Raw genomic sequence first — 105,132 nt, forward strand, 5'->3', positions numbered from 1 at the left:
TATATATATATATATATATACAGGGTGATTTTTTTATCATAACCCACTCAATTACTTACAAAATAAATATAATTAAAAATTTTTTTTTTTGGTTATCTTTAGTTACACATTATTCTTGAATTATTAACTATGTAATACTTTTTGAGTTAATATACATGTATAATACACAAGAGATTACAAATATAGGTAGCTAATTGGTTTTTTATGACATTGCTGTCATAATCACGGATTGTTTATTATCAATTATGACTATCTATAGATATACTTTCTGTATTGTCAGTTAGTGTATTTATAAAATCACAACAATGTGCCTTACTACCATTGATAATAACAATGCTGTGTTTCTGCTAATATCGATGTCATAAAAAATGTATTAATATTTTAAGTATAAACATTTTTTTTAATTTAGACTAAATTTACAGATTAATTGTATAAAGAGTGTTCAGTAAGACAGGAAACGGGTTTCTATTGTTCTCGTTGTTACAAACAATGAGAACAATAGAAACCCGTTTCCTGACTTACTGAACACCCTGTATAATAATTTTACGTGTCTCCTATTTATAAAAAAAATTCATTAATACACATGAATCGTGTAAATATGAACTAATAATCACGTTTTTTTTTTTTTTTACACCGTTAAGTTGGTTAATACCATTAGTATATCCTGGGGAAATGTATGTGCAGTGGTTTCCCGTTGCCTCCTGCACTGGGAACATGGTGCTTTTNAAAAAAAAAAAAAAAAAAACATCTTAGTAAAACCAATACCTTCTCAGCTTCGCATCGAAGCTACCAGATTTGGCCCGGACTAGCTTTTATTTCTACTAAAAAAATGTACTCTAGCAAATATCCAAGTTTTCCCTCTCTTCAAATAAAATTTTATGATAAAACTCTCACCAGGGGAAATATAAAACCACTACATTAAATTACAGATAAAACTTTTATCTGTAATTTAATGTAGTTTGAATATGTTTCATAGTTTTTTTTTTTACACTTTGAGACTTTTGGTTTAAGGGCGATGTTACCCGTACACTATATTATATATAGTGTTTAGTAAGTAAAGAAACTGGTTTCTTTTGTTCTCATCGTTTGTAACAATTGACCTATATTCTTACTTACTAAACACTCTGTGTGTAATATACACATGAGCAATATTGATTATGTCTAGAGCTGTGAATTTAATGTAAAAAAAATACATAAAATAAACATTCTAATATGCATTAATTACTAACTAAATATGCATTAAAATATATTCTTAAAATTCNGTACGTAAACGTATCATGCACTAGGTATAACCGTATTTTGTGGGCGGGCGGGTCGGACTAACGTTATACCTGAGGTATAAACGGTGGTAGGAATATATAAATATATATACGTAAGGCGCATTAGACGCGGGCGGTATTGGTCAGTCAAAATAAAAATTTGTTTATATATATACAGAGTGTTCAGTAAGTCAGGAAACGGGTTTCTATTGTTCTCGTTGTTACAAACAATGAGAACAATAGAAACCCGTTTCCTGACTTACTGAACACCCTGTATAATAATTTTACGTGTCTCCTATTTATAAAAAAAATTCATTAATACACATGAATCGTGTAAATATGAACTAATAATCACGTTTTTTTTTTTTTTTACACCGTTAAGTTGGTTAATACCATTAGTATATCCTGGGGAAATGTATGTGCAGTGGTTTCCCGTTGCCTCCTGCACTGGGAACATGGTGCTTTTCGCCACCGTAGAAGCGCACGTATGGTCACCCATCCGTTCACCTACGGCGGTAGGCGCGTCTTAACACTAGTGTTTTGTCAGCAACTAGTGACCACCGCGCCACACCACGCCCACATATTTACGTAATATATGCAAAAATATACAAAATAAGGTTTTACGTTTAAGTTATAAATAACTTTGATAGGCATTTTAAAATATTTTTTATTCAAACAAAGTAGTTTATTTTTAGTATAAAGTATCGAAAATTTAAGTACTGTAACGTTGATACCATATCACCTACCATTATCCACATGATAACAACTTATATTAAAAAGGAGATTATGTTAAATAATTTTTTTATCTCTTAAATATATTATTGTTTCTCGTTACTTTGAATAAAGCTTACTAAATAGTTTTAGTTAAATAATACTAGCTAATAAATAATATAAACCAATATTTGTGGCGTCTTTTAGTTTTTTTTTAATGAAAGATAGTCATATATTAAGAAGCATGTCATCTAGTCATACATTTAAACAAATTATTTTTTGGGATAATGAATTAATGTTTGCTTGTTTTTTTTTTAAATAATTAAACTTTATCGGTCTGGAGTGTTGATTTTTTATTTAATAGATGAATTAAAATTAAAATTTTTGATTTTTAGTAATTATGAAAATATAAAAAACAATATAAACACACATCAGTTAATGAGCAGTTGGACAGAACAAGATACTGATATTCCAAAACCAAACGTAACGGTTTCGACACACTCCATTAGCATAGATGTATCATCACTGGGAAATAACACAAAAAATGTCATCAACAATACTAGGATTACGCCATTTTCGAACAATACTTTATTGTAAAATAACACTTGTTGGAGCTTTTATATATATTTTATAATTTTATATAATTATACAGAGTGTTCAGTAGGTAAGGAAACAGGTCAATTATTACAAACAATGAGAATATTAAAAACCCATTTCCTTACTTACTGAACACATTATATATGATTAATTAGTATTTAACTCTCATATTTTGATTAGAGACTGGAACAAAATCTAAAAAAACGATTCTTTAACTTCAACGTTATTAATATTTAGAACCTGAATAGGAATAAGAATCTTTATAATCAGAAAAACATGTACATATTTGTAAACCTTTACAAATAAAAGTTTTTTAACGGTTATTGAGTATTTATTCGAATAATGACTTATTGTGTCGTACATTAAATGTTAGTGTAAGAAGAAAAGAAAAAAAATGTTCGTAAAGATAAAAATTATTAATATATGTTAACTTAAATAAGGTACATTTGTAAGGCTTAATTAACTAGAAAACAAGTCTGTTTTCAAAAATTGTTATTTTTCAATTTTTTTTAGAGTAACTAAGTAATTTACTTAAATTCAATCGACTAATTGATGGGTAGATTTAAATTCAAATAATGTCTAACATATTTGTACTATAACTTTTATTGATTTCAATTTAGGGGCATTCTATTAATTTTGTCCTTGGTTGAACATCAATAAGAAAATTGTTTTCTGCCCTTTCATACAGTGGCGTTTAAATATGATGAAGGCGATATAGGTAAACCGTTTTTTCTTATATATTATATTTATAGTATAATAATTTTTAGAGTATTTAGCACGCTAAAGATAAGGTTATTACCTTGAAAATTTTAATAAAAAAATAAATATAAATATATGTGTAAGTTTAAACCTAGGGTCTGCTAAAATTTTTATTCGTGGCAATAATTGGAATTTTTATTAAAAATTGACAAAAAGTAAATACAAAAATAGGAGTGTTAATTTATGATTTAGGGTTATTGATATATCCCCTTATTAGGGTGATCCTTATTTATATAGATAGACACTTATTTTTGAATATTTTTTATACTGTAGATTACTTTAGTCTATAACATAATAATGTAGGCAAAATTTGGAAGGTTTTACTCAATCCCTTCTGATACGGCATTGGGGTTTAAATATGACAATTGAGGGTAGTTTTTCTTTTTTTGAGTTTAACTCTATAAGTATTACACTTAACGTTAAAATATATAGAACATTAATTAAGTGTAGAACTTATTATTGCTTGTAAAAATGGTATTAATAAAATGTTTCATATATCAATTATACTTTGAGAAATATAATAAATTTACAAAATTTAGCATAGTTTTTTACAGTTATTGTAATATATTTACTAAGTGGTTGTAGATGCATAAAATTTTGTGTATAAAAATGGTTCTAATAATATTTCTTAAAAACACTATAATTATATGTTGGATCAATTAGTTAAGTTGAATTTGATAATTTAAATATTATAAAGTATAGACAAGATGTGTATTTTTACAAATACTATGTTTATTATTAAATGTACGGAATTTACCATTCCGTAAACTATGATTATTCGTTAAAGATAAGAATGGCTGACATTATTTTTATTTCTGTACTAATACGTAACAATAAAAGTTATCTTTCAAAAATTTATTAATGCTCTATATTTAATACTTTCATTACTGTTTATTATTGTATCATGTTTTTAGTTTTGTTTAAATATACCACGAAACCAAGATTTTCTAGTAGAACCTATAGAACTATCAGATTACTAAGTAAATTTCCCGCTATAAAAAATTGTGAATCGTGTTATATTATAATTTAAGTGTAAAATTGAATTTGCATGAAAGCGCGGCGTTTGTGGTGGACGAATGTTTAATATAAAAAGCTTGTATAACCACACAAGATTCATTTAATATTGTAAGGAAATTAAAAAAACCCAGCACAGGGGGGTTGCGGTACAGTGGTGACAAGGCATAGTTGGATCAAGTATAATGATATCTGAGAGTGATTAAAATCACTATAAAAAAAAACGCTTCAATGCAAATCTTTAGATAGTGTTTAATTTTAAAAAATTGGTGGATTATTCCAAAAGCTACATGATCTGCTAGTTCGTTATTAATATCCTGATTCAGATAAAGTATGTCGAATGCAAAAGGAATTATTAAAAAATATTATTTCTCATAAAAAAATTGTGTTGATCCATACACTTTTCAATAAGTTGTAGCATTATATAGTTAAAAATGTAAAAAATAAAATCGAGAATTTTCACACAAAAATTGCATTCGGTAGCCATTTTCACCATAAAAATAAAATAAAGTCCGAAATTTTTTTTTTTCATAAAAAACTACATTATATTAGCTTCAATTTATGATATATAAAAAAGTGTCAGACTTTCCGGAACACTTTCAAAAGTTTAGTGTAAAAGTAAATTTTTTGTGAAAAAGTTGTCATTTTAAATCCCCTCCGTAGGCAGATAAAGGTCAGATTTATAAAAAAAATATATCAAATGATAGATAAAGATATCAAGCATCTATAAAAAAAATTATATTGATTTGTTCATTTTTGAAAAAGTTATGGCAGTTTTAAGTAAAAATAATTGAAAAAATTTCGAAAATTAGCAATTTTTAAATTTGTAATTTTTTTGGAGATTTCCCCCATTTACGGGGAACGAGGGAAATTTTTCAAATTTTTTAGGGCAATGTCTACTACTAGATAAGATTTGTGATCTTTTGTCGTATTGTTGAGAAAAATCGGTTCGTTGAGAGTTGAGAAAAAGCAGACAAAAAAAAAAAAAAANTGTGATCTTTTGACGTATTGTTGAAAAAAATCGGTTCGTTGAGATTTGAAAAAAAGCAAAAAAAAAAAAAAAAAAAATATCATAGTAAAACCAATACATTTTCAGCTTCGCATCGAAGCTATAATTGTACTAATTTGGTCATTTTTGATAAAGTTATAAAAATTAACAGAGTTAAAAGTTTTATACACTGGACTAAAAGGAACTTTCAACAGAAACAAAAATATACTATTCTAAATAAACTTTTCGCGACGTTTTCAAATGTGCAATTAGACTTTTTCTATCACTTCTAAGTTTTAATATTATTAAAAATAGTATTTACATATAAAAAAAAAATAATTAAGAACAAAAAAAAATTGTTTTAAATTAATACTGATTTTGATTATTAATATGTTAAAAATAAGGAAAATATTTAATCTAATTTTTTAATCGTTTAAAGTTGATTTTTGTAAATGTTTATAATAAAAAAAAAAACAATTATTTTACCATAACTTTTAGCTCAATTGGCAAGTTTGAAATTAACATCATTAAATAGAAAATGTTATGAGAATTAAAAAAATTGTACCGTTAAGTGTAATATGCTAGTTAGGAAGAATTATAAATACTATTTATAGTAAATTTATCAGAATAGCTCAATATTTTATTGCATTTTTATCGTAATAGATAACGTAAATAGAAGTAATAGTAATAATTTCCTAGTAATTTTTGGTGTTTGAAAAGATTCTGCAATTGAAATATTCAGAACTTAATTAATTTTAATGATTTACTTTAACTAAATGAATCAATCAAAACAAAGTTGTAAAAAAGATTTACTCGATTGAGCGTATAATAAAATTTGATTATAATTGTAAAAAATCAATGTTTATTCATGAGAAACTAACAATCTTTTTTTTAGAAATTATTTATATAGTAACATGTTACCAAAAAAATTTGAATAATATAGTCTAGTAGTAGCAGCACACACAAATGGAGTATAAAAATTATTAAATTACAAAGTAAAATGATTTAATTTTTTAGTTGAAACCTATCATATTAAATTATCATATCAAAGTTTATTTAATCAATAAATACTTTGAAAACATTAGAAATTAATGATTTTAATTGTCTGTATAGAGAAAATGGGATTAGTAACTGTTTAATTGATAAATTAGAATTTTTTTTTAAATTTTGAGGGTAATATCTTCAATTAATAGTAATAATTTGACGTATCGCTTAAATAGTAAGTAAACTTAGAGCAGAGAAAATAAAAAAATACCTTATATTATCTATATTACTACCTTGTATCGTTGAAAAATATAGATCAAATTAGAGCAGAGTAAATAAATGATAGTCACAAAAAAATACCTTCTCAGATTTGCATCGAAGCTAAAATTTAAAATATAGTAAAATAATTTTAATATGAATAAGAAATTTCTTCTCGCATGGGGTGACTAAAGTGATGGGATCCTTGATCTTTATTGAAGTTATTGAATCTAAATGAGATAAAAATCAAACGAGTTGAAAATTTATTCTAACTTAAAAAGAATTAAGAAAAAATGAAAAAATTGTCTTGCCATATGCGGGTTAGAAAACCTTGAACCCCAAGCGCGTTAAACACAAGTTTTATCGACTCAGCAACCGTACGTCGCTACCGTCGGCTGAAAAAAATGGCTATTTAAGCTGGTTCAAATTTCAAAATTATTTTTCTCGACTCCAAAAAGCAAAAAAATGTATATAAGTTTAACTTTCGATGCTATATCAATTTTTATTTGTATAATATTTATGAAAATCTGTACTCCCCTTGTCAGGTATTTTAAAATAAAATAAAATACAAAACCCAGAATTTTAACACAAAAATAATATATTTTTGAATACGGTAGTCATTTTTACCATGAAGACAAATCCAGAGGTCAAACTTTTTTTTTTCAAATTAAAGTATATTACATAAGCTTTAATTTAAGATATATATAAAAGAGTCAGTATTTCTGGAACATTTTCAAAAGTTAAGTTGAAAAAATTAATTTTTTGTAAAAAAGTTACATTTTGAAACCCCTCCTGTGGGCTGTTAAATGGTCAAATGTTCACAAAAATGATATCAAATGAAAGGGAAATATCTAAGGTTTTAGTATAAAAAAAATTATGTTGATTTGTTGATTTTTCAAAAAATTATGGAAGTTTTAAGAAAAAAAAGTGAAAAAAAATGACAAAATTTACCGATTTTTAAATATGTAATTTTTTTAGAGATTTCCCCCATTTACGGGGAACGAGGGAAATTTTTTCAATTTTTGAGGGTAATGTCTTCAACTGGATACGATTTGTGATCTTTTGACGTATTGTTGAAAGACATCGGTCCAATGAGAGCTGAGAAAAAGTAGTGACAAAAAAAAAAAAAAAAAAAAAACAAACATATCATGGTAAAATTAATACCTTCTCAGCTTTGCATCGAAGCTAAAACGCTTTTATGCAAATTTTAAAAAGAAGGTAGATTATTCCAAAAGCAACATGATCTCCTATTTCCTTATTTATATTCTAATTAGCGGTTTATGGTTTATAAGTGTAATATATGAATAAATCATATATTAATACGCTAGCACGAAACTTCTGTTACCATTTGCGACTGTAATAATTGACCGATTTTAATGATCAAGGTGGATCATGGTGGCTATGGAAACCTGATCACTGGGAGAAGTGTTATCAGAAAAAAAAATAATTATTTTAAAAAATAAAGGTGCTATATAACAAAATAAAATCACGTTAAATTAATATATATATAGTATTTTCGTCACATTGCTATTAAATGACCGTTCACCACTCTCACTGCCGCCGTAGCTGTATAGCCTAATAATCGATGGTTGTTCGACGACCACTTCCTCAGGTCTAAAACGACACCTTTATTATCTCATCGCGCAACTTAATTTTTTTACAAATGCTCATGTGATTGTGTTCGTAGCGCGGATGTTTTCGTTTTGGTGACGTTATTTTATTGCATAAGAAGTGAAATTATTGCACTTGCGTTTAAAAAATTGCTCAGTTCATTTAAAGTAAGTGAAAATATTAAGTGTTATGAGCAAAGTGTGTTTCGTTTCACTGTTCAACCTTTTTCAACGTTGAAGCTGGTGTGTTTGAATGAAAAATGGAGTGAAAAGCATAACAGGTAAAAATTATCGATTATTATTTTTTTTATAAGAGGGAGTATAGTTGTAGCGTCAATCGTGGATAAGATGAGAGAAAATAAACTTAAATGGTTTAGTCATGTTATGAGGAGAGAAGAATCGAAAGCTGTAAGAACAGTTATAGAAATGAATGTTGAAGGAAGAAGAGATAGAGGAAGACCAAAAAAGAGATGGAGGGATGTTATTAAATTATATGAGGACGGCTGTAGTATGAGCGTAGATGATGTGGGAGATCGTGTCAAGTGGAAGTTTGGGATATGGGTAACCAACCCCAAGTAGTTGGGATTAAGGCGAGGAAGAAGAAGATTTGTAAAATTAAATGTTTTATTTTGGTATAAACATAACATGAAAAAAGTGTTTATGGCGAGTGTTGAGCAGGGTGGGGTGAATGCGTTACGACAGTCTAGTCTCAAAGCCATAGACGACGGGATACGCGAGATAATAACACGTGGCACGTGGAGAGTTACACACAACACATACATGTGAAACTAAATAAGCGAGTTAAAAAAAAAACACAGTAAAATTAATATCTTCTCAGCTACGCATCGAAACTAAAATAGGTGGATTATTCCAAAATCTACATAATCTCCTATTTTCTTATTTATATCCTGATTACAAATTTTATGAATTATAAGTGTAATATATATAATGGGAAATGGTGTTATTTAAAAAAAGTTTGTCTTATGAAAGAGGGACATAAACATTATTTCTCATAAAAAAATTGTATTGATCCTTATACTTTTCAATAAGTTATAGCATTATAAAGTTAAAAATGTAATATATAAAATCAAGAATTTTCACACTAAAATAGAATTTGGTAGCCATTTTCAACGCGAAGACAAAATAAAGTCCGAATTTTTTTTTTTTTATAATAAAGTATATTATATTATCTTTAATTTAAAATATACATTAAAATGTCAGACTTTCCGGAACACTTTCAAAATTTTTTGTGAAAAAGTTGTCATTTTAAATCCCCCCTTGCGGCCAGGTGGTAAAGGGTCAGATTTATAAGAAAAAATATGTCGAATGAAAGATGTATATAAATACTACTTTTCATGAAAAAATTATATTGATCCATACATTTTCCAAAAAGTTATATCTTAATAAAGTATATTATATTATCTTTAATTTAAGATATATATAAAAGTGGCTCATAAGCTCTAATAAGATGACTAACTTGAGTTTTAATTGGAAATATTAAAGTAAAAAGTTAAAATTAATTTTGGAAATACTTTAAATTAGAAGAAAACTGATAATAAGTTGTTATAAATAAAAATACTTAGTTGAAATGATAGTTATTAAAATTCTGGGAAGATACTAGAGCCGAGGGGGTGCTAAAATTAAGTCTAGTGGTGTGAAAACACCCCCAACACTACCAGTAGTTACATTACTGATCAATCCATCATTTTCTTAATTAAATTATGTTAAAAATATATGTTGTAATTACAAAAAATGAAGTTGAGACTCTTATAAAATAATTAAAAAAAAAAACAATAATTAAGAAATTAAGAAACTAAAAATTACCTAAAAGACTTTTTTTAGAGAAATCTTAGGGTTAGTGTTAAGAGAATCATCTGTACTATAAAATATTAAAAAATTCTCATCTTACTATCTAAAAAAAAATAGTTATTTTAGAAAAAATTTGGCATGAATTATAAATGAAAGTTGATACAGATCAACAGTGCATAATTTATGTAATTGAAAATTTAAATATGAGAAATTATGAAATATTATATATTTAATGTCTTATCTCAATTCTATATTACATGATATATTTAAATACAAAAAATGTTTTTATTAGATTATCACAAACTATTTTTAGCCTATATCAAACAAAATATATTTTATAACAAAGTGACTAAAATTTAAACAGATTTTTTTATAAAAAATTTTGGGCAATATTGATATTGTTGAAGAACTCTATTATTTATATAAAGTGCATGTATATAAGAATAATTGCTTATTGAATACACCAAAAATATATAAAAATAATTAAATAACTTAAAATCTTGCAAAATTATTTAAGTTAAATTATATGTTTAACCATTATTTATAGTCTATTAACAAATTAAATAAAAAATATTTAAATTTTTTTCAAATTAATTCATAAGTTAAATTTAGTATTGTTTGAAAAAACATTAAAAATAATATAAAAATTAATGATAAATACAAAATATTTTATTAAAGATAATTTATTATAGTGTCAATCTTGTATAAAAAATGTCCTATTATTTATATATAATTACAAGACGAAACATTTTTTTGGCCACTGTAAATTATAAAAAATCCAATACCTTTTTATTTTACAACCATTTAAATTGATTAAGTTATGTTTTTAAGTTGTTTTTATTTAATAAATTCTTTTAGATATTAATTAATTATTAAATTTACCATTTGACTTATTAAAATGTAATTTTAACAAATAATTACTTAAAAAACTATAAAAATAAAATATACATATAGTAGAATGGTATAGTTAAAATAGGGTATTATAGTTAAAATAATAAAAACAAGATAAAAATTCACGTACAAGTTAAAAATTTAGAAGAGAGTTAATGTTGCAATTATATGTGATTTACTTTACCATTCTTCTTCCTCAGTTTTTATAAATTCAGAAATTTTTTCAACATCCTGAAATTTTTAATGTATACATTATCATTTATTATTGTTTATAATAAATAAGAATTAGTAGTATTATTATACAGCAGGTTGATTTCTATTTTAATTGTTTTTTTATGATTTGTAATACTGAATAATATGTCAGTTCTCTAAAGGTCATACATATCTGGAAATACATTCATGGAAGAAACATTATCTAATCTTCATACATTTTACTGAATATTTAATTGAAAATGTTTGTTAGTTTACCAAGAAACCATATTTTTTTTCAATAGTTCAATATAAGTCTATAATAAGACTAGTTTTGTTAGAATGAGGTTTAGTCAAAAATAGTAATCTTTTAGAAGATGAAAAGCACAAACTATTATTTCCTGATGGTAATCGTAGCATTTATCGTAGCAAATAAAAATAAAATAATAATTAAACTACCAATGTCATCAAAATCATAGCCTCTATTCTATCTATTTCGGATCGGTTTTGCCTTAATAATTTAAAGGAATTTTACACCAGCTATCGATATGACACAACCTCATTATGTCTGAGAAATTAAGTATAGGGTAAGGAGTGTGTCACTATTTAAGACCATCTAGACTACCAATGTAAACAACATTATTATAGCTAAACACAGTGGAAAATTTCAATCAAAATTGATAAATAACCTAAAAATTAAATAATTTATCAACCTTCTCACAAATCTATTAAATTTTAGTTGATTTAAATATTAAAAATTTTATCAATAAATTCTTACATATTAATAGAATTAATTACCTGTCTTATATCATTGAACTCATTAGGTAAAGATTTTTGTCCTAGTATTTCAACCTCATCCTTTAACCAAGATGGAACTTCTTGATCAGCCTAAAAATTATTAGATTAAATAGTTTTTTAAATATTTTTTGTATTCACAAATAAATACTCGTTCTAAGATTCGTATTAATTCAGAAGCAATAGTTCGGTCACTTTCTGGATCATAAAATGAAATAGCCTTTCCAGCATTTCCAAGTCTTCCTGTTCGGCCAATACGATGAACATACTCATCAATGGTTTTTGGCATATCAAAATTAACAACATAATTTACTCCTTTTATGTCTGAAATTCATTAATAAAAATGAAATAAAAATTATTAAGGATTAAAGGAAGTTACAAAAGAAGTTATAAGAAATAAAAAATACAGAAAGTTACATATGTATCTGTTTAAAATAATTTTTAGATCCTATATATCTTATCCTATAAGATTTTATATATTGTTAAGAACCCCTGAATATTATTTTATAATTGTGTGGAGTATATAATACATGGTCGTCCGACTGTCGTCGAACACAGGAATGTGCTGACCAAGGGTTTTAGGGCAACCATGGGCAAAGGACTCCCACTGTAGGTACCCTACAGTCAGTCGTGGTTTAGTATGCGCTAGTTACACTCATTCTATATCATTCTAAATCATTCTATATCATTCTATATCATTCTATGTCATTATATTTTATTATTCTATTCATTTGTATTAATATTAATAAATAACGTGTATTGTATTATTAATTGTGTCAATCAAATTATATATTCTAAAGTTTTATTGAAAAGTGAGTGTTTTCTTTTTCTCATTAAGTTTAATTCCTTTTACCACGTGGGCCCGCACAACAATATCTTATAGGTGTGTCAATTTTATTTATTAAATGGTAACATAAATATTTAACTAGTCTATAATGTAGAAAATTATTTAATCAAGAAAATGACTAGTCGATAACAACTTACACAACCTGTACTTCAAAAGTTATTAGCATTTAAAAAAACAGACTAGAGATGAAGTGTAGATGACACTTTTTAAGTCATTAATTATTTATCGTTTACACTTTTCCTGCCGCTTAAGAACAAAATTTAGAATATCTTCTAAAGCACTATTCCAAAATTTGTTATTGACCAATGATTTTCTTTCTTAATTAGATAATTTTATATTTCATAAGATGTCAAATATATGTTGTCATTAAAAATAGAGCTGACACATCTATAAGATATAAGAAATAGATCTAAATATTATTATAAACAGATAAATAAATTTACATATATAACTATGAAAATCCAATAAATAAATTTTCAAAAAACTTGTTATTTAAATAAAAACCGAGTGACTTGCATTAAAAGAATCCCCTTGTTTATAAGAGTATGAATAAAATAATATAAGAATAAAATTAATTTTATTAAAAAAATTGTATATTATTTAATGCTAGTAGTGGTTAATTTTATTTTTCAAATAAATTTAAAATAAGTATATTAAAAATATCAATTTTTGGCTCCCATTTTTTTTATTTGTAGACTACTGTGATATACCTTATAAATATAACAAGCTAAAAGCCGGAAGTGTTAAAGAATTTCTGAACTTATTAAAAATACTTAAGTGGAATAAAATAAATTATATGTAAAAAAATGAGGAATTTTAAAAATAAATAAGTAGCTATAGTACTGTAATCAATCATAAACAAATTTTTTAAACACTTTATCAATTATTAATTTTATAAGAAAAATTGAAATTTATTTTTAAACTTAATTTTGATATTCAAGATAAAATAAAAATAGTTTATTAAAATCAAATTGTTTATTAAATTAATTTGATGTATTTATACGGTAGATAATTAAATTTAATTGGAAATCTCTATAAATCAGTACTAGAAAAACTGTGTAAATTGACTAAATTGTAGTAATATATTGCCTTACTGACAATGCCTATTATCATTTACATTTAGGTTATTTATTGTTTTTTTTAAGCAGTTTTATTGTTTTCCTGAATCCTTAAAATAACTTTATACGTCTCAAACAATCATAATAAAAATCACTTGATTATTTTGAAACAAATGAATTTTTTTTTTTTCATTACATAAATAACATGACATTAATTTATTATATAATATGGAATAGTGAATTTTTAATTTTGATATCTTTTTCAAACAAAACTATAAACTTAAAAATATCCTCAAACCACAGAAATCAATTATTTTCATATTATAAATAATATTTTAATAACAAACTAAAGATACCCAATCCACGTGCAGCAACAGCAGTAGCCACTAAAATTTTCATTTTATTTGTTTTGAAATCTCTTAATGCTTGTTCGCGTTCTGGTTGTTCTCGATCACCATGAATACTTGTAGTAGGGAAATCTGATTCACTTAAATATGCAGCAATAAAATCTGCTGTCCTCTTTTGTTCAACAAAAACAATTGTACCCCGACAATCATCTGATAAAATTCATTTAAAATAAATATTTAGATTACAAACAAACAGTGGTTGTGTTTTTATAAAAAAAACATAAGAATTTTAATATAAATTTATTAATTTATTAGATATAAAACTTTAAAGTTTCAAACTTTTAAATTAATATACATGTATAATACATGAGGGGTTACAATACAGGTAGCTAATTGGTTTTTTATGTCGTTGCTATTGCAGACTCGGAGTATTTACTGTCAATTATTACTTTATCAATAGATATGCTTTCTGTATTTCCAGTTGGTGTATTTATAAACTCACAACAATGTGCCATACTACCATTGATAATAAATGCTACATATTTGCGAATATTGACGTCATAAAAAAACAATTAGCTACCTGTATTTGTAAACCTTCCTGTATTATACTAAGTATAATACAGGAGGGTTTACAAATACAAGTCTTATATATTAACTCGAAAATTTGAAATTTTAAAGTTTTATATCTAATAAACGAATAAAGTTATATTAAAAATTCAAATGGCATTTACTATTGAAATAAAAACCCAAAAATTTTATTAAATTCAAAATATGTATTTCTATTTCAAAAAACAAAGTTAACACCTTTACAATATATAAGGGATGAACTTTAAATGTATTACACAGCTAATAAATCCAGAATAATATGTTACTAATGTAACCCAAAAAAAAATTGTACTAATTATTTTTATTCTATAAGTAATTGAGTGGGTTATGATAAAAAAATCACTCTGTATAACCCATATATATGGCTTATATACCCAAAAAACTACAGGTCATTTCCTAAATTTTTATTCAAACAACTGAAAAAAGTGAAAATAATTTGCTTATTTTTCATAATTCTATATATTTAAGCTCAACCCTATCAGGTTCTGATATCTTTAATTAATTTTGATCTAACAAATATTCTACATTACTTTTATTTTAAATAATTTTTACAGTTCTGAACAACGTTAAAAGCATATTTTTTAGTTTTAATAAGAATAATAAAATAAATTAATCATAATACTGTGTTGACTACTTAAATTAAAACATACCCATTTCTTTTAAAAAATCACACATTTTTTTCTTCTTCTCAAATTTGTCAATTTTTAAAATAGTTTGCACAACATCTTTGCATGCTCCACCAATTTCACCTACTACAACAAAAATATAATCTGAATTTAAGTAAGACTTTGCCATTTGCTGCACATCACTTGACAATGTAGCGGAAAACATAAGTGTTTGTCTATTTATCTATAATATTTTTATAGTGTAACTTATTAATTTAAAAACTGTAAATCTTTTATTATTATTTATAAACAATAAATAACTCACCACTGCTGGCATAGTAGTATGGTTTAATATCTGGTCTATATCTGTTTTAAAACCCATATCTAACATTCGGTCAGCTTCATCAAGTACAAAAATTTGTAAAGATGAAAATATAACAATACCTCTTTTTACAAAATCATTTAATCGTCCTGGCGTGGCAATCAATACATGCACTCCATTCTGAATTTTTTTAAATAATAGTGAGTAATAAAATTAAGCTAAATGAAAAAAATATTTCTTTGTAATACCTGAAGTAATTTAAATTTTTGGTGATTAATAGATGTACCACCATAAAGAAGACCATTTTTTAAACTGGTACCTTTACTAAATTTCCATACCGATTCACAAATTTGAATGGTTAGTTCTCTTGTAGGGGCTAATATTATAACTTGTGGTTCACAATGTTCTTGGTCAAATATTAATTCTGTTTTATTATTATTAAGTAAATTTTGTAAGATAGGTAAAACAAAAGCAGCCTATAATTGTCAAAAAAAAATTATAGGTACATTATAATACAAATACTTATATAATTATTATATATAGATTACTGTTTTTCCAGAACCAGTTTGTGCACTTGCTATTATATCTCGACCAGACAAAATTATAGGAATAGAATAATTTTGAATTGGAGTTGGTGTTTTAAAGTTATAGTTATTTAAGTTCATCAATATTAAACTATTTAAGCTAGAGTTTTCAAAGTATCCCATACGTTTTGGAACATCATTTCCACTTACATTAACTTCAATTGTGTTATACTTATCAAAATTTAATCCAGCTTCAATTCCTCCATTTGAAACATCATTTTCGATATCAGGAGGGATATATTCTGCTTTATTAACTAAATTTTTTTTATGAATTTTATTACTTTTAGCTAGCATATAATTATCATTAGGTAAATATGTATTTCCCAATTTTCCTCTTCCTTTATAACTCATATGATCTTGATTTTTTTCAGTATTACTAGTGTTTTTATTTTTAATTTTATTTTCTAATAAATCAGCTTTATTATTAAGATTTTTTAGGAAACCACGACCACGACCATGTCCACAACCTTTGTTTTGGTAATTATTTTTAAACTCATTTGTGATAGTCTTATACTTTGAGTTATTTTGATTATTTATATTGTTATTAGTTCCCTGGTTTTTACATACATCTGAGAAGTTTAAAGCTTGAATCTTGGATTTGTTTTGTGACAAAATTTTTATATTTTCTTTTGGTAGATTGTTATTGTTATTTCCAGTTTTATTTTCTAAATTTGAATCCTCAATAACGTTTTCTGTTTCATTTTTGTTTAAAAATACATTACCATTATTGGTTTTATAATTGGCTGAGGTGAATTTCAAATTCTTATCACCATTTTCAATAGTTTCATTTTTTGTTTTTATAGATGGTTGATCAGTAGTGTTTGATACATTTATTTCATTTTCTGACATATTGATTGCTAAAAATATTTTATCGCAAAATAATTAATGTCTTAGGTGAAACATGGTCCTGTATTAAATAAATACAAATGCAAAAGGCAGTAGTGTAAATTAGATTAATTTTCAGGGAAGCTTTTATTTTGACGATCTTATTTTCCTCATGACAAAGAATTAATTAAAAATAATATAAGCGTAAAAGATACTTAGAATACCACAAACTAAAAATATACAATGATTTATCAAACTAATAGAATGGTTATTAATTGAGGAAGATCGTTGCCTTTTAAAACTTTTCTAGGTTTAACAATTGCAGCTAAGATTATCATGTATTCATGTTAAGTGACACCTGAGTTTGAATTAGGTTACTTTACTATAGCCTTGTACTAGTATAGTATTAATAATGATTTTTAATTCCAGTCTAGAAATGATAAAGAAAACAAAAAATGTAGTCATACATTTACTAAGAGAAAATGCTATTATTTATACACTATAATGTTATGTATTGATTGCTAATGTAAAGAAGAATCTTGTTGAATTAAGATAACTTAAAATTATTAATAAAAATGAATACAATTTTTTAGTTTCTATTTTCAACAAATAAGAATCAAATTTAATAACTATTATTAATATTTAAATAATTAAATTTATAAGTTTAATTAAAATATAAACATTATTTTTTAATAAAAAATGATTTTTTGAACTTCAATTAAGTAAGTGTTAAATATGACAGCGTTAAAAGAAAAAAATAAAGGGAATAATTGTCAAAATATATTTTATACATTTTAAATTAAAATTGATTAATATTTAAACATATAACGATTTTTAACTCACATATGAGTTCAACAAAATTTAATTTTTGTTGGAATGTAATTTCAGAGCTGTACTACAAAGTTAATTTAGGGACATTTTCAAAAACTAAAATTTTGTACTATGCTGAGTTTTTTTTTTTTTGTTATATATTATATTTTTTGTGATGTTATCCAAGTCTAAATTCCATAACTAAATTAGTTTGTTATGTTTAAAATGTATAATTATAATACAGCAAATTATCACTTTTTTTTTTTTTTTAGTAGGTGTCGATTATGATATATAAATATAATCTAATATAAAAAGATCTATAAAATGATTGGTAATTAATTTGCACTAGACTAATCTTTAACCTAGTAGAGGTTTATACATAAACTACACTTACTTTTTAAATTTTATTAAGTCCTGTTTTATACATTACAGTAAACGAGCAAACAAAAATAGGCCATTTTCACAATATTATAGAATTACGAGGTGTTCAAGAAGTTTTAATCAGTATTTTCTTTAAATGACAAAGATACTATGAAAATTGAAGTCTAATCCATGTTTAATTTTTAAGAACCAAAAAATTAATTTAAGATAATCAAAATTGAACCTAAATTTGGAAACAAGTAATTATTAAAATGAAAATTTTACTAGAAAAGAATTATACCAAAATTATATTAACAGTATATTTTAACGTAACACTTAAATATTGAAGGAACATATTAACATAAGAAACATACATTAAATCCTACTTACTTTTAATACTCCTTGTCATAAGTAATAATTTATTTAAAATCGTAATTATGAACTTAAATAACTTATTTTATTTCTAGAACTTGCATTGAGTTATAATATGGATGAATAATATATAGATAGCGTATCACAATTATTTTGTAAATATGTCGAAGTTAATACATCAGTAACACCTTTTTTCTATATAAAGAATGATCTTTCATTATCTTTCAAAGTTTATCTTATAATTTTAATGGTGATTACATATCATAATTAATATTCAACTTTGATATTTATAGCCATAATCTATATTATGATACATTCAAATTTGAAAAATTAATTTGTAATGAATCTTTTTAGAGAGTCAAAAAAAAATGATCATTGCGTCAAACGGATTCTGTTGTTCTATTAGATATATAGTTAAAATTTTATTTTTCGATAAACGTACAAGTTCAATATACGTGTATATTTGATAAACGTGTGGGTTGAATAAACGTTTACGTTCCATGGTTGTTTGCAAATAACTATAATATAAATAAATATTTTGAATTTTAAATTCACACAAATTTATATATTACTAATTACTATATTATTATTTATATATTATAAATATATTACTCTTNTGGATTATTAAATTGATAAGAATAATAATTGTTATTATTGATATTAAAGTATAATGTTTACAATTTTAATTTGTGTCAATCTCAGCATATTATGTTTGTAATAACTAATAAAAAGAGAGTGAGGAGAGAGAGAGAGAGTGATGTTAGATACCGTTAGATAATATAAATAAATTAATAGAAGGGATCGTTAGATGTGTGAAGTTAGAACGAAGATATATTTAAGCGAAAGAAGAAAATAATAAATTATAAATTAAAGTGTCTTTTATTAGTTATTACTATTAATTGTAGTTAGTGTGTTAAACTACTCTTACCTGATATATCTTGACTGCAAATCTTGTTTTACGGTGTAGAGAGAAGAAGAAGGCGAATTAGATTATTAGATGTTAAATAAATAGAAAAACAGTTTATTATGTAAGCATGTATTATAATTGATAGTCATTCGAACATGAATTTACATTAAGTTAAACTATTAAATTATATTAAGAATAAAGACACCAAGTCACAAAGTAAGACAGATGAAAAGTAAAAAGAGTGAAGCTGAGCACTTAAGTCTGAACGCTTGAGGTGGAAAAATAGAAGTGACTCTTCGACGGATTGTCAAAAGCTGATGAGATCCCAGAGGGCTCTTAGGTCTGTTATAATGAATCATGGTAATAAAAATTTTATGTGATAATATACGTTATTTAATTAAAAAGAAAAATTTCCTTTATAACGCGGTACGAGAATTGATTTGTGTAAACAAACAATCATAAGTAATACGTTGTATATTGCTAATCCGTACGTGCAGCTGTATGAACTCATTTATGGGTTTTACGGCAAGGACCATGCAAACAAAATTAAACTATTATACACCTCAGCGGCGTCGACATGTCACTGGCAATCGCCAACGAGACGTCTGAATTCAACTAAGTATCAAAATAATATTACATGTTTAAAAGGTTTTTTTTTGTTATAGTGTGACGCGGTCGCATTGCACTTCCGGCTTTACCGCTGGATGGCGACTGCGACACAGCTACCTCTCCTCGTCCGACAGGTCGCGCGACGCCGAGTGACCGCGGGTGACGCGAACCGGTCCAGGCCGCCGGCCACCATATACTTCATATATTATCGTAGTAAAACCATTGTCTACTTCCTTTTGGAGTTAATATTGTTGTTTAAGTTCTTATATATAATAAGTTAAAATATATGCTATCATAAAGTTGAACATAACGGTGTTATTAATTATTATTATTATTAAATTATCACCTAACCACAACAAGTGTAAACTGCTTTTATACTACTTTCCTAGACAATATTCACTTATTGGCTCTTGTCTCATTTTTCTTTCTTGAGTTTCTGGTTAGGATACTGTTTCAGTTTTTAGAATTTTGTGTGTTACAATTCCTGCTAATAGTATTTTTGTATATTTCTTAGATACTTTTAATATTTGTATTGTAATTTTTTTTTTTATGTGTTTCATTTCATTGAATNTGAGGTGCAGACGAAGTGCAAGACACAAATACCAGGTGTACACAAAAGGAGCCCAAAGTATGAGGTGCAGACGAAGTGCAAGACACAAATACTTTGGGTATAGGGAGGATAATGAAGTATGAGGTGCAGACGAAGTGCAAGACACAAGTACTCTGAAATGTTGTGGAAGAGAGTAGATAAGTTTAAAAAGGAATAAATAAAGACTTTACTTTAAGCAGTAAGCCGGACAGCGATAACCGAGTACTGAGACTGATGAATGACACAAGGCACTGGAGTCGACTGACCACGATGGTCAGGTCTTTTAAGTTTTTATAATAATTAGAACTATTGCCAATTTGGCAATAAATATTATTTGTTAATTCATCAGTCTCAGGCAGCGGATGTGCTGTCTGTATTTTAGCTTCGATGCGAAGCGGAGAAGGTATTAATTTTACTATGATATGTTTTTTTTTTTTTTTATGTCTGTTGCCACTTTTTCTCAGCTCTCACTGGACCGATTTCTTTCAAAAATACGACAAAAGATCACAAATCTTATCTAGTCGTAGACATTACCCTAAAAAATTTGAAAAATTTCCTTCGTTCCCCGTAAATGGGGGAAATCTCCAAAAAAATTACAAATTTAAAAATCGATAAATTTTGTCATTTTTTTCACTTTTTTTTCTTAAAACTTCCATAATTTTTTGAAAAATCAACAAATTAACATAATTTTTTTTTATACTAAAACCTTAGATATTTACCTTTCATTTGATATAATTTTTTTGAAAATCTATCACTTAACGTTCTCATTTGGGGAGATTTAAAATAGCAACTTTTTTACAAAAATTAACTTTTTCAACTTAATTTTTGAAAATGTTCCGGAAATACTGCGTCTTTTAAACATATATCAAATTAAAGCTTATTTTATGTACTATAAAATAAAAAAAAAAAATTTGTCCCGACAACCTATCTTCTATGCGCAAATGGCTACCATATTCAAAAATATGCTATTTTAACAAATTTTTTTTTTAAATTAAAAACTATCTACAGATTTGCATCGAAGCGTTTTTTATGATAGTGATTTTAATCACTGTCAGATATCATCTATACTGGACCCAACTATGCCACGACCCCACTGTGCCGCCACCCCACTTTTATTAAAATAATTCTCACGATAATAGTAACGTGACACCATCACAGTAACTTCATGACCATATTTTCATAGGAGTAGTGCTGCTCAAAGCCTTTTTCATCCGAACGGGCTGGATTATTCTCCTGAGGACACTAAGAGCTTCTATAATTTCTATGTTTGATGGGGATGCCTCGTTGTCTTCTTCTTCTTCGTCAGTATTGGTTTGTTCCATTGTTTGAGAATTCATTACCGCATTAAAAATCTCTTCTTCAGTTTGAATCTTTTTCGACTACCACTTTCATTTTCCATTGTTGCGCGTTCAATATTCGAACGATCTTTTAAAATCTTATTTAATGTGGAATGAGAAACGTTTAAATGAGCTGCGGCATTACGTAAACTAATTTTTGAAAGCACATCGTATGACTTTAAAAACTCGCATTTCTGTTTAAAACTTAAATTTTGGCGTTTAGACATTTTTAGGTTTTTAGAAAAACGAATCACTTATCACATTTACGTACGCACGCCGAAACTGAACTATAAAACATACGCACAGGAAAAGCATTCTCATACGTAATAAACACGCGGTTAAAAATAAACGTAAAGATAGCGAAGATAAGATTAAAGTACATTAGTTATCGCCGGATAACCAGTGTATATGTCAACCTAATTGTTTCAAATAACCGATATGATGTTTCAATAATCCGATTTATTTTCAATGTTCTGATATACGGCTGGTCCGTCCCGGGGCATTCTGTTTCAATAACGCGATTGTATCCATTTTCCGTGTTTCTAATATGCGGATTCCACTGTATCTTCTTCTTCTTCTTCCTCGCCTTAATCCCAACTACTTGGGGTCGGCCACTTATATATATCTTAAATTAAAGACAATATAAAATACTTTATTATGTTNCAATATGATAGAGAAAAATTGTAGTGGTTTGTTCATCATTATAACAATGATGATATTATTGAAATAATAAAATACTCTATCAATATAATAAGTATAACTTTGTCATATTGATAAATTCATCGTACTTATGACGAATTATTATTGTATATCTAAATCACTTTGATAAATAATTTTTCATGGTGATGAAATAATTTTTAAAGAATTAAGTAAATTTTTTTCAATATGATAATGAATTTTTATTAAATTAACATACCAGTGTACAAATAAAATCCCATATTAAATTATAAATTTAATCTTAATTATGGTAATAATTTACTTAAATAAACACGTTATTTAATATATATATTGTGTAGTATTTATAATATTAAAAATAATTTAATGAACAACTTTTAATTTTTCAATAGTAAATTATAAATAAAACCTTTACACATGTGTATTTAAATAGACATATGGAATATAAACTGAAACGGCGTATTTATCACCTTTTATTTTTAATGAATTTTAAGAAAGCTTACAATCTGTTTATAGTATAAACTTTATACATTGGATGTAAAATTAATTTTAAATAATCAAATAAAAATTAATAATTTACAAATAATTAATACAAATGAAAAGAAGAAAAATATAAAGTGAAAAAATAAAAGGATTTTTCAATATAATATTAATATAATAATATTATTTTACTATTTTGTTGAGATCATGTAGCACTTGTTTTACTGTTTGGTGGGAGTAGTCGTTCTTTAAAAATAATTTGTAGTAATATTGTTGAATAAATGTCCAGACAGCACATGATGGAAGTGGGTATTCTAAATTAAAAACATGGAATATCTTAAAGCAGACATCCACTGCTCTTATTATTGAAAAAATTTTATACTTGATGGCATCAAAATATAATAATATATCTCGTGGTTTTAAAATCGTGCCAATAATTAAAATGAATGGTTGTATTGGCTGATTTCTACTTTGTAGTAATGCGATATAAGCTTCAGCTTGGTCAACTGTCTCGTGGAAACTAATTAATGAATTTTGAGAGTCCTTTATAGAATATTTAATGATATTTTTTTTTCCATTTTCATCTCTCGTCACTTTTCTCGACGTTGGCACGAAAAGCGAGCTTAATAGATAGAAGAATGCTGTATTTTTTCCACCTGACCAAGAAAATAATTAATTTAATGCTAAAATATCCTTTTATTAAACTGCTAAAATATTTTGATTTATATTTATAANACCATCGATTATTAGGCTATACAGCTACGGCGGCAGTGAGAGTGGTGAACGGTCATTTAATAGCAATGTGACGAAAATACTTATATATATATATTAATTTAACGTGATTAATAGTAGACTATATAAATATTTATATAGTTATTAATTTTATTGTGTTTTACAATATTTTACTAACCTATTTAGTTCTTTATGTATCTATTTAAATTGTATTAATCGTTAATTGTGTAGCCCTTATAATTTTGTATGTCATATGATAAAAATGGTTTTAAAACGTAACATTTTGGATGGAGGAAAATAAAATTGCATTTATGAAATACAATGTGAAAGTTGTCATACATTTTACGTAGAACAAACAAAAAAAAAATAGGGGTCAGGTTTAAAAAACACTCAAGAAACATTAAAAACCAAGAATTTGATAAATCTCCTGTGGCTGAACATTTATTGATACATAATTACTCCATTAATACCATAAACCAAATTAAAAACGTAAATAATTACAAAGGGACAACAGTAATGTTTAAAAATAAGAAAAATTTAATTAATTAGGATCTGAAAAATTCATTATTAAACTTGTGTAAACTGGCAAATGTTATAATATAACCCAACCAAACGCCATTAGGTGTTAAAGTCACTAGAGATATACAAAAGGTTTTTTTCAGTCAATATGTTTAGCGTTGATAATGGCAACAATATTTTCTAAATTTATAGATCTTTTAATAATTTTTTTGTGACTTTATGTTAAATATTTTTTTACTTTTAAATAAATATTTTTAATGTAATTTTAAATTTAAATAATTAGCTACAAGTGATAAATTTTTATTATAATATTGTATTTGCTTCTTTTTTTAATAACATATCTTCTTTTATATAGTAAAAGTAGCATTGCTCTTTCTGATTTTTCTTTTGTTTCATAATGACTGCGTGGATGATAAAGTTTCGTACTAGTTTCTGTATATTTTATCGGTGAAACATGATTTAAAAATCAAAAGATTTAGATTTTATGTGCAATATATTTAATTTTCTTATTGTTGGTGTGATTGATAATAAACACGTTAAATCTTGTGTTATAAAAGAAGAACCCCTGTTTTTATTGAACTATTCAACATAGTGGAATTCAATGTTAATATAAAATATATCTATAACAAATTAGTATACTACTTATTTTTGAAGTTTTGAAGAGTCTTGACCCAATACTTCCCTAGTAAAAATCTAATCAATTTTATTGTAATGAACCATCGATATAAAGAAATACATTATTTCAAATAATGTATTTCTTTATGTTGATGGGGTGAACACAAATAACTTACAAAAGGGTTATCAAAATACCGAAAATTTTATAGATAAGATATGACATATAATAAAATTTTATCAATATTTCTTAATTTTGAATCATGCATAACCAGTGAAGCATAGGTTAGGTTGTTGTTTTTATCATAGATTAAATCACGGTTATTGAGACAGGTTTGGCTAAAGAGTTGAGTTGTTATAGATAAAGCGATATATGATAATAATATGATTATTAATTATGATACTAATATGATTTCCTCACAATTATTTTTGAAGTAATAATACAATTAGAGTTACAAGGACACAAATCAAAATTCAATTAGGTTCCTTTTTCGTGTTCAAATTTTACTTAAAATATGATACATGTTATCTTTTCTCTTGATAGTCTATGACACCATTGATTCATGATCATTGTCCAGACTTGAAGTTGAGTTACTATTCATAATAACCAATAGCTTTTTAAGAATTTTTATTTACACCAGGAAATGTTAATATTAACGTTAAAAAAAGAATACGTTTTACAAATGATATTTCTGATAATTCTGCAATTCAAACACTGTAATAAATGTTAAAAGGGTAAACTTAAAATTTGTGACATTTAATTTTAATTAACAAAATAAAAATTCAAGTATTTTCAAGTACAAAATTGAATTAAATGTGATAATTAATTACATTGTAGAATTTTATATAATAACGGATTTGTAAAATAATGTGATAAGTTTTTAACGGAAAATAAACAACGATTTACTGATAATAGCTCTTTAAAAGTAAAAATATTTTATTAAACACTAGACGGCGACATATAGTCAGGTCCTAAACATTATTAATAACGGTACAAAGCATTGAAGAAACCAAACCTATCTGTTTAACCGTTGATTAAATATACCTAATGTGTACATACATTTAACTATATTTTATGAACATCATTAATTGTGTTTCTTGTATACTAGTTGTATTTTTGATAAGATTTATTGTTATCGTTGATTAATAGTTATGAACCACGGTTAAATTAATTACCAACTATAATTTCTGGATTAACCCTACAAATACAGATCACTAATCAGTTGGTATTAGATCGTATTTTTATTAAAAATTTTGTGATCATAGTTCGTTGCCTCTCGAGTTATTACAAATTTTTGTCAATAAATTTCCTGATATTAATTAAATTTGTTATATAAATCATTTTGTCGAATCAATAAACACAAATGAAGAACTTATTGTGAGCAAAAATTATTTTATCACGAGTTAAAATTGCTTCGATATTATTTCTTTTAAAAATAAAACGTCATTATTAATATATGTTTGTCATGATTATCATATACATAATATTATTAACTTCTATGGAAGTATTTTATATATTTTTTCTTGTAAAATCATAACTAGCCATAAAATGTATTTTTATGTTTCAGTAGGATAAATTTTATTATTAAAATTTATTATTGTTTAATGCATTTTATTTTATTTTTAAGGTTTGCAATGATTTAGTACTTGAAATAATCTGAATAAAAATATCACAATATTTATAATATGAATTTTCATATTGAATTGGATTGGACATCCATAAAATTCTTATTTTATGATAGTGGTTCCAATACCAAGAGTAACTTGACATGTTTATTAAAATTTTTATTTCAAAAGTATGTTTTTTGAAAGATTTTATATTATTAAATTTTTATATTGTTCATATGTAGTAGTATATTGAATAAATATTTATAAAATTAATTTTTTTTGCTTATTGTTTTATAGTGAAAATTATATTTTGGAACATAACATCATTGAAAACAAATTTTATCTTTATTTTGTCATTTTAGCTGCAAATTATATTGGTCAACATTGTAATTTATGTAATATTAACTATATCCATTAAAGCTATATTTATTAAAATGAGTTTTAATAATTTATTTTGTTTTTAGTTGAAACAACTGAGCTTTCTGATGTAACGAAAGGTTGTAAAATCCTTATGAAATGCCTTCTTTCATTTATGGAACAAATTAGAGAAAGTGATGGTTTGGATTTATGTTCATCTAATTTAAACTTGTCTTTAGCAGCTATTTCAGCTCTCTGTACTGCAAAGCCATTAAATACCTCCGAGTTTGTTTCTGTTGTAGCTTTTATAAAAGAATGGCCATCTAATAATACACCATTATATGGTATGTTACTTATAAACCATAAATATTATTTATTATGAATTTTACTTTAGAGTTCATAATGATTTAAAATATAAGCATTATGGCTGAATATATGATGTATTAGAGTATAATGAAAACAGACTAAAAACAACATAGAATTCTAATAAGAATTTAGTAAACTAATTTTAATTACTAAATGTCACATATAAGCTTTTAAAAAATAGCCTTAATTAAAAAATTGATCAATTCATTTATCTTTATGTTATTACTATTTAAAAGTCAGAAAGTTGTAAATAATAACCTGAATTTCAAATAGATCTGTTTAATATTTTTGTGCCTACAAAACTAAAATGTTATTTTTTGACTTTTTATTGTTAAATTAAATTTTAACTTTAAAAATGATTATATTTGTGGCATCATGTTTGGATTTGATAGTAGAATATTATATAAAGAGCTAATATCTCTTTAAAAATTAGTAATTTAAACTTTTTTTTTTAAAATACTTCAGAACAGGTAATTTAAATAGCAATAGTTAAGTAATTGTCAGTAAATAAAAAAATAAAACCAGAATTTTAATTTTTAATTTATATAAATTTTTTTAAAATATTTTCTTAAAATAGAATTATGAGTCATATTATAAGAATAAATAAAACTTGAGATTTATTATTTCTTAGTATAATGTTCTATTTATTTTATTTAATTTATTTAGGTGATAATGAAAATGATGGCAAAAAAACTCAAGTTTATGCATCTATTGTTGATCAAATGGTCAAGCCCTTAGACAGAAGTAAAATATGTACTAATAATGTAATTAACACACATAATGTGGATATTAAGGTATTCAATATTTTTAACATAAATGATGTACACATTTAAAGAGAAATGTTTAAAAATGTGCTTTTTATTATAGCAATTGTTAATTGAAAAAAATATTTCTAACTTACAAGAATTGGGGGCAAATTCTATTATTTTTGAAACTTGTACTAAACTTCCAATGCTTAAAAGATATATTATTAAAATGGATGCCATTTTGTTAAATGGAAGTAATATACATTTAATTGATCCAGTTGGAGTTAAGCTTTCGTAAGTATATTTTAAGTTGCATTGAAATAATTTGTTGAACAGTTGTTTATTCTTCATATTCTTTTATTTATGGTTATAAATTTCTTGAAATAAATTAGTGAATAAAGTTATAAATTACTGATTTAGATTTTTTTATTTTTATCATACACATGTCACTAACTTTGAATAATGTTGATTTGAAAATTTCAATAATACAATTATAAAGCAATTGTGTATTTAAGGTTTATTAAAAAAGAATGTGATTTAAATATTTAGAAATTTTATTTAATTAGTTTTATTGTCCGATGAGGTGTCATAGATATTTAAAATATGGTTTAGATTTTCATAAAAATAAAAGTGATACCAGTGTTGGGAAAGTTCCTTTTTAAATGGAATTCGTTCCGTTCCCCGTTCATTTTCTAAAATATGAACTCGTTCCAGATCCTAATTCTTTATATTAAGAAGGAACTTGTTCCAGATCCAGTTCCTCCAAAATAAGAACTTGTTCCACTCTTCGTTCCTTTTATAAGTTATTTAAAAAATTGTGGCAATGAGATCATGATAACGGTCATCAATGATTTTCATCAGCAGTCGAATACAAAACAAATTTGTAGTATTCCTTATCTAAAAGTATTCGAAAATTATATTTATAAGCAGGTAGTAAATGCTAACGACTTGTGTCAACGCGACCAATGTCTATTGTCTACATATAAGTTAGAAATAATAAATCAGAAAACCCAAAACCTTTAACATAAATTAGTTAACAAGAAACGACGATAATATTCGGTGCATTATTTAATATATGTACACATATATTAAATATTTACTGTATACCTACATGTGATAATAACTCTATCTATAATCAATTGATTCATTTAAACAGCCTACGATCTCGGCTGGGTATATAGGGGACTTCCATTGTCAAAAGTCAACTAAAAATACCATAATATTTTAATGTCTAGATACGAAGAAAACTACACTAAAACATGTTTATAAAAATTTTTAGGAACTGTAATTTCCGTTCACGTTCCTTAAAAAATGTAATTTGTTCATTTTCCTCGTTCCTTTATTTTAAAAGGAAGCAGTTCCTAGCATCGTTCCTTCAAAAAGAACTCGTTCCAGGAATCCGTTCCTTTTGGAACTAGTTCCTTCTCAGCAATGAGTGATACAAAGATATACTTCTTAAATATGTCCAGAATTTTTGTCTATTGTAGTTAATTACAAAGTATGGAAAAATGAAGTTTAATCTATAATAAATGTGATATTTAAAAACTTCCGAATAAAGTTATGTTTTTACTTTTTGAGGAATTATATGCAGAATATATTTTTAACTTAAAGTAAATTGATAAATAAATTTAAATTTATTATATTTAAAGGTGTCGGAATTTTTATATATAGTTCATGTGCAATATTTCTTTTACTTAGGAAAATAGTTAGATTTAAAAATAAAAATAAAAAACACTAATGTCTAACTAATGTATTAGTCTTAATTATTTTATGTTTATATTTATATTCTTATCAATTAATTTTATGGTAAAAAATAAATAAAAAGTAACCAATAATGTTTGTCAATTTTTATGATATTGTGTCTTGAATAAAAGAATTGGAGAGGGGTTTTATTTAATTGTTTGTAGGTTACATCTTCAATTTGATAAAAATTTGAAATCTTTGATATATTGATGGACAAAATTTGTTTAATAATAGATTAATATTTGTAGTGATTGACACACACAAAAATAAATTAAAGTGTAAAGCATATAATAGTAAAATTAATTTTTATCTTGGTTACAAATCTAAATTTTTTAATTTAAATGATTAAATCTAAAAAAAGAAAATTTATTTATTTTTTAATTATCACAATAAAAGTTAAATTGTAAATACATTAAAAATTAGAAGTTTATTGTTATGAATTGTTAACTTTTTGAAATCTAAATATTTTGAATGTATTACAATAAACTTTTATATAATTTCAATAATTGATTTTAGTAGGGTCAAAACCAAAATTTTTAAATTTATTATGAATTAAATAAAATAGGTTCCTAAAAATTTAGTGTGAGCATAAGTAAAACTTGATTAAATAAGTAAAAATAGTTTTTTGCAAGAATATATCTTGATATTCCAGTTAAAAGGTAAAATATTTACCATTAAAATAACTATAGTATTAATAAGAAAAAGAGAAAATTAATAACAGACTAGTTTCAGGTATTCTCTCCAGTATCACAGATTTGAAAATGGTGTCATAAGTCTCTGTTTCTTTATCGAGAGATCAGTCAGTAATTAAAGTTGCTATCTACCTCTCACTTAGGCAATGCCTTAATCATTTTTCCTAGAATATTAATCCTTAAGGAAACTCTTTAATTCATAAGGCCAATATAGCTCTTAACCAAAAAATGTGAAAAAAATAATATCTTTCTAACCAGTTTATTATATTTATTATTATGCTTGTTATGCTATATTAAGTATTTTAGCAAATATAAGTGTAAGATTCCATGTAAATCATTTAGTATTTTTTAAAGAAAAATGTTTATTGACTTGATAATCAATATTACATTATATATTCTATGAAGGTTCTGTCCTACTACATTTATATATTTGACTTAGTTTACTAAATTTTAATAAATTAAATAAAAATGAATATGATTTTATTTTCAGATATAAATTTATGTTGTTGGACATAACATTTGTTGAAAATGCTTTGATGCTACCTATTTTTGAGCCTCTAACAGGAGGATGCTTACAACAACTAACTTGTATTATGATAGCTTGTGTCAAGGTTGCTTTGTTTGCTCAAGGTATTAATTACAATACTACAAGTTCAGGTAAGTTTGCTAATAAGTTAAATTATCTTAATACTTTAGCAACATCCAAAGTTATTTTGATCAAGGTTTCATTACAATATATAAATACTCATACAAGGTACCTTCTCGTGTTCTATTCTTATTTTATAACTTTTTATGCACTGAATATTTTTACTACTTCTTCATTAAAACTTTTTAAAGTTTAGCACTATAGTTTTATATTATAAAATTTATATATTTTTTTCTTTTATAAAATTTTTATTTTTAAATTACTAGAAATGTTAAAAAAAATATCCCAACAACGCAGGGTTGAGGTTCAGTATAATATTAAGGACATGTATAGATGATATCTTACAGTGATTAAAATCACTTTCACATAAAATGCTTTGATTCAAATTTGTAGGTAGTGTTTAATGTTTAGTAGGAATAATTTAATTATTCCAAAAGTAGCATGAACTCCTATTTCCTTAATTACATCCTGATTACAAGTTTTATGATTTATTAGTGTAATACATGAATAATTACTTATAACATGGGTGCGGAGGATTGACGTCTGGTTATAAAAAGTGTACCAGAATTTGTGTGAAATAAAAGCACAGTACGGGGTTAGAACCCGAGATCCAAGGTGTTGTATAGATAAACCATACTATACCACCACTTACTTATAATTCAGATCCTGTTACACTTTTATTTAGGTTTATAATGTTATGTGCAGCTTAGAGAAACAATTTCTCTGTAAATGGTGGAAGTTTCCAAAAAATTAACGATTTTTAAAATTTATGAATAACGACATATGTTATATTGTTTTTATGCTCATATTGTTTATATGAAGAGTATTTATTAGAAGATAAATATTTTAAGCTCTTATTAGATGTTTTCTATAATTTAAATATTTAAATTAAATAAATGTTTACTATGTATTTACTTTTTTAATCCTAATTTATTTTTAGATAATAATTCCAGTAATGAAGAAGATATTTTGTGGAATCAAGCAGTCAAAACAATTGAAAAAACTGTCTCCATAATGCAAATAGTTTCTAACACTTTAAAAAATTACTCATATTTAGTAAGTGCATCTTTTTAATACACTATATTTTTTTGTATTTTTTGAGTTTTTTGTTACTGTAACCTATATTTTCATAAACCATTTGATATATTTAAAGGTTCATCAGAATTATAATATGATTGTCACTTGGGTTCTTCTTAATGGTCTAAATGATATAGTACTAAAAACTTATGAAGTAAATCCAATTAAAGATGAAAAAGTCATAAAACATAAGGGAAAAGATGTTTCTTTGAAATTTTCATCCAAAAAGTATGAACATCTTAATTAATAGTTATGTATAACTATACAAAATGTTACATAGAAAAGTATTCTATATGTGTGTATACAGGGTGTTCAGTAAGTCAGGAAACGGGTTTCTATTGTTCTCATTGTTACAAACAATGAGAACAATAGAAACCCGTTTCCTGACTTACTGAACACCCTGTATAATAGTTTCAATTCAGTTTTAAATAATAATTAACACAAATTTTATTAGTCTTACAATTATATGCCTAGTTAGTGTAATATATACTATTTCTCTTGATTTGGAAGATAGAAGTAGTGTAAGATAATTTTTTTAATTAACTTATTACCAAACTATATATTAACTAATTTGACTTAAAAAATATATATATAAACATATCTATACAGGGCCTTTGGCTTAATGTATGTCATGGGTAGTAAGATTATATTCTGTAGGACCTAGAATAATCAAAATTAAAATTTTTTATCTCCAAAATTGGTTTTTAATGGGAAATATTATAATCCATTTAAATAAATAATGAAAGACTAAATAAACTTATGAAATTAAAAAATATCATACTATCAATGGGTTTTTCTTGTTGTGTAATTATCAAAACTAAAAATAAACCATATCACAGTACTCCCAGTGATATTTTAATACAATTTGCAAGGTTATGAAATTTACTAAATATCGAGTGACCACTCAATTTGAATTTCCTGGAAAGTATTGTTATAAAAAGCTTAATTTTGGATATAGAACATTTTAATTTTTGGCGTTGCTATTTTTAGGCCCTACTAAATATTACCTTACTATTTAATCTTATTGTTTAGTGACATACATTTAACCAAAACCTGTATATGTATATATATGTTATAAACTATTTCAAAGCAAGGTTTCTTAACAGAAGTATAGTAGGTAGTAAACATAAAAAAAACTTATTGTGTATTGAACACTTAGCTGGCTAAATAATTTTTGAGTTATGTTTTTGATTAAATAACAACAAATATATAAATTTATACATACTGTCAAAACAATTGTACTACCCAAATGTCAATTAATCAGTTAACATTGCAAGCAAGAATAAGATAAAACTTTTAGTTTTTAATTCTGAAAATCAACTAGAAGCCTTTGAATTATTTCAGCAAAGGATAATAATTCAAAGTAAAGTGTAACAAAATGTCTGCTCAATGTAGCAATGTATGTCAAAATTTGAATATTTTTTAAATTTAAAAGTTAAATAAAAAATTTTCTTGTTGTTGATGGGTTAATATTAGTGAATTTCCTTATAATATATTTGTAAAAAAAAAATTGTAATAATTTTAACGTCAATGTTTCTGACGTTTTAGTTATGGAAAAATATTGAATGTATATTTAGAGGATGAAAACCACATTTAAAGAGTTTATGGTTAATATTTCCTTGTTTAAATAATGTTAGAAAATAAAACAAATATTATTATAAAAATGACAAAATCTTTATAATTATAATTTAATTGGAAATTTGTACACTTGATTAATTGAAAATTGTTTTGTTAAAGTTCTTTTTGTCTTACTAATACATTCACACCAATCCAAACCACCTTTAAGGAATATTACTTCCCTCGTACTTCTAAAATCTTATGTGTGTGATGTACATTTATTATAAAATCAAAATACTGAATATTTTATCTTGATTTGTGTATGACTTGTGATAAATAAGTATTAATTAGCAGATAGTTTTCATTTTAAAAATTTATTATATGATCTCAATTTTTATAATAAATTCTTATACTATTTAAAACATATTTAAATTCATAGGCATGCATAGTTTTATTTCTACTCATTTTAAAAATATTGATTAAAAAAAAATAACAGGTAGTACCTTGCACAACCTTTTACTGTGTTTTTTTTATTTGCTTGGAATAGAAGCTGTATGTAAATGTCATATTTAACAAATTTATTGTTTTTCAATTGTAAATTTTTTAAATTATCTATTATAGTTAAAATAAGTATATTTTTTAGTTCTTTCAATGTTTTATCTGTCACACTGGCAAATGAAATGTTCAATATGATATTAGACAATTTAGAAAATGCAAAAAAAGAATCAATATCTGATAAAATGATGAGACTAACAACACAGTCAGAAATATTACCAGCAAAATTAGATATCTGTTCTAATACTCGTGCATGTGAAAGATTACAAAGAATTTTTCAAACTATTCCTGTAGTTAAATTTTTCTATCAGTTAGCTACAGTTTGTCATCGAAAGGTAATTTAAAAAAAATATGATAATTATATATTATATATATATATATATATAAATTAAATTTTACCTTATAAAACAAATTGATTGATAATTATAAAATTAATGAAAATAAATTATATAATAATATGTTTCAATAATATTTTTAAGTTAATTTATTACTATAATCTTTAAAATACTAATTTATAGTATTTGATTCTGTTGTTCTTAGCTTTGTAGGATACCCTACCATTTTTATCAGGACTAAAATTTTTATGAAAAAACGTAAAAATATCTTTAAAAAAAATTTAAATTGTACATATTTTATTGATTTATTACCTATAAAAAATGTTTACAACATATTAATTAATTATTTATTGAGTAATGTTACAAACTGTTTAGTTTTCAAACCAAACCAAACTGAACTTTTAATTTTCTACTAAAAAATAACTGAAGTTTTTTATAGTCAATTGGTTTGAAAATTGAAATAGATTTTAACTATAAATAGTGTGCTGATTTTCTGAAGAATAATATAAATAATCTTGCTTAAAAAATTAATGTTCTGTTTGGTTTGGTTTAATCACACAAACTATGGGTTTTTATCATCACTTATTAATTCTAAAAATAATGAATTCTTAATAGCAATTTTGCTTTTTCTTGACAAATTGGCTTATAATTAGATAAGAACAATCAAAAGGACATATGTTATTTTTCAATTGGATAACTTAGTTTAAAGTTATCATTAGAATTAGTGGTCAGTTTGTTTTATCTATTAGTGTTTAAAATTAAGTATAGCTCTAATTGAATGTCTTTAATATATTGTATTTCCTATTTTATGAAGATTATGCTTTTAATTATGAATAAAAATAAAATAAATGGGATTCACGCTTTAAGTTTGGAATCAGTAGACATGTATCCTGGAACATCTGAAAGTGCAACACCCGAAGAAGATGGTAAAGAATATATATAGTTTTTTTTTACATTTGTTTTGTACATATTTAAATGTATTGAATTGTATTTTAATGATAGATATAGATCATGAGTCATTGTTTGGAGCTTGGTTTGAAGAAGTTTTAACATTAGGTGATCAACAAATTGAAAATATGTCATCTAAAAATCAAGTAACTGATTATACTTTAGATCAAAGCGTTGTTGGTGCTTCAGTTTTAAAAGTAGTACCAGAAGCCGATGATCCAGAAGCGGTAATTGGAAATTGTTAAATAATTATTATTAAAAAAATGTAAAATATATTTATCTTTTTTATAGTATTTGATATTAATATCAAGAATATTTAATATATTAGACATTTATTTTTTGAACACTGAATGTGACTTAATTACTAAATATATGGCCAAAAGTGTGCAATCTGATCATCTTGTTATCTTAGGAAAATTAATAAAAGAAGTGGATTGGGCTCCTATCAACTATGATCTTTGTATGTTTAGCAATAATAAAAAGAATATTTAATCTTTCAATTTTTTTATTTTAGTGTGTATTAATAATTCTCACCAAAATGTTTCTTCTTCAATTGGTATATTTTTACATAATCTAATTGCTAATGACTACTTACCAGATCTTCAGCAAAATGAATTACTGGAATTAATTGGGATTACAATTCCACTTGGAATAGAAAACAATAAATGGCCATTGCAGATATATCCTAGAACATTAGCGATATTAGCACAAGTATTGTGTTGATCTTGTAAAATAATTTTATATGTAATAATAAAAGTTTTAATTGTTATAATATTTTTGAAAATAGGTATTGCTGAAAAAAAATATGGCTGAAAGGGATGAACTATCGGTGCAAATATGGAAAAATCTTATTTATACATTAAGTAATATAATTAAATATCCAGCAAATACTTTAGAAGATTTTGAAGGTAAAATTAATTTAATCAAACTATGTTTTTATTATAAGTTGATTTTTCATTTTTTTTTTCAGACTTAAATGTGGAACATGCTCAACTTTTAATATTTTTATTTAATTTAATGTCACTGACTTATAAAAAAAACATTCTTCTTTCTATTTGTAATACAATAGTTGAAGCTAAAATCTGTCTTGATTGGAATTCAGTTTATAATAATCACATATTAGCTTTAAGTAGATTACTCTTATTCTTTGATTACATGGTTCGAAGGTTATATGATGTTCCAGAATATTTAATAACACAAGTAATTATGTTTAAAATTTTATATTAGTAATATTTTATATATTGTTGTTTTCGATAGAATTTGAGTTATATTTAAAAATTAAACAATAATTTTTATAAGTTTTGAAAAGAAAAAATTATATTATATTTTATATTTGTGGATACATTGCATGTCATATATATAGTTAGAAAATAATCCTGTATAGTTAAATAAAAAATAGAGGCAATAAAAATGTTTAAAAACAAAAATATTTGGGATTTGATTCTATAAAAGTCGTTATAAAACTAGTGTAAACAGGTAAAAACTAATGTTAAAGTTAAACAGATGAACATCATAAAGGGTACAAATAGAGTGTATTTTTTGGGAGAGATCTATTTGTTTAGTGCTGATGATGAAAATTCATCTGTCAAATTATATTTATAGTTTTTAACTAATAATATTTTTTTAACATTTAGTTAAATATTTAAAAAATTTTTTAGTATAATTTTTAAATTACAAACTGAAATATTAATAGGAACAGTGATTAAAATAACTTTTGTAAACACTAATTAAAATTACTGTGTAATATGTAATTTAAAAAAAATGTATATGTTAAGATGTTTATAAAATAAAAGTTTTAATTATTCAAAACAATTTATAAGTTCCTTATTAGTTAAACCTTTCATATATAATGCATTAGATTGAAATTTAAAGTCAAATATTTTTTACTAGGTGGAATGGAATTTAATGCGTGTTAGAAGTGAAATAAAAGATAATTTAGATGAAGTTCAATCAATTGAAGAAAATAATTATATGACTTATAATTCAATTGAAGATAATATTCGAAGTAAATCTGATTTCAATGGAAATTCTTTTGCAGTAAAACCTTGTTTTTATAAGTTTCTTGATGATAAACAAGTTGGAAATGAAGTACCTAAGCTAGATGGATTGGTAAGTATTACAGAATCATTAAAAGTGGTTATTATTACTTAATTTAAACTACCATTTGATCTCTATTTCATTTAAAAGTATTTGGACATTATTTTTGTAACTTTTTTTAATTTGTATTTAAATATTTCGTTTATAATATTTAAAATAATTAGGGATCAATAATTTTAGCTTTTAGCTTCGATGCAAAGCTGAGAAGGTATTAATTTTACTATGATGTGTTTTTTTTTATTTTATTTTATTTTTTGTGTCTGAACGCTCAATCTCAGCTCTTGCTGGAACGATTTTGATGAAAAATATGTCACAAAAAAGATCACAAATCGTATCTAGTCGAAGACATTACCTTCGAAATTTGAAAAAAATTCCCTCATTTCCTGTAAACGGGGGAAAGAAAAACGTATGATTTCCGTGAAAAAAATTCTCGATTTTATATTTTATATTATTACATTTATATTGTCGATAATATATATTTATATTGCTATAACTTTTGGAAAAATCTATGGATCAATATTATTATATTTTTATAAATAATTTTTATATACCCCTTTTATTTGACACGCTTTTTTTGTAAATCGGATCATATCTCTTTATACAAGTAGGGGTCAAAACTTTAAACATGCATAGTAAAACAAAGACATTTTCAATTTAATTTTTAAAGTGTTCCAGAAATACTGACTCTTTTATGTATATCTTAAATTAAAGCTTATGTAATATACTTTAATTTGAAGAAAAAAAAGTTTGACCTCTGGATTTGTTTTCATGGTGAAAATGACTACCATTTTAAAAAATATGCTTTTTTTGTGTTAAAATTCTGGGTTTTGTACTTTTATTTTAAAATACATGACAAGCGGAGTATACTGATTTGCATAAATATTATATAAATAAAATTGATATAGCATAGAAAGTTAAACTTATTTAAATTTTATAGATACATTAGGTATTAACCTATCATTTTATATAGTTTTTTTTATAAATCTGACCCTTAACCTGCCTACAGGGGGGCATTCAAAATAACAACTTTTTCAACTTAACTTTTAAAAGTATTCTGGAAATACTGACATTTTTATATATACAGTAGAAACCGCTTAATAGGAACACTTTGGGACCAAAGAAAAATATGTCAATTAACCGATTGTTTCTAATAAGCGACGAGTTTAATTTGTACTATTAAAAAAATGAAAAATTTATAATTAATACATAAAAAGTCAAGCCTTATAACTTAATCAAATATTTTATTTAAAATACGTGTCTATCGAAGTTTGTTATTTATTATTGAGTAATGTCGTAACACGATAAAATGAAATGAGTATATGTAAAAGGTTATGTGCACGAAGAAGAATATGAGGATGTGGTGCCTGCTGTCTAGGTATTCACGTGCGTATTGTCGTACAGCAGTCACCGTGCTCGGCTGACACTCCGGGTTAGCTGTGGGTGTCGAAAGGCTGTTGTTATAAGAAGGGAATCAGGGTAACACCTAGGTATGAGGTGCAGACGAAGTGCAAGACACAAATACTAGGTGTACACAAAAGGAGCCCAAAGTATGAGGTGCAGACGAAGTGCAAGACACAAATACTTTGGGTATAGGGAGGATAATGAAGTATGAGGTGCAGACGAAGTGCAAGACACAAGTACTCTGAAATGTTGTGGAAGAGAGTAGATAAGTTTAAAAAGGAATAAATAAAGACTTTACTTTAAGCAGTAAGCCGGACAGCGATAACCGAGTACTGAGACTGATGAATGACACAAGGCACTGGAGTCGACTGACCACGATGGTCAGGTCTTTTAAGTTTTTATAATAATTAGAACTATTGCCAATTTGGCAATAAATATTATTTGTTAATTCATCAGTCTCAGGCAGCGGATGTGCTGTCTGTATTTTAGCTTCGATGCGAAGCGGAGAAGGTATTAATTTTACTATGATATGTTTTTTTTTTTTTTTATGTCTGTTGCCACTTTTTCTCAGCTCTCACTGGACCGATTTCTTTCAAAAATACGACAAAAGATCACAAATCTTATCTAGTCGTAGACATTACCCTAAAAAATTTGAAAAATTTCCTTCGTTCCCCGTAAATGGGGGAAATCTCCAAAAAAATTACAAATTTAAAAATCGATAAATTTTGTCATTTTTTTCACTTTTTTTTCTTAAAACTTCCATAATTTTTTGAAAAATCAACAAATTAACATAATTTTTTTTTATACTAAAACCTTAGATATTTACCTTTCATTTGATATAATTTTTTTGAAAATCTATCACTTAACGTTCTCATTTGGGGAGATTTAAAATAGCAACTTTTTTACAAAAATTAACTTTTTCAACTTAATTTTTGAAAATGTTCCGGAAATACTGCGTCCTTTAAACATATATCAAATCAAAGGTTATGTTATATACTATCAAATGAAAAAAAAAAATTTGTCCCGACATCTTATCTTTTATGTGCAAATGGCTGTCGAAAATTAAAAAAAAATGTAATGTTTGCGATAAAAATTACCTTTTAAAATGACAACTTTTTCAACTTAACTTTTGTAAGTGTTCCGGAAGGTCTGACATTTTTATATATATCTTAAATTAAAGCTAATGTAATGTACTTTATTATGGAAAAAAAAAATCTAGACTTGTCTTCGTGGTGAAAATAGACATCAAAGTTAATAAAAAATTACGATTTTTGTAAAATAATTCTTTTTTATATTTTTACCTATCATCTGGCATATATTTTTTATAAATCTAACCCTTTACCTGCCTACAGGGGGGATTCAAAATGACAACTTTTTCACAATAATTTACTTTTTCAACTTAACTTTTGAAAGTGTTCCGGAAAGTCTGATACTTTTATATATATATCTTAAATTAAAGCTAATGTAATGTATTTTATTAAGGAAAAAAAACTTTCGGACTTATTTTGTCTTTACGGTGAAAATGGCTACCAAATGCTATTTTGGTGTGAAAATTCACGATTTTATTTTTAACTTTAAAATGCTTTAACTTATTGAAAAGTGTATGGATCAACACAATTTTTTTATGAGAAATAATATTTATATCCCTTTTTCATTTGACATACTTTATCTTAATCAGGATGTAAGTAAGGAAATAGCAGGTCATGTAGCTTTTGGAATTATCCACCAATTTTTTAAAATTAAACACTATCTAAAGATTTGCATCGAAGCGTTTTTTTTTGATAGTGATTTTAATCACTGTCAGATATCATTATACTTGATCCAACTATGCCACGTCACCACTGTGCCGCGACTTCCCTGTGCTGGATTTTTTTAACTTGTATTTTTAGTAGCAATTTTAAATCATTTGTTTTAATATCTCTAATTTAGTTGAAAATTCCAAAGATTAGTAAATTTCATCTATAAAAATGATTACTTTACTACTATTCCTAGATAGTTAGACGATTATTATAATATTGAATTTATTGATTTACTTACTTATAAACTTAATTGTTTTTTTTTAATTATAGTAGTATTTTTAATTATATTTTTAATATAAAAATTATTATTTAATCGATTACAAAATTTATTTTTATATAAATGGTTTTTAAGTAATACATTATTTATGTTATAGTTGTGATATAACAAATTATAAATATTATTATAAGTCTACATTTATAAATTTTAATTGTTTCTTTTCTTTTTCCCATTTGTATTATTTAAAACTTTTAAATAAACTCTATATACTTTATTTTGTATCAATCAATTTTTCTTACAGGCTGTTAATTTTATACTAAGTTATCCAGAAAAACTAAGTTATCCTCAGTTATTGCAAGCTTTATTGGATATTACTTCTACTATAAATTTATGTACAAAACTACAAAATGTGTGGAGGGAAAATGATAGTTCAATTGAATATCATTTTAATTCATTTAATTTATGTAGTATTGAGTATTGCTTTACTATTGCATTGAAGTATGTTGTTAAATATTTTTAGGAATTTTAATTTACATATTTTATTAGTCCAAAATATGATAGTTTTTTTCATTTTTTTTTAGATTACTTTTGTCGTTGCCAGTACCTACCCACAAATTAAATGAAATGTTAGATGACAAATCTTCAGGTTTTGATCCACCTAATTTACTATATTTATTAATGTGGGGTCCTAAATGTGGCTCAAGAGTGTATGGTAGTTGGTTAAAGGTAATTTATTTGTTAAATGTTGTATTTTTAAGTTTAATTGTTTTCATAATAAGTATTTTTTGATAAAATTATTTTCAGGAAAACATTTCCAAACAGAGTAGCTTGTTAGATAATACTTCTAAAGATATAAATGCATCTAGTACAAACACATTATTATCAAATTTAACTATTGCTACTTCAACAATTAAGTATGAATATCAAATAGCTAAAGCTCATTTTACTCAACAACTTCATCAAACAGGTGCGAATATGCTTTTTTAATTTTAAAGTTTGTAATTTGTATGTATTATCAACTGTAAAGTGTTTTTACATATTATGTGAAAACACCTTAGAGTGACTGTATGATAGATCAACGACCATGGAAGTATTCATATTTTTCAAATTAAATAAATATAAATAAATATGGAAATTATTCTATATTAATGTTATGTTTAATTTTTTCAAAACTTTTTCAACTTTTTTTCCATAAAAAAATTGCAGTTGTGACATTCTTAGCGTTGATTATTTAGGTGGCCGGAATATAGAATGCCAGCATTGTGTTATTAGTTGCTTAAATATTGTACATTAAATATTATTTCAGTTCAATTTTAAATGAGGATTTCTGTAATAATCTAAAGATTTTCATTTATGAAAATTTTCAGGAAAAATAAAAACAATTTATTTTACAATTAAATATAGCACAAATGAACTTGTCTTTTCTGCTATACCTCAATGACCAATTACTGAAAGTATCTGTTAGTTGTACCTTAATGTATAGTAGTGTATATATATAATATTTTATTTAAAAGTAAATTTTCAAAAAAAATAGAGTTGTCAAATTATTGTAGTATCCATCTCAATTGAGATAGTTAAAAATAACCTTATTTTTTGGTAGGGTCAGTTAATATATATTTCTAAATATAGGATTAATAAACACAAGTAATAATGCTTTTGAGCATTAGATTTTTTCACCAACTCTGATTTTAGCTATAGCTCCAATATCACTGTTAAATTATGAAAACAGATATGATGTAATTTTTTAAAAATATGTGTTATTTGAAAATCATTTCTTAATGTATTAAAGAATTTTAGATCTTATTTAACATCTCTACTGTGGCATGGATTGAATTTTGCAACCCCCTTGTACTGAACTTCTTTTTATGGTTTGAAAGGTTTCTTTTACTCTATTGTACATATATCAAAACTTACTTTTACCAATATTCTGTATTTTAACAAAAAAACGACTGTTGACTCGTAGTTGAAATCAGCATCAGAGAACAGTTTTCTTCTTAGTTGCAATTATCAACTACGCGTCAATAATTTTTGAATTATTTCAAAAATAATTTCTGAGTCTACACGCCATTATGACAAGTTGTTGACGTCCGCTGAAGAGAACAAATATGTTTTGTCAATGATATGTTGGCGTTAGCACTCAACGTCTTAATAAACTATTTAATTTATAAATAATATTAAGAGTAATTAAAGTTGTGTATTTTTCTATTTATTTTTTTGACAAAGTTGATATTTTTAATTAGCTACCATTTTTTTTTAAACATTATGAGGATCAACTGAAAGGTCATGTACATTGTTCATAACAGATGAACAATATATTATTTGAATGCGTGCCTATGCTTTTTCAACAGTCACAATCTTCCCCTTAATATGCTTAAAGTTTTGTAACAATCGAGTATGTGTACAATGGTCCAACAGGTCTGAGTGCATGGGCATTATGTCCACCTCGATAATAACTAAAAACAATCGAGTAAATGGTTGCGTGTTTATACGTGTTAAAATGACAATCTAAACACCTGATACGTGTTCATGCTTGAAGCAACGTGCAGTGATTGAATTTTTGACAGCAGATAACATTAGACCTACGGAAATTTATTAGTATTTAGAGACTATTTAAGAATCTGAAACGATTAACAGAAGTATTTTGAAAGGTAGGCCATAAAATTCAGGAATTCTGATTTCCTATTAGAATATTTCTTGATTACCTATTTCCCTAATTAAAGAAGGGAAACAGTTATGCCAACATTAAAGAGGTGTAGGTCGTTGTAAGTAGTTAGATTAAAAATCGGAAAATATAATGAAGAATAAATTCAAAAAGTGAGTTAACCGTTAGGAGCACTATGTGGAGCTAGATGTTGATTACATGTAAAAATAAACACATCTTTTATAGCTAAAGAATTTATTTTTTATTTTGTAAATATTTCTTTTTATTCTCTAATTATAAGCAAGTATATATACATTAATTTTCAGCTATTCCTCGTACAATCAATAAGATGATCAGTAAAAAAAATGTTTTGTTGGAAAGCTTAAAATATTATTATTTGATCATTAGTTATTTTATTTATATATTTTATTTCTCAAATATCTTGATATACAAAAAATTGTTTTTTCTTTTAACTAAAGATATAAAAGTGTGAGTTTATCCCTTTAATTTGGTCCTAGTTAATTTAAGATTTTGCTATTCATTTGAATGGTTAGGTAGGCTTAATATTGTTTTGTATAATTTAAATACCTATATTTTTTGTATAAATTGTAGGTAATACAAAAACAGTCGAGAGTCCAATGTTGTTAGATATAATTTTGTATGATGCAGTTGTTTCAAAAATATATTTACTTATCAAACAAGGAAGAACTGATGATATCGACAAGTAAAAGATATATTTTTATTTTTAGAAAGATAGGTGTTTAATTTAATTTTTTTTTTTAATTTAAATAATTTCGATCTTATTTAATTTGATAAAATATTTACTAAAATTAAAATATTAGATATTTATCCATTTTTTTTATTGTATAGAAAGTGAAATTAAATATTAACATAGTACTCAATTTTACTTTAACAAATATCTTTATTTTATAACCAGATATTTCAAGGCTACAACAATATTTTTTAATTGTTGACAGACAAAAAATAAATTCTACTTTTTATATTTTCTTATATTGCTATTAAAGAAAAATAAGTTGACATCCTTATAAGCTAGATGGTATAAACAAAAAATATAATTAATAACTAATAAATCAACAAATATATGAAACTAAAAACTACCAAAAATAATTTTCTTAAAATAATAATTAATTTAAGAGAAATTGAGAGGCTATCGTTATAAAAAGTATAAGTTATTATATACAGTGGGGTACATCAAACAGTGCAGTTTTGAAAGGTTAGTACTTCCCGTGTGGTGGGGATAGTGTGATTGTAATGGTTTCATTTCGTAGAGCAGGCCATGCCGTTATTAGTCATTACTCCATGGTTTGGTTTGGTGAACAACAGGTACGTACATTTGAAGAAACTGGTTCTACACAAAAACCTAGAGGTTCAGGAAGACCTAAAACAGCAAGAACACCTGAAAATTTGATGAGAATGAAAGAAGCAGTTGTGCAGTTACCTACACGTTCTGCCCGGAAGCATTCAATTGCATTCAGTTGCCGACCACTCATTAAGAAGGATTTTGCATCAAGACTTATTCTTCCACTCCTACAAGATTATGATTGTCCAAGAGTTGAGTCCACTTGACAATGAAAATTGCATGAATTGCTCACAAGAAATGTTGAACTAGATCCATGTGAGATCAACATTTTTCAGTAATGACGAGGATCAATTTCATCTCAGTGGAGCAGTAAATAAACAAAATGTTCACTATTGAGCTGAAAATAATTCAAAGAAAATCCATGAGAGACCTCTTCACGCCCCAAAAGTGGCCTTATTTTTTTGAGTAGAATGGACAAATTGTAACTGTCAATGCTCAACGTTATGTTTCTATGTAGGAACATTTTTTTGAACCTCAATTAAAATAGGTAATGGGGAAACAGATTTGGGGAACATTTGGTTCCAGCAAGACGGGGCTACGACACAAAACTGCGACAGATGTTATGTACGCACCTCATCTTTCTGAGGGGTAATATGGTGTAGACTAGATTTGAGCATTTGTGATTTTTTCTTCCTTTCAGGTAGCCCCACCTGAAAGGAAAGGTTTTTTAAAAATCAACCTCGCACCTTGAAAGAACTCGTAGAGCAAATTCTGGAGGAAATTGGCGCTATATCAGTCAAAATGTGTTAAAATGCAGCCGAAAACTTCAGAAATTGCCTTCATCAATATATCGCTGTTGGTGGTCATCATTTTTCTAATGTCATTTGAAAGTTAATACATAAAACAGCATGATATATTGAAAAAATTTAATTAACTTCATTTCTATAAGTTGTGTCTTTTTTTAAAAAGAGACTTTCAAAACTGCACTGCTTGTTTTACCGCACCCCCTGTACTTTCAATAGTTAAACAGTTTTTATTTCTAAAAACAAAAGTCAGATATATGTATGTTTATATAATATTACCTAAAATATTCAATTTGTATAAATTACTATATTATTTAGAACTTCAAACAATGAGTTTATTCAAATATTAATGCCATATTGTGTGGAATTGGCCACTTTAACATTTTCAAGTATAAAGTATGTATTAATATAAAATCTAACACTGTTTATAAAATTTAATAATTTATTGTGGATATTGTAGAAAAAATTTACTTCAACAAATTATAAATTTAAATCATGCTCAAACATTTTCATCTGGTGACATAACTAATTTAGAGATAATTTTATCAATGACTAGCAATCAGTCTTCTCTTGAATTTTCTCCAATAACTTACAATTTGCCATTTTTGTTGTTTGATATTATTCCTTCTTGGATTATTTCTGTTATAACTAAATGGAATATTGTTTCAATTGGTACAAATTTAAAGGTGAGTTGTTTTAGTTTAGTTTGGATTGTTTAGATTTAATTCCTAGTAATATAAATTAAAATTAACTCATAAATAAGATTTACAATAACAGTTTTCTTCCACTTAAATTTTATTTTTGTTTTATTAAAACCAAAGTATGAGAGTTAAATATATACCTTATTAAGTAGTAATTAAATATATATGTACAATTTTGGACTCGACATTAATTTCTAATATTAATTGTATTTATATAATTAAAAAAAAAAAAACAATAAAAAGAAGGCCTTTGAAAATATTAATATTTTTTTGAGAGAGAATATTGTTTTCATACCAACAGAAAATTTTAAATTAAAATGTTTCATTAAATATTATAGAACCATAACAAAAATTAATGATAATTAATGATGACAATATATTATCTGTAATGATTAATGATGATTTTTTTTTTGGTATTTAAACAGCCTAATAGATTAATTTACTAATTGAGATGATTTTTAACATATAATTGGTAATTTAATCCCAGAAATATTACTGCTTTTAAGATTTTTTTTCTGAAAATAACATATGTTCATTCAATGGGATAAAATTTATAGTTGCTCTATAAATTTTTCAATGTTTCATGTTATAATATATTATTTAAAACGTTTTATTACATAATATAAAGTTTCAGAGTTCTTAAAATCAGAGCTACCTACTCAATCTAAAAACATCTAAAAAAATTTTTATATGACAAATTAGGCTAGAATGCTATTTTCAATGAAAATTACAACAAATATTACTAAACCTTATTTGAAGTTAACAGGATTAATTGAAAAATCAATTAATATATTCTAGAAATGAAATAATATATGGTTATTAGTTTAGTTACTGAACACTCAAATGCCGTTGGTATTATTTTAAATATTATTTCCCAAGTTGATCTATGACAGTTATGTGCTAGATATATTTATTACAAATTTTAAATAATAATTATCTAAGTTACATTTAGTAATGTAAAATTACCATAATAATCATTGAGAATATTTATTTTAATTTTTTTTTGTTATATTTTACATCATTGTAAAATGTAACTATCAAGAATAAAATTGGTTACTTTTAAATTTTTTTAATTAGCTTCAGATAATTCAATATTATGAAGTTAAGGTATACTTCTTCTTTTTTTATTTCCTCGCATTGATCCCAACTACTTGGGGTCGGCTACCCTTATCCCAAACTTCCACTTGACACGATCTCCCACATCATCTACGCTCACATCAGTTGTCCTCAATCACATTCAATAGCATCCCTCCATCTTTATTTTGGTCTTACTCTACCTCATCTTCCTTCAACATTCATTTCTATAACTGTTCTAATAGCTCTCCTCATAACATGACCAGACCATCTAAGTGTATTTTCTCTCATTTTAAACTACGATTGACGTTACGCCTATACTTCCTCTTATATGTTCGTTCCTTATCCTATCTTCTCTAGTCAACCCATTCATCAATCTATGCATTCTCATATATGCTACACTCATTCTCTACTCTACTTTCTTGTCAACTACCCAACACTCTGAACTATAAATCATAGCTGATCTTTTTACAGTCTTATAGAATTTACCTTTCAGCCTCATTGGAATTCTTGTATTGTATAACACACCAAATGCTTCTATTAACTTTTAATATTATGGGACAAAAATAAAAAAATTGTAATGCAAGATGAAATTTTAGTAGACTTTTTTAAAAATAGAATTATAATACATTTATATTGAAGTTTTAATTCACATATAATTTTAAGCTAATTAATGAATTAATAAAAGGAATTGATAATATATATTTAATATTAAAAAAAAAAATCAGTAGTTCTTCAATAATATACATATCTATTGTATGGTCCTGAATTTTTGTGACACCTTCCCTCATATTTCAAAATAGACAATTTTGTCAATTTGTAATAAATGAATAATTTAAAACTGATTTAGTCATTTTAATAGTCTAAGAGCAGTTAAAATATTGTTCTTTTTAAAGACTATCTTGGCTATTTGAATTGAATTTTAAATCACAACGTTTATTTTTGTCTTTATATCATTATAGTATTATATTGATTTAAAGGATAAAACTAATAGTTTTATAATTATATATTAAAATTGAATCACTCATTTTCAAAAAGATGTGTCCAAAAAGTTTTTTGTATTTTTAACTTTTTGGAGGAATTAAATAACAACTGGGTAACTCTATTCAAATTTTATATAAGAAATTTATCATTTAAGTTTAAACTGGAGCTTGAAATTATATTTATAATTTATTTTTTAGTTATTTTAAAGAGAAGCAAAATTTTTGCAATTTTTTTGTTAGTATTTATTGAAATAAAAATATATTTTTTGTTTTGAAGAGAATAAACTTGTCAAACCCTCTATTATAACTTATTAGTTAGTTTTCAAATAAATTAATACAAATTTTTTTTGACTGATGATTTATTCAGAATAATTTAACAATTTTATATTTGTATACAATTCTTTGCTTTATCCATGACGCTTGATTTTTTATACAAGCTTTAGAAATTGGGTTGTGTACTAATATCTAAAAAATTTAATTAATGATTATATTTTGCTTAGTGTACTTATTATATTACTGTTAAAAAAAATTAGTGAACATTTTTTTTACTATTAATATTTGTTTTAGACTTCAAATTTTGATACTCTAGCAGAAAATTTGATCTTAAATATTATTAGACATCACGCATCATTTGTTTCTAGTCAACCAATATATTTTAATACTCAATCATTGAAGAGATTACTCTATACACTTATTATATTTATCACAGAAAACATTCAGTAAATATTTTTTAGTCATAATTTTTATACTTAATATTATTACTAATAATGTATAAGCACATCTATTTTAGTGATAATTTATATTTTATTTTAAAATAGGTATATAAATCTCAATTATATCCATCAATAGTTTCTATAAAAATTGATTATTTTTAATTTTAGATTGTGTACTGATTGTAAATTGAAATCAGATTTTGCTAATCTACTGAGTTCAATGACAATCGATTGGTCATCAGAGTATTTGTTGGAAAGTATTATTCCTACTTTAGAAAAATTAAATAACTCATGTGATCATGATTCTGCTACTATGATAGCTATAAAAATCACAAAGAATATAAGAAAACTGGCTATTCAATACAAATGTGATGATACATCTAACACGTAAGAATTTCATATGTAGTGTATTAAATCAATTTTTTTTTTTAAGATTTCAATTCTTGATTATTGAAAAAATAAGTTTTTTATTTAATAAGTTCTAAAGGTAGGTTTTTACTAAGTGGTATATAAAAAAAGTTTTCTGACTTTAAAAATTAGTATGAAAATTTTTTTTTACTTATATGAGAAAAAAGTTACCTTTGCTAAATATATATCCCATTCTCTTACACATAACTATTTAAGGATGAACATTTTGAAAAATACAGTTGACCCTGAAATCTTAGCAATATTAATTAATTGTATTATTAATTATAATTTGATATTTTTAAATAATGCGTCTTGTCTCAGTGTTTAGATTGGGATTTGATTTTTTTGATTTGGCTTAAAAAAATTTTCCTGTTTTCTTTTGCACAGCCAGAAACTTTTAAGAGAGAACATAAAATAGAAATATAAAATATTATATAATTATTAAAAAAAAATATGATAAAAATTGAATCCTTCATGATAAAAGAACCTATTATATTTTTTGAACAGTGTCAATTAATTTTAATAATAAAATTTTAGGGATTATTTAGTTGAAAANAAAAAAAAAAAAAAAAAAAAAAAAAAAAAAAAAAAAAAAAAAAACACATCATAGTAAAACCAATACCTTCTCAGCTTCGCATCGAAGCTAAAAAGTTTTCTGACTTTAAAAATTAGTATGAAAATTTTTTTTTACTTATATGAGAAAAAAGTTACCTTTGCTAAATATACATCCCATTCTCTTACACATAACTATTTAAGGATGAACATTTTGAAAAATACAGTTGACCCTGAAATCTTAGCAATATTAATTAATTGTATTATTAATTATAATTTGATATTTTTAAATAATGCGTCTTGTCTCAGTGTTTAGATTGGGATTTGATTTTTTTGATTTGGCTTAAAAAAATTTTCCTGTTTTCTTTTGCACAGCCAGAAACTTTTAAGAGAGAACATAAAATAGAAATATAAAATATTATATAATTATTAAAAAAAAATATGATAAAAATTGAATCCTTCATGATAAAAGAACCTATTATATTTTTTGAACAGTGTCAATTAATTTTAATAATAAAATTTTAGGGATTATTTAGTTGAAAAAACCTTGATACACGGTTTATTTTGGATTGAACAGTTGATTTTTGATTTTTCTTCAGCTCGTTATGCTGTATTAAGGACATTTTGTGCTAATGCTCACAAAGGAGATATTTTAATGAAAAAATTTATATCCTCAGGAATTTTTGTTCGAGCTTTTGTTCGATTGGCTAATCGTTTATTTTCAAATTGTAAGTAACTGTTAAATACTTTTAAACAATTTTTGTATTATTTTAAGTTATGAATGAAATATTAGAAATAATTATCTGTAAGATTTAAAGAATTAAAAAAAATTTGTTAACTTTCATTAATTTACACTTATTCTAGACAATAGTCTGATTTTATTTAATTTTTTTCATTGTTGTTCTAGTAAAAACAAATAACCATAAAGATATTAATATCATGTGTCGCACAATAATTCAATTATCAACTGATTCAAAAAATAGACTAGATTTATGGTTACAACGGATTATTGTTGGATGGAGTAAAGATAAAGATTTGATTGATGCTGTCAATATTTTGACTAGTGAACTTAATGTTTTTTTAAATGAAAAACATTCAAATGCAATCAAACATTTTACCAATAATATATCTTCTTCAGTTGATCCAGATGAAAATTTTGATCTAATAAAAAATATTATTGATTTTATCATTACTTTAGATACGTATGTATAGTATATTAGTTATAGGTATTAAATTAGTCAAATATAATATTTGACTTATTTTTAGAAATGATGATTTGAAAGCAAAAGCTTCATTATGTTATTTGGATACATTAATACCAATTGTGACTTACACATTAGCATTTGAAAATGGTGCAGGATTTTCAAAAATATTTGCACAAATGGTACGATTAGCTGACTGTGGAGGTTCTGTTGGTCATATAAAACTATTTAAGGCCAGCATTAAATTATTGGAGACCATAAAAAATTGGCTCAAAAATAATATGATGCCTATAAGTGATTATGATCAAGTTTATCCTCCTATTGTAATTGCTTCAAGTTGTGTCATGAACTACTTATCTGATGTAATAGCTGCTATGCACATTGATATAGAAAATAAAGCATATCCTCCACCTCTAGATACCATGTCTTTACATTACTATGATGGTATGGAGTTAGATGGATTTTTGCCATGTAATGAAAAGGACAGTGATACATTAATTGAAGAATCGGTAAATAATTTTTTAACTAATAAAATGTGTTTTTATTGTATATAATATTTTTTAAATAAATTAAATTTTTTAATAGAAATTATTTTAACATAAATTTTATAGTTTTTTTTATGGTAATGTATGATAAACAATAATTGTAAACTTATCATTCATAAAACCAAATAAGTTTATAGCAAAATATTTTACCTTTTAAATTATTAAGCTGCTGTGGTTTTGAATTTTATATCTTTTTAATATAGTAATACATTAATCACCTTTTGATCAATCTTTAAGTTTTTATAATTCAACATTTTTTACTAATAAATATTAAGTGATAAATAATTTTTTGATTTATATTTTTTAGGATGAAGATAGTTTATATTATAGACTGTGTACATTTACTGTTACTCAAAAAGAATTTATGAATCAACATTGGTATCATTGTCACACTTGTAAAATGATCGAAGGAGTTGGAGTTTGTAGTATTTGTGCCAAAGTTTGTCATCGAGGACATGATGTCACTTATGCAAAATTTGGCAACTTTTTTTGTGATTGTGGTGCTAAAGAAAATAATTTTTGTCAGGTAAAATTACAAATAATTTCAGAACTGTATACTGAATAAAAACTTAACTTTCTTTTATATAGTGATTGTTAGTATAAGTAGAAACTAAAATATTCAGAAAAGATAAAAATTAAATACTTTTTATTAAGTTGTTAAAGTGATAAGATATCAATTATATATTAATTTAATTGAAGTTGTATTTAAAAATTATTTTTGGGGTAGATCCATTATACATTTTTAATTATGTTACATTTTATAAATTAACTTCAATTTTGTTTATTAAAACATTAAAGAAAAAAAAAAATTATCCTTTTAGAAAATAAAAATTTAAAAAGTGTGTTTGTGTGTATTTATAATTTTGGTTAGTAATTATGTGTTATTTTTGATTGGGGGATTAAACAATAAGAAACAGTATTTTAATAAAATTAGTAATGACTACAAACAGTAAGTGTACTTATTATGGAACTATAGGTAGCTTGCACTTTTAGACTGCAAATTTTTGCACCATATTATTGATGGTAGATGTTTATAAAATATATCATTAATTTTTTCATAGATAATAATATATAGAATACTACTCTTAATTGTTGTAAATGTGATAAACTGATAAAGAATTCTTTCATTTAACCATTTATGTTATTTTATAATATTTACATTATATTATATTTTTATATCAAAGTGGTATGGTGTAGTGCAGTGTATACACTAGTTGCTAGTGTTGAACATTGCCAATTGCTACCGGCCCTCAGATAGGTGATCATACAACAATTTTTTCAGTGTCAAAAAACATTATGTCCTTAGTGCATTAGGCAATAGAAAATCACCACAAATAACTCTTTTTCTAGTACACGTCAATTCAACTTAAGTTGATTTTAGTTATCAAAATTAGAAAAAAAAATTTTTCTATTATAATTTCAAAAATATGTTAATAGTGTAACTATAATTTTTAATTAACAGGCCTTAACTAAAAGAAACCCAAATTCATTGCCTGATAATAATATTACAAAAGAAAAATTTAACGTAGAAAATGGTAATTCAACAATAGATCATGATCGAATAGATACAGTTAGTTCAACTTTAACTAGTATTAATCAGGATCCAAGAAATATAAGTACAAGAAGTCTTGATTATGAGTCAATAATGCTTAATACCCTGAATAGTAAGTTTTAATGTTTTATATATATTATTATTATTATTTTATTAAGATAAGCTTCAGCTACATATCATTAGCTTACATTATAACTACATTTGATTATTTACAAGTTTTCAACATTATAATTTGTGATTAACTTTAATGAATGGATTGTTCTGAATTGAATAAAAGGCACTCCATAACATTGAATTTGATTCATAAGTGCTTTCTGCAGTTTTTGACGAAGGAATGCCTATTTCTTGATCTAGTGAGGGTAGTTGTATCTTTTTGCATAGTATTTATTGTTGAAGTTCATTTGTTAATATTCATTTTAATTTTTATTAGTTTATTTGACGTTGGAGTTGGTTCATTTGGTTGGTCACCTTAAATCCCATTTGGTTTGACATGTTTGTTGTATTGTGTGGTTAATTTTTTTTATTAGTTCATATGATGTGGTTTTTGAGAAATAAGTTGAACATGGTAGACGTATGGCTTGTCTAGCAACTCTGTGGGTTTCTTCTTGAATAGTTCGTTTTTGTAGTTGCTGTCTTTAGGTGAACAGAAATCTTTGAAAGATAGATTTTAACATCATTAAAAATTAAATTGGTAAAAAAAATATTGTGTTTTAGAAAAAAAGATGATATCTTGTGTTTTAATTGGTGAGAAATTACAATCAGAGGTATGACCATTTTGAAAGAGAGTTGAGTGATTGAAGGAGTTCATTAGTGGTATTTATGTTAATACTACAGCAGTAAATGCTAGTCATCAGCAAAAAGGGTATATTAACAAATTTAGCTATAGATTTTCCAATATGATAAATCGCAACTAGAAATAGTATTATGGTCATGGAGGAGTCTTAAGGGAGTCCATTTTTATTTGAAAGGTAACCAGAGTATTTTCTATCTATACCAAAAAGGTATGATGTAAAAGAAATTTTGTGTAAAGTAGATCATGTGATTTTCCATTTTTGGAGTGTATTCAACTCTTTCTTTCCATATAATGTCATATTATTTATGTATATCCAATGATATTAATGCTAAGTGTTAGTTCTTTTTACTGGCTGTACATATGTCAGTGTGAAGAGATGTTAAAATATCATAAGTTTTTAATAGTCATCTAAAATAAAATTAAAAATGAAGGTTATATAAATATTTAATCACAATATTAAAGTATTGTATAATGAGAAAAGATATTGATGATTGTTGAGTACTTGTATAACATTTTTTGATGGTAAAGGTCGTACATCTGGAGAGAAAATTTGAAAGATAAAATCGACCAGTTTAGTCATACACATTTGTATTTCCTGGTCAGTGAGGGTAAGCTTTTACAGTTTCTTTTAAAAATTAATATATTTTATCAGGGAGTAGAAGAGTTTGATATTGAACATATTTTAGCTATGATGCGATGCTGAGGAAGTATTGGATTTACTATGATGTATTTTTTTTTTTTGTGTCTGTTATCACCTTTTCTCAGCTCTCAGTAAGGAAATAGTAGATCATGTAGCTTTTGGAATAATCCACCAATTTTTTTAAATTAAACACTATCTAAAGATTTGCATCGAAGTGTTTTTTTTTATAGTGATTTTAATCACTGTCAGATATCATTATACTTGATCCAACTATGCCACGCCATACTGTGCCGCGACCCCCCTGTGCTAGGTTTTTTTTAGCTGTGGTTTTAAGGTATTATTATTTTGAGTATGTTTAGTTGTTTGAGTATTTTCTGAATTGAAGATAATAATCTGCAGAAAGGGAGCTGTAATTCAATCTGTTTCATTCAATCAATGGTATTGAATACAACTGTTTCATTCTTTTTAGAAAAGTATGAAATGGATGTTATTTCAACAAAATTTTTTGTTTTATTTTTTTCATTTGAGTGGGTAGATATGTCAGTATGTATTTAGTGTTTATGATGGTAACATTATTCCCAAAATATGTATTCATAATTTTATAGTTATTTTAGTAACTTTTTGAGTTACATAAATTTTATATTTTTTAATTTTAAATATTATTATTCTACATAAACCGTATACCCTTGATGTATTGATGGTCTTTAATCAAATTTTACAAAAATGATTATTTTTATCTTATTAAATGTATAAATATCTGACCTGCCAAGTGTTGAGACCTTTAGATATAGGAGAGGTTAATAGTTTTCTAATTCTTATACTTGTTAAGTTTTATTTTTTAATTTATTTTATTTGTTAATAAAATTAATGATTGACTTGTTTATTTTTGGTTTCATGAAAAGTAAAAATTATGGTATAATTAATAGTCCTTCTTCCACCTAAAGTTCTAATCCACCTTAAATTTAGTTATTGTTAATACAAATCAATTCTTTGATGCCTGGTACTTCTGTATTATTTACTACTAAACAAATGGTCTGTTTTAATTTTTAAAATACTATCAGCTGTACTTAAAATTTGTCAGTTTAGTGTACTCAAATATACTATATTTTTAGGTATTAAATATATATTTTTTTGGTATATTTTAAGAGAGATTGTAATTACATATTTACAAAGATAAGAAACCTTAGTTTAGAAAAACTTCCAATTCCTAATTTTTATCCTTTTTTAACTATAGTATAGTATACTATAATGTAGCTAGTAAAAAGTGAGTTTTTTTTCTAATGTAGTTTAGTAGTAAATACTTTAAAAAAAGATTGAATAATTAAATTAAATAAACTAAATTTTATTAACCACTGTTTTTAGTGTATGATTTAAATACTCACTCAGAGTGCTACAACTATAGCTTACTTTTAATTGTACTATAAAAATTGATTGCCTTCGAGAGAAAAAATGAAATAAAATCTTGGCTTCACACTTGTATGACTATCATTGGTCTACTTGCATCAATTAAATTATTATTAATTGTTTGACGTAATAAATTTAAAGTTGATTGTTAAATATTGAAATTTTATTTTCAGCCACATGTAGTAATACATTAATACCAATTATTTTTGATCAAACTCAAATTGTTGAACCAACATTAGATTTATGTACTCAATTGATGAGCATTATTATTAAATCCGCAGAAAAAAATTCTGCTATTGGATGCAATACTAGAGCTATCAAAACTCTGAATGAGTTAAAAAATTTAGAAAAAACAATTGAAGTTTCAGATAATTTAATGGTGATAACTTTTTTAAATTAAGTTAAATAATGGTTTTATTAATTATTTTAATGATTAATTTTAGCTTCCTACTATGGGATCTCAAGAGGGTGCTTTTGAAAACGTTAAAATGAATTTTAGTGGTGATCAAGGTCAAACTATACGTCAATTGTTATCTGCTCATATGATTCGTCGTGTAGCAATGTGTTGCTTATCATCTTTACATGGTAAAAGACAGCATTTAGGTAATTTTAATTTATTTAATAATTTTTACATTTAATAAAAGTTGTTTATAAATAAAAGTATATTGATTAATTAAAATTTGATATATTTTTTAATAATACCTCAGTTAATAAAAAATGAATAAATGAGCTACTTAATGAGCTTTACATAAGATTAGTAATTAATTGATATTAATTATATTTGAATGATCAATTCAAAAAATACGGGTATTTAATTAATTTATTCTTTTAATTATAAATTAAAATTAAAAATACAAAAAAAAAAAAATATATACAAAAGATTAATTCTGAAAGAATCAAAATGATGTCTGACTTCGACTTTCAAGTTGAATGACAAGAAATGTTAAATAATATCTTGTTTATGGATTTTTTTTAAATTAAATATAAATTTGTGTTGATATCACAGTATGCCATAACAGTCTAAAAATATTGTTTACCGAGAAATCCATTATAAAAAGAAAATCAACCAAGTACCACTAAGTAGCTAAAGAAGTTAACGATGCCGAGGACGGCGTTGGCTATCAAACAGATAAGATAACAAAGACAAAACCCTACAAACAAGGAAGGCATTTGAATTATTTTCCTTATTAGATCTATCAAAAACCGATAAAAATATCCTGGGTAGGCTGCGTCATAAAGAAAATATTTTAATGTACAAAAACAGAAAAAACAAGAAACAAGCATTTGTTTTTTATTAAATCATCGAAAAAAGCAGAAAAAACTGAAAATAAGCGTTTTTTGAAAAAATCATCAAAAATAGCAATAAAAGCATTTTCTAGCAAATGCTATAAGTCCCGAGCCCTGATAATAACAAAATAATAAAAATTGAAAATGGCAATATTAAATAATTTGATATTTACATACTTGTAAATATTTGTATAAAATTTAATGAAATAAAAATTAATGTTAAATCTAGGCTAATATTATTAAAAAAATTCAAAATATGTATAAAATGTATTTAAAAAAATATGTTCTTTTAAATAAGAACTAGAAAATGTCAATAACCTATTATAAAAATTAATTTTACTATACTTATAAACAAAAATTTAGTATTTTTCACCTAAAAAATGTTATTTCTTGATTTTGCATAAGATACTTTTAATATACATCTATCAAAAGTGATTATGTTGGCTTAAAACAACCTGATATAGACAAGAGTCTATTAAAATGTGTTTTGAATTGTTCGAAAACTAATTATGTTACATAAAAACTAATTACTCCATTGTCTTCAACATATAAATATAAAGATATAATTTTTCCAAAATTTCTGAATTTTCTTATATTTTTTTATTTTAATTGTTTTCTTATAAAAAATTATTTAATCTTTAAGTCCTTATGGCACATGTTAAACTTTTCATACCTGTCTAGAATTTTGCAAAGTTCATTTGTATACAATGTTTAAACAAAAAAGTATATTTATTAAAACAAATTATTTTTATATTATATTCATCAATAGTGGATCCTAATGAATGTGTAATATTTATTCGTTTAGTTTACTTTTTGAAGTGCCTTTGTAGGTCATAATTGGAAAATCATCATACAGACTTTATTTGTTGTATTTTGTTGTTTTAACTACTTATCAAAAACTTTGGCTCTAAAATGTTATATATATATATATTTAATTTATGAATACCAAAAAATTATATAGTATTATTTATTTTTGTATTGAATATTTCATAGTTGCTGTTTCTCATGATAAAGGAAAAATTGCAATCTTACAAATGAGTTCATTATTAAAGCAATCCGATGTATCTAAACGTAAACTTACATTAACACGACTTTCATCAGTTTCTATTCCTTTCACTGTATTATCTGTGACAGCTAATCCAGTGAATGAAGACTTTTTGTCAGTTTGTGGTTTGAAGGTATTTAATTAATTATTTAAAGGATGATAAATTGATTTTCAATTTTCATTTTATTTTTACAGGATTGTCATGTATTAACTTTCAACACAAGTGGCACAGTTAATGAACACATTGTTCTTCATCCAACTCTGGAAGTAGGTAATTTCATTATTCGATCTATATGGCTTCCAGGATCACAGACTTGCTTAGCATTAGTATCAGCTGAATTTGTTAAAATTTATGACCTATCCAAAGATGTTTTAAGTCCTCAATATTATTTTCTTGTCCCTACTGGAAAAATACGAGATGTAACATTTATGTGTACTGAGGTAATGAAATAATTTTTTTTTTTGTATTAAAATATTCAATAGTAGGATTTTGTCATTACGTGTTTTGTATTGCTTTGAATCTTTTTCATTTCTAGGAAAGGTCTACTATGATATTAATATCTTCTGGAGGATATATATACACACAAGATATGGACTCCAGTAGTTCTGCAGTTCATGGTCCTTTTTATGTTACCAATACAATAGACATTGTTCATCCAGATATAAACGTTAGTGTAACATTTACTGTATCATCTAATATTTCATTATTAGTTACATTAGCAGTATAATGAACATGAGTACAACATGTAATTTTTTACCAAAGTTACAAATATGTTTTTTATTTAGAAATTATGAGTAGTAATCCCTGATATTTTTTAAAAATTCACAACTATAGTTTTAAATATTTAATGAATGAAAATAGTGAAAATACACATTTTCTAAATCTTTGATGAGCATTTAATAGGTTATTTCTTTATATAGAAGTTAATGTGGCGACTAGTGGTTAATAGCCGGTCATAGAAAGTGTACCGGAAAATTGTGAGAAAAATTGATCACATTGTGATCCAAGGTGTTGTAAAGATAAACTAGGCCACTATGATTCAGTTCGGATAAACTTTCATATAGGCTGATAGTGTGAATTAGTGAATAAATTATGTCTTTTGATTTATATATCAGAAAATCATATTAAGGTACTGCAGTATTATAGTTGTCCAATAAAAATATATGACAACTTTATATTAAAATAGTACCTGGAGATGGTGCAAGAAAATTACTGAGTAGTTATCAGTTAAATGAATTAATTACTATAAAACACTTAGAGATCTAATTTTTTTTTTACATATATATTGGAATGCAGTACTAGGAGAGGGCCAAGCAATTGGACATTATAGACTAAGAGAGAGAAACAATAGAGGAGAGTCAATAGGGAAGCGATAGCTGTGAAAAATCTGTGGTTGAAAGATCAATGCAATGAGGCAGAAAATCTATTAAATAGTTATATAACAGACCAAGTATTCAAATTGATGATAAAGTTTTTCAAAAACAAAACTAAAAGGAATGATAAAATCAGGGATGAGGATGGCAATTTAATCTTGGTTAATGAAGATAAAGTTAGAAGATGAAAATAGTACATTGAAAAGCTATACCAAAGAGATGATGGATTCACTGATGTCCAAAACAGTGCGAATATGGATGAGTAGGAAATAAGAAGGAATGACAAGTTGACAATATACCTATAAAACTCATCTAAAACTTAGGAGAAACAGTTAAAAAAAAAACTTTTTATACTTGTAAAAGAAATATATAAATCAGGAGACATCCCTATAAGGAGAATGTTGTAAAACCAATCTTAGGGTTGATTACAAAAAAAAGAAAAAATATATGTAATATATATTATAATATACTGGATGAGGTATTTTGAAAAATTAGTAAATAAGGAGTGTCCAAAAGAGACATTAGAGGATATATTGTGGAACGAGGGACTGATAGATTTAATTAGTAAGAAGAGGTATGGGAGGCTGTAGCATCAATAAACAAAAATAAAGCACTAGAATCAGATGAAGTGCTAGTAAAGGTATAGAAAATTTTTGGCGGTGTTAGCATAAAGTGGTTGAAGGATCTTTTTAATAAAATCTTATTAGAAGGTGGTTGAAGTGGAGAGAAGCGTCTGGTGTTTTATACAATTAAAGAATTCCAATGAGGCTGTAAGGTAAATTCTATAAGACTTTAGTGAGATCAGCTATGATGTATGGTTCAAAGTGTCGGGTGGTTGACAAGAAAGTAAAACAGAAAATGAGCGTAGAAGAGATGAGAATGCTTAGATGGATGAGTGGAATAACTAGAGAGATAAGATAAGGAACGAACATAAAAGAGGATGTATAAGTGTAGTGTCAATTATATATAAGATGAGAGAAAATAGACTTAAATGGTTATAGTTATAGAAATAAATGTTGAAGGAAGAAGAGTTAGATGATGACCAAAAAAAAAAGGGATATAATTGAATGCATATATTTAGAAATTATTTAATAATATTTTGTGATAAAATTTTTTTTAGGATGTTAATGGTCAAGTTTGTGGCGGTGGAGTATCAGTATATTATTCTCATATATTATCATTGTTAATGTTCAGCTATGTGACTCCTGGACGAACTTTTATTGCTCCATTAGATGATGAACGGTATCAAGGAGGTGTTATTACTTTACATCCTGTTTTTGCAATCAATTCACAATCACTTAGTCCTAATTCAAAAAATAAGAATATCAGTCAAACATCAACTACTGTTCCTCCTACTCAGCCTATGTGGCAATGGTCTGAAGTACCTGGACACCCTGGCCTAATTTATGCAATACTTCAATCGAGTAAGTTTTTAAAAATTATACAGTCTTAATTTAAAAGTTTAAAAATTGTTTTATAAAATTAAATTGTAGAGAATAGTTTCAATTTTATATTATATTTTATATTTTATATTTCTATAAATAAAAATAAGTTATCAAGAGATTTTTTTTATGTAATATAATTTAAAAAAAAAATCTCGAAAACATTTATATGCATATATTAGACTGTAAAAAAAAAAACTAAAATTCTTAAACAATATCAATACTTTGATAAATATCAAAATATTAAAAATGAAATGTAATAATTTTAATGTACAATAAAATATTAATTTTGGAACCAGATAAACATAGATGGAAATCGAATTTTAAATAAAATTTTATTTCAACATTTTTTAGTATTTATCATGGGAAATTATGTGACCTGATATAGGTAGCTCATAAGCTAGAAATATAAGTTTCTGCAACTTCTCAGCTCTAGTCATAACTTACCTAAGTACAGTACTTTGTATTATATTTTTCATAAAAAAGTACTTAACATTCCTAATATTTAATAAATTTTTATTAAACCCTAATCATTGTGTATATATGAGTGCAAGAGTATCATTTATCAAATTTATGATATTTGACATTCTGGTATAATACAATATAGTTTTAGCTTCGATGCATCACAAGACCAAAATTTTCTTAGTTTCACAACAAAATTAAAACAATAAATTTTTTTGAAAATTGATTATAATTGTAAAAATCCATTTTTAAATTCAAGTGAAACCCAAAATAATTCATTTTTAAAAATGATTTATACTAAATACTAAAAAATATGGAATATTATAGACTAGTATTAGAACACACAAATAGTTCAAAAATTTATAAACAACTATGTCAAATAATTTACTTATTATATCAAAAATAATTCTACAATATACTTTAAAAACATTAGAAATTAATGATTTTATTAGATTATATTGACTTGAACCTCGTACTACGAGTGTAAAATTTATTGCAATTTATTGTATATCATAAATATTGTCAAAAAAAGGACAATTTAAGCTAATTTAAAAATTCAAAGTTGTTTTCCTTAAATCAGGAATAAAAATATTCAAAATAAGTTTAACTCTATATTCAATGTAAGTTGAATGACTTTTTTATATTGAATATTTTTAGAGGAGGAACCTTTTTTCATGTATAGGAAAATATACTGCATTATAAAAAAAATGTTAACATAAAAATAACATGTTTTTTTAACTACGGCAGCTATTTGCACATAGAAGATAGGACGTCAGGACAAATTTTCTTGTTTTAAATTTATAGTATAGATATAGTAGGTCTCACTGGACCGATTTCTTTTAACAATACGTCAAAAGATCACAAATCGTATCTAGTTGAAGACATTACCCTTAAAAATTGAAAAATTTGCCCTCGTTCCATTATTATTTTTATGATAGGCTAAATTGAATAGCTTTTTTTTTATTGGTTTTTTTAGTTATATAATCATTAAAATTAATTAAATTCTGAATATTTCCATTGTAGAATATTTTTAAACGCCAAAAGTTAATTAGAAATGATTACTATGATTTTTATTTAAGTGATCTATTATGATTAAAATGTAAAAAAATCTAACTTTCCCGATAAATATACTGTAAATAGTAATTATAAAATTTGCTGACAGCATATTAATCTTAACAATTTCATTTTTTTCTATTTAATAATGTCAATTTCAAACTTGCAATTTGAGCTACATATTATGGTAATAAATTCATTTTTTTTTTATTAAAACTTTCACTTTAAAGGACAATAAAAAGTAGGTTCAACATTATTATTTTTAACATATTAAAAATTAAAATCAATAATAATTTGAAAACAATTAATTTTAAAAATGATATAATATATAATTAAAAGAATTACTAATCTGGGTATAATTAAGGAAATAGAAGTTGATGTTGCTTTTGTAATTATTCATCAATTTTTTAAAATTAAACACTATCTACAGATTTGCATCAAAGCGTTTCTTATAATAGTGATTTTAATCACTGTCAGATTAAATCTATACTGGACCCAACTATGCAACGTCTCCACTATGCCGCGACCCCACTGTGCTGGGTTTTTTTTTTTATTCTTTATATAAATATGAAACTACAAAATTTGAATCTAATTTTAATAAAAAATTTTAAAAACTAGTTACAAGTAACTCTTATGAAAAGTCAAGATTTTAAAGTTATTTATAACAAAACATCCTTTTTTTAAATACAGCTCTCTTGCACTTACAGTTTGAGTATACAATGAACCTGCATAAATTTGAATTATAGAAATATTCCTTTTTTTTCAATATATGTGAATTTTATACTTTTTATAAATTATCATGTAATAATTTTTAAGGTAACACGCCAGTAGTTTTTATGATAACACCAAAACATATTATCATTCAAGAAATAAAATTAGCTCAAACAAAAACTAAGATAACCGATATGGTTGCGGTTCGCCATCCTTTATCCAATGGATTTTATAGAACAACATTAATCATTTTGTGTGAGGATGGAAGTCTTCGTATGTTCTTAGCATCAAAAGAGCAAACCGGTAATTTTAATATTAATATTATTTATTTAATATTTTTATTTTTATGAAGTCTTGATTGGCTAGAACAAATTCTAATTAAAAAACTTACAGACAAAAATAAAAAAATTAATACCTTCTCAGTTTTGTGTCAAAGCGAAAAAGGTTGAATTTAAATTATTTATATGAGTTTTCTTTAACTAAGATTTACTTATTGTATTAAGTGCATTTATTTAAAAGTATGTTAAATTAAACTTAGTTTAATATTAAAACTATTGTGACATGACAGTTTAAAAAATAGGCATACATTGGCATTCCCAAAGAATAAAGTTAATTTCAATACAATACTTCATTACAATAATTGATGAATAGATATAACACTAATAAAATAATTTACTAATGTAATTACACTGTCAATTTTATTCTCTATAATAACCATCATCCTTTTAATGGTAGGATTAAAATTTATAAGTTAAAATGAATAAAATTTTAGATTTTTGGCTATCACCAAATATTCAACCTTCACGGCATACAATATTTTCTAAGATTAAGAAGAAAAAAATTAATAAGTCTGGACGTTCAACAGGTACTAATTTATAATATATTAATATGATTTTTTTAAAAACTACTTCATAAAATTATTATATTGACTTTTATCTGGTTCTGTAAAAGTGAATTATAATTTTCCATCAACTATTATTACAAGAAATTTTAATTAAAAAAAAATGTATACATTTTTTTACTTATTAAATTTTTTTCTCTATTCATTTAATAGTAATAAATATTTAATTTCCAATTTTAGGAAATAATTCGTCATTTCCTGTTGATTTCTTTGAATATTGTGTTGCTATGAATGAAGTAGAATTTGGAGGTAATGATTTACTACAAATCTATAATCCTCAACAAATTAAACACAGATTAAATAGTAATGGTATGTATTATTAATTCTATTCAAAAATTTTATACACTATTTTATGAATAGTTAATTAATTTTCATTTATTTATTTTAAAATTATATTTCATTACATCATTTTTTTGTGTATTTATAGTATATATATTTATAAAGATTTTTAATATTTTGGACTAAAGTACTCTTAGTCTAACCTTTGGTCCTAATTATCTTAAGTTTCAATACACGGTTGGTCTTAAACTATATTTTATATTAGGTATGTATGTTGTATCAACAAAACCACGCTTTTCAATTGAAATAACAAACAATGATAGTACAATGGTTATAGCTGGGATAAGAGTTAATGTTGGAAATCAAGATTTAGGACGTGCTCCTGGCTATATAGAAGTACTTGGTCGTTCTCAACAATTGGTACCCATCAACCGTAGTCGATGGTTTGATTTTCCGTTAACCAGAGAAGAAAGTTTGCAAAGTGATAAAAAATTAACCATAGTGTTTGGACCATCTAGAGATTCTGAAGGAGTTATTATGGTTGATTCTATAAAAATGTTCGTAAATTTAATTCTATTTTTTTTTACTTGTAGAATAGTTTTATTTAGTTTAAAATTTAATGATCAAATTATTTGTAAAAATTTATTATATCAAGATATGGTAAAACAAAAGAGTCGTTTGGGTGGCCAGATGAAGTTGATGAGATAAGTAGTGCTACAATATATGGATCAACATCTTCAAGTACTGTTATTACAAATCAGTATAACTCCCAAGAAAAAGAATTACCTATAACTAGTTGTACAATAAATCCTTTCGACAAGTAAATTGAATCTATTTTCATAAAATTGAAATTTAAGTTTACTAATATGGTTTTAAGAGATTATCATGGCATACATTTTTTTTTTCACCAAAGATAAATATTTCAATGTGAGATCTAACAAACTTCAATTTAATTTCTTAATTGCAGGTTTGTGGTTGGATTGTTATCAATATTAGAAAATAGCTTTAGTATTTTGCCTTGTAATGGTGAAACTGAAAAATATTCAATTAACAAGAATAAAGCTTTAAATTTTGCATTACAATTACTAAATCACAGTACTCAAGCTTGTATTCAACTTCATGCAAAATCTTTGATAGCAGTTATACATCCAGATTATCACAATTACAAAGTAAAGAATCCAGCGTCTATTATTAATTTTCCACTAATATATAGTGAAAGAATTCATTTATAAAATATTTTCTAACTATTAGCATCATTGCAAAGCTAAGAAGGTTTTAATTTTACTCTGATGTGTTTTTTTAGCTTCGATGGGAAGCTGAGAAGGTATTGGTTTTACTAAGATGTGTTTATTTTTTTTTTTTTTTTTTTTTTGTGTCTGTTACCACTTTCTCAGCTCTCACCGAACCGATTTCTTTCAATGATACGTCAAAAGATCACAAATCGTATCTAGTCGAAGACATTACCCTTAAAAATTGAAAAAAATTCCCTCGTTCCCTGTAAATGGGGGAAACCTCCAAAAAAATTACAAATTTAAAAATCGCTAATTTTCGAAATTTTTTCAATTTTTTTTACTTAAAAGTGCCATAACTTTTTCAAAAATGAACATATCAATATAATTCTTTTTTATATAGATGCATAATATCATTACCTTTCATTTGGTATATTTTTTTCATAAATTTAACCCTTAACCTGCCCACAAGGGGGGATTTAAAATGACAACTTTTTCACAAAAAATTAATTTTTTTAACTTAAATTTTGAAAATGTTCCGGAAGGTCTGACACTTTTATATATATCTTAAATTAAAGCTAATGTAATATGCTTTATCATGAAAAAAAAAAATTTCGGACTTTATCTTATCTTCATGGTGAAAATGGCTACCGAATGCTATTTTTGTGTGAAAATTTTCGATTTTGTATTTTCCATTTTTAACTTTATTATGCTATAACTTTTTGAAAAATGTATGAATCATTACAATTTTTTTATGAGAAGTAGTATTTATATAGATCTTTCATTCGACATACTGTTTTTTTAAATCGGACCATTTCCCTAAATACAGGGGGGATTCAAAACATAAAAATGCATATAGAAAGTAGAACTTTTTCAACGTAACTTTTGAAAGTGTTCCGGAAGGTCTGACACTTTTATATATATCTTAAATTAAAGCTAATGTAATATACTTTATAATGGTAAAAAAAAATTTCGGACTTTATTTTATCTTCATGGTGAAAACAGACATTAAACTTAATAAAAAAAATACGATTTTTGTAAAAAAATTCTTTTTTATATTTTTAACTTTATAATGCTATAACTTCTCGAAAGATGTATGGATCAATATAATTCTTTTTTTTGTAGATGCATGATGTCTTTACCTATCATTTGGTATATTTTTTTTATAAATCTGACTTTTTACCTGCCTACAGGGGGGGATTCAAAATGACAACTTTTTCACAAAAAATTGACTTTTTCAACTTAAATTTTGAAAGTGTACCGGAAAGTCTGACACTTTTCTATGTATATTAAATTAAAGCTAATGTAATCTACTTTATTATGTAAAAAAAAAATTTCGGAGTTTATTTTGTCTTCACGGTGAAAATGGCTACCAATGCTATTATTGTGTGAAAATTCTCGATTTTATTTTTTATATTATATTTAATTTTATATTGCTATAACTTATTGAAAAGTGTATGTATCCACACTTTTTTATGGGAAATACTATTTTCTAATAATCTCTTTTTTATTCGACATACTTTGTCTTAATCAGGATATTAATAAGGAACTAGCAGTTTATGAAGCTTTTGGAATAATCCACCAATTTTTTAAAATTAAACACTATCTAAAGATTTGCATCGAAGCGTTTTTTTTTGATAGTGATTTTAATCACTGTCAGATATCATTATACTTGATCCAACTATGCCACGTCACCACTGTGCCGCGACCCCCCTGTGCTGGGTTTTTTATTTAACTATATGAATCAGTAAAAAGTAAAAAATTTTGGCTTAGAATTAAATATTCAATATAAATTATTTATTTATTTATTGGGTGTAAAATGACATATTCCAATTGAGTTAAATAGTACTTTAATTAATTTGTCTGAATGTTCAGTTTAACTATGAGACTTTTGAAGTTTTTGTATATTTGTCATAACCCACTATCTAAACACTTATTAATTGATCATAATGAAATTTTATATAAAAATAAAATATTGTTAGTTAATGTATGAAGTATCAATAATTTTAAGATTCTTATTATTCCAAAACAGCAGTTTTCAAAAATAATATTTCATACATCTTATTATTGGATGAATATAGATCACTTAAATAAAAATCATAGTAATCATTTCTAATTAACTTTTGGCGTTTAAAAATATTCTACAATGGAAATATTCAGTATTTAATTAATTTTAATGATTATATAACTAAAAAAAACCAATAAAAAAAAACCCAGCACAGGTGGGTCGCTGCACAGTAGTGACGTGGTATAGATGGATCAAGTATAATGATATCTGACAGTGATTAAAATCACTATCAAAAAAAAACGCTTCGATGCAAATCTTTAGATAGTGTTTAATTTTAAAAAATTGGTGGACTATTCCAAAAGCTACATGATCTGCTAGTTCATTATTAATATCCTAATTAAGATAAAGTATGTAGAATGAAAAAGGGATTATTAAAAAATATTCTCATAAAAAATAATGTTGATCCATACACTTTTCAATATGTCATAGCATTATAAAGTTAAAAATGTAAAATATAAAATCGAGAATTTTCACACAATAATAGCATTTGGTAGCCATTTTCACCGTGAAGATAAAATAAAGTCCGAAATTTTTTTTTTGCATAATAAGGAATATTACATTAGCTTTAATTTAAGATATATATAAAAGTGTCAGACCTTCCGGAACATGTCTTCTGGCCCATTCCGGTCGTTTTTCGGTCAATGCGTGGTTCACATTATTCATTTGTTGACGATAGCGTTGTGCATTAACGGTTTCGCCGGGCTTCAAGAGTTCATAATACACAACACCGATCTGGTCCCACCAGACACAAAGCATGGTTTTTTTGCCGAAGCGATTTGGCCTTGGTGTTGAAGGGCCAGCTTTACCGGGGGACAGCCACGATTTTCTCCGCTTCGAGTTTTCAAAATAAATCCATTTTTCGTCACCAGTCACAATCCGGTGCAAAAATGATTTTCTTTCGTGGCGTTGAAGCAGTATTTCACAAGTGAGTTTGTGATTTTTCATTTGACGTTCATTCAAATCGTGTGGAACCCATTTACCAAGTTTATGAATCTTCCCCATTGCTCGCAAACGTCTGCTGATTGTTTCTTGTGACACATTTAAAACTTTTGCCAATTGCTGTTGAGTTTGNTAAAAATAAAATATTGTTAGTTAATGTATGAAGTATCAATAATTTTAAGATTCTTATTATTCCAAAACAGCACTTTTGTGGTCTACCGGAGCGCGTACTGTCTTTTATATTAAAATCACCACTTTTAAATTGGCGAAACCATGTCTCACATGTTCTAATCGATGGAGCATGTTCACCATATGTTTCTACCAGCAAACGATGACTTTCCACAGCCTTTTTCTTTCGATTAAATAGGAAAAGCAATGCGTGCCGCAAATGTTCTTTTTCAGGCACAAACGTAGACATGATCACTGAATGATAAAACATAGACGCTATTGTTTGGTGGACTCAACTTTTGCGTGTTTGTAGGTTAATGTCAGGTAAACAAACTGACGTAGTGTCAAATCGATGCGCAGTGTATTATTCGTTGGCGCTATATCTCAGTAAAACCGGAAAAGACTTATGCATACACCTGGTATTTCCTCTACAATATTTCTACTAGTGCTTTACTTCTACCAGTTAATGTTTCAATATTCCACGTATCTATTCTTACTTTGTATCTATCTTTCTTACCTATACATGAGTCCAGCCTAGATTTGAGTGATGATGTCCCTACACTGTTGATACTACAAACGTTAGGTAGTCCTGTACACATAACCGGTGAAACAGTTACCGCACAAGTTGTTCAACTGTTATTAAACACTTTATTCTTTAGACCTTCTTTGTAGAAGTATTCTTATCTTTTTCCACAAAAAAACTACTAATCAAGGTAAAATTAAGGAAATAAGAGTCGATGCTGCTTTGTAATAAACCACCAATTTCAAAAAAAATTAAACACTAACTACAAATTTACATCAAAGTGTTTTTTATGATACTTATTTTAATCACTGTCATATATCTTCTATATTTATCTCAACTATTCCATGTCTTTACTNAAAAAATTAAACACTAACTACAAATTTACATCAAAGTGTTTTTTATGATACTTATTTTAATCACTGTCATATATCTTCTATACTTATCTCAACTATTCCATGTCTTTACTATATAGTTATACCAAGACCCCACTGTGCTATTATTTTATTAAGTTAAATCAGTTGGTGATAAATAAATTTTTTTTGTAGGATCAATCAATGTTATGTCATATTATGAAAGTATTACAAGAATTTGAAAAAAATGACCCAAAAACCATGGATGCAGAAGCATATTATAGAATGGTTCTTATTATTCGAGGTATTGTTATTAACAGACCACAAAATTTGTCAAATTTTGAGTATACTGAAAATGCAGGTTAGTTCATAAAATTATTTAAAAATATTTTGCTTAATCTTCAACTTTTGTATTTATATGTTTAAACAGCCCTTTCTTAGAATCCTTAATAGGTTATTTAAAGTGTATAATGCTGTATTAAAAAATATATATTTCTATTTTAGGTTTGAATATTGATCAGTCTTCCCACTGGTGTCAACCTCTTATTCAAAAATTAATATCTGTCTTTTGGATATTATATTATAGTAGGCCAAAAAATTCTTTTTATTGTACTATTTATATTCCTGGTAAGTAAAACAAGATACTCCGCTAAAAATATTTTATTTTCTATAATTTATTTGTTTAATTCTTAGGTCTTAAACATACTGAAGCAGTTGTTTATGCTCTTGTTGAAATATTGCATTCTTTATTATTCTATGAATTTTCTGATTTTCAACACTCTCAAATTAATACTATTTCAAAATACTACCTTGATTTTTTACTGTGTGAAGACATAGCTGTTAGTTACACTGTAAAATTAGCATTAGCTAGAGCATTGAAGCCACATATTTTGAATAAAAAATATCAACAAATTGCTCGCGGAGATAACTCTTATAAAGAATCATTGACAGGTAATTGAGGGTAAAAGTAAAAAATTCTGTTAGTGAGCTAAAAAATGTTTTTATAGTTAATGCATCAAATAAAGAATCAGTGCTAGATGAAGAACAAATGCCTCAAGAGTCTTTAGAAGAAAATGTGCAGTATGAAGTTGATGAACCAATTATCTTATTGGATCCTAGAGGTAATTTTTTGGTTTTTAATTTTTAGAATAAAATTTGTAAAAATTAATTTATTATAATCTTATGTGTTATATATTATAAATTAGGATATACTTTTGAAAAAATAGTGACCAGTTAGTGAATAGTATTTGTCTCTTTAGTATTTGCTTATTTTTCAGTTTTAAGATGAAAATAAAATAAAATTAATAAATTAAAATTTAAAAAAAAAAACCATCAGAAAAATCTGTTGTATTTTAATATACTAAATGGTATTGAAATTAATACTTATTAGCTTTGATGAAAAAATTATTTGTCATGACACCTTATTTTCTATATATAAAATAGTATAATCTATGTTTTTCATGTTATTATAATTTTTTTAAAATTATTTATACCTTTATATTATAACTTATACTATATTAAACTTGCTTTTGTTTAGTTGAACCGCAAGAACAAGACAGACAAAACATGGAGGTTTTAATTGGAAATGTTCAGTTTCCTGGTCTTATTATACCACCTGATGATGATGAAGCTATGGTTGAATTAGCAATTGCATTGAGTTTACAGGTAAAAACAGTATTATCATTTTCAGAAGGAGTTTTATTATAAGCTTTTAATTTTTTTTTATCTAAACACTTCACAATATTTAGACTATTTTATACATATAATCTAATTTTTTTAATTATTCTATAGGATAATGAAAATATAGGAAACAATGCAGACTTGCAAAATATACAACAAGGATTTGTCGAATTACAAGGTTTAAATGCTCCCGTTGCTATACAAGTAATTCATTGTTATATTTTTAATTAACATTTTTTATTGGAAAATATTATATTCTATAATAACATAACCTTAGAATTTACAAGATATGTCATCCCAAAGTAATGACAATGGTCCAAATTCAGAAACACAATCTGCTCAACAAGGTCATTTAAGCGATACAACTGCATCAGCAGCAGGATCGGATGATGAAGATACAAATGCTGTACCTGATAGAGGCACTTTAAGAACTTCTCCAGTTCAAGTATTAATATATTTTTCTTCTAAAAGTTTAGAGATTGTATACTCTAATTGATAAGATGGGTAATCTCAATGCCAAATGTAACTGATTTTTATGTTATGGGTAACTTTTTTTGTAGACACATTATTAACCTTATTGAAATTGCTATACTTTTCAACGATATTGGATTAATTATTATTGAATTGAAAAAGTTTAGATATTTTCTCTTGAGAAATAGTAGAAATTTCCATTTATACTAAAAAAAAAAAAAAAAATTTAAATAGTTTAGAAGTTATGTTATTATTTTAAATTTTTATTTATTTATAGAATCAAATACAAAGGGAAGTTGACGAGGAAGTATCATATGATCATGACTTGGAGATAAACAATCATTTACACACTTTAAGATTATCCTTACTAGAGAAATTCATTAATCATATCCCCAATCTACATCATACTGGTGGAAAAAGAGCTATTCCATTTTTCCAAGTATATTATTTTGCTAAAATTAATTAAACTAAATATTTTTTGGGCATCAGATATTTTTTCTTAATTAAAACAGACATCACACTTGTTATAATTTTAAAACGGTTAACCTATAAATATTTTTATTTTATTTATTATTTTTTTTTTTATAGGTAGTTTCATGTATTGTATCTGATATAGATTTAAATAATGAAAGAGATAAAGAATATTTTACTGAACTATTGCAAATGTTTATAACTTATATTTGCCGTGAAACTTTAGAAGATGCAAATTTACATATAAGAAATTCTCAAAGAGAAATATCTATTATTATAATGAGATTTTTAGGTACATCATCAAAATTTATATTATATACATAAAACATATTAACTTAATATGTCTAAATTAATTTTAGGAGTTTTATTAGCAAGGCCAAAATCTAGTTCAAAATCTGTTCCAGATCACACTACATACATATCACAAACTACAGCATCAATGCTCAAACATGCACAATTCATATCATTTTGCTTGAAAGCATTAAAATCTTTACAAGAATATTGGGCAAAGTAATAATTTATTTGTAAACAAAACATTTAGAAAAATAACATTCAAAATGTTTATTTTAGGTTTAACAACGATAATGATGATAATAGTGCTACCGTTGTTAGTGTTTTATTAGAACCTAATGGTCCACCTCAAGTTCCAGATATGAGTCCGTTCTTTTTAAAACCTTACTCTATTAGCCAAACAAAAGATATATTTCATAACTATTCGATAATATTGACTGAAATGCTGTTGCGTTTACCTTATCAAATACAAAAAAATTGGTCTCAATTATCTTTTGAGCCAGTAAGTATTTAAAAAAATGAACCTTCTTAAAATATATCATTCAATTTATATTTCTTAAATTAAGGTTCATTATTCAGTAGTAAATATTTTGTATTGTTGGGGCTAATCCCCTACCAATGTTTATTTTTTACTAAATTTAAAAAAATCCTTAGCCTTGAAAGTGTTTTGTATTTATATTAATTAATTATTAGTTTTTCTTAGTTGTTTAAAGTATAGCAAAATTTACCATGTTTCATTTGATGTACATTTAATAGGAATGGCTTACAGTATTATGTGAATTTATGGGCTTAAAATCAATCAATCCATTTATTAAAAGACAAGTTCGTAAGTTACTTTTGTTTGTTTGTGGAAATAAAGATAAATATCGTCAGATTAGGGATATGCATGCTTTATCTTCAAGTATGAAGGTAAATAAATAATAAGTTTGATTAAGTTATTAGTTAAATATATTATGTGTTAATATTTTGATAGAACTTTCAAACTACATGTGATATTGGAGAACATGCTACACCTCAGTCATTAAATTTGACATATGATAAACTTGTAGAATTAGTTGAAGATGTGAAAATATGTGTTGATATAGCATCAAGCCGTATGTTAAATTGGCAATTATATTGTCGCAAAGAAAGTTCTGTTTTACTTTACTTGATGCGTGTGGCTTACCTTCTAGATGAAGGTGTATCATCAACTATTTTACATTTACTTCAGTATGCAATTTGTGGAGCCAAAAATCAATCTGCTACACCATCAACTAAAGAATCAAAATCAAAAGTTTCTAAGGTTGCCGAAGATATTGAAAATGCTATGCTTGAAGAAGCACAATGTATGATACTTGTTAAAGAATTGAACAAACGTTTAAACAGAGATATTTTAAGTCGTTTTATTAAAACATTTTTACTTGAAACAAATTCAACTCATATTCGTTGGCAAGCTCATGCTTTGATATTATCCATTTATAGAAATTCAGAACAAGATGACCAAGAAAAACTTTTAGAGCTGTTGTGGTCATTATGGCCACAATTGCCAACTTATGGAAGAAAAGCTTTACAATTTGTTGATTTACTTGGCTATTTTAGTTTCAAGTATAATCAGAAAGCTGCTACATCTACTAAATATGCAGAACAAGCAATTGAATTATTGAGAAATCAAAATCATAAATTAGCTTGTCATCCTAATGCTAATTTATATACACAAATATCTCAGTATGTAGATTTGGAAGGTTTTTATTTAGAAAGTGAGCCATGCATGGTTTGTAACAATCCTGAAATACCATTTAGCAATATTAAGTTAACTTCTATTAAAGTGGATTCTAAATTTACTACTACTACTCAGATTGTTAAATTAATGGGAAGTCATACAATTAATAAAATAGTATTACGCATAACTGATCTGAAACGTACAAAAATGGTACGCACTATGAATATTTATTATAATAACCGTTATGTTCAGGCTGTTGTAGAGTTAAAAAATAAACCAGCAATGTGGAATAAAGCTAAAGAAATAACTTTAACTTCTGGACAAACAGAAATAAAAGTTGAATTTTCAGTGCCAATTATTGCTTGCAATTTATTAATTGAATATGCCAGTTTTTATGAAAACTTGCATGCTTCTTCAGAAACTTTACAATGTCCAAGATGTAGTGCAACAGTCCCGGCAAATCCTGGTGTTTGTTCAAACTGCGGAGAAAATGTATTCCAATGCCATAAATGCCGGTAAATTTTATTTTTTATTAATTTTAAGTATTCATTAATTAGTTTAATTTATTTTAAATGTTTCAGAGCCATAAACTATGACGAAAAAGATCCATTTCTCTGTCATTCCTGTGGTTTTTGTAAATATGCTAAATTTGATTATGTACTTACTGCTAAACCATGTTGTGCTGTTGATCCTATTGAAAATGATGATGATAGAAATAAAACAGTAGGCTCTATAAATTCAAACTTAGAAAAAGCTGATCGTTTGTATAAACAACTAGTATCATCAAAACCTGTTCTAGAAGTAAATTATTTGACTTATTATTAAGTAGTAGGGTTCGGTTCATTAATAATATATTTTTCAATATTAATATTAATATTGCTTGATATTATACAATTTTTTAATAGTAGTAGTAAGGCTATGACAGGAAGTTTTTCCAAGTTTAATACATTTTTTGTTTATCTACTTAAAAAAATTAGTGAAATTTAGTTGATAATGTTTGATAATTTTGAAAAAGATTATTTTATTTTTGCTATTAAATTTACAATGTTATCTTTATTTTGTCATAGTTTTATTGTTTAAATATATCAATAATAATAATTTTGATGGTAATATCTATTTGAGAAATCTATTATTTAATGAAAAATAAAATAAAATTACATTTGTATTAAATATTATTAATATAAGATTAATGTATTAATTTAATTAATTTCTTTCGTAATTAAGTTCTCACTGTTTTTTTATTATAAAAATGCAACTTTATGGTAGAAAAATAGTTTCATATATATTATTCAAAGTATTGCCTATCGCTAGCTTCAACTTTTTCCTATCTTTCTGACTCAGTTCGAATATCATTATGATAAAAGTTTTCCTCTGTTTAGGCTACTTACAAATCAAGCCATTTTTTGATGACTTCATATGTGTAGAACTACTGATAAGTTTGACCATATGCCATCAAACAAGTAATAATTGGATGGCGAAAAATATCTGGGGAATATGGCGGGTAGAATAGAACTTTCCATTTGATCATTTCTGTGTAGGTTTTAATAGTTTTGGCTACATGATGCAGTAGAATCACTTTTTCATGCTTAGCTTGTATTGTGGCCATTTTTGTGTTGTGCTCAGTTCAGTAGCATTAATTGAAGTCTATGCCGTTTCCCAGTGATGGTTTTATTCAGTTTCAACAGCTCATAATAAATAACATCAACCTTGTCCCACTAAATGTACAGCATAACCTTCGCAGCGTGCATATTCAAACAAGATAACAATGTAGTAGCATGACTGGGCAGTCCCCATGACTTTCTTTTCTATGAGTTGCTGTAATCAATCTTATGCAATGAAAAAAGCCCTTCCTTCTGGAGCAGTTGTTCATAGGTGAAAAAACGTTGCTCAACATTTCTTGGTTTCAAATAATAAGAAATCCAAGTTCTGTGCTTTTGAATCATTCTCAACACATTCAATTGCTTGGAAATGCCCAAATAAATAACTTCTCATATCAAAGCAAAGTGTACCTGCGAACATGGATTCTCATCAAACAATTCCACAAATTCAGCCTCTAAAGGATTTTGACCTCCTTTCTGCAGACAGTCTTCAACATAAAAATCGCCATTTGTAAAGCAAAGTATAAAGAACCAATCTCGGCATATTGTTTCACTTAGAGCAGCATTTCCATAAAAATTTTTTAACTCCTGATGCGCATCATCTGCCATTTTTTTTTTAATGAAATAAGAAAAGTAACACTTCCTGCAAATGATGATTATTTGGCACAAAATCTGATATTTTCATACTACTAAAAGTATATGATGCCACTACAAAATCAATATTTTGTCATAGCGGTTTATTTACCATATATCTCTTATGGCTTGGTTCATGACGTTTTAGATATGTCAAAATCAATCAGTATTTATTGCTGGAGCCATCTATTGACAAACAGTGAAAACTTAGTTGCACACCTAATATAATAATAATAAATTTATTATTTTCTATGAAAATTTTCTACCAATTTGTCTTATATATTATATATTTGTGTATTATGTCTAATTAGAACATGTTGGTGAAAGTTATGGAAAATAGGTTAGAAAAATCTAACAATACCAACTTAGAGGATAATACTACTCCGAATGTAGTGCCTGTGTCTGGTTTTGCTGCTGTAGTTAATGGAGCTATGAATAATAATAATATATCATCTGGACCAGTTCATCAAGTTAATAGATCTATTCAACTTCTTGCTCAAAAATATGGCTCCGAGTGTCGTAATACTTTTGAAGATTTAAGCCGCATTGTACAAGTAAATATCTAGATTTAATTTAAAAATAATTTTTTTTTATATTAGTGTTTATATTTATGTTTAACATCTATTCAACATTTTTTTTACAGAAAATCTAAAATATTTGAAACTTTTATAATGAATTGTTTCTCTTTAATAATTATTTATGTTAAATTTAGGATTAATTATTTAATTACCATTCAAAAGCTTTATTTTAGCTTCGATGCGAAGCTGAGAAGGTATTGGTTTTACTAAGATGTGTGTTTTTTTTTTTTTTATGTCTGTTGCCACTTTTTCTGAGCTCTCACTGGACCAATTTCTTTCAAAAATACGTCAAAAGGTCACAAATCGTATCTAGTTGAAGACATTACCCTTAAAAATTGAAAAAAATTCCCTCGTTTCCCGCAAATAGGGGAAATCTCCAAAAAAATTACAATTTTAAAAATCGATAAATTTTGTCATTTTTTTCACTTTTTTTTCTTAAAACTTCCATAATTTTTTCAAAAATCAACAAATCAACATAATTTTTTTTTATACTAAAACCTTAGATATTTCCCTTTCATTTGATATCATTTTTTTGAAAATCTAACACTTAACCTGCTCATTAGGAGGGATTGAAAATAGCAAGTTTTTTACAAAAATTAACTTTTTCAACTTAATTTTTGAAATTTGTTCCGGAAATACTGCGTCCTTTAAACATATGTCAAATTAAAGCTTATGTCATGTACTATAAAATTTAAAAAAAAAAATTTTCCCGACGATCTATCTTCTATGAGCAAATGGCTACCGTATTCTAAAATATGCTATTTTTGTGTTAAAATCCTGGGTTTTGTATTTTATTTTATTTTAAAATATATTATAAGGGCAATACACTGACTTTCATGAATATTTTATTATTTAATTGACATAGAATAAAGTTCATAAGACATAAGAAATTAAACTTATTAATTTTTTTTTGCTTTTTAAAAGTTGAAAAAGTAATTTTTAAATTTGAGTTAGCTTAAATAGCCAATTTTTTCAAGCGGCGAAAGCAATGAACAGTTGCCTAGTTTTTAACATTTGTCTCTTTCATGCTAACGGTACGAGGTTAAAATCCGTCTGTGGCAATTAATAATTTGCATTTTTTTTTGAGTTAGAATAAATTTTACAAATCATTTGATATTTATCTCATTTAGATTTGATAACTTCAATAAATATAAAGGATCCTCACTATAGTCTCCCCTTGTGAGAAGAAATTTATATTCATGTTAATATTATTTTACTATGTGGTTCTTTTTGTGGCTACGATTTGTTTTGCCAACCCTCACTAGACCTACTTTTTTCAACGATTTGTCAAATGATTACAATTCGTATTTAGTTTAAATTATTACTTTTAAAAATCGAAAGAATTATTCCTTATTCAAATAAAAAGTAGCTTAACCAGCTTTTTTCATACAAACAATTAAAAACATTAATTTCTATTATTCTTAAAGTATTCATTATCGAATTAGATTTGATATGATAAAAGTATTCAACTACACAAGTAAATAATTTTACTTTGTAATTTATTAATTTTTTACTCTATTTGTGTGTGCTACTACTAGACTATAATATTCCAAATTTATTGGTAACATGTTGCTATACAAATAATTTCTAAAAAAATTGATTGTTAGTTTCTTCTGAATTAACAATGAATTTTTACAATTATAATCAATTTTTATAATACGCTAAATTGAATAGCTTTTTTTTTATTGGTTTTTTTTAGTTATATAATCATTAAAATTAATTAAATTCTGAATATTTCCATTGTAGAATATTTTTAAACACCAAAAGTTAATTAGAAATGATTACTATGATTTTTATTTAAGTGATCTATTACGATAAAAATGTAAAAAAATCTAACTTTCCTGATAAATATACTGTAAATAGTAATTATAAAATTTGCTGACAGCATATTAATCTTAACAATTTCATTTTTTTCTATTTAATAATGTCAATTTCAAACTTGCAAGTTGAGCTACATGTTATGGTAGTAAATTCATTTTTTTTATTATTAAAACTTTCACTTTAAAGGACAATAAAAAGTAGGTTCAACATTATTATTTTTAACATATTAAAAATTAAAATCAATAATAATTTGAAAACAATTAATTTTAAAAATTATATAATATATAATTTAAAGAATTACTAATCTGGGTATAATTAAGGAAATAGAAGTTGATGTTGCTTTTGTAATTATCCATCCATTTTTTAAAATTTTTACTATTATATTTAAAATATAATATAAAAACTTTAATCTTTAACTAATATTTACATAAAATTTTTTATGCTTGTATAAAAATAATTCTCATCCTCTTTAGAAAGTGCTGGCTAGTAGAAAAGAGTTAATAGCATTTGATCAAAAACAACTTGGACAAGTCAAATCAACCAGTCGCTTTAGTGGTACTGCATATTCTCTTTCTATATCTGAATCAATGACATCTTTAACTTTGTCTCATTCTGAAATAACTTCACAACCGTCCATTAGTACAAGTTGTTACGGATGTATAACAGCTGCTTTGGAACATTGCTTTGTTATGTTACGTGCATTAGCTACTAATATGACACTCCGTAAAACACTTTTACAGCAAGGATTAATACAAGAGTTAGTTGAAAATAATATAAGAAGAGGTTCTGCCCAGGTAATTAACAAAAAATATATAGTTATATTTATAATAAATATATATTTTTTTTCATGGCTTAGACACAAGATGAAGTTCGAAACTTGCTATGTATTTTAATACAAGATAATTCAAAGGCCACTGAAGATCTTTGTGGTCTTTTAAGTCAAAGAATATCTCTTACTATAAGAGGACCTATAGCAAATGCTGATTTAGCATTTGCGGTTAGGCCAGAAATATCATTGTTAGCTACCATGCTGTATAAAGAAGATTCTTGTTGGGAACAAAAAGCAAAATGTGTTATGCAATTATTCTTTATGACTTGTAAAGAGTTCCAGTCTTCAGCTATTGTTACTTATATAACACTACCATGCTTAAAAATGATGCGTAATATAATAAAACCACCAGCTCCATTAGCTAAAATTAACAAGGTACATTTAATTAATATACAGAGTTATATAATTTTTATTATTAAACATCAAAAAATAATTACTAATTAATGATTCTATTGATAAAACCTCTAATATTATTTATTATTTTAACTAGATTTTCATATCCACACTATTCTATAATTTTTAATATGTATCAAATATCTTCATTACTTTTTAGTTATTGATTTGATTCCATATAAAGTAATAATTTTTGATATGTAAAAAAAGTTTTCAATGCTCTCTTCAAAATATATTTTAAAAGCATAATTTTTCATCATGGAATGCATTTAGACCTATTTTACTTCCTGAACCAATCTTTGATTAGGCCAATTGGTACATGGAAAATGTTCAAAATGTGCTAATGGTAGTTGTATATAAAAAGATTGAAAACTGCTGTATTAAACAAACACTAGTTAAAACTTAAAAATAACAACTAGGTGTTAAAGAAATAAATAAATAACAAGAACTTTTGAAAAGTATATAGAGTAATGGTATAAATTAGTAATAAAAAAAACAATTAAAAATTAGTTCTACATACAAATTTTAATAGTTTCTTATTATTTTAAAATTATAATAAAAAGTTTCAAATTGAAGTTTGTGCTATATTAATTATTTTTTAAATAATAGTTAAATGTAACCAAATAAAATTAACGTATTTTTGAGTTGTATTATGGCTGCTATTTCTGTATACCAAAGGTAAACTATTACAAATAAAAATGTTTTTTTTTTCAAAAATGAGTTTAAACTATTTTTGAAATACTTAATGAATAATAATTTTAAAAATAGTATTACCCTATTTAAAAAATAAATGTGAACTGTGATAGTTTACCTCTGATTTACAGATTTATTGATAATTGAGTATAATATAATTGAATATCACTAAAATTAATTATAATATTTATCAAACTATTTGAACTTTTTTTCAGGAAAAGTCAACAGAAAGTTTATCAACCATTCAAAGTTCAGATCATTTAATGGTAGATTTCAAAAAATGGGCTGCACAAAGCCCTGAACATATGTTTAATGTATGGCGACAAAGACTTCAAAAAAAAACTTCAGAAATTTCTATAAAAAAAATTAAAAACAAAGTAATGAACACTTGATATTTTTTACTTGATTATTTGTAATAACTAGCACTTAAATTTTATTTTAAATTAAAAATTTCCTCCATATTAATAAAATGGTAATTGAGTATTATGTTTTACAATTTTTAGAAAGAAATAAGGCAATATTATTTAGCTTCTAAATACTTCAAAAAATGGCGTTTATTTTCTTTAAGGGATATTACTAAACCATTCCAACTTTCTAAGTTGTCATGGCTTAAACATTTTCTATTTTGTTCAAGTACAAGACTATTAAGACAAGTTACATGTGCTGTTTTTGAAAGTATTGCTCAAGTTCCAGAAAGAAAAAAAGAGGCAAGTTAATAGTTTTTTTTTAAAAATAAGATATTCTTATTTTAATTAGATGTTTCCTTTACAGATTTTAGATCTTCTTACTGAATTTTTAACAGAGTTAGGTAGTGCAGGAGAAAATTGTGCTGAATTCTTAGCTCTATATCAAAATCTAATCCAACATACTCCTTGGAAACAATACTTAGCCTTAAAGGGAGTGTTACTAATGATATCAGATATAATTACAAAAGAAATAAAGCATTTGCATTACTTAGAAGAAACAACATTAACTTCAGATTTATCACAAGGATTTGTTTTAAAAAGTCTTACAGGATTGTTAGCTTCATTTTTAGAAGTTGATAGAATAAAACAACAGTATAAAGGAAGGCTTGTAGGTGCTATATTAAATGGTTATCTTTCACTTCGTCGATTGGTTGTACAAAGAACACGGCTTATTGATGAAACTCAATCTCAACTTCTGGATCTTCTTGAAGAAATGACTTGTGGAACGGAATCAGAATCTAAAGCATTTATGGCTATTTGTGTAGAAACTGTAGAAAAATGTGATCCTCAAGATGTTCGAACTCCTGTCTTTGTCTTCGAAAGATTATGTTCTATTATTTATCCAGAAGAAAATGATATTGGTGAATTTTACATGAATTTGGATAAAGACCCCCAACAAGAAGACTTTTTACAAGTATACATAAAATATTTTATCATTACTTATGATTTTCCATAAGTCATAAAATACATTTTATTTTTCATTGATAAATTAAATCATTAAAAAATGTAATGAATATTTTGGAATATTATAAATATTCTATTTTAATTTTAACAGGGTCGTATGCTTGGTAATCCTTATAGTAGCAATGAATCAGGTTTAGGACCATTGATGAGAGATGTGAAGAATAAAATATGTCAAGATTGTGAACTAGTTGCATTATTGGAAGATGATAATGGAATGGAATTACTAGTTAATAATAAGATAATAAGTTTGGATTTACCCGTTAAAGAGGTAATTTGTTAAATCGCTAGAAAACTAAGGAACATTATTTTACATACTTAGACTTAGATACCGAATAATTTTCAATAAGTTCCAATCTAAAGCTTTTCTGATGTAAAGCTAAATTAATGTTACTATGATGTTTTTTTCGTGTCTGTTGTCACTTTTTTCAACTCTCACTAGACCGATTTCTTTTAACAGTACATCAAAAGATCATAAATTGTATTTAGTTAGAGACATTGTTCTTAAAAATTGAATAAATTTCTCTTCCTTGTAAATGGGGGAAATTTCCAAAAAAATTTGGATTTTTAAAATTAGTAAATTTCAACTTTTTTTTTTAATCTGTCATAATTTTTTGAAAAATGAACAAATCAAAATAATTTATTTTATATCAATAATTTTACGGTTTTCTTTTCATTTGAAATTTTTTTTTTATATTTGTGACCCTTTATTTGCTCACATAGAGGAATTAATAACAACTTTTGTACAAAAAGTTAATTTATTCAATTTAACTTAAAATCTGTACTAGAAATACTGTGTTATTTATAACACAGTTAAAAAACATACTATTTTTGTGTTAAAATTAGTAAATCATGATGGGACATCCTATATATTCCTTTTATCTGACATATTATTTTACTTTTGTTTAAAATGCCATTTAAAGGGGAGGTAACAGTAATGAAGTTACTGACCTAATATAATAATATTATATTAGGTTATTATGTATTAATAATTATAATAACTAATATAGAACATAAACAGAACATAGGTTAAATTAAAGCATATGTTACATACTATAAGTAAATATACATGCTATTTTTGTTGTCAAATTTCATATTTACTATTTGAATTGCTATAACTTTTTAAAAAATGTATGGATTAATGCAATTTTTTTATAAATACTTCATACATATTCGTTTTACATATTTCGGATTATTTTTCATTATAAAGAGAGAGTTCAAAACTTCAAACATTTGTAAAAAAAGTAGAATGTTTTCAATTTGCCTTTTGAAAATGTTCTAGAAATACTCCAGACATTAATCATATGTTAAATTAAAACTTATGCTATTTACTATAAGTTAAAAAAAAATTTTTCTCAACATATCTTCTGTATGTAAACGTTCCTAAAACTTAAATATAAAATATTATTTTGGTGTAAAAAATTACCGTTTTTCAAGTTGTTACAATTTTTTTTCAATTATAGTAAATAGCATAAGTTTACATTTAACATGTGATTAAAGTATGGAGTATTTTTGAAACATTTTCATAAAACAAGTTGAATGACAATATATTAGCCATATTTACAAACGGTATTAATTTTAAAATATTTGTTATAACAATTTTTGCCTTTATTAAATTACTTATTTTGATGTAAAAATCACAATTTTCTATTACAAATTTTTTTTTTTTTCATTAATTTGTCTATTTATTTTAAACGGTATAGTCCTATTAAAAGGAGCTGAGTTAATTACCTATTTAACCCCCTTTTACAAAAAATTATAATTAATAAATATTTCATTGTCTTAAAATAATAATTATGTTAAGAAAATCATTTTTGGTGTTTTTAGTTTGATGTTGTCATATGATTCACGTAACAACAAAATATAAAAACAAGGTTAAGGTCAAAAAAAAGACAACATACTACGATATATTATACTTCTTAATTTATCATATTAAGTAATAGTTAATAATCAAATAATAGTTTTTTAATTCATCTTTTGTAACTGTTAAGGATATTAACTTTATTTTATAATGGCAGCATACATATTTAACTACCTTATAAAATGACAAATGATTTATTTATGAAAATGATTGGTCAAATGATAACTTTTGACCCATTATTTTAGAAGTTGTAACTATTTTAAAATTTAGAATTGAGGTAAAGTGTGGTTATAATATTTTTATCATTACTTCCTCCATTCCATATTAAAAAATGTTAAAAAAAACTTCAATTATAATAGGTCTAAAGTTATCATTGATTAGGAATTTTCTTAATTTTAATTCATTTTTTACTTTCTAAACTAGTTAAATATAATTTTTTTTTTTTTTGCCACAGGTAATTTTTAATGAATCGGCAAACATTTTTCACATCCAAATTTTTGATAAAATTGGCAATTTAAGGCGATTCAAATGTTACAATTAATTTTTTTGACTTAAAAGAAAAAAAAAATTGAAAAAAGTTAAACTTTATATTCTATGTCAATTAGTTTTATATAATATTCATGAAAATCAGTATATCCTATCATAAGGTATATTAAAATAAATTAAAATACAATACCAAGAATTTTAACACAAAAATAGCATATTTTTAAATATGATAACCATGTTCACTATACCTCAAAACTTTTTCGAAAAGTTATAATAATTTAAAGTTGGAAAAATAAAATCTAAAATCGTAAATGTTAACACCGAAATTGCATGTTTTTTAACTACGGCAACCATTTGCACATAGAAGATAAGTCGTCGGTCCAAATTTTTTGTTTTTTGAACTTAAAGTACATAACATTAGCATTATTTTAGCATTTATTTGAAGCTTGGAGTATTTTTGAAATATTTTCAAAACTTAAGTTGAAAAATTAAAATTTTTGTGCAGTAGTTGATATTTTGAATTTTCCCAGTGCAGATTTTCAAAAAAATTTATTTCAAATGAAAGTGAAATATCTATGGTTTTAATATAAAAAATAATTATTCGGATTTGTTTATTTTTCAATAAGTTATGACAATTTTTAGAAAAAAAAGTTTAAAAAATATCGAAATTAACCAATGTTCACTATTTATAAAAAACAAGGGCAAAATTTTTAATTTTTGAGGCTAATGTCTTCAACTAGATATGATTTATGATCTTTTTATGTATCATTGAAAAAAAGTATGTTCAGTAAAAGCTGAGAAAAAGTAGTGACAGACACAAAAAAAATAACAAATCATGATAAAATTAATAACTTTTAAGCTTTGCATCGAAGCTAAAAGAAACGTTATAATTAATAAATCAAGAATTTTATAAAATTAAAAAATACCAAAATTAATTTTCATGATATAATTTATTATTTTAAGAATAATCAGGTGGTTAATATTAAAAGAATCACACTGTATACACAACATCTTTATAATTTTATAATTTCCTCCTTAAAAATTACAATACTAAATTTTTCCATATCAATTTCATACTAAATTTAATGACTGTAATAATTATTTATTCATGCATTATTTTTATAAATCAAAAAACTTATAATCAGTATACAGAGTGGCCAAGCATCCACTGACAACTTAAATAACTTTTGATTCAGTTAATTTTTTTTTCTTAATAGTTAATTTACTTGAGGGCTATAATAATAATTTAATTAATATCATTTTTATAATTAAATTTAAAAAAATGTGTTGAAAAATTTAAAAGTAGCCATCTTTTTGAATAGATTTTTAAAAATAATTTGACGAAAAAAATTCTTATTAATGTTTGTTAGTTAATTTTCAGTAAAATTTTTTATTTCATTAAAATTTGAATTTTATTGTATTTATTCCACGGTATCAATCGCTGGCTATATTTTATAAAAAAGGACAGAAATAAACATAATCTTTTCACGTTAAATATGATATAAGTATGGATTTTTCCATGAAAATTATTAACAATGACTAGTTTTAATTCAAATAAAAACACGAACAAAACTTATTATTTAATAAGCAGTTTTATCTCTTTAGAGATAAAACTATTTAATTTACTTTTCTTCTGTCCCTTTCTCAACACGTATTTCAATGATTGATACCGTAAGAAATCACATGAAAATTAAAATTTCCACAAACTTTAAAATAATACAGACTATTTACTATTGAGTACTAATAAGATATTTTTCTACCAAAATTTTTCTTAAAATCTACTCTAAATAAAATATATTTTATTTTTACATTTAAAAATAATTAATATTTTTAATAAATGTAAAAGTATAAACTATTGAGATATAATTATAAACCTAATGTTAAATTGTTATTTAAAAAAAATTAATAAAAAATATTAACTATATCAAAAGTTATTTAAGTTGTCAGTGAGTGCTGGGCTACCTGTATAAAAAAGGAAATATGAGTTCATGTTGCTTTTGGAATAATTCAATAATTCTTTCTAAAAATTAAACACTATCCATAAATTTTCATCAAAGCATTTTTTATAAAAGTGATTTTAATCACTCTCAGATATACTAGTCCACACTATGCCACAATTCCTCAATGCTGAGTTTTTAAAATATAGTTATAATTTCACTAATTTTTGAAGGTTTATAAAAAAATTTGGCTTCCTGAAGGCGGTGATAATGAGGCTGCCATGCATATAGTTTACCGTATGAGAGGTTTACTGGGAGATGCTACAGAAGAATTTATTGAAACATTAGATGCTAAATCCGATCAAGAAGTTAATAATGAAGAAGTCTATAAAATGGCTAATGTAATGGCAGAATGTAGAGGAATAGAAGTCATATTAAATCGTTTATCTACAATTGAAGATCTTTCTAGATCACGTCCATTACTTCAAGTATTACTTAAATTACTTAATCTTTGTGTTAAAGTCAACCACAACCAAGAAGTATTGACGGATCCAAAATTAGGTTCTATTCCAATATTATTAAGTACACTTGAACTTTGTTTGAATAATGAAGCTGATGGATTATCCAATACATCTTTGACTGAACAAACTCTTGATGTAAGTAAAAAATTATGAATATTTAAATGATATGCAGAAAAACCAACTCTTTTTTCCTTTCATGTGTATTTTTATGCCACCGAACAAACCTAGTCAAGAAGCATTACTTCCCTGGCTTGCTCAATACTATTTATTTCACATTACTATATATATACAGGTGATTAAAATCTGGTAAGACACTCATTTTCTCAGAAAATATTGAGAATTTTAAATTTTATTATAGAGAAAACTCTACAATAATATATAGTCAAACCATTATTTTTTTCGTCCCTTCAAGGATAAAAACAGTTATTTATAATTCCCTTAAATGGGAACCCTTATTTTTAACTTAAAATTATAATAGAAAAAAAAATTACAAACAATTTTGTTCTTATAATTTTTTTTATCAGATTAACCGTTCGTCCGTTACAGCTTGTTAAAATTAAGTGATTTTAGGCCAAATTTCAATTGTTATTTTACTGTATTAAATACAGAAGTCATTATTTTTATTTGCTGTTGCATAAACCAAATTATATTGATTAAGTTATGACAGATAAATTAGCTATAAAAATTTATTACGCACTAAATGAGTGATAACAGTAATAGATTCAAACCGGATTACCAGATTTTAATCACCCTGTATATAAATGATATTTATATTAAATAAACTTATCACTAAAGGTTTAATGTGTATTATCATCGACAATATTTAAAATACCCTTTTTAATTTTAAATTACTATTGCTTTAGCCTATAAAGCTATAGTATTTTATTTGGTCCAAATTCTTCAGGTACAATTTTTAGTTGTTTATATCATTGGAACATTCCTAGTTTTTCCTATCTTTTTTTCTCAGAATCTCCTTTAACATTATCACTTCATTTGAAAAACGTTTGATGGAGCTGCAGTTCTCAAGACTTGGCTACTTCTAAGTGGCCTGTTGCTCTAGTTAGACTCATCCTCTGTGGATCTCACATAGGAAATTTCATGAATATGATTGTAACCATGCCTTGATACTTTTTTGAAAATAATACATTACTATTAAAATTTAATTTACCAAGCTTTTATTATTAAAAAAAATAATTGAAGATCAATTTTATCCAACATAACACCCTTTATTTACAAATAAATGAATTGATTAAATGATATAAACAAACATTTTGTGAGCATTGCTTTTGCAGTAGACATATTAATACATACTATTAATTAAAAAAATTATATTATTATGTTATGTAAATATTAAAATTTACTGAAAATTAAACATAATTTTTACTTTTAGATATTAGAAACAATTCTTTCAAAAGCTACATCTCAAAGTCTTGATAATTTTGCTAAACTCTCTGAAACATTTGGTCCTGATGATCATATTCAATATCTATTGAATTGTGCTTCTAATGCACGTTATAATATTGTACAACATTTAACAAGAGTTTTAGCTGCACTAACTTACAACAATCAAGCAAAAATGATGATACTCATGGATCATTTTTCATCTGTAATTTCTGATTTTGAGAAATTTGATGATGTTCACTCGGCTGAAGATGAACAAATGGTAAATACACATACATATATTTATATATATATATAGATTAAACTGACAACTCTTATAACTTTTGATACAATTAAAAATTCACTATAATTTTTATTATATTTATATAATTATTTTTTAATATAATTTTTTTAATTAAAAATTTTATTAGACAATGTTCTTTTAAAAAATAATAATTATAAACATTAAAAAATAAAATAGTCAGTATTATTACTTTGTCTCATTATCTCATGAATAAAAAAAATTATGCTTCAGATGAACCTATTTTGTGATTTGACTTATGGCATTGAAAACAATTCTCTTGGAAATACACTAAAAGATTACATATTGTCCCTTGGAGTTATTAATAATGTTATTAATTATATTACGGTATGAACTATTGTTACTCATCTTTATTGGTTATTTATTTATAAAACTTTTTAATTTTAATAGCATCATGCACCTACTGTAAAGTCAACATTGAATAAAAATAGTGAAAAGGATGAATGGAAAGAATTTATTTCCAAGCCATCATTGAAATATATCCTAAGATTTTGGACTGGATTGGCTAATGGTCATGAATCAACTCAAGTAATTATTAAATATTTTATCTTTTAACAGTTTAATTAATGGTAGAAAAATAATAATTTTTAATATTTAATCTGAATTTTAGACTGCTGTATCTAATGAATGTATTTATACTGTTCATTGCTTAGAACAAGTTTCATCAGATGAGCATGTAGGTTCTCTTGCGGAAAATTTATTAGAAGCATTAAAATCAAATCCTATTATGGCTGAAAAAATTGAACTTGTTCGTGAACAAACTAAAGCTGAGAAAAAGCGGTTAGCAATGGCTATGCGACAAAAACAACTTGGGCAGTTAGGAATGCGTACAAATGAAAAAGGTCAAGTAACTGCTGAAACATCTTTATTACAACAAGTAGAAGATTTAGGTGAAGAAACTGGTCTTGTTTGTGTTATTTGTCGTGAAGGGTACAAGTTCCAACCTACCAAAGTATTAGGTATTTATACATTCACCAAAAGGTGTGTAGTTGAAGAACATGAAGTAAAAGCTCGAAAAACTATTGGGTACAATACCGTCACTCATTTTAATGTTGTACATTTTGATTGTCACATGTCAGCTGTTAGGTTTGTATTACTATAAAATATTTTTTTGTTTTTTGGCACATTATTTTTCAAAAACTTGCACACTTCATTCTAGAAATTCAGAAAACTAAAAACAATTTAAATGGCTGATTTTAGTATTTAACTTTATACATAATGTTTTAGACTTGCCAGAGTTCGTGATGAATGGGAATCTGCAGCTTTACAAAATGCCAATACAAAGTGTAATGGGTTATTACCTATTTGGGGTCCATCAGTAGCCGAATCAGCTTATGCAAATTGCTTAGCTAGACATAATTCATATTTACAGGAAGCTACTAGTCAAAGAGATATTAGCTACACTCAAACAGTACATGATCTTAAATTATTATTGCTAAGATTTGCACAAGAAAAAAGTTTCCATGAAGATACTGGAGGAGGTGGTCCTCAATCTAACATGAACCTCGTACCATATCTTATACATATGGCCTTATATGTAATAAATACGTAAGTAGTTGTTATAAAATATAATTTTTATAAATTAATTTAATAACATTGTAATTCTTGTAGAACTAGACGTTCAAGTATAGAAGAACGTAATCTTAAAACATACTTGGAAATTAGACCTGGTGACAGAATGATTGATAATTTCTATGATACTGAAGGACCTTTGTATTGGTTAACCATGACAATATTACTAACACCTTATTCTACTTGGACATCAAATGCCCGTTTATTACACTTACATCGTGTTATCTTTATGGCTCATGTTCACCATACAAATTCATCTATAGCCCCAAACATCCGTTCTATACCAACTACTCCTTATGATTATACAGCTTATAAACCAGTACTTATGTTCTTTGCAATTATCAATACAATGTATGATTATTATTTTAAGGTAAATTTCAATGAGAATAATAACTTATTTAGTATTACTAAAAGATAAAATTTCAAAAATATATTTTACAGAATGTAGAGGTGTCAGAAAGTAAAAACTGGCCAACAAGTTTGGCTGATTATATAAGACACAATGATGAAAATTTACTTAAATTATCTGAAAAAATGATGACAACTTTTAGTGAAGATTTCTTACCTTGCACTTCCTTTGAAGAGTACTGTGATGTTGCTCGTAAGAAAAACTTAGATTACTATTGTTCAATACACTAAATTTAAATTATTTGTTTATTAAAAATTATTATTATTCTTTATTTTCAGGTCTTGATATAGGTGATCCTGCAAACTATATTAAAAGCATATTAAATACATATATTTATTAATTTATTAAAAATTTGAAAAACGTAATCACCTGTCATATATTTTTAAATATATACTAATTATTTATTAACTACATTATATTTTCTTGTAATTCATTTAATAGCAAAGTAAATAAATTAAAAATATAATTTTCAGAAAGCTATCTTATTTTTATTTTTTGGGGTTTGAATATAGCCAAGAATCCTTTCTACAGTTAGAAATAAGAAAAATGTCATTTATATATATTATAATCAATTTTTTTTTTAATACAAGTTATGTTTCATCAATAAAAAAACGTTTTTGTTGCTCTGGAAAAACTAAAAAATTTATAATTAAAAAAACTTGATATATAATGTATTGATGAAACAATACATGTCCTATAATGGCTATATCATATTACATTATAACCGTTGTCATTATATATGGCATAAACTCACTTTTACAATTTTTTTAATCATAAAGAGTCAATTCATGCCAAATCACCTAGAAGTGGTTGCACGACCCCCTAATTTTTTTCTTACATTTTCAGGGTTTATTCTTTATGCTATAATTAGATTATAACAATTTTTTTTTTGTTTTTTATAATGTTTCCACTTTTAGGGCTATTTCAATTAAAAAAATGTTAAAAATAACCAGAACATTAAAAAACACAGATTATTCAATATTGACTTAACCTTATTATAACTTAAAGTTTATATATAAAAAAAATTGTTTTAATGTAATTATAGTATAAAGAATAAACCCTGAAAATTTAAGAAAAAAATTAGGTGGTCGTGCAACCACTTCTGGATGATTTGGCATGGATTGACCCTAAAGTTAACCAATTATGCAAGACAGTTTGTGCGAGTAAAGTTGAATGTATAAACTCACCTTTCGCAACAACAAATTGTCTCCATCCTTCGCTATCTTTTGCACAATCTTCTATATTCAGAATATATATATTTTGTGTTTCTTATATTCAGAAGTTTTAAGTCTTCCTGCATTTTATTTATCCGTCTATGTCATCCTGTTTGAACGCAGCGCCCGGTGGTATTCATGCGGGTTCGTTATGATGTGGGATAAAATATTTGTCGGGTCGCGTAGCGAGTTTCATGTGACCGAGCGACAAATATTCATTTATAAATTTGCGGTACGCATCGTATAAATCTGCATTTTTAGAAAGACGTTGTTCGAGATTATATAATCTTTTGAGAGCTAAATTACAAGATTCGCCGAACCCGTGGTTGAGCGAAGGTGTGNTCATTTATAAATTTGCGGTACGCATCGTATAAATCTGCATTTTTAGAAAGACGTTGTTCGAGATTATATAATCTTTTGAGAGTTAAATTACAAGATTCGCCGAACCCGTGGTTGAGCGAAGGTGCGTTCATGTCAGCGGTATTTTTATTACACCCCACAGAAATCTCGTCTTTGAACAGTAGCCCCACACAAAAACGACCGATACATCACGTGTGGTAGTATGTGTAAACCAGTGATTACAGAGTTCATCTTCCGTTGTAGGAATTAGCGGGACATAGGGTTCTTCTATTCTCCAGAATTAACGCAACAAACTGTCAACAGATGGGCTAAGAGTCACGGCAAGTGACGTCAATGGCTGAGGCGAAGTGTCAGTGAGCGAGACTGTACCTACTAATATCCATCCTAGGTAGATGTCAAGCGCGGAGAGTAGACCTTTCATATGTATGATCTCCGCCTTTGGACGTACAATATGTGGAAAGCCTCTCCGCTCAACAACATATCAATAGTACCAGATGTATCGAAGTGGGAATCGGCGAACAACAAGTCGTGATATTGGTCACGTACTTTCGGTGGTAAACGCGTGGTCGGCATGAGATGTGTTATGTTTGATAAAACTATCAAATCATTACAAGTAAAGACTGGTTCTAATGCATAGTGAGATATAAACGTGCATGTAGAACTACCCTTTATTTGGTTTACACGGTTTTGCGCCAAGCCGTCTATCTCGGAGAGGCATTTACGACGCGGTAAGCCAAGACGTGATAAACAATCTGACGTAATCGCTGATATTTGGGACCCACTGTCCATTAACACACGCACACGCTGGTAAGAGCCTGTGTTATCGCGAATTCGTACGACAGCAGTACCCAATACTACAGTACTTTGTGCATATGAAGTACCTGAAAATTTCGGCGGCGTACCACCTGTTTGATTAGCAGTTGACGAAGTAGGTCGCGCAGGTTGATCCATGTGCAAAATAGTGTGGTGTTTTTTCTCGCATTTCTTACACGCCGAGTTTAAAGCGCATGACGATGCAACATGACTCGGTTTAAGACAAGAAAAACATAATTTGTGCGTAGAAATATGATCACGCCTTTTCTGAACAGAAATTTTTTGAAAGGTATAGCATCGATAAAGGAGGTGTGCACCCTTTTGACAATAAGAACAATGCAATTTTATTTTGAACAGTAGACTCTAGATTATTAGACGCGACGGTGGTTAATGAATGTTTCGGTGACTGCGAATTTTTCTGTACCGAACGCGACACGGCTAGATTAGAACCTTTAAGGTTTTCTAAAATTTTACAACGTTGCTGAACAAACTTCAGCAAGTCATTCATAGAAGGAATAATCTATTGCGATATACTGTTTTCAAATAGGTGTCTTATTGTATTATATAGTACACGAGAAGCAATATAGAAAAGCAAAAAACTAGACAGGTCATCTACGCTTAAAATTTTGATTGCCTCGATATTTTCTTTGAAGACATTCAAAAAAAGTTGTAAAGATGAAAGTGATTCACTATTTATAGGTCGAAATGCAAAGATTTTGTCCAAATGTGCTGTTGCTAACACTCTTTTGCTTTCATACCTATCGGTAAGTGCGTTTCACGCTACATCATAATTGGCTTCCGTAATTGGTATAAATTTTATGACAGCGAACGCGGAACCGGACAAACACGAAAGAAGGAAATGGAATCGCCTAATTTTATTAGAATCTACATTCACAATAGATTCAAATGTATCACGGAAAGTAGTCCAGTCTGTGATGCTACCATTAAATTTTAAATTCATATTCGCATACATGTTGTTATATAACGACTGAGAATGGCTGGGCACAGCAACAGCGGGTTGCGATGTGTTCACATTTTGAACTAAGGACGCAACAGCACTAATATCATAAAACATGTTTTCCATTTCGAGGGTCACTGTCGAATCGATAATATCGAACTCTTCGACACGATTTAGTTCTATTAATGCGTTTACAATAGCCTGTTGATGTTCACGAAACTGTTTTTCGAGAACACTTAATTGACGAACGCGTACTTCAAACTGTTCTTTAAGGCTAATGTCAGACTTAAACTTGATGGCGAATTTATGAATTTCAGTAATCGACTTAAGAGAACTATCCCGTTAAGTGCGTGCTCCAATGAGAGTCTTTTCTTCCAGATTTACATTAAAATGCTTCGGGGCCATATTAAGACAAATAAATATCCACGTTTGAAGGACCAATGTTTTAACGCAGCGCCCGGTGGTATTCACGCGGGTTCGTGGTTTTGTTTTGTCTTAAATTTTTAGCTATGTCGAGGATAAAGAATAAGGTGAGTGGACTGTATGTTTGAATGTAGAATAAATTTCACAAGATATAATTATAAAAATTAAATGTATTATACAAGAAATATAAAATCTTATATACACCAATGTGGATAGGAGGGACACTTAATACTAATGCCACTAAGGCGATGATATAAACAAATAATAAATTATACAAGTGAGTCTTAGATAGATAAATGAACAAGCATTATACTTATCTGCTAAATGAAACGGCTGATGATAATGTTGACTATTGAAAGGATCAATTAAAATCGAATGACAACTTTTTCAAAAAAATTAACTTTTGAAAGTGTTCCGGAAATACTGACACCTTTATATATATCTTAAATTAAAGCTAATGTAATATACTTTATTGTGAAAAAAAAGAATTTCGGATTTTATTTTGTCTTCACGTTAAAAATAGCTACCAAATGTTATTTTTGTGTGAAAATTCTTGATTTTGTATTTTACATTTTTAACTTTATTATGCTATAACTTTTTGAAAAATGTATGAATCAACACAATTTTTCATGAGAAGTAGTATTTATATACATCTTTCATTCGACATACTTTATCTTAATCAGGATATTAATAAGGAACTAGCAGATCATGTAGCTTTTGGAATAATCCACCAATTTTTTTAAATTAAACACTATCTAAAGATTTGCATCGAAGCGTTTTTTATGATAGTGATTTTAATCACTGTCAGATATCATTATACTTGATCCAACTATGTCACGTCATCACTGTGCCACGACCCCCCTGTGCTGGGTTTTTTAATATATTTGTGATTATTAGCATTTTTGTTATATCTATCTACAAAAAGTACCCTTTCAAATTTATATTCATTAACTTTTATATAAGAAGTGTTATGATTTTGTGTCCTAAGTATATATACATATTATTTGTCTTTGACTCATTTATCTTCAGACCAATCTTTTTACCTTCATTAGTAAGATGAGAGTGACATTTGTCAATTCATTTTGTATTTAGATAATTATCATTGACGATATAGTCAATGCAAGCTACTACGGTTAATTCTTTATTTTTAATTCTTTGATTTTGGATTAGTAGTTGCATTTATTCCTTAGATCATTACCTTTCGCATAATTGATTTTATATATTATGTTAAATAGTGCTTCACCTTGTCTGAATTCTGTCGTTACTGAAAATTCATCTAATATTTCTTCTCGAAATCTTATCATTCTGACTAATTTTGCTGGTAATCCTATTTGGCTAATGATATCCCATAGTTTTTCATATCAATCGAATCGTAAGCAACGTTATTATTTATGAATATTAGGTGCATATCTTTATTAAATTCACGATACTGCTATCTGTTTATATGTATTTGATCAGCCGTTGATATCCTTATCTTGAAATAAGTTTGATATTATCTTAATATTTCTTTAATATAAGGATTAATTCTGATTAAAAGTATGTTAAACAGAATAATAAAAATTGTGTTGAGTTGAGAGTTTCCTCAATAATTTCTACACTCCATGATATCTTTTTTAAAAAACATGACATTGGACAATTATTCGCCATGTTTCTGGTATTTTCACTTGTTTTCAGATTACGTTTACTAATTTATAAATCAGGATCAGAAAGTAAATTGAAGTTTTATAAATATTAGAAAAATACTTTTTAGTTCCCCAATTTATATTCATCATATTTTATCGTTTGCTAGCTACTACCATAGATATGTTTTTAATTTTATATCAAGTTCACAACTACAGATATATATTACAACTACATTTCATTTACTTGTAATATATAAAGTTTTATAATTCAGACACGCGACTTAGAATGAGACGGCATAATTTAGAATCAAGAAGAAAGAGTGATTCGGAGACAATACAAGAGTATTTACTAAAAATAAAATAAGAGTGCAGGAGAATAGATAAAGATAAGGTAGAGAGGGAGGTAATAAGGTATATTTTGAAAGGTCTACTAGTATAAATTTTTAAAGAGTTAAGAACAATGGACTTAGATTTACTTGCCTCACCTGAGGAAAACATCAAAAGATTTGAGAGAAATGCAGGGCTAATGGAACTGAATAATAAAGATAAAGTGATAGACAAAATGCAGAAACAAGTAGATCTTTTGACGCTAACAGTTAACCGTACTCCAATGTTCAATAATAAATATGCAAAATACAATAAACCAAATTTCAATCATAATAAAAATAATTATAAAATTATAATAACTATAATACTATACTATAATTATAATAACACCAATAATAGGAATAATAACAATTTTAATAACATTACTAGATTTTCGATTAATAATCCAGGAGCAAATTTTTATAATAATAAAGGTGACCATCAAAATAATTACAGTAAGCAAAATCAAGATCAATAGTTTCATTAATATAGGTGTCCTAGGCAAAGGCAGCCGCAGAGAAACCAAAAAAACTAATAAGTCAATATCCGGCGGTTAGGGCGAATTTTGACATCTCTGCGAACCTAGTCAAAAATTACCGGTTCCTATTAATAATAATAATAACAAAGAAAAGCAAGTGCAAAATAATTTAAATATTACAGGTGTTACACGTTGTGCAAATATTTTTCTAATAGTGAGTCAGATATTGAACCAATAATATTAGGAAAATTACATAATTCTGATAAGATATAATGAGACAAGTTAGCCCCATTTAACCAAATCTTTATCTTTAGTTTTATAGAGAAAAATATGAGATTGCCAAAATGTTACATACAAGATAAAGATCTACATATGGTTTGCAATGAGTTTGTAACATTGGTCAATAAGAAGTCTTTGATTTTAGAAACGTACAGAAAAGAGATAGATATTAAAGATTGAAGTTTTCTGACATTTGAGAAAAAGCTGTAATATGATGACTTTTTAGATTTCTCAGAATTACTATCGGACACTGCAATACCTCCTTATAAGAAGAATTTTTATTCAGTATATAACTCTGAAGCATTAAAAATCCAAAAATCATCTAAAGTCCGTGAGAGTATAAGAATATTGTTAGAGATTATATTAAGGAGAGAATTTACCATAAAGAATATCAGATTACAAGTTCAAAATAGACAAATACCAGATGAATGGTATGTTAAAGGTGTTCGTTCTAAAGAGAAAGAAATAAAAATAAAAGCCCGCTTATTTACAATGATAGTGCTAGAGATGCGGATGTATTTTGCTAGTACTGAGAAAAATTTCGCTAATGGCATCATGAAATACCTCCCAACACAGACCACGACACGACCTGAAGTAGAACTATCTAAATGTTTGATCAATATGACACAACCGAACTTAGATAGCAATTATATACCTGTGTATTTCTCCTTAGAATATACTAAATTTAATCAAAGATTAAAAAAGATGAATCAACAGAGCTCATTTTCAAAACTTTCGATCAGTTATATAGAACACCAAATCTATACACGTTCACTTATGAAATTTTTGCTAAATCACTCTTTTACCTTCTTTAACTTATCAGCCTCCAAATCTAATAAAAAGATCTGATAAATACGGAAAAATCTTGACTGGAGAGACTCCAAGAACCCTATGTAAATAAGAGTAAACAAGAGTCTTAAAAGATACCGATACCACATAGAAAAATCTGGATGATGTGAAAGACAGCGCCAAAAGGGTTGGACTTCAATTTCAATTTCATGTCACATATGATTAGGACATATCAGTATACTAAAGACGGAAACTTCTTAGTGACATTGAAAGTTTCATCTAAAGATTTAAGATTAGAATTATTATAATCATAGTAGAAGTGCACAAGCACATTGGCCAAGATAGTTGGGGAATTGAGATAGTTGGATCCACCACACCCCATCCATTGGAACAATTTAGTCTGAACAAAGTTATTAATGGTAAATGTCAACACTGTAGAGGAAACGAAGAACATGTTTCTTTTATATTGAAAGAGCCCATAAAAGGATATCTAGAAAATCTATATCCTGTGTTCATCAGATTATATAATGAACCATACTGAGAGTCAGGGACAATAGAGAAGAGGACTAATCCATTCAATAAGATTACTGAGACAGACAGAGCCTTGGATGCTGTAAAACGCTTATCTTGAGTATATATGTGAGTTGTTAAACAAGAATGATCTTTAGATAAATTCATTAGGGAACTTATATCGTCTAGAATAGGTCTAAGTTCATGAAATAAATTCCATGAAAACCAAAACAATGCTTATAAGTAAAATGCACTTAGATTTAAACCTTAATATACAAATAAACAATAGATGATTACAACAAGTCCGAGAATTCTGCTACCTTGGAAGAATCATAGCTTTCAATAACAAATCAACTCCAGACATCCGAAGAGTACATCTAATTGGCACACGTAAAAGATTCGTTAAAACATTAATCTGGAGTGTGCTTTCATATGGCAATAAAACATGGACAATTCACAAGAAAAACAGAAGCAAACCAGAGGCATTATTGTTATGGATATGGATAAAAATGGATAGACAAGAAATGTAATTAGTAAGTGCTAGAAGAATTACGAGAAGAAAGACAGCTGATGAAGGTAATTGAATCAAGAATAATAAGGTTAATCGGACACATCATCCGGTACAATGACTTTATAATCAACATCTTCGAATAAAAAATAACTGGGAAGAAACCAAGAGGATAATCAAGGAAACAATATTTTGAAAATATCCTGGAACTCATGAATTGTGCGTATTTTGTTTCACTGAAGAATTTGGTGTCAAACAAAGAGGAGTGACTTCAACAACAAGGCATTGTCTTTAATAAATGATGATGATTTCATCTATAACAGACAAATTGAATCTGTATGGTCTAGATAGAATTTGTATTCTTACACCTTCAGAGTGTATTATAGAAAAGGAAGATATGGACTTAACAGCTATGTCCTATACCATCTTAGGAAGTATAATTAAGAATTCATCCTTGGTTATTAAAAAAAAAGGGAATGGAATGGACCATATTTGAAAGAGTTCTTCCATTACTTTAGCACGAATATTGACTTTAAACATCAACAACTTACTAATGAAATTAACTAGTATCTAGTTAATTGACAATATACCGAATATCTTTTCATCAATATGAATAAAACACTCAAATAATGTTTGGCTTAGAGATGCAAAAAGAGTTTATCATATTTCAATAAAAATAATGTATAAAATTATGATAAATGGGCAAGTTAATCTTAAAAATGTTTATTTAAATGTTAAGAAATGTGTTCTAGGGGGTTTTATAGAAAAAATGTTTTTTTTTGTATAAATAAGATTGCCTATTATTAGATATACTAACTCAGTTTCTGAAAAAATATACCAAAAAATGATCGAAGATAATATCTTAAGGAATTTTATTACCAAGTTGATTGCGCCTTTTTGATATTTTTAATCTCCTAATATTATATATTAGCAGCTTCGATGCGAAGCTGAGAATGTTTTGGTTTTACTATGATGTGTTTTTTTTTGTGTCTGTTACCACTTTTTCTCAGCTCTCACCGAACCGATTTCTTTCAATGATACATCAAAAGATCACAAATCATATCTAGTCGAAAACATTACCCTTAAAAATTGAAAAATTTCCCTCGTTCTCCGTAAATGAGCAAAACCTCCAAAAAAATTACAAATTTAAAAATCGCTAATTTTTTCAATTTATTTTACTTAAAACTGCCATATTTTTTCAAAAAGGAACAAATCAATATAATTTTTTTTTTTTTATAGATACATGATGTCTTTAACTATCATTTGGTGTATTTTTTTTATAAATCTGACCCTTTATCCGCCTATAAGGGTATTCAAAATGACAACTTTTTCAACTTAACTTTTAAAAGTGTTCCAGAAAGTCTGACACTTTTATATATATCTTAAATTAAAGCTTATGTAATAAACTTTATTATGGAAAAAGAAAAAGTTTCGGACTTTATGTTGTCTTCACAGTGAAAACAGACATCANCGAATATTAATGCTCCGACTTACAATTTGGCTAAACACCTAGTAAGGGTATTTTCATCTTTCAAAAAATTCGATAGTTTTTCAGTTAAAAATAATATTGATTTAGTTAAACAATTATCTAGTTATACCATTCAAAATAATGACAGGTTAATTTCTTTTGACGTAGTTGCCTTATTTCCGAATATTCCAATAAATATAACAATTGATTTTCTTAAAGACTGGCTAAAGGACCAAAACATTGAACAGGATAAAATAAATGAGCTTATTAATTTAACAAAGTTATGTATGAGTCAAAATGTTTTTCAGTTTCAAAATAAATTTTATGAGCAAACTGAGGGCACAGCAATGGGAAATCCGCTATCACCATTTTTAGCAGAACTTTTCATGAGTAGGTTTGAAACAAATTTAAAATACACTTATGGTGATTTTCCAAAAATTTGGGTTAGGTATGTAGATGATATTTTTGCAGTTATAAATAAAGATTTTAATATGGGGGTTTTCCTACAACATTTAAATTATTTTTACCCATCGATTAAATTTACATATGAACAAGAAATAGAGGGGAAATTGCCTTTTTTTGATTTATTAGTTAAAAGAACAGAGGGGGAACTAAATTTTGAAATTTATCGGAAAAACACACACACGTTCAGATACATTCCGAACACATCGAACCACACCTGGCAACACAAATTGTCAGCTTTTAATAGTATGGTTTACAGATTAATTAATATTCCGATGAATAAAATAGATTATGATAAAGAATTGGTGGTTATAAAAGAAATAGCTAAATTTAATGGGTATAACGAAAACATAATTTTGAAATTAGTCCGAAAACAAAAGTGGAAAAAAGAAAGGAGGGCAGCTAGTACACTCTCCAGCGAGGGGGAACAAAAAGTAATTAGATCACCAATTTTATTTTATCCGGGCATCTCAAATGGATTAACTAAAATATTTAAGAATTTTGGTATTACTTTGGTAACATCTAAGAGTAATAATTTACGAGATTTATTAGGTAACCCTAAAGANCATCTAAGAGTAATAATTTAAGAGATTTATTAGGTAACCCTAAAGATAAGGTAGATGAAGGGGGGAAATCAGGCATTTATAAAATACAATGTGAAAGTTGTAATAAATGTTACGTAGGACAAACAAAAAGAAATATAGGGGTCAGGTTTAAAGAGCACTTAAGAAATATTAAAAATCAAGAAATTGAGAAATCTCCAGTGGCCGAACATTTATTGACACATAATCACTCTATTAAAACCATAAAACTAATTAAAAACGTAAATAATTACAAAGAACTTAATATCAGAGAAGCAATAGAAATGTTTAAAAATAAAAACAATTTAATTAATTAGGATCTTGGCCCACTGAAAAATTCATTATTAAACTTGTGTAAACTGGCATAATGTGATAATATTACTTAGTGATAACGTCACTAGGTGATAAGGTCACTAGGGGTATATAAGGGAGTTTTTTCTAGTCGGGGTGTCAGTATGTGTTTAGCGTTGATAATGGTAACATTGTTTCCGAAATACGTATCCGCGACTTTTCATTAATTTTTTTGTGGGCTTTGAGTTTAATATTTTTAATATTTTTTAGTTTTTTAAATTAATAATATTTTTAATATAGTTTTAATTTTACTTCATAAGCTTTAATATATATATATATATCTTAAATTAAAGCTAATTAAAGCTAGAACTTTTTTAACTTAATTTTTGTAAGTGTTCCGGAAATACTGATACTTATATACATATATATATATCTTAAATTAAAGCTTATGTAATATACTTTAATATAAAAAAAAAATTTGGACTTTATTTTGTCTTCACGATGACAATGGCTACTGGATGCAATTTTTGTGTGAAAATTCTCGATTTTATTTTTTATATTTTTAACTTTATAATGCTATAACTTTTTGAAATATGTATGGAGCAGTATAATTCTTTTTTTTTTATAGATGCATAATGTTTTAACCTATCATTTGATATATTTTTTTTTATAAATCTGACCCTTTATCTGCCCACAGGGGGGGATTTCACAAAAAATTTACTTTTACACTTAACTTTTGAAAGTGTTCCGGAAATTCTGACACTTTTATATATATCTTAAATTAAAGATAGCGTAATGTACTTTATTATGAAAAAAAAAAAATTTCGGACTTTATTTTATTTTCATGGTGAAAATGGCTACCGAATGCAATTTTTGTGTGAAAATTCTCGATTTTATTTTTTACATTTTTAACTTTATAATGCTATAACTTATTGAAAAGTGTATGGATCAACACAATTTTTTTATCAAAAATAATATTTTTTAATAATCCCTTTTTCATTCGACATACTTTATCTTAATCAGGATATTAATAAGGAACTAGCAGATCATGTAGCTTTTGGAATAATCCACCAATTTTTTAAAATATCTATAATTTTAATCTAAAATATATATAATTTTTTTAATTTTTTAAACTATTTAAAGATTTGCATTGAAGCGTTTTTAATGATAGTGATTTCATCACTGTCAGATATCATTATACTTGATCCAACTATGGCACGTCATCACTGTGTAGCAAACCCCTATGCTGGTTTTTTTTTTAATTTGTATATTTTGGTGTGTTCACAACTGTTAATGGTGGATTTACCACTTATTAGGATTCACCTTTTTTTCGTATTTGGTATTAAACTACTACATGAGATCCATTCATTATCAAAGATGTCATCTTCGCAATGCTAAGATTCACAAAGTATACTTTTATCTTTTTAGTTGTCTGTCTATAAAGATTTTATATTTAGTAGTGTCAGTTATACCCACATAACCTTCTTTAGCCTTCAATTCACTGCAAAAGGAAGTCTTCCTATCGAAAGGTATTTATATTGTGACCAGTAGCGCAACTAGGATTATTTTGAGGGGGGTGTCTGCCTCATTAAAATACCTTACCCCGTAACATATTTCAAAATACGTCTCTGGTATCGAGTTTTTGATAAACTAAAAATGCATAATATCACAGATATAAATCTTAAAAAATATATATATATTTTCAAATGTTTGTTTCAGAGCTTAAAAATATTATGTTTTGTTACATATTTATAAATAATTATAAATATAACTACTTTAATAAAAATTACAATCAATTTTTAAAAACATTTTATATTACAAAATCTAATCGTCTTTTTTTCTCACTTAACTGTTTAATAATTTCATCTGTAGTAACTGTAATTTCGCGGTGAATATTCAAAGCTGCTAATCCATTAAGTCTAAATGCTGATATAGAGTTTCTGAGATAAGTTTTAACTCTTTTTAGAGTTGAAAATGACCTTTCAGCTTCACATGAAGTTACAGGTAACGTTAAAAGAATTTTCAACAATTTATACACGTTGGGATATAGATCAATATTGCAATTACTAATTACTTCAATAGCAGTAACCATTTTTAAATTGGTTTCGACACGTAATTTAAAAACTTGATGATGCCAAATTTTTACTTCAGCTAAAACATTTGATGAATTTTCTACATCGTTAGCATAAAATTCCGCCAAATTTTTTATTAATTTTTCTTGTTGTTCAGTAAGAGGTGCAATCGGGAAAAGCAATTGAAAACCTTGAATAATTTCATTATGATTAATAAATCTGTCATTTAACTGACTAATAAATGTATCTAAAAAAGGTATAAATAAAAAAACTTTAAAATAATCTTGAACTGTATTATTGGGAGTATTCTGACTATAAGTGTGTCTTTTTGTAATTCTTGGAATTTTTATCTCAAAATCTAAATCATTTGATTTACTTTGAAGTTCTTCAAAACATTCTAAGAACTCTTCATCGACATTATTCCTAATTGAATTTATTTGAAGTATCACATTGTTGACATATTCTAGAGCTTGAATAAGATCTATGTCAGGTTTTTGTA

At 25.8% G+C, this 105,132-nt stretch overlaps 4 protein-coding genes across 8 annotated transcripts in view; 2 read left to right on the forward strand and 2 right to left on the reverse strand.

The window, feature by feature from the left end:
- LOC126901136 (uncharacterized) overlaps positions 1-2,890 on the forward strand; it is an 8,604-nt gene extending 5,714 nt beyond the window's left edge. The window contains exon 4 of the mRNA XM_050677394.1: positions 2,366-2,890. Within this exon, the coding sequence (XP_050533351.1) occupies positions 2,366-2,567 (202 nt within the window). The 3' untranslated portion in view covers positions 2,568-2,890. The remainder of the gene's footprint in view (positions 1-2,365) is intronic.
- Positions 2,891-10,790: 7,900 nt separating this feature from the next.
- On the reverse strand, positions 10,791-18,798 carry LOC126901135 (ATP-dependent RNA helicase vasa-like). Of its 5 annotated transcripts, XM_050677391.1 has the most exons (11): positions 18,619-18,798; positions 18,263-18,472; positions 17,316-17,488; positions 16,198-17,090; positions 15,898-16,125; positions 15,653-15,829; positions 15,373-15,571; positions 14,126-14,326; positions 12,016-12,188; positions 11,868-11,957; positions 10,795-11,111 (listed from the first exon to the last, which is right to left on the reverse strand). In XM_050677391.1, the coding sequence occupies exons 4-11, from the start codon at positions 17,080-17,082 to the stop codon at positions 11,061-11,063; spliced, it is 2,004 nt and encodes a 667-aa protein (XP_050533348.1). In that variant the 5' UTR covers positions 17,083-17,090; positions 17,316-17,488; positions 18,263-18,472; positions 18,619-18,798; the 3' UTR covers positions 10,795-11,060. The 5 variants fall into 5 exon arrangements, with proteins under 5 accessions (XP_050533345.1, XP_050533348.1, XP_050533347.1 ...); XM_050677390.1 differs by lacking the exon at positions 17,316-17,488 and having other exon boundaries at positions 10,796-11,111; positions 18,619-18,797; XM_050677389.1 differs by having other exon boundaries at positions 10,796-11,111; positions 16,198-17,488; positions 18,619-18,797.
- Positions 18,799-26,300: 7,502 nt separating this feature from the next.
- Positions 26,301-91,919, forward strand: LOC126901132 (E3 ubiquitin-protein ligase UBR4). Its single transcript, XM_050677382.1, has 72 exons — positions 26,301-26,438; positions 26,689-26,856; positions 26,966-27,063; positions 27,133-27,369; positions 28,058-28,185; positions 28,259-28,431; positions 31,063-31,229; positions 32,159-32,274; positions 32,372-32,523; positions 34,496-34,742; positions 35,557-35,668; positions 35,745-35,917; positions 35,982-36,150; positions 36,205-36,401; positions 36,478-36,598; positions 36,661-36,890; positions 37,581-37,799; positions 41,506-41,702; positions 41,786-41,930; positions 42,009-42,171; positions 44,458-44,569; positions 46,288-46,365; positions 46,430-46,655; positions 49,295-49,446; positions 49,609-49,827; positions 50,926-51,128; positions 51,308-51,602; positions 51,667-52,111; positions 52,455-52,673; positions 53,610-53,811; positions 56,710-56,915; positions 56,980-57,139; positions 58,817-59,001; positions 59,064-59,309; positions 59,405-59,536; positions 61,363-61,666; positions 64,016-64,213; positions 64,683-64,775; positions 64,992-65,120; positions 65,356-65,647; positions 65,746-65,910; positions 66,058-66,259; positions 70,563-70,728; positions 70,872-70,994; positions 71,061-71,318; positions 71,375-71,488; positions 71,905-72,032; positions 72,159-72,251; positions 72,325-72,492; positions 72,796-72,957; positions 73,107-73,281; positions 73,349-73,499; positions 73,560-73,782; positions 74,037-74,189; positions 74,254-75,494; positions 75,561-75,780; positions 77,522-77,764; positions 80,083-80,403; positions 80,466-80,813; positions 81,740-81,901; positions 82,028-82,231; positions 82,296-82,904; positions 83,046-83,222; positions 87,469-87,891; positions 89,147-89,419; positions 89,672-89,785; positions 89,849-89,986; positions 90,069-90,544; positions 90,686-91,006; positions 91,070-91,400; positions 91,472-91,631; positions 91,718-91,919. The coding sequence occupies exons 2-72, from the start codon at positions 26,747-26,749 to the stop codon at positions 91,777-91,779; spliced, it is 15,354 nt and encodes a 5,117-aa protein (XP_050533339.1). The 5' UTR covers positions 26,301-26,438; positions 26,689-26,746; the 3' UTR covers positions 91,780-91,919.
- A 12,190-nt stretch (positions 91,920-104,109) lies between these two features.
- LOC126902190 (52 kDa repressor of the inhibitor of the protein kinase-like) lies at positions 104,110-105,127 on the reverse strand (the record flags this gene model as incomplete). The annotated part of the gene is made up of 1 exon (XM_050679216.1): positions 104,110-105,127. A coding segment is annotated over one exon (756 nt), but the record flags the coding sequence as incomplete, so codon positions are not given.
- Between the last annotated feature and the right edge of the window lie 5 nt (positions 105,128-105,132).

Source organism: Daktulosphaira vitifoliae, unplaced genomic scaffold (genome assembly GCF_025091365.1).
Source record: "Daktulosphaira vitifoliae isolate Bord-2020 unplaced genomic scaffold, ASM2509136v1 Scaffold_3, whole genome shotgun sequence".
NCBI classification, from domain to species: domain Eukaryota; kingdom Metazoa; phylum Arthropoda; class Insecta; order Hemiptera; family Phylloxeridae; genus Daktulosphaira; species Daktulosphaira vitifoliae.

Excerpts from the sequence above, each read along its gene's own strand:
- LOC126901135 (XM_050677388.1), bottom strand. Across the intron at positions 15,572-15,652 it reads ATACTACTATGCCAGCAGTG|ATAAATAGACAAACACTTAT; the intron begins GTGAGTTATTTA and ends AAAATATTATAG. Across the intron at positions 12,189-14,125 it reads TGTTGCTGCACGTGGATTGG|ACATAAAAGGAGTAAATTAT; the intron begins GTATCTTTAGTT and ends AATGAATTTCAG.
- LOC126901132 (XM_050677382.1), top strand. The coding sequence starts at position 26,747 with ATGAATTTTCATATTGAATTGGATTGGACATCCATAAAATTCTTATTT. Across the intron at positions 36,891-37,580 it reads CAGAATATTTAATAACACAA|GTGGAATGGAATTTAATGCG; the intron begins GTAATTATGTTT and ends ATTTTTTACTAG. Across the intron at positions 72,493-72,795 it reads TAAGAACTTCTCCAGTTCAA|AATCAAATACAAAGGGAAGT; the intron begins GTATTAATATAT and ends ATTTATTTATAG.